At 37.2% G+C, this 142,456-nt stretch overlaps 2 protein-coding genes across 7 annotated transcripts; one reads left to right on the forward strand and one right to left on the reverse strand.

Annotated features, from left to right (window-relative positions):
* Positions 1-4,728: 4,728 nt before the first annotated feature.
* On the reverse strand, positions 4,729-81,455 carry LOC149776809 (sialin-like). 4 transcript variants are annotated; one of them, XM_089941511.1, is made up of 12 exons: positions 81,438-81,455; positions 28,469-28,739; positions 27,466-27,833; positions 18,724-18,957; positions 15,546-15,633; positions 14,103-14,198; positions 12,482-12,606; positions 11,120-11,269; positions 8,539-8,671; positions 7,433-7,583; positions 6,247-6,337; positions 4,729-5,233 (listed from the first exon to the last, which is right to left on the reverse strand). In XM_089941511.1, exons 2-12 carry the CDS (start codon positions 28,644-28,646, stop codon positions 5,075-5,077), a joined length of 1,773 nt encoding a protein of 590 aa, XP_089797637.1. In that variant the 5' UTR covers positions 28,647-28,739; positions 81,438-81,455; the 3' UTR covers positions 4,729-5,074. The 4 variants fall into 4 exon arrangements, with proteins under 4 accessions (XP_089797637.1, XP_089797636.1, XP_089797635.1 ...); XM_089941510.1 differs by lacking the exon at positions 81,438-81,455 and adding an exon at positions 34,041-34,138; XM_089941509.1 differs by lacking the exon at positions 81,438-81,455 and adding an exon at positions 33,330-33,438.
* Positions 81,456-83,941: 2,486 nt separating this feature from the next.
* Positions 83,942-110,911, forward strand: LOC149776810 (sialin-like). 3 transcript variants are annotated; one of them, XM_089941514.1, is made up of 12 exons: positions 83,942-84,046; positions 87,022-87,291; positions 87,974-88,341; positions 92,108-92,341; positions 93,664-93,751; positions 94,447-94,542; positions 96,162-96,286; positions 97,632-97,781; positions 100,365-100,497; positions 106,420-106,570; positions 107,305-107,395; positions 109,597-110,911. In XM_089941514.1, the coding sequence occupies exons 2-12, from the start codon at positions 87,114-87,116 to the stop codon at positions 109,753-109,755; spliced, it is 1,773 nt and encodes a 590-aa protein (XP_089797640.1). In that variant the 5' UTR covers positions 83,942-84,046; positions 87,022-87,113; the 3' UTR covers positions 109,756-110,911. The 3 variants fall into 3 exon arrangements, with proteins under 3 accessions (XP_089797640.1, XP_089797641.1, XP_089797639.1); XM_089941513.1 differs by lacking the exon at positions 83,942-84,046 and adding an exon at positions 84,538-84,636; XM_089941515.1 differs by lacking the exons at positions 83,942-84,046; positions 97,632-97,781 and adding an exon at positions 84,537-84,636.
* Positions 110,912-142,456: the final 31,545 nt, after the last annotated feature.

Raw genomic sequence — 142,456 nt, forward strand, 5'->3', positions numbered from 1 at the left:
ATATTTTAGACGTTGTGCGAGACAGTTCAAGCTACTGTTACATAAAACTTATTATTTTATCCATTTACCTACAATAAAGAACAGTAATGCCTCGAAAGTGTGTTAATACCGCGGACAATTTTTGCTATATTTGTGGGGAAGTGACATTTGCCAACCAGAAGAAAAGTATCAATTCTCAAGTGAAGAAGGCATATCATCTTTACTTCGGATGCAAGGTTGGTGACCAAGACAAGCCTTGGGCTCCGCATATATGCTGTGCTACATGTACAACACAGCTTTCACAGTGGTTGAATTGCAAAAGGTCATCAATGCCGTTTGCAGTCCCAATGGTATGGAGAGAGCCAAGCAACCACCTAAATGACTGTTACTTGTGCTTGGTTCCTCCTCTTTCCGGCGGAATAACGAAGCGAAAGAAGTCGAGAATAGTCTACCCAAACATTCCGTCTGCATTGAGACCAGTTCCACATGGTGAGGGACTTCCTATTCCAGAACCTCCAGCAGAATATTCTCTTGATTCATCTGGCGAAGACAAAGGTGAGTCGACCTGTTCTTCTCCTGGTCCATCAGCATGCAGTGATCCAGATTTTCACTGTGGTGCATCATCAACCCCACACAGAATAACACAGGAAGAACTAAATGACCTGATTCGTGATTTGGACTTATCAAAGAACAAGGCAGAATTGCTAGGATCAAGACTCCAACAATGGAATCTTCTAGAAGAAGATGTCACAATTACTGCATATCGAAAGCGCCACCAGCAATTGGAGCCTTTCTTCAGAAAGGAAAGTAATCTGATATTCTGTTCCGATATTGAGGGCCTCATGAATGCTTTAAAAATCACTCATGACCCACAAGAATGGAGACTATTTGTGGACTCTTCGAAACTGAGTCTCAAGGCTGTGCTTTTGCACAATGGAAACATTCTTCCATCTATTCCAGTAGCGTATGCTGTCCACATGAAAGAGACACGATAACTTAAGGCAGCTACTGAATTCCATTGAGTATAACAAGTACCGCTGGCACCTCTGTGATGATTTGAAGGTAGTTGCCCTTTTAATGGGACTGCAGCAAGGATATACAAAATACATGTGTTTCTTATGCGAGTGGGATAGCCGAGCAAGGGAAATGCACTACATGAGGAAGGAATGGACTCACAGGCAGAATGTAGCCATTGGAGAGAAGAATATCCAACACCCAGCTCTGGTTGAGGCTCAGAAAATCTTGCTACCACCCCTTCACATCAAACTAGGTTTGATGAAGAACTTCGTGAAAGCCATTGACCGGACTTTGCCAGCATTCCGATACCTGCATGAAAAATTCCCTCGACTCAGCGAAGCAAAGATTAAAGAGAGAGTTTTTGTGGGTCCTCAGATTCGAGAGCTTTTCAAAGATGACCGGTTCAACAACTTGCTGGAAGGTGACGCGAAACAAGCATGGAATGCTTTTCGCCTAGTTTCTACAAACTTCCTCGGAAATGTTAGGGCAGAAAACTATAAGGAACTAGTAGAAGACATGTTGATGAAGTATAAGAAACTTGGCTGCAATATGTCTCTAAAGATTCACTTCCTTCATTCCCATTTGGATTTCTTTCCTAGCAACTGTGGTATTGTTAGTGATGAACACGGCGAACGTTTTCATCAAGATATCGCAACAATGGAACAAAGATACCAGGGAAAATGGTCCACTACAATGCTGGCTGACTACTGCTGGACACTCCTCAGAGATGCTCCCGAACAGCTGTACAAGAGACAGGCGAAGAAATCTAAGATGTAGTCAATGACTTGATTTTTTATAGGTAGGCTATTATAGTTGACCTTTTACTATTGGAATGCATTTCGTTATGTAAACATTAATTTCTTGCAGATTACAAAAAAACTAGAGCCAATTTTGCAATTTGACTGTCATATTCGTGTTCAGCACATAAAAATTGATAAGAATTGACTAATTTTATTTCAGTAACATGACTTTTGTAAAAATTTGTTGTCCAGTGTTATTAACGTTTTCTATTATTATGTAGTTAAGTTCCGCTGAACATTGACTCCACCAGATCAACGTGCAGCAAGTGCATGTATATCCCAGTTCGACTATTTGTAAGAGTGTTTTGCCAAATAAAAAAATAATAATATTTTAACAGCATTTGGTTATCTTTACTGCGGCGAAAATAGGTTTTACTGCTATATATTATATGTACTGAGTCGGAAACGTTTTAACCCCTAAGGTCACATTTACTGATTCGGAAACCTATTGACCAAAATTTTAATGTACTTAAGCGGAAACACAGAAAAAGCGAAAGCATTAACCATGTGCACATTCGTGCAAAGTGACATAGCCATCTTGCTTTAGGCGCTTATCCACCAGAATAATTGGCACTACAGTCAATATGAATATCAAGCATGCACAATGCATAATGATAACGGTATCGTTGTGACGCACAAACGCATCTCTCTCTCTCTCTATCAATACGGGGTTAATTTTAAAAAATTACCGCGAAGCTATGTCTATCTATGTATTTATACTAGTACATCCTATATATTTTGAGTATTAGGTGCAGATGCGTTGTGCCCATCGGTGCGCTTTTGCTGTAAACATGAAAATATGACGAAAGAACTGGAGAATGTACAGTATTTGAGATTAGGAATTGTTTGAAACTTTTATGAATGGGATTCACATAAAAACAGGTAAAAACAGTAGTTTATAACCTTATATCAGGTAATAATTAAATAGACAAACTCCCTGCTTAAAAGGATTGGAGTCAGGAATTGTAACAATTTCCGTTAAGGGTCCATTCCACTGTACAGTGGATATACATAACAAAGAAAACATAAAAAAAATAATAACAACAAAAACAGATGAGCAATGCTAATTCGCAACTGTGTGTATCAGACGAATATATAGAGAGGCGCATCAGTCCAATATGCCTGTTCAGCTGCTGGAGATACGAAAGAGCGTATATTGCAGTTACATCATCGTAAATTTGTTAAATCATGCACCGTATATACTTGGTTATAAGGCAAGTCCAGCTGCGGAATCCACAAACCCAGATCTGTCGTCCCATCAATTGCCGGTATATATGTGCCTTTACAGTTTGTGAGGTATAATCAGGAAAACAAACATCATAGACCCTGATCTACAGGAAATCATATATGTCTATGTCGTCTGAGGTTGTTATCGACTTGCAAACGAATATGTACAGTAGGTCCTTTGTATACGGGATCCAAAAAGGCGAAGCAGCTTAGACAAGTAGCCGTACCATCGTTTTGTATGTCATTTTTCTAACCCATTCAATGCTTCGTGTTGCATGTGAGGTAGCCTGATGTGGAGATTCTGCCAAAAGAGGCTATTACAAGCGAGATATGGCTAATGAATGCAATGGGTTATTTTGGTTATTTGGTACCATCAACGGTTTCCAGGACCTAACCATGTAGGGTATATATATATATATATATATATATATATATATATATATATATATATATATATATATATATATATATATATAATGGGTTATATGGATGAATGTGAAAACATCAGAGCAAAAGATGCACCAGACGAGACGTTAATAGTCAGAATATCCCTTTGTGTGTGTTCGATAATCGTTTGTGTTTAGTACAATCAATAGCGTATAGGACCTGTCCATGCATAGTATATATGGGTTTAATGGTTTGTTTGAATTTTTAACTGAATTAAATTGCGTCATTTCTAATTATGATTGCACGTGAAAACATTACCAAAGCAATGAGTTCACCAAACGCACCTTTACCCACTTTATGATCAATGGTTTATCAGTTTACGGCTGATTTCTAGTGAATAGTACAGTCTTAGAGGAATTGGGATGTATTCAATACATACTACTAATAGCAAAACCGAGAACTGTGGCACTTTTATCTCAGGTTACAATTACTTTTTAAATCGCCCCTTAAACATGTGCCAATCGTATTTGAACAGGAGTGTCAAGGGTACAAATTGATCACTTAATCAATTTAAACATAATTTCATGATTGTAAACATAATCGAAACAGTAAAAAAATAAACCTCGGATAATTAGGAAAGGAGATATTGTAAGATTTCACACCTTTTATTTAAAGTACACATGAAATTAACTCTTAGTAATATTCACCTATCAAAATTATTTTTCAGTTATTAATAAACACGCTATCTTCCATGCTCTCTTTATTCTTTCTCTTCTTTTCTTCTTTTTTTTTGTGGGGGGGAGTTTGCATGTTTTTAATTTTCTTGCTCAGTGTCATTCATTTGTGGAACCAAGGCACGGCTTCTGAAGCATGACATTAGTAATTGCTAGTTAGTTTTGGGGGGTGGGGGAGATATTTTAATCATGACTATCATACTCTAATGCAGTTAAGTGAACAAGATGTATTACAACAAAACATTTAGCTAATTATACTGTTTGCTGAAACGAAAAATAGTGGAACTGACTAGAAATGTTAGAAACATTATGAATTGCACGCTAATGTATGCCCTTTTCACAGTATTGATATTCGCAAGCTGCATGACGCAATTCCTTGATTTTTGGAACCTGTCCGCTGCAATGATGCTGTACCAGAATCACTTATTTCTTTCAGTAAACCAAACCTGAAGAATATCTTATTTATTTTTTCTAACTAGTCAAAAAGAAACCTCGGATGTAATTAACCGCCACTGAGAATTATATTATGAACTACTTTTGTTCCATTGTCACAATCTAGCATCCAAATGGAGACAAAGTCACAATCAGAATATTGTCGGTCTTTTATGTCGTATCTTATATATGCACTCCGACAAAAAAATCACAAACCGATGAAACTGATGTTTATTCCTGCAACCGATTCTGAGGGTATTTCTCGACCTGACGGAAATAGCCGAACGGTGTTCCTATCGCTCCTATAAGTGTCGTTTAAAAGCGACGTACCATTGTACACTCATTTCACGAATGTCCGTATCACTCTTAAATGTTGAGAGCACTGAGGAGATCTCAGAAAAGGTTATGTTAAGAATCACTGCAATTTAGGATAAAAGAAAATGAGTTGATATTTTGTCAGATTCAATCAGCACCTCCTGTATTTACGTAATTTTACAATTATGTCAATGCTTCGCACTGGTCAGCTGCCTTTACAGTGATCTCTACATCTGCCCACCTCTCTGGTGTTGCACGAGCGGACGTTGCGAACACAACTGCCCCGGATATGTTTAGACCAGCTGTCAAGTAGAAGAAGTTTCTCCATTCATCTTGTGTACCCTGTAAATTATTTAAAAACTGTCATGAGATGTACGTTAAATACAAAGTGAGGTTTGCTTTTTCATTTGTGCGTTGTCATCAAATTATTTTTAAAGCTATAAATATCAACCGAGTCTGATTCATATGAAATTCAGGAATTTAATTCAGACGCCTGCACACGATAAGCGTGTAACTGAACTTTAAACAATTAACAGAGCAGTGGCATTTCCGGTGTAAATGAATCCTTTTCTCGTAGATTAATACAGTAGGAGGCAGGCAATATCTTGAGCTCAACATTTTTTGGTGTTAGTTTTAGTCTGCGATTATCAATGGCAGTATGTGTCATTCACATATTGTTTTTTTCACGACGAAAAGATTTCTCGAAAGAGCTTTAACAAGTTCGCGAAATACTGTTTTGTTTCACGACAAAAATATTTTTATCGTGAATAAACCGCCATTTTCCAAGAATATTGGTCAAGCTAATATTGTCAAAATCTCCACGAAAAATTACATCTTTCTGTGTTTAACAATGTGTACAATTTAGGAATATGTTAGACTTGAACAGATGTTGTAAGAAGATGTTTGCTCGCATGAATCCTAATATTAAATGAAACAATTTGTTTTAAGTAAATCTTTGCGACCAAAAGTTAAAATCGTATAAGCCACATAAACGAATATATAACACTCTAAATATAAACTGTAACTCAATGCATATGACAACGCATCATCTACAGGTTTTACTTGTCACAAGAAATAATTTTCATTTCCTTAGATTCCAAAATTGCTTTGACCTTAAGGAAATTTATTTTTTAAAGTGGACGTTGATTTCTACTATGTCAGGACCATATAAGGTATTTCCATTTGTAATTTGCCATCTATCTATGAATATAAGTACAACAGTCAGGTTGATGTATAGGCAAGGACCATAAATGACAACAAAAAATGACACTGTGAGTTCAAAATATGTAATATCACCATCAACTGTAACAGTTCATTCCCCTTGTACACACATAAATTAGGAAAGCTGGACTCACATTTTTTGTCATCATGCCAGCTACCATTGGGGCTATCATGCCTGTTGTGTTGGCAACTGAGTTACATATTCCAAAGACTGTTCCTGTAAACCTGAAAAAAGCACACGTAGCTAAGGTAATTATCTACATATCAGAGACCTAGTAATTGTTTATGATCTGTGGCGACTATTACTAAACATCACGCATCTATTCAGTAGGGTCAAATAATTGAGTTTCGTTAATAATCTAGTATTATGTCTATTCTGAACAAAGATACTCGTAGTTTTAACCTCGATTGTGGTTGGTTTATGCTAATAAATTAGCAAACAACCCAATGTACTCCTAGTTTTAACCTCGACTGTAGTTGGTTCAAACAAATAAATTAGCAAGCAACCCAAGGACGAGAATTTCCAAGTGCAAGCAAGTATTTTCAATTAAATGCAAGATGTGGCACAACAATAATACAACTGTTATATTTATCTCTCAGTCTCAGCTAGCTGGAATGGGTCTGTTCTACTAGGAATAGTAAATGAAACCAACCTGAATATATATATATATATATATATATATATATATATATATATATATATATATATATATATGCAAACACTGGAGCCTCTAATCTGCATATAGAAATATTAAAGGCACTAACATGTAAATCAGCAAATAAACCACCATTACAAGCAAACTTAATTTATGCAGTTAGGAGTTGCTAACGCCCCAGATCATTCGAACTTAAACAGGGTATGTTTATACGGCTATTTAGCATATAAAACACTGAAATAAGGCAATAATGTGCAATATTATTTGGCAAAGATGGACAAGCACTCATTTAAGATCCATTCGTGGCATGTGTACGTATTGTAATTTATCTAATGCTTTTGAATAAACACCTAGTTCATCGCAAGGCATTTCGACCTCAAATGATATCTGACTTATTGCAAGGGCTCCTAACTTGTACGTCGTCTCAGAGATGGTGAAAATTAATTTGGTGAACAATATTTAACAACGCAGATAAAGAATAAAGACAATAAGTATAATGTTTTGCATTAGTCCCATCTAATGTTTGTAAACGTCCAGTAAGCCCTCGCCCTTATGCCACAATGAGCTTTGAAATTCTGGAGAATATTTATACTGTTTTTTGTGCTTCCTTTTCATTTTTCTTTGTGCAGTTAATTAAAAGACATGCATAAAAAGAAGAACTTACACTCCAGAAAAATCCATATGGTTCACTCCAAAACCTCCCAAAGAAAGACCCTCAAATATTGTACATAGAGATAGCAAAGCAACAGCAAAAAGACGTGTATCACAGGATATAAATCCTATAATAACAAAACAAGTCCCTGAGCCTAAAAATGCTGAAATTAAAAAGGTAAACGTTAAAAATTTGCAACTATCATCTATGCAAGCGCACCACTCTTGCAAAAATGTTGAAATGGAAATAGAGTTAAATGAACTAATAAATATATTCAGCGGCAAAGTTTGTATATTTTATTCTTACCAAACTCAACTTTTCTTTTGCGCATTAGACAATTTGCGAAGTACAGTTAGTCAACTTCTTTCTGAACAAAATCAGAAAGTAACCCAAAATTGTAATAGTAGATTATATGTTACGGTAGAGCGCAAAGTGTATAGAAAGTATCGGAAAACCTTTCAACAAAAACAGCGAGAATTACATCAATGGCAAGAATAAAAGTACAGCTTTAAATTAAAAAGTACACCGCACAGAATCAATTCCTGATAGACTTTATTGATGTCTTTTGTTTTGGGCTTTTTAACGAAATTATTTTCCTGTAGAAATTAGCAATATAAGACCAAGGAGTCAAGGAGAGATATGTTTCATACATTAAGGGTTTATGTCGAGAGATTTAAATGAGTGTGACGATGGGTAGGTGCAATAATTAGCTTGTGAAGATGTAGTAAAAATGTATTCACTATGTATATTTGACGGTCATTTCAAAACACTGTTCGTATAATAATTATACACTATGCATGTGCAGACACCAAAATCCAAAACATAAAAATAAACTTTGAAACTTGTTAAATAAATTAATTCTTATCTGTTTGTGGCAATGGACATTCGAACATCCTAACCTGATACAATTATATATTACCAGCCACTCAAGAATCCAATGATTTTCTCCGAAATACATAATGGCAGATATTTTGGTTGAATCAAAAATATATCACTCTCAATCAAATCCGGTACAGGCAGAAAGATGGTCAGAGTTTACTATTTTGTTTCGTTTTTAATTTCAATTATGTTTACGAAACATCATTTAAAAGTCGATTTGTACATGCTACATGACTTACAAACGGTTTGCAGTATACGTCGCACAGCTGTTATGCCAAAACATTTCTTGGAAACCATGTAGTCTGCCAGGTGCCCTGCAGTGTTGAAAGACAAAGCCATTGATATAAATGGCAGTGATGAAAAAGCACCATTCTGAAGATAAAAGTATTGAAATTATAGAGACTATCGTATTTTATTTCAAATCGATATCTTCTGATTCACGTAAATTACAGCGGTATCACTGATGCATTACCTTTGCTAATTTTTTATTTTTTAAAGAATAATATTCTTATATAAAAAACTGCAACATAGTGGGTAAAGATAAAAAAGATATTTGTCATGTTAGAAATATACTTGACGTATCAGCCTTTAATCTCTCAAAAAAAGTTTGATATCCACTTGAACATGCATCCAGACACTTCTTTACAGAATTATACACCATCGACAAGGGCATATTAGAGGCTCTAGTTCACAATATATACATCTTAATATAACGATTTCAGATTTTGATAATTGTGTGGTACTTATATGTTAAGGAGCGTATATCATGTATTGGTTTGAAATGTGTCGGGAGAGACAAGGCAAATCAGCTGGTTGAGCGTAATACAGTATTCATCAGTTCGATACCCTCGCAGGACCACTGTGAAGCTTGGAAAAGGCTCTTAGGGTCCGTTTTTTCCCGGCATGATACAGCCAATACTGTGTTAAAATGCCAATAACGGCAACAACAAAAAAGAAGTTAAATGCTTTCACTTACGATGCACTGATCACTTCCGAGGCTGCGACATGAGAATAGCTCATAACTAAGGTCTCGTCCTGCGAAGACGATAAGTCGATTTCTGACAGCATCAGCCTAGACGTCGCAACATAGGTTGTTCATGGTGAGTGTACATACCATAATCCTGACCTCTAACCATGTACCACCCAACCCCATAGCACGCAACAGCCTAACCACACTCATCTCCCGATTCTGTTACAGTAAAGGATTTTACATAATGGCTTGAAATTCTGTCTGCAGCTATTTATTTCTGCACTGAACTTGTCTATCGTGCCAATTATGCTATCATAAATTAACATATCGCCCAGAACAACTCATCGGATGACCTTTAAGCTCAGTTTTACACAGCAAAAGCTAACTTTTATAAGACTTTGTACCTTCTGAGGGACACCACCCATTGCATATTTATAATGGTACGTTGTACTTTATGTACAAATAATACACTCTTTACTTAACACAATTATAAAGGCATACATAATAAAGAGACATCAAACACACTGAAAATATACTTTATGTACAAATAATACACTCCTTACTTAACACAATTATAAAGGCATACGGACTGAAGACACCTCAAATAGACTGAAAATATTACAAACACATATTCATAGAGCAACTCGACATGACTGATAGTTTAATTGATTGACTGGTGAATTAAGCATCCTTTTTATAAAAAGTAATTTCAGTCGCTATTCGACAGGATATATTCAGAGGCCATAACACAGCAGGCGTCCAGTGCACATGCACGATACGTCAGCTGAGCCTAGAAAAGCGAATTTTTAATGGACATAAGCATGTAAAACGTTGACTCGTGTACATGTATTCATCAGTCGATTAGCAGGTTTTCTGCATGACAACTTGCGACTGGAAATTACTTGGCTAAGTCAAGGTTAACATTAGACCATAACAGCAGACTTAAGCGGAAAAAGTGCAAATTTCAATCGCTGATTTTTAAATAAAATTTCTAGAATTGGACATCAAACAAGAAAACTTCATAACTACGACTAACTAAAAAACAGCTGTCAGTAATATTTTGCTTCCATGCAACGCTATATGCTATTAGAAGTTGATGTGAAGCATTATGACACGTTTAAGAGGCAATATAAAAGCAAGGTCGTTCCTATTTTCCTCCTCCAGGATTCGCCATCTCACTGAGATTTTCATAAGCAGGTGATCTGCAGGAAACAGAGGTCCTGCATTAAAAGTGAGATACACCATGATGTCCTACCCGGGCTGATCTGGGAAGTATGGAAACTCGCAAGCTTCTGTATTTGGACCTGAGGGGAAATGGCCGTAACCTACCCGACCCAGAGAAAGAATACGACGGCCCAGGACTGTGCAGGGGACGGAAACCAACAAACTGCTATATTGGACTTTAACATAATTGCAATATTTGACATTAGCCAAACGAACGGGGCTTCCCTGGGTTGAATTGGAACCCACAAGCTACTGTATTTGGACCCTGGGAGGAATATGTGTAAACTGATTTTTGCAAGAGACGCACCATGGTGACCTAAATACGCTGAGATGGATTGAAATGCAAGCCACTGAGTACAAGTTTAGTACACTATCACTGAGACAATGTGGCACCTTTCCTCAATTGTACGGTGTTCAAGTTTTAGCTTTAACGTTTAGTACTGATGTATTCGACTTCAGATTTATGTGTGTTCATGGAAACACCCGTATTGGCGGAAAACTTCTGCCAAGCTCTCCGGTTACAACGAACAAGTTACGCCAACATCTGAGCAGTACCAAGTACTTTTTTCAGTTCTATAACGTGCACACAATCGAAAGCTGAGTTTACAGTAAGAAATGAGAGATACCTGTTTGACATCAAATTTTAGCACCTCTTTCATATATGTCGGAAGAAGAGTGATTATAGAGTAAAACGTCCAGTTGTAACAGAAATGGGCTATAAGGACAGCGTAGAAAGGCTTTGATGTGAAGATTTCTTTCCAAGGTGTTCGCTCTACCTTTAATTAAAACAAAGTCAACGTAAAATTATTAAGGAAAAGATCACATACACACACACACACACACACACACACACACATATATATATATATATATATATATATATATATATATATATAATAGTAACTACATAACTTTAAGGTTCAATTAGAAAATGTGATGGCAAAATGTCATTAAATAAGCTTATTCAGACTGTACGTGTGTTCTACCAACGTTACCAAGAATTAGAAACAAAATAAATTATTATCAACATCTGTCTGAAGTAATATTTAAATCCATAATTATGACGAGACCACCCACATGTTTACCCCAATCTAAATCTGACTAAATCATAGCACATCATCGCTTAAATGTTATGACAATTAAATTTTTAAGTAGTTTACATTTCCAGCTAACCTTTCAGTGGTAAAACTGTAGTGATACCTCTTCTCTTCGAAGGGATAGACTTTCCTTATGTAAATCTTGCATTTAATTTACGCTTACTTTGTTTATTTTTTTTACTTAGATCCCTAGCACGTTTTTAATTCAGAACGAGCGAGAAAAAAAAAAAAGATTTGCATGCAGGTGTGAGCAGTTTTATACTGTTCGAAGATTCTGTATGTAGGAGTTAGCAGGTTTATACTGTATGAATAACTTTAAGTACGTTCCTATGCGACTGCTTACGTAATTGGATATTTTCGATAGCGTTCACTATACGCTTGTATCAGGATATGGAGAGACATAGGTGGACTTATCGAGAATAAAGGCAATTTGAATCAGGTAAATCACGATCACCAAGATGTATGACAAGTTCATGGAATGGAGTGATGAGCATTAGGAAAGCCGATTACTTCTTTTTGGAAACGGATGTGATCGTCTGGGTATACTGATAAAGAAGGTTAGTTCATAATTGCAATTATTTACAAGAACTAAATAATTTTGAAACATTTTAGCATTGTGCTTTTATCAAATCAGCAGTAGATTAGGAAACAAGCCGCGAGGGGTCAAGGGGAGAACTATAATGTCTGATATAATTTGGAATACAAAGTCCGAGTTAATTAAATGTGTTATGCTTCAAATATTATTAAGGATTCTCTTATTTTTATTGCGTTTTTAATGCATTATGTTGTACTTCATATTAGTAGTAGCAGCAGTAGTAGTTGTTATTGTAGTTCTAACATCAGCAGATTCATTTTTGCATGTCTAACATTTTCTTTCTAATGGCACTGTACCCTGTGCACCGATTTCCTGTTCTGCAGTATGTAGATTTTCTCAGACACAATTATACTCCCATGTTCGTCAGGTGTGCTGGCAACCAGGTAACACCAGAAAGGTAGGAAAATAAGTGAGCCAATACCTTTTAAAAAAAATATTACTTTGTTAAACAATTTCTCTCCAAAAAGCACTATCACTCGGAGATCCAAAATCTTTCCTAAATTAGTAACCGTCATAACTAATGGAATCTCTCTCTCTCTCTCTCTGACTGTTCAAACACAGGTGACACTAAATAACTTCAAATGATTGAAACCGAGTTCCACTTTTGGTTGACAAAACAGTCACACTTTATCTCTATTTTATGTCTCGTTATTTAAAGGGGTGTCAAGATTTCGTGGTTTCAAATTATATGAACAAGAAAACAAGTCTAATGTAGAAACACTTTTGTTCTGAGTTCGAGATTATGTTTTGGCCTACAAAGCAAATGAGCGGAAACCGATTTTAACCTAGCTCTCTTATTATGCGTTTGTGGAAATGTTCAAAGACAGTTTGTGTAAAACCGACACATTCAGGGCCTACATTCTTTTCCATTATAATAATATCATGTAATTTATTCTTAGATATGAAATATCTCCGAATTTTTCAGGTATAGGTTCTTAGAGAAATTGAAAATTGAGCATGTTTTGAATTTTCAAGCTCTGCAGCGACAGGACTGATGTGACTCCAAAGATGGAAGTCGTACAAGAATCAACTTTGCCGTGCCAATCTTTCCTTGATTTAGTGTTATATTTTCTGAGGGTTTAAGAATGTATACATATAGATGGTGACTGTGTTTTATTTCAAGGGTAACAGGGTCTATCCTTGATTCAGTCCGCAGCCAACACTGTTTACTAATATAATACCATGGATACTGCGATGACGTGAGTGTTATATTGAACAAATTGAGGATGTCATTATAACTACAAGGGACGTAAGTTATGCCACACTTAGGGAAGGTAATACATCACATATCACTTTATTTGTTTGATCAGATTCAGGTTTGAAATTATTTATAAAATCTTTGCCTGCCTCTACGAATCGTTTTTCTTAAACATCTTTTTAAAACTGAGAGTATTGATACATTTGCCGTTACCACACTGGTCTAAGCATTTATTTAAGCTTTTTTTATGAGGGATAGTTTTATCATGTCCTGCTTATGGACGTGCACTCTATTTACTGACAGTGTGTGACGAAAATTTCCTGGCATCTTCGACATTTGATGAAGTCGCTACATTCTCTGATTTATAATACATATATGCCTTGACGATAAATAGTTATACGGTTGCTTTCCCCTCCGGACTACACATCTCGTATATACTCGCTTATAAGCCGAGTAAAGCCGCAAGCTACACATTCCCAAAGCGGCAGCAGATATGGGTCTATGCAGTTTGTTGGGATTAAACAATACAAGAAACAACATGGTCCCTGCTACGTCAGCACAGTTTTTAAGTCAGATCAGAGTATATATTGTTTGCAGTTGTACTTGAATAACAAGAACATATCTATGGTACTCGCATGTACATCTTGAATAACGAATATAAACCCGTGTAATAAGAATATTGAAATACAATTAATTGATCGACATAACGTTTACGTTACCATGAATGTAGAATATTGAGCCCCAGCCATTGTCAAAACCATATGCACAGAGAAGTCCGGATGAACTCAGCGTGACAAAAGTTCCAGTTATGAACCCTATAGGAGATGAAATAAGATGCATGTACGTGAAGTTTGCGTAGCTAATTGAGACAAATAAAGAAAGGATGTAGATTTCAATCTATGTAAGCACTGTAAAATTATATAACAAAAGCTGCCAAATATATCGTGGAACAAAATATGGTCATCGAAAGAGTGTACCAAAACTGTTAGAAACTATTTACATAATTCATAACATTTTCTAAAGTTAAGGGTTGTTATTTCGAATTTTCGTATACGTCTACCAATTAACATTATATCGAACAAAGCTGCAACAATGCATTTCTTTTTACAGTGCATAAAAACAGCATGCTCCAACTCTTCTCAGTTGTTGAACTCCATGTTGCCTAAACACTTTAACCCTTTTAGTAAACTGAGAAATCGCTATGAACTATCTTTCTATCATCTAACAACTGTTAGTCGGTCTGTGTTTATTCAGGATATTACTCAACCGTTGGTTAATCTCACGCAGGTCAATATATGAAGTATTCCGTAAATACATCTTATATACTCTGTTGTCCGTACTGTGCAAGCGTACTTCACTAATGCTCGGATGCCAAGGTAGTTTAAACTGCGTAAAATATGCATTTCACCTTCTCTCATTTTCATCTTTTAACCAATTTTCATTAAACACAGTTGGTCTAAAGTTGATTTTCGTAAAGCCATACACGTGTTTGAAGAGGCAAAGTTGGCCTTTATAAAACTCCCTACACCAATAACCAGGCATTGTTATTTTGTTTCTGATATTCTGTTCAGGCTTTTATCTTGACTTTACTAATTAGAAACATGAGAATGTCACAAGTGATTAGACTATTCGAAATCACATTAGAATGTTTCAAAGGATGGATTATTCCAAATCACAATAGAATGTTCCAAATGGTTAGATTATTCTGAATCATATTATAATGATCTAAATGTTTAGACTATTCTAAATCATATTAGAATATTCCAAATGATTAGATTATTTCGAATCATGTTATAATGTTCGAAATGATTAGTCTATTCTAAATCATTCTATAATTTTCCAAATGACTAGATTCTTCCGAATCATATTATAATGTTCCAAATGAATAGATTATTCTAAATCATATTACAGCCGCTCGTTTCAATTCATGAGACAATGCAGGAGGAGTTAAACATCATCATGCCCACGTGCATGCATCAGCCTGTAATATCTTAAATTTCACGCATTTTTCAATATATAATCATCAGAATTATTTTTATTTCCTTCTCAAACAGATTACAGTATATATATATATATATATATATATATATATATATATATATATATATATATATATATATATATATATATATATCGTATAATTGTGTCCATGTGTGCGTTACCTGACATAATAAACGAATTAAGTTTTCCTCTATCTTGTGGAGGTGCCCAGTGACTGATCATGGTCACAATGGAGGGTATCAAGGCACCCTGTAAAGTATATATTATATTGTATTCAGACACGATAAATGTAATCGTCAATTTTAAATCACACGATATTGTCCCAACTATCTGCCCCAATTTAATGATTACACTTGAGCAGAATTTGATACATTTTATTTGCCATTTCTTCAAATCTGGAACTTGTTCGATGAATCTATTCTGTTTCAAATATGTAGAATAATGAAAACATTCGGTTTCCTGGAAATGTGCAGTTTGCGCTACCTTAACATTCACACATTATAAAACTGATGGAGACTCTAGGAATACATATTTATATGCTTTGTCTTTTTGACTTTAAGGTAAAAATGGCTGCCTCTATAAATCAGTTTCACTATGTCAAAGGAACTAAAAGTTAATCACAAACTTAATGATTACACTGGACAACAAATTTTTACAAAAGTCATGTTACTGAAATAAAATTAGTCAATTCTTATCAATTTTTATGTGCTGAACACGAATATGACAGTCAAATTGCAAAATTGGCTCTAGTTTTTTTGTAATCTGCAAGAAATTAATGTTTACATAACGAAATGCATTCCAATAGTAAAAGGTCAACTGTAATAGCCTACCTATAAAAAATCAAGTCATTGACTACATCTTAGATTTCTTCGCCTGTCTCTTGTACAGCTGTTCGGGAGCATCTCTGAGGAGTGTCCAGCAGTAGTCAGCCAGCATTGTAGTGGACCATTTTCCCTGGCATCTTTGTTCCATTGTTGCGATATCTTGATGAAAACGTTCGCCGTGTTCATCACTAACAATACCACAGTTGCTAGGAAAGAAATCCAAATGGGAATGAAGGAAGTGAATCTTTAGAGACATATTGCAGCCAAGTTTCTTATACTTCATCAACATGTCTTCTACTAGTTCCTTATAGTTTTCTGCCCTAACATTTCCGAGGAAGTTTGTAGAAACTAGGCGAAAAGGATTCCATGCTTGTTTCGCGTCACCTTCCAGCAAGTTGTTGAACCGGTCATCTTTGAAAAGCTCTCGAATCTGAGGACCCACAAAAACTCCCTCTTTAATCTTTGCTTCGCTGAGTCGAGGGAATTTTTCATGCAGGTATCGGAATGCTGGCAAAGTCCGGTCAATGGCTTTCACGAAGTTCTTCATCAAACCTAGTTTGATGTGAAGGGGTGGTAGCAAGATTTTCTGAGCCTCAACCAGAGCTGGGTGTTGGATATTCTTCTCTCCAATGGCTACATTCTGCCTGTGAGTCCATTCCTTCCTCATGTAGTGCATTTCCCTTGCTCGGCTATCCCACTCGCATAAGAAACACATGTATTTTGTATATCCTTGCTGCAGTCCCATTAAAAGGGCAACTACCTTCAAATCACCACAGAGGTGCCAGCTGTACTTGTTATACTCAATGGAATTCAGTAGCTGCCTTAAGTTATCGTATGTCTCTTTCATGTGGACAGCATACGCTACTGGAATAGATGGAAGAATGTTTCCATTGTGCAAAAGCACAGCCTTGAGACTCAGTTTCGAAGAGTCCACAAATAGTCTCCATTCTTGTGGGTCATGAGTGATTTTTAAAGCATTCATGAGGCCCTCAATATCGGAACAGAATATCAGATTACTTTCCTTTCTGAAGAAAGGCTCCAATTGCTGGTGGCGCTTTTGATATGCAGTAATTGTGACATCTTCTTCTAGAAGATTCCATTGTTGGAGTCTTGATCCTAGCAATTCTGCCTTGTTCTTTGATAAGTCCAAATCACGAATCAGGTCATTTAGTTCTTCCTGTGTTATTCTGTGTGGGGTTGATGATGCACCACAGTGAAAATCTGGATCACTGCATGCTGATGGACCAGGAGAAGAACAGGTCGACTCACCTTTGTCTTCGTCAGATGAATCAAGAGAATATTCTGCTGGAGGTTCTGGAATAGGAAGTCCCTCACCATGTGGAACTGGTCTCAATGCAGACGGAATGTTTGGGTAGACTATTCTCGACTTCTTTCGCTTCGTTATTCCGCCGGAAAGAGGAGGAACCAAGCAGAAGTAACAGTCATTTAGGTGGTTGCTTGGCTCTCTCCACACCATTGGGACTGCAAACGGCATTGATGACCTTTTGCAATTCAACCACTGTGAAAGCTGTGTTGTACATGTAGCACAGCATATATGCGGAGCCCAAGGCTTGTCTTGGTCACCAACCTTGCATCCGAAGTAAAGATGATATGCCTTCTTCACTTGAGAATTGATACTTTTCTTCTGGTTGGCAAATGTCACTTCCCCACAAATATAGCAAAAATTGTCCGCGGTATTAACACACTTTCGAGGCATTACTGTTCTTTATTGTAGGTAAATGGATAAAATAATAAGTTTTATGTAACAGTAGCTTGAACTGTCTCGCACAACGTCTAAAATATTTTAAATGCTGAACCTATCTGATTGGGCTTTATATAGTACACTGCTTACGTCAGCTTCAGCAGCCGCCTGGCATTAGTATAATAGGCCTACACATGTATAGTACACTGCTGACGTCAACTTACTTCAGCAGCCGCATGGCATTAGTATTGCATTGCATCAGAAAATGATGCAATCAACTGTGGATGATGTGAGCATGATGGTATTATGCAATGTTACATCATTATTCCGGATGTTGCTGCAGTCCTACTGGAGAAATTTACACAGTGAAACATAGAAAATGAGGTATATGAATATCTTCAAAACGAGAGCCAATACAAATTTTTCACGGTTATATTCGTGTTCGGCACACCAAAATACTACAGATTAGGGCCTTTTCAAGTCAGTAATGATTTCACTGTTGACCAGTGTTATTTAAATAAGCATAGCTGTTTTCTTTATTTGTTTCAGAAGAATGATGACGTAATGCTAAACGTATGCACACTCACCACATCAAGTCTTGTGATCACTCTGAGAACATACGCAACGTAAATATTCAAACTCACCACAGCAAGTCTTGTGATCACTATCAGAACATACACAATGTAAATGTGCACACTCACCCCAACAATTCCTGTGATCACTATGAGACCATTCAGTCTAAATATGCACACTCACCCCAGCAAGTCCTGTGATCACTCTGAAAACATACACACTGTACATATGCATACTCACCCCAGCAAGTCCTGTGATCACTCTGAGAACATACACAATATAAATATGAGTTCTAGCACATAAGGGTACTAGAACTGTGCTTAGGCAAGAAATCAGAACAGCCGCCGTTACAACTTGTTTCCCGCCAAATCTGGTTGCTAAGTATCCGGCAGGAATCTGAGTGACAATACAGCCATAGTAGTAGCAGGACAACAAACTAGTCTGGTCGGTTTTACTCCAGTCAAACTCGGTCCCCTGGAATTCGTCACAAAATAATTAAATTACTGAATATTATGTAATATTTCACCGTAAAATAACATTTTATAACATTGGTGGCGATAGATACTGAAGTATGGAAACATAATGGCAGACTATTGAGGTGACTGATAAATTGAGTAAAGCACCATACAGTTTCAAATAATTACCTGTTTATGCTTAAATGTGTCCTTGCTTTCCTTTTTATGCCATCAAATAATGATACTTATCTTCCTTCATACAAATCCTTCCTGCTGAGATAAGTTATATTGCATTAATTTTCCATAGACCGATACCTTTAAAAAGTTACACACTGGTGTGTGTGTGTGGGTGTGTGTGTGTGTGTGTGTGTGTGTGTGTGTGAAGAGATAATTTGCAAACAAAATATTTGACAATCATACAGATAGTCTTTTTCATGATCAAGTCAGAGAAACTAATTTAATAATATGTTGAAACCTTACCGTACACACCTCAGTGAAAGTCACCTCTCGAAAACAAAAGGCGTAAAGGTTTAAGATTGAAGTTATTTATATCCAGATTTTTTCTATTTCTTTTATACTGAAATAAATGAAGATTGTATTGTAATAAATATATAAATACTGGTTTTTGATTTGTTTTTCTTCACCCCATCTTAGAATTCCATAGTTACGCTGTAATATAAAATACCATACAATACACTCCATTAGTTATTCACTCTCAAGCTTGTTCGCTTTAATTTAATCCATTTAGAATATTTTATTTGCTAAATATCGCTTTCAAAATGTCTTTCAATCAAGCAACTACAATCATACAATGAAACCTTAAGTACTAGCAAACACTTCCTCTATGTTTATCACACTGAGAGAAAACATGCATTGCCAGACACTATCTTGCCCCTTAAGTAGTCCAATGAGCCTTTAACTGATCTGTATCAAAATAATAAACGAAGACAAACTGGAAAAATCAAGTACAAGACCGATCTATACCAACATAAGAAAGAGTACAGGACAGCAGTTCTAGCACGGATGTGAATGGCTACACAATGTGATCTCACCTGCTATTCCCATCTCAGCCCCTAGAAAAAGTATTGGAAAAGGAAAAAAAGGACTTTATTACTTTATTCTCAGTTAAACGGCTTGAAGCTTGCTGTGTGCAAGTAATTATAGTAACGGCAAAGAACAGAAAGCTGGAGAATACTGTATAATATTAAAAGTACAGTATTCTGTACCACGACCAGATCCATCATGCCCAACAAACAGCGACCTCGTTTACAATTATGCGTGTGTATATATCACAGCTATATGACTTCATCTGACAACCCCATTCACGAGTGGCCGAGTGGTCTAAAGCGCTCACCGTTACGGATCATTGCCATCTCACCTCTGTCTGCGTGGGTTCAAGTCTCGGATTTAGCCAATGTGGGTATGTGAGAAAGCTTGCCAGTAGCTTCTCGTGGGTTGGTGGTTCTGTCCAAGGTTTTCCCGGGTTCTTCATCCACCATTAATACTGGCCGCCATGTATAGCCTATCGTGTGCTGAAAAATGGCGTTAAATCCTACAACGACAACAACATATATCACAGCTATACACCTTCATTTGACAACCACAGTCCCACATATATCACAGCTATACGCCTTCATCTGACAATCAGTCCCGCATACTTCACAGCTATACGCTTTCATCTGACAACCACAGTCCGGCATACTTCACATATATATGCCTTCATCTGACAAACACAGTCCCACATATATCACAGCTATACGCCTTCATTTGACAACCATAGTCCCACTTATATCACAGCTATACGCCTTTATCTGACAATCACTCTCAAAAATGCATTGCGAACAAAAGCCACAAATGGCAACAAGACGAAATTTCATTAATGGCAACATCTCATCAAACAAGTCCAACAACTTTCTCAAAGATACCTTTTCTGTATCTTGATTTGATTCTCGGTTAAAGTCAAACTTACTTAATTCACAGACTTTTAATCTATCCAATTCATCAAGTTTGTATTCCAAGCTTGTATATCATTGATCACTGGATGAACACTTTCATAAATATTACATCATAACCTACATCTTGGATGTATCAAGCCTCTCCAAAACAACACGAATTGAGTATAGGCTTAATGCCATGAGCTTCTATCTAATAACTTGATAATTACGACCATTATATTTGCATATATATTAATACAAATGTTTGGAATTCTAATGTTGAACATAAGCTAGTTCAAGACTCTTTCTTCCTAATACACACATAACAAAACAATTCGCAGTTAGATTTTGTTAGTTTCAAAGATATATACAGTAGTTTTGTATGTACTGTTTCAATATCAAGTGCATTATTAAAGTCAAATTCGTATCATTGCAGAGGCAGTATCCTAGTATAAACATTGTTCCAGCGTGTGTATTTATATTTTTCCAAACGTACGTAACTTCATTTTGATTGTGAATAGTACCTTAGATGCTTTTAGGTGTGACTTGCTTCCATTTATACCAAACACTGAAATGTATACTTATAGCCTGAAGCCATATTTTAATTTGTGATTCCCAAAATACCATTTGTAGTGATTCCATCGGTAGCCTCCATTTCGGAAAATCATCGTTGGTTTTCTCAAAATTAACCTTTCATCCCCATTCATCACCTTCACAACAAGATTCAAGTCGATTAAGCAAGTTCTGCATCTCAATTGTTGGTTTAGTAAATATAACTATATCATAGTCATTTAGCAAAATAAATGTTTCAAATACTAGTAACGTCTACACAAATGTGACATTGGACAGTACACATTCAAGGTCACATACAAGTAAAGAAAGAATTAATAGTGACATAACGTAACTTAACGTACATCAAATTGACAACTGAAGTTATATTTCCGTTTTTTGTGGCTCGAACACACGTGTTTACACACACACACACACACACACACACACACACACACACATAAATACGCATATATATATATATATATATATATATATATATATATATATATATATATATATATATATATATATATATATATATATATACATATATATATATATGTATGTATGTATATATTGCTTCAAGCAAATTTAACATTTTCCTGCTCATAACGCATATCTGTATCAATGCTTCCTCAAAATCTATAATTAAACAATAGAACCTGCCACTGCATTTTCGAAGATAGTTACATATATGTGTATAACACAACCATTAATAATACCATATTCGTTTCTGAAACCCGGTTATTCATTACTAATTTGTTTTCGCATCATTTTGTATCATCTTATTTAACTCTGGTATTGAGAATTACTTAGTACCTGTAGCAGACTAAACCCAGTATACATTTTTGATTATACTTATTTTATATGGTTTATAATTATATGATTTATAATTATTTTAATCGTTGGTAACGATTGTTAAAAAAAGTTATAATTATTTATAGCACAAATTCGTGTGGAAGTACGATACTTGCAGCATTATATTAACAGACGAGTTAAATGAGGTTCACCATAGCATTTGGATTCTTTAATTAGGATTCTTTCATTCAGATTCTGGACCATTAAGATCTTCAGCTTTCCCAAACTTTAGGCAATCAATAGTTGCTCTCACTTCAGCCTCTTGGATTTTGCAATCTGATGTTGCATCTTCATTGCTTTTAGAAATATCAAATGCAAATATCAAATGTATATGTCACTGCTTGCAAGAGCGGACTAAAACACATGAACAATTACGCAACCAGTCCAAGTGTGAAATCTTGCTGGAGGAAATAGTACATGTGTCTCATAATAAGTTCCAAAATATGTTTGTGTCAAGGTCGCGGGTTAAAACCCCGGCCTTGTCTTGCCAAAGACTTTTAAAATTGGTACTAACAGCAGCAGACCGCTCCGGTGACTAGTGATTAGAGCGTCCGCCTCGGATGTGAGAGTTCGTGGGTTCTATCCCAGGCCGAGCCATACCAAAGACTGATACAAATGGTAATAACAGCTGCCTCACTTGGCGCTCAGCATTAAGAAGCTAGTGCTACGAATGATCGGCCTGGTGTCAGGATAATGTGACTGGGAGGGACATCATGCTACATGTCTGCGACATGATGCTCCATTGCTAGACATCACTTTAAACTGCCACACTGCATACATCGTAGCGATATGACTGAAACATTGTTAAAGCTACGTTAAAAATCCAAATCAGATATACGCGTTCTTCAAGTGCACTTAGAAGCTGCATTTGGATTTGCTTTGTTTGAAGTACGTTTCAATGTGATCTAGAACTCGAACAAATCTTATTGCTATAACTGCCATTCTTTTTGCATTTTGACAATGTTCCAAACCTGGGTTGTCTTATAATGGATGTGTTGTGCTGTTACCAAACAGTCTAACGGTTTTTCTCATAACAACATTTTCCGCTTTCTTCTTAAGAGCATAAGCCAATGTGTCCGTAGCGTTATCAAACTCAGATGTTCCAATCATTTGGCAAAATGTCTCAAATGAAACGTTCTGGAATTGCTCACGCAAACATTCCTGATATGTATTGTGTTTTCCATTTTAACTTTGTAAAGATTTGAGATCTGACGGTATAATTATCTATACTGTGCGTATTAGGTTCACTCCAAGATGTTATTTTCAATCCCTAACAAACCTAGTTAAGGAGGCATGGGACTTGATTCTACTCTGTTTACGTTATCAAAGGTAGATAATTATTTCATATTTCCGAACATAGTCGCAAATTGCGTGTTATATATAAAGCTGCCAACATCTTATTGTTAGCAAAACAGCCATTCACGAGTTTCAAACATCTAGATTTGCAAATACTCAATCAATTGTGGCCATAACGTTATAATTATTTAGATCCCCCCTAAAATAGACCACTAATTGAAGCATTTTAATTTCGAGAATATTTGTGCAAGTGACGTATTCCATCTTCAGCTATACGACGACCCTCCACTTCAGGGTGCACTGAAAAATTCTCAGAATCAAGGTCACTTTTGCAAGTCACTTATCAGGAACCATATAACATTTTAGAGGTAATCTCGATGTATATATACTCAATATCTAGTAAGTCATCACAAATATTTCTTACAAAAGTCATTTAAGCCCCTGAATTTAGTGCTGTATTAACATTTATATCCCTGGGTTTTGGCACAATGATAATAGCCATTACGAAAACTTATTTCGTACTGTAAGTCCATGTGGCTATAAAACGAACAGCTTTGTACTTGCATGTAAAATCTTTAAAATCGTCTTTGTTAAGACATTCTGAGTATCCTTTGCTTGATATATATATATATATATATATATATATATATATATATATATATATATATATATATATATATATATATATATATATATATAAGTTAGATCTCCTTTGAAATTATTTTCATTCATGTAAGAGTTGCCCATCCTAATGTTAGTTGAATGCACTACCATGCTGCAATAAGAAGATCTCAAACTGAATTAATGGCTACACGACATTAATGTAATATCATTTATCCAAGTTCCATTTGATCCAAAGTACCATACTTATAAGTCTTGATAGTACTGCACATATCGAAGCTTCAAACATGTAGCATAAAACATTAATATACTCTCTTAACTGCATGCAACATCATGTATATATCAGCTACCAGGAATAACTCAACGTTACTGCACCATAACAAGCAAAAACAGCATCTTTACTGATCAGCCACAACAAATCCTAACAATCCACATTTGTCCTCAGTAGCCTAGGAAAACAACAGATCCTAACAATCCACATGTGTCCTCAGTAGCCTAGGAAAACAACAGATCCTAACAATCCACATGTGTCCTCAGTAGCCTAGGAAAACAACAGATCCTAACAATCCACATGTGTCCTCAGTAGCCTAGGAAAACAACAGAACCTAACAATCCACATGTGTCCTCAGTAGCCTAGGAAAACAACAGATCCTAACAATCCACATGTGTCCTCGGTAGCCTAGGAAAACAACAGATCCTAACAATCCACATGTGTCCTCGGTAGCCTACGAAAACAACAGATCATACCCTGTTGAACGGAAATAATAAGGGAGGTATAACATCACAGCGAACCTCGGAAATCTACAGAAATGTTATCTAAAGGCGTCGATTTGAATAATATCTTTGCCAATCTACCATAAGCATATTCTAAACACATACACGTTCAACACTGACTCAGGGTGCTAAATCAAACAGCCTTTGTATTCCAAGCCAAAGAAAACAAACACAGGGATGGATCATGGAACAAAAATGTAAAATTTAAAAATGCATGCTATATGTCAAAATATGCCTAATAAAGTCGATACCAACTGGTAAACCTTTAGACAATACCGATTAAGAAAAATGGAACATTTCAAATACAAACAAGAACTATGGGAATGCCCAAGATAAGTGTATCATCCACTGCTTAAAACAAACTTTTACAAGAATAATTGGGGCTTCACCAGAGGACCAACGTTTTTTTCCACATTTGTCACAAAACACAAAATTCAATCAGAGCAACAACAGAAAAATGAATTTTCAATAAAACCGATCAGATATTAGACAATGGTATACTACATGGATGAAAATCTGACTTTTCAAGTTTAGCCACACAGAGAAAAATCCTCATTCTACGTTTAAACATCAAGTACCTTAAGAATTGTTAGCAACAAAAGACCAAGCCGTACAGTTAATACAACATAATGAACCTCTTCAGAGATCGGCGATAGGGAAACCCCAAAATATAAAACATTAACACAGATGCTGACCACCATGGACTTAAAACACCTTAAATTAGTTGGGAAATAGTCTTCAGATACATGGAAAAACTGCCGAACATCTTTCACAAGAAAGGGCTTCCCAACAATCTTACTACATTTTCAAAGATGAGTAGTGAAGGTCAAACGATTAATGAACGTTACGCTGATACTTATGTCCCCGATTTCTTAGAATGTGTTGAAAACAGACTTGCATGAAAAATATGAGAACCACTCAAGCGGACTAAACAACAATTACAACGCGGATTTATTCAAAACACTTTACCTAATAATGCTGCCCGTCTTATAAAAGAAGATATTAGCGAAGCAATGGATTAGTAAAAAACATTCGCTACTGTCACTCTTAATGTTGAATAGTGCTTCAACCCGTATGTTGCCTGCACAAGATATATCATTCACCTTAAAAGCGTGACTTTTGTTATACTAAATCCAAACGAAATCCAGATCGAAATTCAAGCGGAAGGAACCGATTAGCGACACAGAATGAAACTAAATTTAAAGGATCAAAACAAGAATCCAACATTTTCGCCAATCTCACACTGGGAAAACAACCTAGAAATTCAAACAGTCTCGTGCAATAGATGCAGTACACAATTGATCGAATACAGAAAGTTTACGACACTCATTATGCTATTATTGGTGCAAATGTGCTAAGGTGCAACTAAGTCAATCCAATTGTTTCCCAATAACTTTCTATACATTCTGTTGACAAAAATTATTTAAGGCTTTTCAGGCTCTTACATTAAAAACATTGATATTGCTATATTTGTAAAATATTAAGCTAGACTGGGTGTTTTTTCGGATAGATGAGCCAGATCTCTATCTTTACTCAGACCGGGGCTATTACTATATATGCACATATTGAGATAAAAATCCTACCGTTATTTGTAATACGCCATAAGAATACGACAGAATATGCGCTTGTATAACGACAGCTATCCTTAAATGACGAATGAAAACGCAGATGATTTATACAGTTTCGTCATCTAATTTATAAATTGTCGGAACCTGTTGTGAAGAAGCCGATAAACCAGCAGATGTTCCAACATTCAAATTCAAATGGGGCTATACAAGTGTTACATTCGTTTGATCTGAAATATGCTAATTTTCCCAGTAGTGCTAAACATGTTTCAACCATATACAACACATAATGTATTACCCATTCTCTTCCAGATTCAAGAAAGAACCAATACTGCATTATAATATGAAAGTTGTTGAGTCCTGGAAATATACCAGGATAACATTCATTATACATTACTTAAATCGAGATTTTTCAAATAGTTTGCAGAGATATCATGACTGATATCAGTTTTGAAATCAAACAAGAAAATGAAAGGTCGTCAATGTTTCAATCAACCTAAAACATCAGTATTTAATGCAAAACTTAAAATAATGCAAATTGGGATAAACGTTGGTACCAAGCCACATATCCGATATTTTTTTCTTAGCTAGTTACGTGAGACTGTTCTCTTGTTTTTTAAACTCGAAACTAAATCTAAACATTCCTGAATCAGCTTGTGTGTCAAAGCATCATATTGGATTGAAAGCCACGTTCAGTTTAATTTTTTTAACGGCAAGTCATATATTGGTTTGACAAATTTAAAACAATCATATTTAGTGAGTCAAGTTTTAAATGTATTAATATGTTTCTGGATGTAATCATTTGGTGTCAAGAACTTAAAAATGTTAGATAGTAATTTAGTCCATTCTAGTCAATTTTCATGATGTTGTAGAACATACCGTAAAGTGTTCTTCTACTCACATGCATAACTCTACCTTACGTCTTACCTTGTTTTCTGCAGCAATAGTTTTAAAAGCTGTCTGGCATCCTTCCTGGTAGATTTTCTCTTCCTCAGTTTCTTTCTGCATAATATGGCTAGATTCATTTGACGTGGGAAAATTACTCAGATTGTTCCACAAGACTGCAACAGTATGCGTCTTTGAGTAGAGGCCTGAATCATTAAATTTGGTTGTATTCGAATTAATCGTAGAATTATCAACCACGTCTTTTAAAACATCCTCCAGGTGACCTTCTGGCTTGACCATGCATACAATGGCCATACTAAGGTTCACTCTGTGAACGTAAAGCCAAAACATGGCGAAGAAGGCAAGATATGCAAACTGCCACCTCTTGGAACAAAGCCATGGAACTGGACCTATAAATAAACATAAGGTGATAAAATCACTGTAAAGAACCTTTTCAAATGCATTTGCCTGATAAACCCGTTTCTAAATTGTTTATTCTTGTATCGACGGCTAATGATCATAATTTATAGGCTAACTGTAAATTTTGATTTTTCTTAAAGCAACATGTTTTCAATTTCACTACAGGTCGAATAATTATATTCGACAAAATTTCCCAGAGCCGTAATGGTTTTGTTAGAAGACTGTCACGACTCATTATCTAAGGGTCGCAGGTTCGATACCCAGTTGACGACCTCCTCGGTGTATACTTGTGAAAGGTTCTTAACTGTTTGCATGACATAATATAGTTGTTAATTTGTTTAAATGTCGTTAGAACAAACCAAACAACCATTTTTCATTGCCTTAATTACCTCCTATTGGAACTGACAATAAGACAGTGAAATCTGTTTGAGCCGAGACCACAAATTAGGAATAACTTCTCATGTGGAGAACAAAAATTAAACCCTCTCTTTAATTACGCAATTAATCTCTGTCTAGAAAGAATATAGGTTTTATTTAAATTTCAAAAATGAGGACCCTTATCGGCCTTTACAGAGACGTTACATGATTATTAAATTAAGGACAGTCAGACAGAAGAGATCCTTGCCATCCGGTTTCGAGTCATCATCGCTTAGTTTAGGTTTATTGCAATGGTTCTCTTTTTCTTTAGCCGGTTTCTGAAGAAGAGCATCACGCGTTCCATCATCTTTACGGTCACCCTGTTGTCTTTTACCATCAGAGGTTTCCATTGATAAGTCGCTAATACTAGCGTCATGTATTTTCATTCAGAACGAGGAGAATTTTGATTATGTCAGACGACGTTTGACCTTGGGCATCAGTGTAGCGGAATGCATTTATCATGCATATCATAAAGTCAGCTGTAATGTAAAACGAAAGTATCAATTAGCAAAAATGCATATATATATATATATATATATATATATATATATATATATATATATATATATATATATATATATATATATATATATATATATATATATATATATATATATGAATATATATATATTAAGTGAACCTTAAAGTTGAATGCATTGAGCATTAAGATTTTATCACATTTAAGCCAGACAAGTTCGACCTTTCTTATTTTCTCCCCCACCCCCTATGTCAGTGTTAAACTTGAAAGGCCAACATCAAGGACTCATTGAGATTTGACCGGGGCATCTCAACGCTGTCCTGAGAAAGTAAACATTTGAGCTTCCCACCATAACCGCTTGATAGGAACCCATGTCAAATATTCGTTTTCAAAGCGAAGTTGTTATACAAACATAGTTCAGAAATTCTAGGCTATCTAAAATCTGACGAAAGAAATAAATGACTATCTAGGAAAATATTTACGATTGGTCAGAATAAATTAAGGCGTACACTTTGGAAGTAATGTGAATTTAAAGTGAGGACCTTGGTCGAAATTCTTTAGTTTGAAACTTCCTGAGAGGGGAGAAGTTTGGCTCCGAGGAAGCCTAAAAAGAATACTGCTTTCCCCGTTAAACAAAAAAAGGTACCAGGTGGCTGTGTTGTACGAAAAGAGAGGTTTTAGTGCTAGGACGCACAATTTTTGAAAGAGAACAACATTACGGTACGCAATTTTAATTTTTCACGTAATTTTCTACTTTGTTGTTGTTGCTGTTGTTGTTGTTGTAGGGTTTAACGCCATTTTCCAGCACACGATAGGCTATACATGGCGGCCAGTATTATTGGTGGAGGAAGACCCCGTGAACTCCCCGGAAAAGAAGCACCATCCTCGAGAAGCTACTGGCAAACTTTCTCACATACCCACTTCTACGTTTGATTGTTTGTTGTATTCATATGTGTTTGATATGACTAGGATCCATATTATGTATCGTTTATTCAATTTCATGGAAATCTGTTGATGCTAGAGTTGTTACGAAATTTATCTCTTTAATTTTACAGTTACTAGTTCATTGATAGAATTAACGGATCGCATGCGATCCAAATTGTCATATGTGTAGGATTTCATATGGCTGTATGAATGAATTTCATTTGTCTGTTAGGACGATAATGCTTATCGTGAGTTAACGATAATCGCATATTTATATCTTATTATGTAGTTTTTAAACGATCTTGTAGGTTAGGAGTTGCTGTGAGCTAGACTTTTGTGAATTTTATGCAACAGTAATCGAGCATATGGTAGCGTAGGTAAATAGATACGGTAAAGTAAGATACACGGCTCACGTGTTAATTTATTTTCGGTCGCTGTGAAGCAAGAGTGATGATCTATCGAATTAGGTCACAATTTATGCAGTGTTTAGATAGCTAGTTATGCTTCTTAGTAACGTAAGTGAAGGAATATTATGTATGTATACGAAATGATCCGTATAGAGATTATGGGGTAAATTTTGTCATTTAAGGAAACAGCTTTCTGGGAGAGACGGGACAGTCCGAAGACGGAAGTCTGGAGAGAGATGACGTGCTCAAAATAAAAGACTAGGACGTCCAGAGAGATGAAGCGTTCAGAATAGGAAGACTAGAGAGAATAGGAAGCAGTGTGATATACGGGTCAAGAGAGGAAGGTGGTGCAATCAGTCGTGGACATTGCGTTCTTTTCATCTCTCGTTATTATGATGAAATAAATCAAAATTAAACACTGTTCTTAAATTCTGTTGACATAACATAGGTTGAATAGGAGTTGCCACTATTAATTGTTATTGAAAATTTTTTGTTATTTTTTTTTCTTGTTTAAGGGGGCTTGTATTGCAATATTTCTTTCCAATAGTCTTGCTCAGTTCTCTGTTGATATTCTATCTATCCACTCACACCGGGCCATAAAATCGAGGGAGGTGATCCCCTAGATAACGCCAATTAAATCCAATTGACCACCCCTCTTACTACAAAGGCGACGTTATATATATATATATATATATATATATATATATATATATATATATATATATATATATATATATATAGAGAGAGAGAGAGAGAGAGAGAGAGAGAGAGATGTGTGCGTGCGTGTGTTAAAATTTACTTTCAACGTTGTTACTGTAAGTGGATTATATCTCAGCCTTTCAACGATGACATAAATAAAGTCAAAGTTTTTATTTCCAAATGTACATAAAAAAATATTTAAGCGTTGTTTGTACCTTTTTGCATGTAAACGTCTTAACAGTATTCTGGTTTCACGCATCAAATGTTGATATTCGGTAACCTATTATAACAAATTTATATCAGTCGCGATGTATTTATTATAGTACCATACAACACCTATTTTAATTTCATGTGAAGGCTACTTATCTCGACTTTTACTTTACAATAACTATACGAAATGAATAGAAGACTTCAATCGCATTATTCACAGATCGTGGTATTATATCCTCTAACCAGTATCTTCATTCACAGGTCACAACGTTCCGGTGGCCTTGTGATTAGAGCGTCCGCCTCGGATGCGGTAGGTCGCGGGTTCGAACCCCGGCCGAGTCTTACCAAAGATTTTATAAACATTATACTAACAGCTGCCTCGCTAGGTGCTCGGCATTACGAGGTTGGTGTTAGGACTGGTCGGCCTGGTGTCAGGATAATGTGACTGGATGAATCATCATGCTACATGACTGCGGTATGATGCTAGACATCACTATAAACTGCCACACTGAAGACATCGTGTCGATATGACTGAACAACCTTTCAAGCTACGTTAAAAATCCTAAACACACGCACACGCATTCACATATCGTTACTAGCTTTTTCTACCCAATAGCTGCACTCACTGGTCGTTAATGGTTTCAGCTATCGTATAACAAACCAGTTACGTACACTGACGACTTGATCTTTCAGTCAAGCATGACAAAACGAGCAACGTACAACAAAAGTGAGACACAGTTAGCTGTCCAAAGCTATCAAAAGGGCATTGTCATCCAAATCTGATACTTTTTTATTTTTTAAAAATTCTTATACGGTTAAATTATGTGTGATGTATACATTGAGCACTACGGTCTTATTGTTTGTTTCTTTAATTCTTTTTCTATGTTGCTTTTATCCCTCATAGTAGCATTGGTGGTGGTAGTATCAGTAGTAGATGAGGTAGTGGTACCTGGTGTGTAAAATAGTTATGAACATCTTTAGATACGATGTCTGCAAAACAATCCCATCTTGGGTTTAATTAACATGCAGGCAAACCATCAGGTTAAAAATAAATAATATTTCTAGTTATCTTTCCCATTTCCCAACTGCATGAGGGATACCATTCCCACTCATTGGGATCCGTATGATGGACTGTAAAAATTTCGATTACGATGATACTGTCAAACATTCTCTGACCAAACTTGATATATCAAATCATGGTAGGAAGACTCATTTAAAAAACGAGGAATTTATCGAAGACCCATTCAAAATAATAAGGGATTTATCTTTATCACTTCTGGGTCTCTATACGTGGGTGGTGGTGATTCCATGGCCGAGGGGAGGGGAGGGTATGAATATGCAATACAAAGTGTAGGCATTTGCGACGGTGAGCTGTTAAAGTTGTTCTAGAGCAGTGGTTGGGCCACCGCCCCCATGGTTATCCCCAGTGCACCCCATACCTTACCCCGTAACAAACATTATTTAGCATTAGCGCCCTCTCGATAATCCAACCGCTCTCAAGATGGTGGTACCGCTCACTTTAGGGACCACTGTTCAAGAGTATTTATAATACGGACTCATATGCATATTGGGGGGGGGGGCGGCCCGAGTGGCCGAGTGGTCTAAAGCGCTCTCCGTTACGGATCACTGCCATCTCACCTCTGTCTGCGTGGGTTCCCGGGTTCTTACTCCACCATTAATACTGGCTGCCATGTATAGCCTATCGTGTGCTGAAAAATGGCGTTACACCCTACAACAACAACAACATATGCACTTTAATGTGCCCAGGTAAAGAGCCGACGATGAATGAAAAAACGATCAATGATTCTTGCTTCAGACGAGCAAAAATTGATTGATGCATTAAATAAGAATACTACTTGATTGGATAAAAATTACCCGCATTAATTAATATATACGGTTAAATTATGTGTAAGGTGTATATTGTACATTGCAGTTTTATTCCACAGAGAGAGAGAGAGAGAGAGAGAGAGAGAGAGAGAGAGAGAGAGAGAGAGAAAGAGAGAGATTATAGGAGATCGAAATCCAGCGGTACTAAATGGAGTGCCCACTGAGCTTCGAATAATGTGTTTGCAGAAATGAATGGATTCTCTTTAAGTTATGACTTTCGATCAAATAATACACTGCACCAGGTTGAGTAATCAGATATATAATGAGACATATCGCGTTTTACAAAATTCTGTACTTGTTAAGTTCAAGTAAGGACTCCCTCCACTGACTTTCAATGCAGGTTTAGGCCTAACGTATATATTTCGTTTTCAAATTCACTCAACCACAACTGATGGAAAAATTCTTGCGAAACGGTAGGAAAATCACTCCAGCATCACAATCTATGCATTCTGAAATGTACTTACATTTTTATGATCGTGCCTCGTATATTGAATATATCACCCAGTCTGTACTAAAAGTACTGATATATACATGCGCGTTTATAACACTACAGCTTGTGTGCTAACAATGTTTCAATCGATATGATGCAGGGAGTGTTCACTGTTTCCCAACGAATTTAAGTCCTAATAAATCGTGATTATATATAATGTGCATAGGTAAATTGAAAACCGGTGGGTTTTTGCATTAGTCTAAGTGTTAAATTCCTTTTGAAAAGTAAGACCGTTGCAGTGTAACTCGCCTAGCTGAATGGACAATAGTACTGATGCATGAAAGTGACATGTGCAGGTAGCTATGGCGTGGTAAAGATAGTCTCTCTCTCTCTCTCTCTCTCTCTCGTCTGTGCATTGTATCGACATCTCACTTTTGTCTGTGTCGTTATAATCTCAGGCTCGACTATTGAGGGTATGTGAGGAAGTTTGCTAGAGTTTCCCGCGGGTGTGTGGTTCTTACCGGGATTTTTCCGGATTCTTCCTACACGTGTAGTCCTACATGTAAGACATAACACATGTTTTTGTTTTAGTAATATGTCTTTCTACCCAAATAATGGCCCTGTATAGCTTGTTACGATGTCGGTTGACATCGGAATGAGTAGTAACACTTTCAGGAATATCTCACACACTTGGCAGCCTATGTCGACACTCTTCCACTAATTCTTGTGTAATTAATATACTTACTGTCCTGTCCTTATCCTGGCGGAATGAAAATATGACACTAGCAAATGGACGCATTTTCATGTTCCGTTGACATACATTTGTATTTGTTGCAATCCGACGGTAGTCAAGGTATGCCGAAGTATGGTTAAGTAGGTTCATGTGGGGGATATGTTTCTTGAACGAAACGAAACGATGCTTAGTGTTCCAATATGCATAATATATATTTATTCGTTTTGTTAAAGAATAATATTTCAATTTAACCCGATTTAGGCATTACAGGCTTTCATCCTTTCCAGCCAACTGAAATGTAGGCCAACGAAACTTGAAAATAGGTACATTTCTTTTGTGAGAATTTGAATTTATTAGAGAAAAGACACCAGGTTAAGTAAAGTCTGACAAAAAAACATTACAACTTTACTTTGTAGAAAAGCGTCGTTATTAGTTGCCAGTTGTGTGTGATATTTCTGAAAATTTGACTTTCGTGACACTGTTAGTCGACATCAAAACACGCTACACAGAACCATTGGTTAGGCGGTAAGACCCCCACCCCACCCCCACCACCAGAACAAAAATGTGTGGTGATGTGTCTTACGTTGTAAGACTACCTCCACGTAATATACTGCCCGCCAAATATAGCCTATCATGTGCTAAAAAGGGGCGTTAAATCCAAAACAACAACAACAACAATCTCTCTGCTTCGATGACAACTCTTTTTCCAATTTAGGGAGCTGTTTCTACTCGAATTTGATTCTCTTACGAAAGACCCCACCGCACATCACAGTGTGCGGCTTTGGTATTAGCAACAATTAAAACAATGAACACTCCCAGTAAGTTAACCAGTCATGCATGGAGGACAATAAACAGGACAGGCTGAATGGTCAAGTTTAAAAACAATGTACAGCGCGTTTTGATGTGATTCAGCTGATCTTCAAGAACGTAATTATTTGAAACGAAAATAAGATGAAGGTCGTGGCTACGTGAACAAGAAATAGTTTTTGTTGTGTTTTTTTTCTGGGGGGGGGGGGTTTGGGTTGTTTCTTTTGGGGGTGGGGTGTTAATTTTTTTATATTTTTCTCTGTAACAAAGATTTGATTTGAAAAGAAAATGTCAGAGGAGACTAGAGAGATATCTTCGTATGCTATAATTATTTAATACAACAGGAAAATACATTATGGAATAACAAATGCACAATGAAAGACAGAGATTAGTTATTCTGCAGGTGTATCAGCAAAATATTTGTATGATGCTTCACAACCATGTATTTTGATCTACACAATTCCACGTAGATATAAGTATAATTATTAAACGTTGGACTGCTACTTTTACTTTTAATTGCAACCATATGTCTGTGTTGTTTTGCATTTACACAAATCACCAATTAGTACGGATCCTCTAATTTTATGTCAATATTTTCATTTTATTTATCTCGTTAAAAATATCGAATATTGATTTATCAGCACGAATTACAATCAGTGATAATCCCGTTACTCTGTCGACCATCTTACCCAAATTTTTTCTATTTATAATCTTATGTATTTATATCCATGTCAATATTCAAAGTGGACATAGATTATAGCAATAATTTTTTTTTTTAAAATACAAAAATAACTCTTTCATCCGCTTTTACGTAAGGCGTTTCTATGTATCAGATTCTACTAATATAGAACTAGCGATGTTATATCCTTGCAGTGGGCACTATATGACCATTACAGAAGTGAGCAATGTTATATCCTTGAAGTGGGCACTATACAGTATGACCATTACAGAAGTGAGCAATGTTATATCCTTGCAGTGGGCACTATATGACCATTACAGAAGTGAGCAATGTTATATCCTTGCAGTGGGCACTATATGACCATTACGGAAGTGAGCAATGTTATATCCTTGCAGTGGGCACTATAGGTCCATTACAGAAGTGAGCAATGTTATATCCTTGCAGTGGGCACTATAGGTCCATTACAGAAGTGAGCAATGTTATATCCTTGCAGTGGGCACTATAGGTCCATTACAGAAGTGAGCAATGTCATATCCTTGCAGTGGGCACTATATGACCATTACAGAAGTGAGCAATGTTATATCCTTGCAGTGGGCACTATATGACCATTACAGAAGTGAGCAATGTTATATCCTTGCAGTGGGCACTATATGACCATTACAGAAGTGAGCAATGTTATATCCTTGCAGTGGGCACTATACAGTATGACCATTACAGAAGTGAGCAATGTTATATCCTTGCAGTGGGCACTATAGGTCCATTACAGAAGTGAGCAATGTTATATCCTTGCAGTGGGCACTATATGACCATTACAGAAGTGAGCAATGTTATATCCTTGCAGTGGGCACTATACAGCATGACCATTACAGAAGTGAGCAATGTTATATCCTTGCAGTGGGCACTATATGACCATTACAGAAGTGAGCAATGTTATATTCTTGCAGTGGGCACTATATGACCATTACAGAAGTGAGCAATGTTATATCCTTGCAGTGGGCACTATACAGTATGACCATTACAGAAGTGAGCAATGTTATATCCTTGCAGTGGGCACTATATGACCATTACAGAAGTCAGCAATGTTATATCCTTGCAGAGGGCACTATAGGTCCATTACAGAAGTGAGCAATGTTATATCCTTGCAGTGGGCACTATATGACCATTACAGAAGTGAGCAATGTTATATCCTTGCAGTGGGCACTATATGACCATTACAGAAGTGAGCAATGTTATGTCCTTGCAGTGGGCACTATACAGTATGACCATTACAGAAGTGAGCAATGTTATATCCTTGCAGTGGGCACTATATGACCATTACAGAAGTGAGCAATGTTATATCCTTGCAGTGGGCACTATAGGTCCATTACAGAAGTGAGCAATGTTATATCCTTGCAGTGGGCACTATACAGTATGACCATTACAGAAGTGAGCAATGTTATATCCTTGCAGTGGGCACTATAGGTCGATTACAGAAGTGAGCAATGTTATATCCTTGCAGTGGGCACTATATGACCATTACAGAAGTGAGCAATATTATATCCTTGGAGTGGGCACTATATGACCATTACAGAAGTGAGCAATGTTATATCCTTGCAGTGGGCACTATAGGTTCATTACAGAAGTGAGCAATGTTATATCCTTGCAGTGGGCACTATATGACCATTACAGAAGTGAGCAATGTTATATCCTTGCAGTGGGCACTATATGACCATTACATAAGTGAGCAATGTTATATCCTTGCAGTGGGCACTATACAGTATGACCATTACAGAAGTGAGCAATGTTATATCCTTGCAGTGGGGACTATAGGTCCATTACAGAAGTGAGCAATGTTATATCCTTGCAGTGGGCACTATATGACCATTACAGAAGTGAGCAATGTTATATCCTTGCAGTGGGCACTATATGACCATTACAGAAGTGAGCAATGTTATATCCTTGCAGTGGGCACTATATGACCATTGCAGAAGTGAGCAATGTTATATCCTTGCAGTGGGCACTATATGACCATTACAGAAGTGAGCAATGTTATATCCTTGCAGTGGGCACTATATGACCATTACAGAAGTGAGAAATGTTATATCCTTGCAGTGGGCACTATATGACCATTACAGAAGTGAGCAATGTTATATCCTTGCAGTGGGCACTATACAGTATGACCATTACAGAAGTGAGCAATGTTATATCCTTGCAGTGGGCACTACATGACCATTACAGAAGTGAGCAATGTTATATCCTTGCAGTGGGCACTATAGGTCCATTACAGAAGTGAGCAATGTTATATCCTTGCAGTGGGCACTATATGACCATTACAGAAGTGAGCAATGTTATATCCTTGCAGTGGGCACTATACAGTATGACCATTACAGAAGTGAGCAATGTTATATCCTTGCAGTGGGCACTATATGACCATTACAGAAGTGAGCAATGTTATATCCTTGCAGTGGGCACTATATGACCATTACAGAAGTGAGCAATGTTATGTCCTTGCAGTGGGCACTATACAGTATGACCATTACAGAAGTGAGCAATGTTATATCCTTGCAGTGGGCACTATATGACCATTACAGAAGTGAGCAATGTTATATCCTTGCAGTGGGCACTATAGGTCCATTACAGAAGTGAGCAATGTTATATCCTTGCAGTGGGCACTATACAGTATGACCATTACAGAAGTGAGCAATGTTATATCCTTGCAGTGGGCACTATAGGTCCATTACAGAAGTGAGCAATGTTATATCCTTGCAGTGGGCACTATATGACCATTACAGAAGTGAGCAATGTTATATCCTTGGAGTGGGCACTATATGACCATTACAGAAGTGAGCAATGTTATATCCTTGCAGTGGGCACTATAGGTCCATTACAGAAGTGAGCAATGTTATATCCTTGCAGTGGGCACTATATGACCATTACAGAAGTGAGCAATGTTATATCCTTGCAGTGGGCACTATACAGTATGACCATTACAGAAGTGAGCAATGTTATATCCTTGCAGTGGGGACTATAGGTCCATTACAGAAGTGAGCAATGTTATATCCTTGCAGTGGGCACTATATGACCATTACAGAAGTGAGCAATGTTATATCCTTGCAGTGGGCACTATATGACCATTACAGAAGTGAGCAATGTTATATCCTTGCAGTGGGCACTATAGGTCCATTACAGAAGTGAGCAATGTTATATCCTTGCAGTGGGCACTATATGACCATTACAGAAGTGAGCAATGTTATATCCTTGCAGTGGGCACTATATGACCATTACAGAAGTGAGCAATGTTATATCCTTGCAGTGGGCACTATACAGTATGACCATTACAGAAGTGAGCAATGTTATATCCTTGCAGTGGGGACTATAGGTCCATTACAGAAGTGAGCAATGTTATATCCTTGCAGTGGGCACTATATGACCATTACAGAAGTGAGCAATGTTATATCCTTGCAGTGGGCACTATACAGTATGACCATTACAGAAGTGAGCAATGTTATATCCTTGCAGTGGGCACTATATGACCATTACAGAAGTGAGTAATGTTATATTCTTGCAGTGGGCACTATATTACCATTACAGAAGTGAGCAATGTTATATCCTTGCAGTGGGGACTATAGGTCCATTACAGAAGTGAGCAATGTTATATGCTTGCAGTGGGCACTATATGACCATTACAGAAGTGAGCAATGTTATATCCTTGCAGTGGGCACTATATGACCATTACAGAAGTGATCAATGTTATATCCTTGCAGTGGGCACTATAGGTCCATTACAGAAGTGAGCAATGTTATATCCTTGCAGTGGGCACTATATGACCATTACAGAAGTGAGCAATGTTATATCCTTGCAGTGGGCACTATACAGTATGACCATTACAGAAGTGAGCAATGTTATATCCTTGCAGTGGGGACTATAGGTCCATTACAGAAGTGAGCAATGTTATATCCTTGCAGTGGGCACTATATGACCATTACAGAAGTGAGCAATGTTATATCCTTGCAGTGGGCACTATACAGTATGACCATTACAGAAGTGAGCAATGTTATATCCTTGCAGTGGGCACTATATGACCATTACAGAAGTGAGCAATGTTATATTCTTGCAGTGGGCACTATATGACCATTACAGAAGTGAGCAATGTTATATCCTTGCAGTGGGCACTATACAGTATGACCATTACAGAAGTGAGCAATGTTATATCCTTGCAGTGGGCACTATATGACCATTACAGAAGTGAGCAATGTTATATCCTTGCAGTGGGCACTATATGACCATTACAGAAGTGAGCAATGTTATATCCTTGCAGTGGGCACTATAGGTCCATTACAGAAGTGAGCAATGTTATATCCTTGCAGTGGGCACTATATGACCATTACAGAAGTGAGAAATGTTATATCCTTGCAGTGGGCACTATATGACCATTACAGAAGTGAGCAATGTTATATCCTTGCAGTGGGCACTATACAGTATGACCATTACAGAAGTGAGCAATGTTATATCCTTGCAGTGGGCACTATATGACCATTACAGAAGTGAGCAATGTTATATTCTTGCAGTGGGCACTATATGACCATTACAGAAGTGAGCAATGTTATATCCTTGCAGTGGGCACTATAGGTCCATTACAGAAGTGAGCAATGTTATATCCTTGCAGTGGGCACTATAGGTCCATTACAGAAGTGAGCAATGTTATATCCTTGCAGTGGGCACTATAGGTCCATTACAGAAGTGAGCAATGTTATATCCTTGCAGTTGGCACTATATGACCATTACATAAGTGAGCAATGTTATATCCTTGCAGTGGGGACTATAGGTCCATTACAGAAGTGAGCAATGTTATATCCTTGCAGTGGGCACTATATGACCATTACAGAAGTGAGCAATGTTATATCCTTGCAGTGGGCGCTATAGGTCCATTACAGAAGTGAGCAATGTTATATCCTTGCAGTGGGCACTATATGACCATTACAGAAGTGAGCAATGTTATATCCTTGCAGTGGGCACTATATGACCATTACAGAAGTGAGCAATGTTATATCCTTGCAGTGGGCACTATAGGACCATTACAGAAGTGAGCAATGTTATATCCTTGCAGTGGGCACTATATGACCATTACAGAAGTGAGCAATGTTATATCCTTGCAGTGGGCACTATAGGTCCATTACAGAAGTGAGCAATGTTATATCCTTGGAGTGGGCACTATATGACCATTACAGAAGTGAGCAATGTTATATCCTTGCAGTGGGCACTATATGACCATTACAGAAGTGAGAAATGTTATATCCTTGCAGTGGGCACTATATGACCATTACAGAAGTGAGCAATGTTATATTCTTGCAGTGGGCACTATACAGTATGACCATTACAGAAGTGAGCAATGTTATATCCTTGCAGTGGGCACTATATGACCATTACAGAAGTGAGCAATGTTATATTCTTGCAGTGGGCACTATATGACCATTACAGAAGTGAGCAATGTTATATCCTTGCAGTGGGCACTATACAGTATGACCATTACAGAAGTGAGCAATGTTATATCCTTGCAGTGGGCACTATATGACCATTACAGAAGTGAGCAATGTTATATCCTTGCAGTGGGCACTATAGGTCCATTACAGAAGTGAGCAATGTTATATCCTTGCAGTGGGCACTATATGACCATTACAGAAGTGAGCAATGTTATATCCTTGCAGTGGGCACTATATGACCATTACAGAAGTGAGCAATGTTATGTCCTTGCAGTGGGCACTATACAGTATGACCATTACAGAAGTGAGCAATGTTATATCCTTGCAGTGGGCACTATATGACCATTACAGAAGTGAGCAATGTTATATCCTTGCAGTGGGCACTATAGGTCCATTACAGAAGTGAGCAATGTTATATCCTTGCAGTGGGCACTATACAGTATGACCATTACAGAAGTGAGCAATGTTATATCCTTGCAGTGGGCACTATAGGTCGATTACAGAAGTGAGCAATGTTATATCCTTGCAGTGGGCACTATATGACCATTACAGAAGTGAGCAATGTTATATCCTTGGAGTGGGCACTATATGACCATTACAGAAGTGAGCAATGTTATATCCTTGCAGTGGGCACTATAGGTCCATTACAGAAGTGAGCAATGTTATATCCTTGCAGTGGGCACTATATGACCATTACAGAAGTGAGCAATGTTATATCCTTGCAGTGGGCACTATATGACCATTACATAAGTGAGCAATGTTATATCCTTGCAGTGGGCACTATACAGTATGACCATTACAGAAGTGAGCAATGTTATATCCTTGCAGTGGGGACTATAGGTCCATTACAGAAGTGAGCAATGTTATATCCTTGCAGTGGGCACTATATGACCATTACAGAAGTGAGCAATGTTATATCCTTGCAGTGGGCACTATATGACCATTACAGAAGTGAGCAATGTTATATCCTTGCAGTGGGCACTATATGACCATTACAGAAGTGAGCAATGTTATATCCTTGCAGTGGGCACTATATGACCATTACAGAAGTGAGCAATGTTATATCCTTGCAGTGGGCACTATATGACCATTACAGAAGTGAGAAATGTTATATCCTTGCAGTGGGCACTATAGGACCATTACAGAAGTGAGCAATGTTATATCCTTGCAGTGGGCACTATACAGTATGACCATTACAGAAGTGAGCAATGTTATATCCTTGCAGTGGGCACTATATGACCATTACAGAAGTGAGCAATGTTATATCCTTGCAGTGGGCACTATAGGTCCATTACAGAAGTGAGCAATGTTATATCCTTGCAGTGGGCACTATATGACCATTACAGAAGTGAGCAATGTTATATCCTTGCAGTGGGCACTATACAGTATGACCATTACAGAAGTGAGCAATGTTATATCCTTGCAGTGGGCACTATATGACCATTACAGAAGTGAGCAATGTTATATCCTTGCAGTGGGCATTATATGACCATTACAGAAGTGAGCAATGTTATGTCCTTGCAGTGGGCACTATACAGTATGACCATTACAGAAGTGAGCAATGTTATATCCTTGCAGTGGGCACTATATGACCATTACAGAAGTGAGCAATGTTATATCCTTGCAGTGGGCACTATAGGTCCATTACAGAAGTGAGCAATGTTATATCCTTGCAGTGGGCACTATACAGTATGACCATTACAGAAGTGAGCAATGTTATATCCTTGCAGTGGGCACTATAGGTCCATTACAGAAGTGAGCAATGTTATATCCTTGCAGTGGGCACTATATGACCATTACAGAAGTGAGCAATGTTATATCCTTGGAGTGGGCACTATATGACCATTACAGAAGTGAGCAATGTTATATCCTTGCAGTGGGCACTATAGGTCCATTACAGAAGTGAGCAATGTTATATCCTTGCAGTGGGCACTATATGACCATTACAGAAGTGAGCAATGTTATATCCTTGCAGTGGGCACTATATGACCATTACATAAGTGAGCAATGTTATATCCTTGCAGTGGGCACTATACAGTATGACCATTACAGAAGTGAGCAATGTTATATCCTTGCAGTGGGGACTATAGGTCCATTACAGAAGTGAGCAATGTTATATCCTTGCAGTGGGCACTATATGACCATTACAGAAGTGAGCAATGTTATATCCTTGCAGTGGGCACTATATGACCATTACAGAAGTGAGCAATGTTATATCCTTGCAGTGGGCACTATAGGTCCATTACAGAAGTGAGCAATGTTATATCCTTGCAGTGGGCACTATATGACCATTACAGAAGTGAGCAATGTTATATCCTTGCAGTGGGCACTATACAGTATGACCATTACAGAAGTGAGCAATGTTATATCCTTGCAGTGGGGACTATAGGTCCATTACAGAAGTGAGCAATGTTATATCCTTGCAGTGGGCACTATATGACCATTACAGAAGTGAGCAATGTTATATCCTTGCAGTGGGCACTATACAGTATGACCATTACAGAAGTGAGCAATGTTATATCCTTGCAGTGGGCACTATATGACCATTACAGAAGTGAGTAATGTTATATTCTTGCAGTGGGCACTATATTACCATTACAGAAGTGAGCAATGTTATATCCTTGCAGTGGGGACTATAGGTCCATTACAGAAGTGAGCAATGTTATATCCTTGCAGTGGGCACTATATGACCATTACAGAAGTGAGCAATGTTATATCCTTGCAGTGGGCACTATATGACCATTTCAGAAGTGAGCAATGTTATATCCTTGCAGTGGGCACTATAGGTCCATTACAGAAGTGAGCAATGTTATATCCTTGCAGTGGGCACTATATGACCATTACAGAAGTGAGCAATGTTATATCCTTGCAGTGGGCACTATATGACCATTACAGAAGTGAGCAATGTTATATCCTTGCAGTGGGCACTATACAGTATGACCATTACAGAAGTGAGCAATGTTATATCCTTGCAGTGGGGACTATAGGTCCATTACAGAAGTGAGCAATGTTATATCCTTGCAGTGGGCACTATATGACCATTACAGAAGTGAGCAATGTTATATCCTTGCAGTGGGCACTATACAGTATGACCATTACAGAAGTGAGCAATGTTATATCCTTGCAGTGGGCACTATATGACCATTACAGAAGTGAGCAATGTTATATTCTTGCAGTGGGCACTATATGACCATTACAGAAGTGAGCAATGTTATATCCTTGCAGTGGGCACTATACAGTATGACCATTACAGAAGTGAGCAATGTTATATCCTTGCAGTGGGCACTATATGACCATTACAGAAGTCAGCAATGTTATATCCTTGCAGTGGGCACTATATGACCATTACAGAAGTGAGCAATGTTATATCCTTGCAGTGGGCACTATAGGTCCATTACAGAAGTGAGCAATGTTATATCCTTGCAGTGGGCACTATATGACCATTACAGAAGTTAGCAATGTTATATCCTTGCAGTGGGCACTATATGACCATTACAGAAGTGAGAAATGTTATATCCTTGCAGTGGGCACTATATGACCTTTACAGAAGTGAGCAATGTTATATCCTTGCAGTGGGCACTATACAGTATGACCATTACAGAAGTGAGCAATGTTATATCCTTGCAGTGGGCACTATATGACCATTACAGAAGTGAGCAATGTTATATTCTTGCAGTGGGCACTATATGACCATTACAGAAGTGAGCAATGTTATATCCTTGCAGTGGGCACTATAGGTCCATTACAGAAGTGAGCAATGTTATATCCTTGCAGTGGGCACTATAGGTCCATTACAGAAGTGAGCAATGTTATATCCTTGCAGTGGGCACTATAGGTCCATTACAGAAGTGAGCAATGTTATATCCTTGCAGTTGGCACTATATGACCATTACAGAAGTGAGCAATATTATATCCTTGCAGTGGGCACTATAGGTCCATTACAGAAGTGAGCAATGTTATATCCTTGCAGTGGGCACTATATGACCATTACAGAAGTGAGCAATGTTATATCCTTGCAGTGGGCGCTATAGGTCCATTACAGAAGTGAGCAATGTTATATCCTTGCAGTGGGCACTATATGACCATTACAGAAGTGAGCAATGTTATATCCTTGCAGTGGGCACTATATGACCATTACAGAAGTGAGAAATGTTATATCCTTGCAGTGGGCACTATAGGACCATTACAGAAGTGAGCAATGTTATATCCTTGCAGTGGGCACTATATGACCATTACAGAAGTGAGAAATGTTATATCCTTGCAGTGGGCACTATATGACCATTACGGAAGTGAGCAATGTTATATCCTTGCAGTGGGCACTATATGACCATTACAGAAGTGAGCAATGTTATATCCTTGCATTGGGCACTATAGGTCCATTACAGAAGTGAGCAATGTTATATCCTTGCAGTGGGCACTATAGGTCCATTACAGAAGTGAGCAATGTTATACCCTTTCAGTGGGCACTATAGGTCCATTACAGAAGTGCGCAATGTTATACCCTTTCAGTAGGCACTATAAGACTATTACAGTGTGAATCAGATTCTTTTCAAGATCACAAGCAGATTTTGAAGCCTCTGCTATCTTATATTTATTAGCATGGAGTACAAGCTGACAGTTGTTATTATGTAAGTTGATAAAAGCATATCCTTCTAGTGTCTTACTTCAAATGTAATCAGTCGTACAATCTGTTAGTTATAACCCAATATGGCTGCTGATGACTTTATTCTGAACTGGGACTGGACCTACTATGAGATTCGTTCAACACCCCATCTATTACCCAAACACATGTATTACCCTAGTATCTTCCCCAAAACATCAATGACAGGTGTATACTACCCCAAGAAACGCATTGTAATTTGTACTAGTATGTTTGACCTGCCATAGTTCGTGCCCTTAATGCGAATTTTAACGGTTGAATTATAATATTGTGAGAAACTATTAAAATCGCATTAGAAAGTGTTCACCGACATCTGCTTTAATGGTTCATCGTTGAAAAATGTGTATAAACTCTAAATCTTTTGCAAGCTATGTCTTCTTTTCCTATTGTGTCAAAATTTGAAGTTGGTTTCTTGTTCGTGGCCCTGAGATAAAGTCCACTTAAAGTAAGATTGGCATAATGTGTGCTTCATCCATTTTTCTAAGCGTACATTTCTTTGAGAAATAGGTTTTGGGTTATAGAACAAAATAACAAAATACTACGAAAAAAGATGCAAACGAAACAACTTAAGGCTGAAGTAGAAATATTAGTTTCATTATTATTTGTATAAATGCCACAAAACACTGGTTTCAGGGAAAAGTATCGAGGTTAACGTTCCAGGACGATCCATGCAGCAATATGCACATATGAGTATATTCTCACACCCCTTCTGAACAAGAGAATCGGGATAACAGGTGTGGCTACACTCAGTGCCGGATTACCCATGAAGCACACTAAGCACGTGCTTAGGGCACCAGCTCGACAGGGGCACCATAAACAATTCAAATTAGTTATTGATGATAAAATTGAATTAATAATATATGACCATTTCGATCTGCATGTAAGAGTGTTTTGATTTGGAATGATTGCAACGCTGGTATTTTCCCAGCATTTTAGCTTTTGAATATTTTGTTTTCAGCTTCAAATTTTGTAGGGGGTGGGTCACCATAATATTTTCAGTGTTTAGGTCCCCGGAAGGCCTTAATCATGCACTGCCCTAGTCTATTACCCCCCACTACACACCTATCCATTACCAGTTTCTGTTACCCTGGAAAAGTTGTAAAACTATAATCAACTTTACAGCAACTAAATTAAATTTCTTGAATTCAAAATAAAATTGGAAGTTCTCGTAGTAACCTTACTTCACGATATGTTATTAGGAAAGCGATGTTTCAAAATTCAAAACAAATTCGCCTCAGTTACAGTTGTAGCCTTTAGGTTTAGTCTAAAAGAAAACTGTCTTATTAAAAAGATCAGATGAAGATGAATAACGATAAAACTGAAGCCATTCAGATCACCTCAAAGATTGTTTTAAAATTTATATACCTTACCTCAAGCAATAACTATCAGCAACATCGACATTACATAAAACCATTACGAAACCTAGATGACACCATTAACAGTTATTTCTGATTGTACCATCGAGGCATGAACACATGTAAGACTGCATATCTGGAGCGGAACTCATCAGCTTCATTCGCTTCTTTCTTTCTGCTGTCTGCTGTTTGCTGATGCCACTAAAATAATGTTTCCTAGTACTTTCTGGTCTTCACTTTTATAGTTTTCTCCTACCTGGTTCCCGTTAATACAACAGTAGTATGGTGAGATACTTTAGCGTCAAGGGAACTTTAATGTTAAACCTTGGGGGGTTAGGTTACCCTGGCGTAAAAGGTAATTTAACATGGAATATCGTGGGACTGTATAGCATCAAGGGAAATGTAACATGGGAATAATCGTGGGACTGTATAGCATCAAGGGAAATTTAACATGGGAATATTGGGATTGTATAGCGTCAAGGAAAGTGGGGTTGTTGTATAGAGATAATATGAACAGAACAGTTGAGGTGACAACACAGTACTGAAGATAGGTAACAATGTAGCAAGGGGCTGACCTCAGTTGGGATCAACGAGCGGGGAAAAACCCTATAACGTTTGGCGGGGCAGAGACATTTATAACACATGCAACATACAAACACAAATAACTATACAACACACTAAAAAAGAAATTAGGCAAGAAAGCAAATCTTTTCGAGGCATATGAGTGGCCCTGAAAAGGGCCTTTGGGTTTATGTTAACATTATTCCGTTAACATAGAGGGCATCGCATAGTTCTTCTTTTCCTCAAACTTCTTCTGATTGCTGGTCCGTAGATAAGGGCCCTCTTCAGACAGCCTTGTCTCTCCATATAAATCCTTCTTTTCCAAACACTCATATCCGTGATCCTGATAATTGTCCATGATGATTTCCCATACATGGGTAAGTCTGCACGGAACAGCATTGACGATACGAGAGTAGATGATTCTAATATGTTGACACCTCTTAGTCTCATTCCAACACATTTAATTGGTTGCTTTGTCTATCCCTGTCCACCCATAAGGTGTTATAAGTTTGTTTGTCTCCAAGAAGAATAAAGATAAAAATTTAGTCAGGGTTAGTCTAAGTTTTGTTCATCATATGATAGAGTTTAAATTATCCCATTAAAGTTTTGTCTGTTGTACTCCTTTCCCTATACCTGGGCTGGCATTGGGCCTGGTTTCTATCCTTCCTTACTTTGAACGTAGAGGAGTACTATCCACCCTGCGGACCATTTAAGCCCCAGGGTAGTTTTCCTTCCCTTTACTTGTTGTTTTAATATTGAGTAGTGACTTTGCCAGAGTCATTTTAGTCCAATGTGATGTGTGCTTATGTGTGTTCTGTTGTATTATGTCCCCTTTTTCGTGTATGGACGGCTCTATCTAGGTCAAATCTTCTATGGTTTGTTTTCTTATCTAATCCTGTCTGTGTATAATTTTGAATCGTATCAAAAATATGTGTTAAAAATAATAAAGTGTCTATATGCATAGTATTTTTGTACCATGAGTGTATAAGTTGCATTTTGTTATTTGTATCTAGTTTTTCTATGTGCCGTGGCATATTGTTGTCCAATTATTTTTTTTATTGTTGCACCTTAGTGCCTGAAAGAGGATTGAAAACATTGTTTTGTGCTGTAAGCTTTTACTTGAAAATGCCTTAGCACCTGATATAGGGATTGAAGGTATCTGTGTTAGTCCTATACCTCTCTCTAGTAATTTCTCTTTAGAGTGCACATGTATGATGGCATAATTATCAAGACAGAGTTATTGTTTTGTTAGTTGCAATTATGATTTAGTAAAGTTGTATAATTTTCTGGTGTATGTTTCAAGTCATTTCATAGTTACTTTTGAAATACCTTAGCATCCCAAAACGGATCGAAAATCTCTATCACACGGACGTGATAGAAAACATGTAGGTCTTTAGTACTGTTGTGGAAGTACCTAAGCGCTTCTGTAGGGATTGAAAATCAACATCACGCGAAAGTGATTAAAACATCATATTTTATTCCGATTTGAATCATTGCTTTTTGTCATTGAATAATATCATATCTATATATGAGGTTATACAAAGAGGATTATTAATTCTATTAGGGATATTCTTTTTAAATTATTTAGAAGATGAGCTTCATTCAGTGCTGTTATGTGCAGAGTTTGGATACTATTTGTTTCGGTAAACTGAAAGTTATACTTGGCTATATTGAATTGAAAGGAAGTGTTGTTCCTTCGAGCAAAACTAATAATTTCAAAATCCTGTATTCTTTAGATCAAAGAAAAGGATTTATTGGTATTGTTTCGACAAATTGAAAGCTATACCACAAGTTATACTACATTGCTTTTGGTTTAAGTGTTGTAGTGTTGTAGCATCATAATGCTTATAAAGTACCGAGCTTGATAGGAAAAACGGATTGAAATTTCTAAAGGCACGGACGTGATTGAAAACACTCAGTCACACGTCTTTTTCTTGTTCTTATTATTAAGAATCTTTGAGGAAAGGTTTTCATTTATTGTGTTTCGGACTTTGTGTTGTATTTATTGGGTCTAATAATTTCAAATCAACCATGCCACCCAAGCAAGTCACAAGAAGCAAATGAGCAAAGAGCGCACGATAGGTATATGCACTTGGTCTACACTTTTCATTGTGTATTTCATTTCGTATTTTGTATTTGCTTTTTGTATTTTGCATTGAGTAATTTAAATGTATGTCTATATCTTTACAATTCACACTATTTGCTTGTATTTTGTATAATTTTGTAGCAAGAAAATAGTAGAGCGCGATCTATTGAGTGAAGCTCACTGTAATATATAGGTGAGTTCTACTCGCACTAATCCAAGACTTAAACTGACAATACCTATACATAGGAAAAGTAACACAACTACAATGTACAGGGGGGCAAAAGGAAAGGAGTGCCTAATAGCGGAACACCCTAAAGGTTGTCAATTGTAGGACTTCGGGGCAGTGAATGATTGCCCTCGACAGTCGGACATTCTAACCGCCCTAAAGTTAAAGGCAATATAGATTGAGAAAATAGACGGCATACATAACGCTGGTAAGAACAAATATGTGATCTATCCAAAAGAATACGACACTCCAGTACTAGGATTTGATGAGATAGAGGTCAAAGGCCTAATGGCTACTGTAGCAAATGCCCCATCAATTGTAAGAGAGGTAGAGCACAAAGTGAGAGAAGGTTTAATCTCCGGGCTCCCTCTAGACATTGACAATGAGATTCTGATTAAGAAGATACAGCATAAATACCAAAACACCAGTCAGATCTGAAAAACTAACAAAGGTTTGGGGATTCTAAACAGTGAAAACAGGAGTAAGGATTCTCACGATTCCCAAAGAAACTACAGTGACTATAACAACATTCTTCTATGTATTGGGCTTCCTTCTCTAAAAATGGTATCGAGGGTGTGAATTAGAAAGGGCATGCCCTCGATGCAAAAAAAAAAAAAAAAAAAACAGGACATGCACTAAGAGATTGCAAAGCTCCATCTGTCCCAGGTACGTACGCTGCAGCAGTTGCTGCAGCACAATTAGGACCCACTCAAGCAGGAATTGCTTCGGCTTTAATCGAGCAAGAAGCCCAATAGAGGCTATAAATGTTCAAACAAGCCCAAATGTGAAAAAAAAAAAAAAATGAGACACATGAAGCACAAAACGAGGTAGGAATTAGACTAGACATTTCACACGATATTGATTTGATTTATCAAATAACAATTCCGTCAAACCTAGATTCCACCAATGCGAATAGCATAGAGACTCAAGGTGATACAACGGGAGCAATGGGAACAAAATACATTGAATGGGATGACTTTGGTACCCCCAGAGAAACCTGTAAGTCAATATCCCTGGAAAAGGAAGAAGATATTTTAGCAACAAATCCCTACTACCTCTTAAAAAGTTGAAGAAAATGACGAGAACCAAGATACAGAACTAAAACAAATAGCAGAAGGGCTGGTTGATCTGACAGGGCTAAAGCCCCTCACATCTACACCAGCCTCAAAAAAGAGAAAACCGACCGTTTCGTCCCGAAGCCCCACCCTTGATATGGAAGAGTGCGAGAACGAATTGATCATAAACAAAACACAGCAGACTATTATCCCACCAGTTAAGACAAAAATTTTAACTAGAAACGCAAGAAAATAAACAATTAAATGAAACGGACAACGACAAGGACATGGAAGACGAAGACGACTTGGAAATAAAAACGGACAAAGAAACGGATTTGGAAACTGAAAAAACAAAAAGGAAACATATAAATCAAAAGAGGCTCTGGAACAATTCCAGATCCTTCAAAAGAATAAATTATTTTAACTTTTGATAGAATCTATATAAACATAATCTACATAAATCATACATAAAATACAATCGAAATCCGAATTGCATCTCTCAACAGTAATGGGATAAACAAAGAAAAAGCTGAAAAACTCACCAAAGAAACGAACTTTGAAGTAATTTTATTACAAGAAACACATAACGGAATTACGCCGGAAATAAAATACATTTTAGAAGATGAACTAGATTCATTGGTTATATGTAACGATTGTACAAATAATGACAACAATGGGGGCGTAGCAATAATGATAAAAAATAAACAGCGTCAAAGCTGGGAACAAATGGAGAGATAGAAATTTTTAAGGGACGATTTATACATATAAAGATACACAACTGGCACATTATAAATGTACACTTCCCAGCGAAGAGGGGCAATAAACAATTTTTTTTAATCGAAAATTTATCTAATTACTTAGCAAACTACTCAATGGAAAATTTGATTATGGGGGGGGGGGGATTTTAACTGGATAGCGATGCAGTAGATAGGAAAACTGACCTAATATCAAACGATAAGCTTTTTGAATGAAATGTTAAATTTAATCAACAGACATAAATTAAAATATATATATATATATATATATATATATATATATATATATATATATATATATATATATATATATGAAACTAAATATGGTTAGACGTGAATATACATGAGAATACAAAACAAGGACAGGCAGCAGACTCGACATGTTTTATGGAAATAATTTCAATCTTTTAACTTATACAAATGCAAAAATAACTGTCTTTAAATTATCAGATAACAATTTGGTTTATATTGAATTAAAACTTAGGAATAGGTGCAAGTGGGAACCAGGTCATTGGAAAATAAATAACAAAATTCTAAATGACTTAGAATTGTGGACATAATAAAAAATGAAATTGAAAACTTTAAAAATGAGGGAACAATCGATACAATAAAAGATTGGGACGTTTTAAAAGAAAAAATGAAAAGAAAAGCAATTTAATATTCTAATACAAGGGTGGATAAAAAAGAAAGGAATAATTAAAGATAATCCTAGGGATACCAATAAATGAAGAAGAAAGAAAACAATTTGTAAAGAAAATAAAAGAAATTGAAGAAGAAGAATCTAAAGGATATATAATCAAAGCAGGGAAATTTACGAAGATATACAAGAAAGCAAAACAATTATATAAAAGAGAAGAATTAAGAAAAGATGGTGACAAGATACTAGAAAAAATTAAAGTAGGAGATGTAATATACAAAGAAAAAACCGACATTTTAAACAACATTTATATATACTATAAGGATCTTTATACGACACAAACTATCGATCCTGAGATAATTGATAAATACGTGGAAGAGGTAAATTGTGAGATGATATCATCAGAACACAAAGACCTGTGTGATGATTTCATCTCCGATGAAGAAATAACGAAAATCATCGCTGCACTTACAAAACAGAAATCACCAGGGAAAGACGGACTCACCGTGGAATTCTATCAAAAAGTCTTCATAGGAGATGCTAAATCTTATAAATATTTACAAGAAGAATTAGAAAATTTCGGTAAAGCATCCGGATAAAAAATAAAAGTATGACGCACAGACGCCGCAGGGCTAAGTCACAAGGCGCCATGCGAAGTGGAAAGGCCTGCGGAAGAGCGACGGAATATCACACAGGGTGGAAATGGACAGACAAAACAAGTACATGGGGACTAACACATATAATGAACAACAAAGATCGCTAATAACCAAAAGGAACTAAACTCAAATTTAAATATTCTTTCGAAATATCTGAACTTCTAAATAAGAAAGGAGAAGACATAGAAGGTCCGCAGATAAGGGAAGCATATACAAATAAATAAAATGCGGCTCCTTACTCGGACTATGCCAACTCCAATATTAAAGATTAAAGAGAAAACGACACACCATGATCACCCATATGAGACATTAGCTTTTTTATCAAAGTTTTAATGCACCGTCTTCTCGGCAAAATTCAAAATTCAAAAAAGAGATGAGAATAGGGGGATGCGAGAAGAATTCGGCATGACACCCAATAAAAAAAGATGTCGCCGCCAATGCGGACTGCAACCCTCATCTCATCCACCAACTGTGACCAAATTTTCTTGTCTCCAAAATACAGATCTTCAAAAATACGGTAGAATGGAAAAAGCCTGGGAAACTATTCAACAATCGGACCGAGCCAGACAACAAAGAGAAGCAGAACTCCTGTTACAACAAGCTGATCTGTCCAAAGACATACCCTGTGGCATTCCTGAAATGCAAAATTTGCATGATGTCCTACTCCACGATATACCTTGAAAGTGCACCCTCAATAAGTGCGTGGACCTCTATTGTTTCGAGGCAAATATTTCAAAGACGGAAAATACATTCACGTCTATCATCACGATGAACATTTCGATGCCATTTCCAGTATCACCGCATTTTTGGGATACGGTTATTATTGTAAGAAATGTGACTATGACTATGGCTATAACAATCGAGAGCAACACAAGTATTGTGGATCTACAGGTGAGGGATGTTTGGCCTCTCAACCATATCTGGACGAAGGACAACCACCAGTGCATTGCCCTGCTTCTCAGCGCACTTTTGTCAGTCCAACCTGTTACCAACACCATCTGAGGACAGAAGGTTCACAGCAGAAAAGTGCTTGTCAACTGCTGAGATTGTGCCCAACTTGTGGACAAGACATACGTCCCAATAATGCCAAGACACACGTACGTTCAGGATAGACACAATGTCACATTTGTTGCCAAATCGTGGAATTGGAACACCAATGTTACATTCAAAAATACCATTCCAAACAAGAGGAGGAAGATGATCACCAGACGAAAAGGAATTTCGTATTTTTCTATTTCTAATGCATGCAAGAGACCGGCACTCACATGTCTAATTTCTGCGTGGCTAATCGAACGTGCGAAAAGTGCATCCAAGAGTCTATATTTATGAATTGCACTCACTGCAGGAAGATTCCTGGAGGACGTGAAAAATCTTTCGGGGACCGAACACGAACACGCTAGCCGATTTCGCCCAATGAATCTTAGACCCTATCGACGAGACGTGGAGTCAAGAGGACATCGAACGTTACGGAGATAGTCATCGCTATGCCACAGTGATGGCTCACAATTTCTCGTGATACGATGGACATTTTCTTTTGAGATAGTTTCCTGAACAAGGTACCGAACGTCCTAAAGTCACTTTGAACGGAGCCAAAATCATTTCCATGCAAGTGGGTCAAGTGCAATTCAAAGATTCAATGAGTTACTTGGCCATGCATTTGAGTCGAATGCCTAAAACTTTTGGTATCACATAAATGGCTAAAGGTTATTTTCCTCACTTTTTCAATACCGAAGCCAATCAACACCACGTTTTACCCTATTTGCCTGAAGCTCACGACTACGACCCCGACAACATGCGTACCGAACAACAAGAAGCTTACTACGCTTGGTACCAGCCTCACGAATGTGACCCCTTCGATTTTCAGGAAGAAATTGACATTTTACGACGTTGCTGTGGAAAATTTCGAGAACTGTTCATGGAACACGGAGCCCTCGATGCTTTGAAAGAAGCCTGCACCATTGTGAAAGAGTGTTCCTTAGTGTACCGCCAACGATTCATGCCTGAAAACATCCTGGCTGTCATCAGTCCTCAAAAGACAAACTTTGTCAAGCGTCAAGAACTCGGTCAAAGCCCCAATCTGGCTACATTACTTGTGTGACAAGGAAGACAAATGGATCTAACATGCTCACAACGGAGAAGGCGAAAAGATCATAGCAACGTATTCATTGGATGGCTGAAACTTAGAAAACCCCAAGCTCGTGTACGAGTTTAACCGATGCTTATTTCACAGATGTCCCCTCTGTTGCCCTGAACGTGGCACTAAAAATCAGTTTTTGCAACGGACCATGGAAGACTTGTACCAGACCACTTGTCAACGACGCTTAAACTTAGAACAGCAAGGATACCAAGTGGTAGAAATGTGGGAACACGAGTACGATCACCGTTTGAAAGCGATTGCGAGCTTAAAAGCATCGTGGAAAGTTACAAGCTAATGGACCCAATGAACCCACGGGACAGTTTGTGCGGAGGACGGACGAATTCCACCTGTTTGCTGTACCAAGCCGACGAAGTGAAAGGAGAAGAAATCAAATACTTGGACGTGTGTTCGCTGTATCCTTACGTCTGCAGATATTTTCACTGTTCCATCTGCTACTAAAGACACGACCGCTTCGGTGGCCTAGTGGTTATAGCGTCCGCCTCGGATGCGCGAGGTCGTGAGTTCGATCCCCGGCCGAGCCATACCAGAGACTTACAAAAATGGTACTAACAGCTGCCTAGCCTGGCGTTCAGCATTAAGAGGTTAGTGTTAGGACTGGTCGGCCATGTGTCAGGATAATGTGACTTGGGTGGGACATCATGCTACATGTCTGCGGCATGATGTCCCAGTGCTAGACATCACTATAAACTGGCACATTGCAGACATCGTAGCGATATGACTGCAAAATTGTTAAAGCTACGTTAAAAATCAAAATCACACATCACATCACCTTTAAGCAGGTCACCATCAATAGCTGACGGAACACATCGACCTGGACAACATTCGACAATACGAAACCTTGATCAATTGCAAAGTCTTGCCTTCCACGGACTTGTACCGTCCCGCGTTACCTCACCATTGCCAAGGAAATCTAATGTTTCCCTTGTGCCGCACTTGTGCAGAAACGTGCAACCAGAAGCAGCCTTGTTAGCACACCCAGGAAGAACGCGCCTTGACGGGAATGTGGGTCAGGGTGGAACTGTTCAAAGCTCTGGACCTGGGATACCAACTGTTAGAAGTGTACGAAATTTACCACTTTCCCAATACACAAAAAACCACAATGACGACGAGACTCAGAAAGGCATTTTCGCAGACTACGTGGATGCCTTTTTCACTACATGGATGTGTATTGTCACGCCTTTAAGCTCCAATAAACAGTAACACAGAAAGAGTCAAAACAATAAGCTTTTTACATTTAAACAAATAGTTTTTTCCCCTGGAAAAAATTCTGTACAAATGAAAAAGGAGAACAAATTATAGTTTTATAGAATCAAATCCAAAAATAGTCCGAGAATAAAACTTTAGTAAGTAGTCCTAATAACAAAATGTTCTATTGATTTCACGTTCAAATCTCGACGAAGAATCCAAGATGGCAGACGATGACGTATGGTATAATCTGTAGAGTTGAAATCTACAGTTCCTTGTAGAAATACAAATAATGACACTCCGGTGTTGGAAATCCAAATTAAATTTGTAAGCAACGTCTTTCCAAACTTTCTGTGTGAACACTCCTCAAAATATTTCCAGAAGAAAAAAGAATTAATCCTTTTGAAATCCAACTGAGCTGAAGAAAATTACAACTCATACAACTCAAAATCTGACTTCAACAAAATAACTTGACCCCAGTTTAAAAAGACCAAATATCTCTTTACGCATCTCTATTAAAACTAACAAATGCGCAGTAATGGAAAAACCGGATTTACGAAATCAAAAGGGGTCACGTGATCGTGTTTATGTCACATACACCAAAAATGACCCTGACGAAAAGCAATCGTATTAAAATAAAACAAAACTTGTTTACGAAGGTTGCTACAAATTCTGAAACTAGGTCGGGATATAGAACAACACCTGGTGTTTACGAAAGGATGATTCGGGTCAACTGAATTTCTGGAAAAAATCATTTCCATTGAATAAACTCACATTACAATAGCATATAATAGAATAAAATATTTAAAGCTGATAAACAATTAAATTAAAATAAATATGAATTAAATAAGATATACATATATATATATATATATATACACACACAGTGCCGTCTTAAGGCATGGGCACACTGGGCAGTTGCCCAGGGCCTCACGCTTCTAGGGGCATCATCATGCTGCCCATATTGTTATTGAATATTGAAAGATCTTTTGGCAATTTAATTTGCTTTAAAAGTGTAATGGGAAGCACGTTTCCCAATTTTAAACAATAGTGACATCTAGCGGAATTCCTGTGGGTGGGTAAGGCCGGTAGGGGGCCCCGGTGCATTGCTTTGTCCAGAGCCTACATGTTGTTAAGACGGCCCTCTATATATATATATATATATATATATATATATATATATATATATATATATATATATATATATATATATATATATATATATAAGTGAAGTATCTTCAGCTAAATAGCGAACAATGTTAAATGACTTTACTCTTGAACATGCATATTTTTCTGCAATTTTGGAATCAGGAAACATCGGTTTGAACAAAGAATCAACGTGGTCTGCTACCGCTAGGGGTAGTCCGTGTTTTATTAAGAACTAGGTAAATAACACGTCTGTATTTATAATATTAGTGTCTGCAATTCAGTTCTGCTGTAAAAAAAACAAAAACAAGTCCCCTTAGTATAGGAGTTACTAAGACGAGCTAATTTGCTGTGATTCTTTGTTTTCAATTGTTTTTCCACATCAAATTACCACCATTACCAATACTAACATCATTTCCACAGCGCCTGAAATAGGCATGAAGCTGCCCTAGAATGGAACGCTGTGTTATATCATTCATGTATTCACCTTTGGAGGATTATGTGTTTTGTCTTTTTCTTATCCAGCTGTGAAATTATTTGAAAAAATATTTTTGTTCTCACACACGCATCGACTAGAAAAAAATTTGATTAGACTTTAAGCGCCAAATACCTACACACTGGTTCTGTACCGATAATGAATTAGAACAAATAATCTGAGACCAAAGATTAAAAATTAGAAAGCCAGTCTGTTTTCTCATAAGCCATGCAACTTCTAGAAATAGAATATACCCATACTGTGACGAAAGTTCAAGCAGATCTATTGTACTCTTGTACAAAATCCATTAGACCTATAATGCACTGTAGATTGGTTCTCTAATAAACACGAATGATAACAATGAAATCCGAGGTCAAAGGTTTGAAAGTAGAACCAGCTTGTTTCTTGGAAACAGAACAGCTGCCATAAATATAACATATTAATACTGTAAGGAAAGTGCATGCAAGTCTACGGACAAGCGTACTCTTATGTCGTAGTTACGTAAAAGCCGTCTTTTTAGAATATTAGCTGTTGTTTTTCATAAAAATGAGAAAACAAATTGTTGATTTTGGGAGGAGGATATACCGAGAAAGCGTAACCCATATATCTGGACCCAGAAGGTGTAATTTAGTGGCAAAACGGTAATGGTAGGCATTTACTTCAAGTAGCCCAACGAACTGTGTGACTCAGTGTGCCCTCTGAAAGGGTAAATCGGGGAGTTAGGATCCGAATAACAAATGTACTTTGCAGGTACAACATGACTTAAATGTTACATAATTACGAACATTCTTTGTTACCTCACATGATAATACTGGCATTATTTCCTTGGTATACGTGTAAAAAGTAAAAGGCATTTACGTTCCTTTGAAACAAACATTGATTTTACTTATTTGTTTTGTTTGTATGATTACTTATGCCTGACAAAGAAGATGGTAGTGGGGGCATATTGTGTTACCTTGTCCGTTCGTCCGTCGGTTGGGCTCATATTTGTGCTTGTACCATATTTCAGGAATTTTCGCAGTTCAGTCATGTTACATGAATACGTTTCAGTTGTGTTTTTTTGTGTTCTTTGTTTAATATTATTATTCTTACTCGCCTAATGTGCAGGAGAACGTATATTACACCCTCGGTGTGGTTAGTCGTTGTTAGCATCAACGAAGGGGGCCCCGAGTGGCCGAGTGGTCTAAAGCGCTCTCCGTCACGGATCACTGCCATCTCACCTCTGTCTGCGTGGGTTCGAGTCTCGGGCTCGGCCAATGTGGATATGTGAGAAAGCTTGCCGGTAGCTTCTCGTGGGTCGGTGGTTCTTTCTGGGGTTTTCCCGGGTTCTTCCTCCACCATTAATACTGGCCGCCATGTATAGCCTATCTTGTGCTGAAAAATGGCGTCAAACCCTATAACAACAACAACAAAAAGGCATCAACGAATATTCACCTTGTTTGTTTAGGCTACGTTTCGTACATCACTGATTGCACAGTCATGGGACTTAAAATATGTAAACATCCTGCTGAGCACTGCAAGACCGTTACAATAAATTAGTATAACATAAATGTTACATTTTAGTGACTATATATATACATTTTCTTTAAACATGATCTGTGTAGGCACCGTTGCGTGCATTTTCACGAAAGTTGGCTTACGTCCCGGGCAGTAATATATCAAAATATCATAAACACACATTTTTTCACTGAGATTTCATGCCTAAGTGATTCTGACATTAAAGTTCCTGAACAAGATTTTGTTTGTGCAGTCACAAACCTTGATACGCAAATAATACACAAGCAAAACGAAACACCAGTGCGTTACATTTATGGCCTATTTAGTCTACATTGTGGGCCAAAATCATTATGGATTGTAACAAAAGCAAAGCTTTCCTGCCTGCATTAATAGTGAAACCTGTGTTGTCTTCTAGCATACCAGTCTTCTTTTTGTATTGCAAGGTACTGTCTGTACCAATACAAATAAGTGTTTTGTTGAAATCTTTTGTAGGTATTTTAGGTTTCCAGACAAGTCAAAGTAATGATCGTTATAGAGGGATGCTGCCTTATTTATAAGGAAAATGGCAGTTGTGCTGTTTGTAACAATCAAGTGGCAAAACTCTCAATCTTTTATATTTCTACAAAAATAAAACTATAATTCCATGTCCTGTGAACATCATGCCGAATATTTTAAAGTCAGTTTTATTTTAGAGTTAATATAATAGTTACTACAGTAACAGGGAGAATAGTGACGAGAACTTCTACCTTTATTTTGAATTCCATTCAAGTAATTAAGTTGTTGTGAAACTGGTACAGTTAAATAATTTAATGGGGTGACAGATTTTGCAAAGGGAGGGAGATAGGGGTGGGATAATATACTATTGTCATTGCGTTATGTAATTAACAAGATATAATTGACTAGTATAATATATCTTTTGGGGAAACAGACAAGGGTGATGAACATGAGTGGGTATTATATCAATGAACCAGATTTACGTAATCAAAAGCGGTTAATATACACGAGTAGTAATATGGGACGATATAGAGTCTATGGGAATTAGCATTACAAAACCCCCTGGGACGATATAGGGTCTATGTAAATTTAACATGGACAAAAACCCTGGGACGATATAGGGTCTATGTAAATTTAACATTAACCACCCTGGGACGATATAGGGTCTATGTAAATTTAACATGGACAAGAACCCTGGGACGATATAGGGTCTATGTAAATTTAACATTAACCACCCTGGGTCTGTATAGGGTCTATGTCAATTTAACATGGGAATTTGGGACTGTTGAGCGTCAAATGGAGCAGGGTCGGGACCCTATTTTAATAAGGTCCCGACCTGATGGGTCTATGGAAATGGAACAGGCGAAAATTGAAACAGGGAGAGGTCTCTATTGTTTTAAAAAAAAATAAAAAGAGGTAGGCAATGAAAGTCAAGGTCTTTTCGAGATATTGGAGTGGCCCTGAAAAGGGCCTTTGGTTTTATGTTAATATTAAGGTATATTAACATAAAGGGCATCTGTGACTTCTTCTTGTCCTTAGGCTTCGCCTAACTGTAGGACCATATACTAAAACTCTTTTGAGGCATCCTTGCCTCTCCACATAGATCCTACGTATCCATAGGCTGGTGTCTGTCCTATGGACAACTGTCCACTTGGATCGGACATACATTGGTATGTCCGTCCGGAACATCATGGATGATACAAGCGTGGAAGATTGCACGTCGGTCCACATGTTGAGGCGCCGAGAACAGGTGAAGGAATGCAGTGAACTGCACTTATTTATAGGGAGAGGAAGGATTGAAACGGATTGAATTCGTTGACCAATCCAAACACGCGTTACAAAATTCAGTCAGCCCACATCCAATCCGAAGAGAGCAGTCTGTGACGTCACGTGGTCTATATAGATTCGCTGGTGCCTGTGCGCAGTCAATTTACCGTTTTTAAACATGACGGAAACTCAGAAAACGATAAATTGGGGTGCACCAACCGTGGAGACTACCCAAGGGAACCCGGACTTACTTTCAGAAGAGGTTAATTGGGATTTTGTGGATTTTCTTACCTCGCAAGAATTTGTTCCGGAACTTTCGCCACCTCCTCCTTCATTACCACACGTGGAGAATTTTAGACAGAGACAGAAAGAAGAATTGGAGAATTTATACAACGACAAAAGGAAGCGGAGCAAGCTTTTCTCCTACAGCAACAGCAGCAAGAAGAAGAGGTAAGAAAAAAACAACAACAAGAAGAAGTAGCAGTAGCAAAGAAACAAGGGTGTGAAAATCAAACGGTCACGGTACTGTTAGACATTTTAGTGGAGTTAAGAAGTCTGAAACAAATTTATCAGACTTCTTTATCACGACCGAAGAGAATACGACCTTCCCGAGCTAAACACTCCAACCTTGTGACTAAGCCTACCGTGCCACCCTTAGTGATTTCAACGAAATCATCATCAACAGTATGCAGTCCAGAAGTAGGCCTTGGCCGTGGCAAAGGCTTAAGACAGTTAAAGTTGATTGCTTAAACTCACCCTACACCAAAAACAAAAAGGCCCTTTTCAGGGCCACCCATGTCTCTCGAAAAGAGATAGACTTTCAATTGCCAATAACTCAAAAAATACATTTCACCCAATTATACGTGTCTTTGTATGAGTGTGCGTGAGTGTAGGTTATTATTTTAAAATCAAAACCCAAAAACACTTACGTTTTATAGACTTTCTATTCTGGTACAAGTTTTACAATTCAATTCACAATTCACAACATAAGACTTTAAAAAGTTCATGCACTTCTTCTGTCTCATTGTTTAGTCTCTCTGTTTTTTAAATTTCTTCACCGTCACAGTCTTTTCCTCCTCTTCCCCCTCACTTTCTTCCCTTCTTCTTTTCTTCTCCTGTTTCTTTTTCTTTACCTGGCTGCTTTCTTTCTCCTCTTCTTCCTCTTCTTCTTCCTCTGAAGAATCCCTCTCTTCTTCTGACTCCTCTTGTTTCGTTTTTGGGTAATCTGGAGACCAATGTCCTTTTTCTTGACAATGAGAACAGGTATCTTGACTTTTGTCTCTTCTAACCCCTTTTTTCTTTTTTGACGGTCTGGACACTCTGAAGACCAATGCCCTTTCTTCTGACAGATATAGCAAGTATCTTGACTTTTATCTCGAAAGGAAGGTGAGTAGTCCGACGACTGGTCTGAAGAAAATTTTCTAATGACCCCTCGCAACGCTCTGATGAAATGTTCGATTTGTGTAGTCTCTTCCATCGTTGTGCTCGGTTTGAGAGTGAAATGAATAGTGAAAGGACAAGGCACATACCCTTTATATACGCTGGTCTGCTATGACTATAAATTAGTCCGTGGTGTTTAAACTTTAGTCATTTGACTTTTTGCTACAAGATGAAATGATCCAATTCATTTGAGAAGAAAGAAGAAGAAAGTAAGAGTCAGAAACGTGATCTATCGCCTCGTACCAGAGCTGAAGTCTTGGCACAAATTCATGCCAGTGATTTTGAAGAGGACATGAGTGAACCAGAATTCAAGCCCAGAGAGTCTTCCTCTTAACAAAGTTCACCACCCTTAGTCAACCCTGAAAAGTACTATTCCATTCGAGAGACAGAAAAGCGCTCCTCTAGAAAATTTAGAATCACGGCTTACACGTACAGGGTGAAGTTTAAAAATTTCAAGTCCGACGTACCGTTAGAGAAAGCAGAAGGGTTCATCACCGAGATGTGGGATTCTTTGCTCACCACACTCAAGCGACAAAGTCAAGCCAAAGAAGACGATCTCTTGAGACTTTCCATACAACACGACGGCTTGAAATCCCCTGTTTGGATCGAGTTTAGTAGCCCTGCAGAATTGACCCCTTCCAAAGTTATGGACAAAATTCAACACGTACAACAATCCAATGACCAGTTTGACATCACCGACCGAAAAGCCACACTGTTTATGACCCACGTCTCTCCTCCTCAAGGGACCGGACAACGCAAAAAGATGTTATTGGTGAACGACCTTCGCAGCATTAAGCGTAGCCTCCTCCAAATTCACAATTCTCAAGACCAGATGTGTTTAGCCAGGGTTATTGTGGTGGGACGAATCTATGTCAACAAGAACGACACGGTAGAATGGAAAAGAGACTGGGAGAACATTCGACAATCGGACCGAGCCAAACAACGAAGTGAAGCAGAACTCCTGTTACAACAAGCCGACTTGTCCACAGACACACCCTGTGGCATTCCTGAGATGCAAACATTGTAAGATATCCTAGCTCCACGCTACATCTTGAAAGTGCACCCTCAAGAAGTGCGTGGGCCTCTGTTGTTTCGAGGCCAAGACTTTAAAGATGGAACATACATTCACCTCTATCATCACGATGACCATTTCAATACCATTACCAGTATCACCGCATTCCTGGGATACGGTTATTACTGTGAGAAATGTGACTATGGTTATAATAATCGAGAGCAACACAAACATTGTGGATCGAAATGCTCAGGATGTTTGGCCTCTCCACCCTGTCTGAACGAAGGACAAGAACGAGTGCATTGTCCTGCTTGTCTGCGCACTTTTGTCAGCCATGCCTGTTACCAACAACATTTGAAGACGCAAGGTTCATAGAAGAAATGTGCTTGTCAACTGCTGAGATTGTGTGCCCTACGTGTGGACAAGGCATACTTACCAATAGTGCCAAGTTTCACGTATGTCGAGGAAAGAAAAAATGTCACATTTGTCACCACATCGTGGACTTGGAACACAAATGCTATGTGCAAAAATACCAACTCCAACCAGAGAAAGAGGATGGACACAAGAAGAAAGGCAATTTCATCTTTTTCGATTTCGAATGCATGCAAGAGACCGGCATTCACATTCCTAATTTCTGCGTGGCTCATCAAGCGTGCGAGAACTGCATTCAAGAACCAATCTTCAGTCATTGCCCTCACTGCAGCAAGATTCCTGGAGGGCGTAAAAAAGTATTTCGGGGACCGAACACGCTAGCCGATTTCGCCCGATGGGTCTTAGACCCCATCGACAAGACGTGGAGCCAAGAGGACATCGAACGTTACGGAGATTGTCATCATCATGCTACGGTGATGGTTCACAATTTCTCCGGATACGATGGACAGTTTCTTCTCAGATACTATACGGAACATGGCACCGAACGTCCTAAAGTCACTTTGAACGGAGCCAAAATCATTTTCATGCAAGTGGGACAAGTGCAGTTTAAAGATTCGATGAGCTATTTGGCCATGCCTTTGAGTAGAATGCCTAAAACGTTTGGAATGACAGAAATGGCTAAAGGCTACTTTCCACACTTTTTCACTACGGAAGCCAATCAACACGCCATTCTACCTCATTTGCCTGAGCCTCACTATTACGACCCTGACAACATGCGTACCGAACAACGAGAAGCTTTCTACGCTTGGTACCAGGCTCACGCTTCCGATTCTTTCTACTTTCAGAAAGAAATGCTAAAGTATTGTCGTTCCGACGTGGATATTTTACGGCGATGCTGTGGAAAATTTTGAGAACTGTTCATGGAACACGGAGGGGTCGATCCTTTGAAAGAAGCTTGCACCATTGCCAAAGCGTGTTCCTTAGTGTACCGGCAACGATTCATGCCTGAAAACACCGTGGCTGTCATCAGTCCTCAAACAACCAAGTATGTCAAACGTCAATACTCGGTCAAAGCCCTACGCTGGTTACATTACTTGTGCGACAAGGAAGACAAGTGGATTCAGCATGCCCGCAACGGAGGGGGCGAAAAGACCATCGGAACACATTCGGTCGATGGCTGGTACTTAGAAAACTCCAAGATCGTGTACGAGTTTAACGGCTTATTTCACAAATGTCCCGTCTATTACCCTGACCGTGGCACTAAAAATCAGTTTTTACAACGAACCATGGAAGACTTGTACCAGGTCACTTGTCAGCAACGCCTAAAGTTAGAACAGGAAGGATGCCAAGTGGTGGAAATGTGGGAACACGAATACGATCACCGTTTGAACACCGATCCCGAGTTTAAACGCCTCGTGGAAAGTTACCAGTTCATGGACCCCCTGAACCCGAGGGATAGTTTGTACGGAGGAAGGACCAATGCCACCTGTTTGCTGTACCAATCCGACGAAGAGAAAGGAGAAGAAATCAAATACTTGGACGTGTGTTCGCTGTATCCCTACGTGTGCAAATATTGTCGCTTTCCTGCAGGGCACCCGCAATTGTTAACGGAACACATCGAGCTGAAAAACATTCGACAATACGAAGGCTTGATCAAGTGCAAAGTTTTGTCTCCCACGAACCTATACTATCCCGTCTTACCTCACCATTGTCAAGGCAAACTGATGTTTCCTTTGTGCCGTACTTGTGCCGAAACGTGCAACCAAGATCAACCTTGCCAGCACACGCAGGAAGAACGGGCCTTGACGGGGACGTGGGTCACCGTAGAATTGTTCAAAGCTCTGGACATGGGGTACCAACTGTTAGAAGTGTACGAAATTTGCCACCTTCCTAAGACAAAACAATACCACAAGGGTGACCCCACGCAGAAAGACATTTTCGCAGACTACGTGGATGCCTTTTTGAAACTGAAGCAAGAAGCCAGTGGCTATCCGTCCTGGTGTCACACTCCCGAAGACCAAAAGACATTCAAAGAGAAATACTGGGCACAAGAAGGCATTACTTTAGATCAGATCGAGAAAAACGAAGGCAGGCGATCGTTTGCCAAAGTGATGTTAAATTGCTTGTGGGGTAAAATGGCACAACGACCGTGTTTACCCAAGACGGAATATTTGACCGAACCTTCCCGCTATTTCCAGATGATTCACGACAAAACCAAATTCATGAAACACGTAGACGTTGTTCGCGAGAATTTGATCTTAGTCAATTACGAAGAAGATCTGGACTTTGTACAAGACGACCCCTTTGGAAATGTCATCATTGCGGCTTACGTGACAGCTCATGCTCGCTTAAAACTGTACGAAGCTTTAGAACTGTTAGGGGAACGCGTCCTGTACTTTGACACGGACAGTTGCATTTACATCGATCACCCGAGTCAACAGCACCCTGACATCGAAGGAGACCGTTTAGGAGCCTGGACAGACGAGCACCCCGGCGACAAGATTCTAAGTTTCGTCAGTGGCGGTCCTAAAAATTACGGCTACGAATACCGGGACAAACAAGGAGAAGTGCACACGAAGTGTAAAGTGAAAGGATTGACTCTGAATTATCGTACCAGTCGAGTGGTGAACTTTGGCGTATTGAAAGAAGCCTTACACTCTGGAAAAGATGACCACTTTAAAGTGACCACCTATCAACCGAACAAGATTGTATGTTTACCCACTCACCACATCGTCAGTCGACCGTTGGAAAAAGTCTATCAAATCGTGTACTAGAAGCGAGTGCGACTTCCCTATCACTTCACTTTACCGTATGGACATGTCGGTATAAAACATTGGTTGTAAGTGGATAGCCACCCACCAGATGCATGACTTCGCCACAACAAGAATCGAGTGAGAAACCCGATGAGAACTCCAAGTTCAAACCCTACCATTTTCCAGTCTTCTTACCTACTATTGTGATTGGGCCGTCGATTGGACACGTTTCAAAAATTGCCTACGGATAGGGAAGGATTACCTTCTTCGCATGTTTTAGCTAGAACAGGATTTGTCTACTTGGGACCTGAGTCTGGATTGGGATGCGAAGTACAGTGTTTCGCTTGCGGACTGAAGTTACGAATGGATCTATGTATCTATAAAGATTCAGCTATTCTGGAACATACTCGATGGTCTCCGCACTGCCCTTACCTTTCTATGGCCTTTCCACCCATTACACTACGGTATAATTATGACGGTACTTTAGAGGCGGTACCTTCCAAAACTAGACATAAAAAAGGAACGATGTACAAGCTTGAGACTGCATTGAGACTAGTATAAAAAGAGGCTATGGTCAAGATTGATAGTTCATTGTGACTACCAAGACCAAGCGAACTAGATGAATACTTTCAGAGAAACACAAAACAAGTTCAGACAGACACAATTCAAGTTTGGGGCCTCTGAAGTAGAATGCGATTGTGAGCCTTGCGATGGGAGCGATGCTGTACGCTGTGACCTTAATGATGCCGTAAAGAATCATGGGAACTTTAGTGTCACTACCCCTATCATGGAAAGTGATGCTGTGCGTGTCAAATCTGAGGGTTGCGAAAGCGTTGCCGCTTGTCCTCTTGGACACTTTACTGGGTTTCGTTTTAAAGGTGGATGTCCACCTTCACGTTTACCTCCCTACGGATGCCATCCAGCCCTGAGCAAATTCCTGTCCATGTCACACAACCCTCATCGAAACGAACCCGTGAAAGACGAATATTCGTTCCCTGTGCGTTTGTCGGAATACGACAGACATTGATCAACGACCCCCTAGTTTTAAAAAGGATTGGTTTGCTATTGATGATTCTATCTACTACATTGTAAACTTACTGCATCGAATTCCAGAGGAAGAGTTAACGAATTACCAAGATCTTTTACACAATGTCAACTTAGTGAAAGAGGAAACTTCTGAACGAATTGTAATGTGTAAATTAGTGATCAAACGATTTAAATTCGACACTGAAGTAAAACCTTGTCTGTGCAAATGGTACATTTCTTGTGTCAGAAAGAGGATTTAGTATGACCTATTCATGGATACTTTACAAGAGAACATTCGTGCTTTGCCTATGGAGTTGAGATAACGCATTTACCGAGAGCTGATCAAAATACAAGTCAAACGGAAAGAACAATTGCATCCGTTACGTCACCGGTGTTTGAACCACTGGTACCTGAATGGTATAAGAGAACTGATTCGTCAGAAATTGTTTCAGTGGTCAGACATTGTTCAAAACTTTGAGGTCGCCAATGATGTACATGTTCATAATTTTGGTTACTTCGACATTCACTTACTGCAACGTATTGAGGAAGACGAGTTAAAGGATTACCAACATTTGTTACGTGGAATCTGCTTAGCGGAAGACGAAACTTCTAAACGAACTCTGACGTTTCGGTTACAGTATGTAACATTTAAATTCCCTACTGGAGAACGAAGATCTCTGGCTAGAAAGTACGTGTATTGCATCCGGAAGAAAGAGAATATAAAAACAGGCTGCCATGCCACGACTTATGTCACATGTCATTGAACAGATTCCGTGGAAGGAACTCAATGACCATATTCAAACCGTGGATCATTACCATCGATTATTACAAGAACTGTATCCATTCAATTTGGGTTGACAAGTGGTGTGTCTTAGTGACTTGTTTTCTGGGATTTCGTTTACCAGCCGATTCTTTGTGGACTCTTTACGATCAGTACTTACCACCTCAATGGCCTTAAATGGTCACGAAAAACTCCTTTTGCTCAAAGCCTTGCGGTTTCATCTGGACACTTCTCGACCTTACTCCCTACTATAGAACTGGTTAGAACATTACCCAAAACATGTTGTTGTACAGACACTTGTGTTTATTCCACGTTAATGGTTATCATGTGCCTTTTATTCTTGTACTTAAGCTTTTGGCTTTTATGTATTTTTGTCTTTCGTATTCATGTTTGAAAAAAACATTCAATAAACGTGTTCTGAAAAAAGTATATAAACTCTTGTCTTGTTTGTTTTCGTGTCACAAGTGACATTTCTCACACTATGGCTACCTCTGCTGTCTCTGCTCCCTCTTCCTCTACTGTCAAAGTCATCGACGAACACTTAGATCGTGCCAGTTGGGAGGCTTTGTATCTTCGCCATCCCTTTAACATGCTCATTGCTGGACCTAGCGGTTCAGGCAAAACCGAATTCGCCAAACGTTTGATCGAACATAAACATCATTTGATCGATCGGCCACCTCAGATCTTGTTCAACACTTTCAGTTAGTGAATGATCGAAATGTTCATCATTTTGGTTACTTCGAGATTCACATAGTGCAACAAATTGAGGAAGACGTGTTAAAGTATTACAAAGGTCTATTACGTGGAATCTGCTTAGCGGAAGGGGAAACTTCTAAACGAAGTTTGAACTGTAGGTTACAGTTTGGAGCATTTAAATTTCCCACTGGAGAACGAAGATCTCTGGCTAGAAAGTACGTGTATTGCTTCCGAAACAAAGAGACTATAAAAACAGGAATCCATGCCACGACGTTTATCACATGTGATTGAACAGATTCCGTGGAAGGAACTCATTGACCATATTCAAACCGTGGATCATTACCATCAATTATTACAAGAACTGTATCCAATCAGTTTGGGACGACGCATAGTGTGTGTCTTAGTGACTTGTTTTCTGGGATTTCGTCTACAGCCGATTCCTTGTGGACTCTTTACGAACAGTACTTACCACCCAAATGTCCTTAAATGCTCACGAAAGACTCCTTTTGCTCAAAGCCTTGCGTTTTCATCTGGATACTTCTCGACCTCTACGGGAAAAAAAGATTCGTCAACTTTTAGCTACCGAAGACGTGTATGACTATGTGTGTGTAGCTTGTGACTTACACCCCCATTGGACAGATGTCCGTGCATGGAAAAAAGGGGGTTTTGAGGCTTGCACCCAAGAAGTGGCCCAGTATGCACGAGAGTTGTTCAAGGAAAAAAGTCACTTTTCAAACAGTGTTAGTGACAGTGCCGGAAGAAGAAGAAAAAGAAGAACCCGTCACCCAGGACAGGACTGTCGTGGACATGCCTGAAAGACCCTTTCGGGAGGACACTTGTGTGACCTTACCCCCTATAGAACTGGTCAGAACATTACCCAAAACATGTTGTACAGAAACTTGTTTTTATTCCACGTTAATGGTTTTATGTATTTTTGTCTTTCGTATTCATGTTTAAACCGAATTCGTCAAACGTTTGATCGAACATAAACATCATTTGATCGATCGACCACCTCAACGCATCGTGTGGTGTTACAAAGAGTGGCAATCGGCGTACAGCCTCTTGCGAGAAAGTCAAGGCGATTCCATCGTGTTTGTGGAAGGCATTCCTAAAGAAGACGACGGAATCGTCTCTGACTCCCGTCAAACCCATTTGGTCATTTTCGATGACATGTTAGGAGAAGACGAAGAAGAAATTAAACTGTGGTTCACGCGCAAAGGGCATCATCGTAATGCCCGTGTCGTTTACATCACCCAAAATTTGTTTTGACAAAGTAAAGCCCATCGCACCATCAGTCTCAGTGCGCATTAGGTGGTCTTGTTTAAAAGCCCTCGAGATAAATCGCAAGTGCAAGTCTTAGCTAAACAGTTAGGAACGCCTTGGCTGACTCAGGCGTACGACGATGCCACTCAAACTCCACACGCTTATTTACTCGTCGATTTGAAACCTAGGACCCCCGATGATTTGCGATTTCGTACCCAATTGTTTCACCGCTAGGGCCAAGACGGAGGGCCTGTCCTGTACACGTCTCTGTCCTCGACTTAACCGCACCAAAAAAACATCTATAAAAACCTCAAACACTTTTCGTCTGTCTCACACAGCGTCAACATGACGTCCCTTCAGTCACATCTCCCCGTCAAATTGATTCGTGCCTTGTATGGCACCAGTCGAGAGAAAAACCCACAAATACGGGCTCGTGTTTTAGAAGCTAGTCTCAAGGAAGTCTTACGATGGTTCACGGTGACAGCACGTCAATTACTGCAAGGGATCATTCAGATTCCTCATCAAACCAAATGCTTTTTTGATCGAAACAAAGTCGCTTTGACCCAACTGGCCGATCCGCGCATCGACACTCAAACCAAAAAACAAATCATTTTGAAACCTGGAGGGAGCGGTACTCTAGGAGGGGTCATCATTCGCTCTCTCTTAAGATGGGATCCTAATGCCCCTAAAGTTCTCCCCAAGAAAAAAGTCAAACGAAGCTCCAAGAAGAAGAATAAAAGAGCCACTGTGTCAAGACCTGGTCCCCAAGGAGACCTGTGTCTCCAAGAACTTCTCCAGTGGCGGGACCCTCCTCTTACCAGTCACCACCCCGGAAAAAGAAAAGTCCCCAGAAAAAGAAGCAGAGAAAAAGTCCCCAGGAAAAGAAAAGCCCACAGAAAACTAGTCGCAAGAGAGGCACTTCGGCCGGGACGCAACCTTACACTCGCAAACCACGACCTGCAACGGCGGTGACCGCGTCTGCGGCAGCCTCAGGTTCATCCACTTCCCCGTTGATGACACCAAGTACTTGGAGACGTTGATCACACCAAGAACTTCTCCGCTGATGACCCCAAGAACTTCCCCAGTGGCAGGACCCTCCAATTTAGTGGCAGTGGCCGCTGCTCACAAAGTACCTGCTCCCAAAATCAAAGTCCAAGAAAGATAGGGCATGCTTCAGAGTTTACTGGATTTGTCCAAGCAAGAACTGGCTCGATTTAGTCCGTTACGTACCCCTGCACGACGCGTTCTGCCTGTCCTGAAGTTGATACGACGTGAAGACAATCAGTGGCGACGCGTTCCAGTATAAAAAAGGCCTGCAACCAAGTAGGGGTATCAGTGAACTTCCAAAAGATGTCACCTTCAAGAAGTCAAAAAAGGAACTGACAAAGGCAGAATCGTCATCCGACAAAGCGCTTAGCCAAGCATCGACGTTACCCTAAGAAAAGATACAGTCGATCCAAGAAAAAGAGGCGCCAACAAAGGGAAGGATTCTTTGGCGATTTTGGAAAAAACATTGTCACCTTTATGACAAAGCGATAGTACCCCAAAAAAGATAAAAAGGCGTGTGTTAAGTCATCGACGTTAGTGTATTTTTGGTGAATGTCCTGGAACCCACAAGCAAAGATGTCACCCTCCAGAAAACATTCCTCTTCTAAACCCCAAGGAAAGAAAAGGAAAGGACTGCCTCCACGTTTAGTCAAACATGGGGACATGTTATCTGTCCTGTCCAAAGCTTCTCCACCCCTGCGATAAAAGCTCATTCAAACGGCCTCCAAAGAGGTCATCGATACCGTGTACGAATGTTGTTTGAACGTCTTGAAAGGCACGATCCCTTTGTCCAAACACCAGAAACAATGCTTAGGCAAGCATCGTCACGTTCTTCGCCAAATGGTTCAAAAGAAAATCCCCCTTCGTCAAAAGAAGAAGATGTTGGTCCAGCGTGGAAGCATTTTACCCCTTTGGAAGGCATCGATCATCAGTGGCAAGCCGATTTAGCCGATGTCTCTCATTTGGCCAGCTACAATCGCGGCTGCAAATACTTGTTTTGTGTCATCGACGTCTTTTCCAAATTTGCCTGGGTCGTGCCCTTGACTTCCAAATCGAGCAGCGAGTTAGTGCGAGCCCTGCAACGGGTGTTGAAACAAAGTGGTCGTCACCCTCTTCGATGGCAAACGGACAAAGGCATCGAATTTCTGAACCAAGCTTTCCAAAAAGAATTAAAGAAACGTGACATTCATTTTTTTACCACCGAGAATCCCGAAACCAAAGCCAGCATCGTGGAACGTTTTCAACGCACTTTGAAAGAACGCATGTGGAAATATTTTGCGCATCACCACACTGTGAAGTACATCGACATCTTACCGCACCTGGTGCAAGCGTACAACCAATCTTACCATCGAAGCATCGGACGTGCCCCGCAAGAAGGGACTCCCGAGAACGAAGTGCTGGTGTTTGAGCGCCTGTTTGGTACGTCCCCGACGAGGGCTGTCCCCAAGAAAAGTGGAGTGTTGGCCGTAGGAGATTGGGTGCGCATTGTCAAAACCAAACGCACTTTCGACAAAGGTTACTTACCTAACTGGACGACCGAATTGTTTCGTATCACTGGACGAGTGCATGGCCGTCATCCTGCCGTCTATAAATTGGAAGACATGAACGGAGAAGTGTTAAAAGGAACGTTTTATTTGCCCTAGTTACAACGTGTCACCAGAAAAGAAGACGACGTGTACGACATCGAAAGCATTCTCGAACGCAGAACCCGTAAAGTAGGTAAACGACGTGTCAAAGAAGTCAAAGTACGTTGGAAAGGATATCCATCCAGTTTTGATTCTTGGATCGACGCTTCGCAAGTCATCGACTATAAAAAGAAGTGTCCATCATGCCCTTTCACACAGATTCAGCGACTGCGACCACTCCTACACCGAGTTCTTCTCTGCAAGATTTACAGAAACAACCCTTGTGGGTGTGGTGTGGAGAACGTGTGCCTAAAACGCAAATCGTCCTTTTCTGCCAAATCTTCGTGGTGTATTGTGTCATCGGTGCAGCCATTGCCAATTTGAGTTTGCAACAAGAAGGCAAGCAATTGTGGACCATTTTATTGAGCAGTTGCATCGGTTACCTGCTTCCCAATCCCTCCCTGAAATTCTCCTCGAACGGGAACAACGGGAACCTTGTGTCCAGTGCCAGTGTCAGTCACCACTCCAACAACAACAATAACAACCCCATTTTGGGCGGAGATACTCCTCTGACGTCCAGTTACCCCTCGGACAGCCACAGAACTCTGGAATTATGAGTCACCAAAACCAATTTTACTTAACCTTACCCAGTGACAGTTCCATGGAGGTGTTTCCCCACAGCAGGTTGTGCTGTTACATGGCCAAATTACCGCAGGCCATACAATTAGATCACGAAGCCCATTGGGAAGCGGCTTTAGTGGAAATCATTCACCCGATCCAAGTCTTCAATGTCCTTCCCAGTCAAAACAAGTTTGAGGTGGAAGTTTATGACGAACAAATGCAACTGTACTTGGATACCCATGTCAAATATAACATAAAAGCCCCTTCACAAAAAATCAAAAGTGGACCACCTATCTCTTGTCCATTCCTCCAGGCTATTATTTTAGTGGTCAACATTTGGTGAGCACCATAGCTTCCAGGTTTAATGCCGTGTTTCTGAAAGCTTTGGAGAATGCCCAAAAAAGTGTCACCCTGGAGTACCATAAAGTAGCTCGTCGCTTCCTAACGAAATTTCCTGAGGGGGGTAAAATCATGTCTTTTTTATTTTGTCCTGAATTGTTTGCCACGTTGGGCGGGGACATGGAGATGAAGAAGAAAGTAGAACAAGAACAAAACCAATTAGTAGTCATTTACGACAACGATACTTTTGTCTAGTATTTTCTTACCCCGGTAGAATTGAACCAAGGACTGAATTTGATGTTTGTGTACTCCGATGTGGTGGAGTATAACGTGGTGGGACACACCTCTGTGCCATTACTACGTGTCATTCCTTTCAAAGTGGATTCTGCCACGCACGCTGCCGAGGAAGGTGGAAACACTTATAACGTTCACCCCGAATTTGTCCATCCTCACTATTTGCCTGTCAGTAAGTCTTATTTGGACACGGTCAACATTGCTATAAAAGGAGATCTGGGACAAAATATTTCATTCACCAAAGGGAAAGTCACGGTGAAACTCTATTTTCGAAAACGGTTCTCTCACGAGTTGTAAGTCATGTATCCAGTGTACCGAGGCGTTGCTCGTCAGCGAGGACACGGTTTAGGAGATATGTTGAAATCAGCCTTTCTTTCGGTGGCTCCGGTGTTGAAACCGATGGTGACACGCGGATTGCACACCTTGAAAGATGCCGCACTGACACAAGGCAAAGAATTTCTCCAAAATGTCATCATCGACAAACAAAACCCCAAAGAAGCTTTCTTGAGGGCAGGCAAAAATATCTTGTTGCAAACAGGTAAAGACCTTTTAGGCCGACGAGAAACTCCTATAAATGCCCTGCACGCTACTGAGTCAGGCATTCAGCAAGGACAAGGCAGAAAGAGACGACGAAGAAAACACCGTTTCACCAGACTTCACACTTCTAAAGCTAGAAAGACAAAGAAAAGAAGAACCGTTCGAAACTTAGACGTTTTCGATTATTAAATTATTGAGAAACAGAAAAAATGATGCACCGAGAATCTTGCGCTTGTTCCAAGTCGGAACTGGATCTGTTTACCATGCCACCCACCATGATGACGATGCAAGAATCCCAATGGGTGGAATTTCACCCCGTTTCCTCTTTGACGGATTCAGCTCCCATCGAGTTTGAAATCAAAGGACAACCCGAAGATTACATCGATCTGAATAGAAGTTACCTGTACCTGAAAGTCAAAGTAACCGAAGCGAGCAACGATGCCATAAACAACGATGATGCAGTAGCTCCCGTCAATAATTTCATGCATTCCTTGTTCAGCGAAGTGGACTTGTACTTGAATAACAAACTGGTCAGCAGCAGCATGGATACTTACCCTTACCGAGCGTACCTGGAAAATCTCTTGACGTACGGAAAAGAAGCCAAGAACACTCATCTGGATGCTTGCGTGGTATGGAAACCTGACAAAGCGACTAAGTTCAACGGCATTACACTAGTTGGGAATGAGGTAAATCCAACGGGATTTGTAGAACGACGAACGAAAATTCGTGAAAGTCGTAGTTTAGAACTGATGGATCGCTTGCATTTGGACATGTGGTTACAAGAAACGTATTTGCTGAACGGAGTGGATATCCGTCTGAGACTGAATCGTTCCTGTGCCGCTTTCCATTTGATGGCTGCAGAAAATTCCACTTACAAAACCAAAATCGAAGAAGCCAGACTCTACGTGCGACGCGTGGAAGTATTACCTAAAGTGGGAAACGACGTCAGTCAGACGTTTAGCAGAACGAGCGCCAAGTATCCGATACGAAGAGTGGAAGTGAAAACGTTCACCATTCCTGCCGGACTGCGATCCATGATCGAAGATCATCTGTTCCAAGGACAGTTACCCAAACGTTTAATCCTTGGTATCGTCAAGAATTCAGCCTTCAACAGAGTCTACCAGGAAAAACCTTTCAACTTTCAACATTACGACGTGTCCAAAATTGAAGTCAGTCGCGATGGCAAGACCTTGTGTACCCGACCTTTCGAACCTGACTTTACCCAGAACAATTACTTGAGATCGTACTTGAACCTGTACGAAGCTACCGGACAATTAGGAACCAACACCAGTCACGGTATTACGTACGAGGATTATGCAGGAGGCTATGCTTTATGGGCTTTTCATTTCACTCCAGACCAAGGCGCGACGAGGGACATTTCCACCCTATAAAATCCAGTCAGATTCGTGTGGAACTTCAGTTTTCAAAGCCAATACCCGCAAACAATACAGTTAACGTCATCCTGTATGCAGAATTCGATAATACCATAGAAATCAACAGTTTAAGAGAAGTCATTCTAGACTATTAGAAACAATGGAAGACTGTTATCCCTCTTTACCTACTGGAGAAACTTTGGAGATGGAATGTGAGGAGATCGTGGAAGAAAAAGAATCCCAAGACGACTAAGTTGTCATGATGAAGTCAAGATGGCCAGAACAAGAAACCCATTTAGTCTCCTGTTTTGCTACAGTCCTGGCAGATAAAATGAAAGAATTGATCAAGGAAGAGTGCTATGGATGTCACAACGATCATCCCGGTCAAATTAAAACCACGACAAATGTCTGATGTTGAGTCAGGAAAAAAAGTTGGACGAATATCTGGACAAAGCTTGGGGTCTCATCGAGATAGAATTGGTGTTGAATGAATGGTATAAAGGCTTGGATAGACATTCTTCTCCTTCATTAACGTCTCTGGAGTGCCGTCGCATCGAATCTCTCTTTGACCAGAGTAAGAAGGCGGAGCTAAACGCCTTTTACTTGTCAGACATTTTCAAGCAAAACGTCAGGATCGAATTGATCACTTATCATTACCTGTGAAGAAGAAGAAGAAAATAGAAAAAAACCACACAAATAAATGGATACCTGGGAACTTTATTATCTTTTGAACCACAGTTCGTACACTGCTTCTTGGAATCCTGTCGTATGTGCTAAAGATGAACTCCCTCATCGCAAACCTCAAGACCATCAAGCTTATGTGATCAACACGGACGACAGTCATCTCCCAGGAACCCACTGGGTAGCCGTCTACTTTCCTCAAGAAGGATGTGTGGAATATTTTGATTCCTATGGATTACCCCCTTTGGAAGACGATATCATTGACTTTATGAGAAGAAATGCTCAGACCGCCCGATTCAATACTGTGAAATTAAAAGGCACAGATTCCTTGGTGTGTGGACAATATTGTGTGTATTTTCTGCATCATCGCAGCCTGGGTTATTCCTTAGAACATTTAGTGACTCATTTTGATCCTCGTTCTTCTTCTAGAAACGATGTGAAAGTAGATCGATGGTTTTATGACCATTATACTGGTCTTTTGTCTCAAGCTTGGAAGCGTAGTGTCCATCAATGGCCTAATGACTTCCAACAGTGGAAATCATAATTTCATTCACAACGTTGTCAGCCCTGTCCAAAATAATGTGTTAGTTGAAAAAAATGTTTGTGATTTGAAAAAATGTTTGATGCTATATTGTTTGATTATAGTTAAAAATGTTATAGTTGTTGGTTAGTGTTAAGTGATTTTGAATAAAAATGTTGTGTTTTGAAGAAAAAAATGCCTTTGTGTTTTGTTTGGCTATAGGAATCTTGATTCATGCTCTTTGACTTCTTACTATCCCTCTTATGACACTCATTGAACGTTCCGACTCGAAAACCGTGTAGTGATGTTTTCCTTCACGTCCGCGCTTTGACTTTAAGAACCGGGGTTGTTTCAAGTCTAACCATCCATTGTCGACTCATCCTCCTACGAAGATGTGCTCCAAACTAGCTAAGCTCAACGAAGCCTACGTGAATTTGCATAGGGTCAGACACAGTCTGATACCGAAGCCAGAAGAGATAGAGAATGTGAGAATGTTAAAAGTCACTGAAGACCTGATAGAAGAGCTCTTCAGAGAAGAAATTAACAGGGAGAAAGAAGAATGGACAGAGAAGTACAGGCTTCAGCAACAGCAGAGAGAGCAGCAACAGCAACAACAACAGCAGCAGCAGCAACCTGAACCCGACAGAGGCTTTGTCGACTGTCGTATCGACACCAAAGAGTTCTTCTTCTCTTTCCGAAGAAGCAGACCTATCGTCAGAAATCCTATCGTCAGAGGACGTCGCATTCTTAGAATATAAAAGATCGCCATAGCAAACAAAAAACAGCCGTTTTCAGGGCTACCCATACCTCTAGAAAAGAAATAACAATAGATTTGCCAATGTGTGTATGTAGAGTAGTGTGAATATAAACACTCACTCTTTTCTGGTGTGATTGTATGTGTTTGCGATTGTAAGCGATCAAGTACGTTTGTGTGGGTAGTAGATAATGATAATGTGTTTTTTTCTGTTTGACGTGTGTGGAGAGTAGATTTTGGTTTTGATTTGATTGCTTTGAGTATGAGGATAGTATATTTAAGTGATTAATGAAAATTTTTAGAATAGTGATCGGTAGCATAAAAAAGTGAGTGAGTGTTTCTTTTAGGTCCGCGCATTGTTTAGTCGTGATCTAGATAATATAAGTTTTGTCTTAGGGGGATGTTTTCCTTCACGTCAGCGCGTTTTAAGTGATGATCTAGGTAATATAAGTTTTGGGTCTGGGGGATGTTTTCCTTCACGTCCGCGCTTTAACTATACATTGAAAATCGCTCGGCAGTCTAGCTACCTTGTTGATTGATCAACACTAGAGAATGAGCAGAAGGCTAGCGAAACTGTTAGAACTTCATGTGCACCTGGAATATGCCAGGCTCATACTGAATGAGCTGGCCGCAGAGGCTATAGTGGAAGAAGGAAGGATGAAAGAGGAGGAGAGAAGAAAGAAGGAAGAGGAGGAGATAAGAAAAAAAGAAGAGGAGGAAAAGGAGAGAGGAATGGCTGTACCACAGACACAACAAGGAAATTTCAGAATCCAGAGACAGAAGATTGGAATTCTGAAGCCACTCATTCCGCCTCTGCACTCCCAGCAAAACGAGTGAAAGGAGATTGGAGTCGGAGATGCGTTTGCGGTGCCAGGCCGGGGAGGTGCAACCATTAACCAGGTGCCCTGGAGTTCAAAACAAACAGCCCTTTTCAGGGCTACCCAATGCTCTAGAAAAGATATAGTAATCCATTTGCCAATGTGTGTATGTAGAGTAGTTTGAATATAAACACTGACTCTTTTTTACTAGTGTGAGTGTATGTGTGTTTATAAGCGCTAGCATAGGTTAGTGTGGATAGTAGATTATTGGGACTTGATCTTAATGCTTTGCGTATGTGCATGGTAGATTTTGTGTTTCTTTATTGCTGTTTCGTGTATGTGAATAGTAGATAATATGAGAAGAGAAAAGTAGGGGATGTTTTCCTTCACGTCCGTGCGTTGTTTGGTCATGATCTAGGTAATATAAGTTTTGTCTTAGGGGATGTTTTCCTTCACGTCCCCGCGTTTTAAGTGATGATCTAGGTAATATAAGATTCGGGTCTTAGGGGATGTTTTCCTTCACGTCCGTACTTTTCGTATAAGAACCCACAACGTTCGTCCTTCGCACCATTCTACAAAGAATAAAAAAGAAGATGGCTTCGAACCACCTTGATAAAATGAAAAAATTGCAAGACGTCCTGGACAATTTGGGCATGATGGAGCAAATGTTAGTTAACCTAAACGAGGATCACTATTCTTATAGTCCCCATCGAGTGAAGATGGAGATCAACAATTTAAGAAAACTAAAGGAGGTCATCAGTGATCTGTTGAAAGAAATAAAGGAGGAGAAGGAGGATGAAGAGGAAAGGATAAGGATGAGAGCATGGAACGAAAAAATTGAAAAGGAAGAAGAAAATGAGAAGATGAAGAAAGAAGAGGAGGAGAAGCAGAAAGAAGAGAAAAAGAAGAAAAAGGAGGAAGAAAAGAAAGAAATGAATAGAAAAATTGTAGGACAGAAAATAAGAAGCTGGTGGAGAAATAGAAGAAATTAGAAGAAATTAGAAGAAGAAGAAGAAAACCAAAGGGCCTTTTCAGGGCCACTCCAATATCTCGAAAAGACCTTGACTTTCATTGCCTACCCCTTTTTTATTTTTTTAAAAAAATAGAGACCTCTCCCTGTTTCAATTTTCGCCTGTTCCATTTCCATAGACCCATCAGGTCGGGACCTTATTAAAATAGGGTCCCGACCCTGTTCCATTTGATGCTCAACAGTCCCAAATTCCCATGTTAAATTTACATAGACCCTATACAGTTCCAGGGTGGTTAATGTTAAATTTACATAGACCCTATACAGTCCCAGGGTTTTTGTCCATGCTAATTCCCATAGACCCTATATCGTCCCAGGGTTTTTGTCCATGTTAAATTTACATAGACCCTATATCGTCCCAGGGGTGTTTTTAATGCTAATTCTCATAGACCCTATATCGTCCCATATTACTACTTACACGGGTAATGGATGTTTTGATGCAATATACCATGATAAAGAAGTTACGTAATTAACAAGCTGTCCAAAACCTCTCATCGTAAATCTAGACCATTTTCAGAATGACATTATCAGCAACCTCATTGGATTACAACTTCTATTATAGATTGTACACCTGATTATAAAGGACATGTGATATATGATTATCTTTTGGAATATCCAGGCTATGGACAAAATAAGGTTTCAGGCGGTATCTATATTCATGATTTGTGTGTACCTTTGTTGTGACGTTACAAGATACACTCTCTTGTACTTGTATAAGAACAACCGTGAGCATGTACTCCATTCAGATAAATGTAAGACAGCTGAGGCTTCAAATCTGCTAGTGATCTTGAAAAGGATCTGATGCATATTGTAGTACTGATATGGCGCCCACTAAAATGGTATGACGTTGCTCACATCTGTAAGTAGTGGGATCTGATACACATTTAGGACATAATTTTTGAGTAAAAGTATTAAGATTGAAATTTTCTCTAAATTGTATTAAAATTAATTTGTCATTAAATTATATTGAAGGTAATTTTCCACTAAAATATATTGAAATTAATGTTATCTATTTGTGTAATACAACTGTATGTATTTTATAAAGACCGCGCTTTACGACCATGTGTAGAAATCTATAAAATACATTTCTCTTGTATCTAAAGGTCAGCAATTTAGATTAGGTGGGAAGCTGCTAAACAGGCAAATTAATCTATTAATAATGGATGAGTTAAGCGAGATGATTTACACGGTTTCCTTGGGAAAGGTTGCGAGCCTTGTTCTGATCCGAAATGACCGAGACAAAACCTGCATATAAATAGAGTGAAGACTTACCCAGAATTAGTTCGTTCTTCGAGTCAGAACAGCTCTGTCTTTTCCTTACAGGTAAGAATCGTCTGTGTTTGCAAACTTCTTTAAAGAATGGGAACTTATTAATATTTGAGATTTAGTAAAGTTAATATGTTTCCAACATTTTTTAAAGATCTTTCTATTTTATATTATAATATAACGGAATGTTTAATTGTATTTGTGGTATGTAGTATTGGAAAAGATGAATTCTCTACAAAGTTCATGCTTAGATTTAATTTAGAAATAATAGATTCTTTAAGTAATAATGAGTGATGTTTAGTAACCTATTCCAAATTAGTATTCTATTTTAAATTTAGTAAAATACATTTCTTTAAAAAAATGATTGTTGCATTAATCGCAACTATTGAATTTTATACTCATTGTCTATCATGAAGCTAATCGAGATTTAACTATCCATGTTACATTCTAAAAGGCAGAAATTATACAAATATATGAAATCCGAAAGCTCGATGGAAAAGTGTAATCTTATATGTAGTTCGTGTATTTTAAATATAAAGGCTTTATAGGTGTATCACTAGAATGTAGTATTATATATATATATATATATATATATATATATATATATATATATATATATATATATATATATATATATATATATATATATATATATATAAATATCAATTATTTAGATAAAAAAGTTAGTTCCTCTATTCAGAACAGCTCTGTCTTTTCATTACAGCGATTCCGTACCACACTCCCCAAGACGTAGCCGTATTTACACCGTTTTGGGTAACACCCTTGTTAAGAGAGCATGAACTCCTCCTTCTCTCTCTCTCTCTCTAACCATGGGCAAAGACATTTCTTAACTTATGAGTAATCCCTTCTCATAGCAAGAGATGAGAAGAATGTTATGATAGAAAAATTATCATAATACACAGGAAAACATTAAGTTAAATAGTTTAAATGACTATTATGTATGTTTTTATTCATTTCTGCAATTAATATGCGTTTCTAATGTTGGCATTGCTATAAATACAGACTATTTGTGCTAAAAAATCAATATTCGATATTTTTAAGAAAGATAGTCTCTTAAAGAAATGAAACAGTGTCATCTTACTACTAGACCCGAACTAAGCGATGTTTTTCTTATCATATAAACATGGAGCTTCAAATGTAATTAAAACTAAAACTCGCAGTCCAAAGTTTAAAAATTATTTCGACATTTACGTGCAAGTGTAGCATGCATTAGGAGTACTAATCATCTATATCATTTATTCTGGCATTTGAATCCCTAACGTTTTGTTGTTATTGTTTTAAACAATCATTACGTAACAAGACAATTCTCTAGTCTCCTCGTCCATTTTCTTTACAAATCACACAATATAAATCTTGACTACATAAGAAAAGCACCCCACCCCACCTTCAAATATAGTTGAATCATTTATGTTGTATGTAATCAATGCCTTTTATTTATTTTCGTTTCAAAAACTTATATTTATATCTTCAATGAAAAGCTGATTCACACTCACAATCATTTTATGGTCTGTTTCAAAATTTAAAATTTATACCTGTCCTGTTATTATTTTTAAAGCATGGCTGATTGTTACTGGGAGTGTTAATTGCTTTGATTGCTGCCAAGACCAATTTTGTAGACTGTAAGGTCGGGTAGCTGATGTTACATAGGTATTAACCATACAGTTTAAGTCTTTTTAAAATTCACGTACAATCTCTCCTTTAATGAAGAAAAGAAAACCAGTTGTCAACAAAGCCTAATGAGAGATAGAGAATCACTATAAATGAGGAGATGAATTGTCAGAAAAAGAGATCGAGAGAGATCGAGATCAAATAGGCTATAGTTATAATTCATTCGTGCCAGAAATCGACTATCGACACGAGGAACAGCACCTATCGTTTTCACAGACATGTACTGTTGTCAACTCAGCCTCTTCACCTCAGCACCCCAGCACCTTATATATAAAATGATGGAACCACGTGGAAAAAAACACTTAAGGTACCAGGCAACCCGATCACTAGGCCAGAGAAATTTGACACCCAGCGTAACGTGTACACCAACTGGGATTATAGTAATAATGCAAGATATGCACAACGGTATGCAAACCGTTACGGTCAGGTAAGATACGTATTGCTCCTATGGCAGTACGGAAAAGACTGGGTGGGATGAGGGATGGTATCGTCGTAACCTTATCGATAAGTTAAAATCTACTTGAGCCAATGGCCATGCACACTATATGGATTTGGTATTGTTTCTGTTTTGTGTAGTTTAACGACATTTTTCAGACATCTCGGCCATAACATTTGGTGGAAGAAGATCCCGGCAAGACTGACTAAAATCACTGACCCATGGAACATACTGGCAAGTTTGTTCGCATACCAACTTTGGTCAAACTGAGACTCGAACTCAGATGGAAGGAGATGCTATTTAAGGAAGGTCATAGAACAAACAAGATACCCGTAGTCTCTCTGTTTCCCTCCCTCTCACAACAATGAACACTCCCTTTTCATCATATCGATTTAAACGCTGTTTAGCATACACGTTGTAGTGTTACGAACACGCATGTACATGTCAGTATTTTTGTGTTGTATTCAATATAAGAAGCAATCATCAACATGTAAGTATATTGAGAATGTATGAGCTGTGTATACGTAGTTATTTGTGATGCTGGTGTGATTTTCGTGCCTTTTCCATAAGATGACGTCAGTAGAATGCATATTTCATTGGGTTGTGGTCGACTCATTTTTCAAAACGAAATATATACTATAGGCGTAAACTTGCACTGAAGATCAGAGTAGTGGTTCATTACGAAACAAGTACAGAATTTAAAAAACCTTATTTCCCATCGGATATCTGGTTATTATGTGTGTGTGTGTGTGTTTGTGATCTAAGACCACAATAGACCAACCACCCCACCCCACCCAGCTCCCCCTCAAAAACAAACATATATAAACTGATGATACAAAAACGAATGAAAACTTTGAGTACTTGCCAACCCGATCGCTGCACAAGAGGAATTCGACACCCAGTTTGACGTATTACACCCACTGTATAATAATAACACATGGTATGCATAATGGTATGCAAGCCGTTACGGTCAGGTACTCCGTAAACAGTAAGACATTGCAGCACTGGAAAGAATGGGTGGAGTGGGGATAGGTATCGACACTACCACATCGATTAGTTAAAATCTACTCGAGCCACCAGGTTTGCACATTATGTTTCTTTCTTGTTTCTATTTTGCTTGGTTTAACGCAATTTTTCATTCATCTATGCCAGCACACTTGTGGAAGAATACACCGGTAAGACCGACAGGAATTACTGAACCACTGAAGTTACCGGCAATCTTTTCGCATACCAACTTTGATCAAACTGAGTCTCGAACTCAGATTGACAGAGCTGCTATTTAACGAACGTCATATAACAAGATACCCGTTGTCTGCCTCTTTCCCCTCATTTTGAAAACGAAATATATACTATAGGCGTAAACTTGCACTGAAGATTAATGGAGTGGGTCCCTACTTGAAATAGGTACCGAATTTGTAAAACCCTATTTCATATCGGATATCCGGATACTTGACCTGGTACAGTATCTATCTGCCTGTCTGTCTGTCTGTCTATATTGGTAGCCTAATAAATAGAAAATAAGAATATGCTTTTGAAAAAGAAAAAGGGGTCAGAAAATATTTGATAGTGAGATCGTTGGTGTACATTCTGCGTCGATCCCGATCCTACTGATCCCATGAAATGGTTTAAATCGAAAACGACATTCCTCGCACAAAAGTGTAGGGAAAGATGTGGCGAGGAGCAGACGGACGGGAAGACTGATGATATCAAAATATCCCCATACTTGATGCTAAAGTGCGTGGATAATAAAAATATGTATTAAATTTGTCATAATGAGATACTTAAACATATCAGTGGGAGAAAATGACATTACCATAGAGGCGATACCCTGCTTTAATCCCATCATTGTCACTATAAGTTTTCGAACTATTTTCCTTGTCCATTTTTGTCGGATATCTAGCCTTATGTATGTCATACAGACCTGAATTTTCATATTTTAGGTCTATTACATGTGATTATTTTCCTAATCTCTCTCTCTCTCTCTCTCTCTCTCTCTCTCTCTCCCAGGATTACTTGATCTTAAATTGTGTTAAGACTGTTGACTCTCTTACATACATGTATGTATTCAATGAGATCGCGACGTCAAGAATGACTAAAACAGAATTCCAACTAACAAAGTAGAGGCATCAAGTATTAACTTGTTGTTTTTTAAAAATAATTTTCCAAAGGCTTCATTAAAGTTGTTGAATTAATTTGCATGACCCGTTTCTAATCGATATTATGTATCGTATTCCTATTACACTCAGTGACAAATGACGCGTGCATATCTATAAAAATATTTTATTACATATAGTAATACAAATCACCGGTATTACATATAGTAATAAAAATACTCAAGTGTCGGTTTTAAATTGTCATCACAATCATAATCATGTCTGAAAATGTTGGAGAAATCGGACATTCGTTATTTGATGTTTTAAATTTTAAATCACATAAACAATACATATGGAAATCTCACCTGAATATTTCGTCCTCGTACTAAGGACTTCATCCGCAGACTGATTTATTCTCTATTGCCGGTTAACAGGGAATAGTGAGCGATATTAACATATTGTCCCTGATAAATGACATGTTGTAACGGCCCCCGTCCATGTTCAGCATTGGTTGTGATTACGGATGTAGGTAGATTGTCTAACCGCGCTCCCGGTTCAAACCAGGTTTGTTCCGATATAAGGTTTTTAATGCCCCAATATACAGTATGGCTAGGGCAAATATTATGGATGTGCTGTGATACATCAGACCATCTTGAACTAGGTCTTCATTGTTCATTAAATATCACTTTCAATGTCCTTTCTCTTTCCTCAATATAGTCGTGATAGCACTGACGTTCACCCGGTCCTTCACCCTGCTACAGTCAAAGATCCATAGTATACTTTTCCATCCTAGGATGAATACCTTCCAATGCAATATAAAATAAATAGCTATTCGATTGTTTTAGCAGTCAAAACCATATAAATGTTCGATTTGATTAATAGTCAAAGATATGCAACTATTCGACTTGATTAGCATGCTAGCTTATAAAAGCGAATAAGCCCATTCTCATTTATAAAACAATGTTTTTATTCAACATGAAACCAGTAACATATTCTTCTCTCCTCTTCCAAGCGTTTTCTCGTTATCTTCAGAGAACGTCGTTCAGGCAGGTACACGATACTTTCAAATTATTGTTGCTAATAAAAGATAAAAATAAAAATAAATGAATAAATGAATATCAATATATATATATATACATATATATATATATATATATATATATATATATATATATATATATATACATATATATATATATATATATATATATATATATATATATATATATATATATATATATATATATATATATATATATATATATATATATATATTACCCGTGACCTCTGCATTCACTATTGCATAGTTAAGAGCTACAACATTTGCATTTTGTATATTTTTAATATTTTATGCTTTCTGTTTACATTACAGGGGATGTAGATTTTTATGACCTGAAGGATTCAGCTGCATCGAGGTCCAATGTCGATGGTCACCTGTTCCAACTGAAGATGTCCTACTTCTAAATGAATATACATGACGCTAGTCTTATTAAATTGTCGATGGAAACATCTGATGGTAAAATAGATCAGGGTGAAAGTAAAGATGCTGGAACTCGGAATGGTCTTCTTCAGCAGCCTGAAATAGAAAAGGACGAACATTGTGATAAAAATAAACGATGCGACAAAGGCTCAAGACCGGATGGCAAGGATTTCTATCTATTTAGCTATAACATCTATATATCTATCTATTTATCGTTACTTAAATAGGCCTAAAGCATGTCAGTAAGTACATTGATGGTATACAATTTTAAAAAGTCTGTTATAGACCGATTCCTCACCCTCTCTCTATCACTTTCTCTCTCTCTCGATCTATATATATATAGAGAGAGAGAGAGAGAGAGAGAGAGAGAGAGAGAGAGAGAGAGAAAGAGAGAGAGAGGGAGGGAGAGAGAGAGAGAGAAAGAGAGAGAGAGAGAGAAACGGATAAATATCTAATTAAGAAAAGGATATCTTGTATTAGTACATATCACTGATATGGCGGCATCTGCTCAAACAGATTTCACTGTTAGTTTGTTAGTTACAAAAGAATCAATAATTGCGATGAATATTGGCTGATTGGTTTAAAAGACACTTTTAACACAATATACCATGCCTTGGAAATAAGAGTTAATTGCATTTTCTAAGGATTCACCAATATTTTACTGAGTAAAATAAAATTTAACCTGCAGTGAAAATGAAAAGGTATTTGCTTGAAGAAAGGTCCAAACTTACAGTTCACCTTCAAATTATGATTATTAATCGTTAATACAGGAATAACTAGCTTATTAATAGTGTTATCAATCAAATGCATAACAGCAACTTCATCACCATATAATATTTTATAGGTCCCGTTCCATGCTATTGTTCCAAGAGGTGGCAGTTTGCCTATCTTGCCTTCTTCGCTGTGTTTTGGCTTTACGTTCACAGAGTGAACCTTAGTATGGCCATTGTATGCATGGTCAAGCCAGAAGGTCTCCTGGAGGATGTTTTAAAAGCAGGAGTTGAAAATATTACTTTTAATTCGAATGCAATCAAACTTAATGATTCAGGCCTTTATTCAAATGCTCAAACTGGAACAGTCGTATTGAGCGAATTGAAGAATGTTTCCACGTCAAATGAATCCAGCCATACTATACAGAAAGACGGTGTGGAAGAAGAAAACCACCAGAAAAAATGTCCGTCCGCGTTTGAGGCTATTGCTGGAGAATACAAGGTAAGATTAAGGAAAATGTATGCATATTGATTAAATAACACTTTACGGTAGGTTTTCATACATCTGTAAAATTGACTAAAATAATACTTTTAGGTCTTGAGATAAAATAATCAAAAACCAGAAACATCTTAATATATTTCATACGTAATGTAATGTAATGTAATGTACCATGTAAGGTATGCCTTTTAGTTTTGTCAAACCTTTTTATGACCGTACAAATGTCTAAAATCTGCATGGCTATGCGACCAATATAGTTTTCAGACACAAAAGCGGATCCAGGAAATTTTAAATGTATCCAAATTTAAATGTATCTAAACCGATTCATTTTCAGAAAAAATAAAAATAAAGTAGCAAATCAAGCCATGTGTAACTGTCTAGGCTAAATATTGTTCGGGCCTACGTTTTGGTACAACTGTTTCAGTATATAATTAATTATGTTCTGCATTGACTAATGTTGCTGTATGGCATCATGTTCAGTGGCAGGAGGAAGTTGTTTAGCATGCAATGAAATCTCTGCGTGGAATATTGGTCAGGCATCTTGTCGAATTCATTATGCATGACTTTTCGGCCATAATCCAATTATACTGTCCTTACTAGAAGAGGTGAATATTGCTCACATTAATCGTCACTACCGTCGACCAGTGGGGGGAGTGACATGGAAAACCAGTGTGTCTATTCACATATGCTGCTGTTCGTTCATCATTTACAGAAGCTGTTGTTTATTTGGGTCTCTCGTTTTGATGAGAATGATGGAGTACATGTGCGTGCCTTGTCGGTCACTCTGCTACGCTGATCCCACTTTTTGTTCAACCTGTAGCTCATTAATTTCCACGCTGATTCTAACATTTCATCGGAAATGAACACGTGTATTTTTGTGTTGATCAGGTACATGACAAGTGTTGATGATTATTACGGTATTGATGATCTTTTATTTTTAGGTTTTAATGTGTGTGTGTGTGTGTGAATTGGATTTTTAACGTAGCTTTAACAGTTTTTCAGTCATGTCGCTACGATGTCTGCAGTGTGCCAGTTTATAGTGATGTCTAGCACTGGGGCATCATGCAGCAGACATGTAGCATGATGTCCCACCCAGTCACATTATCCTGACACCAGGCCGACCAGTCCTAACACTAACCTCTTAATGCTGAGCGCCAAGCGTGGGAGCTGTTAGTACCATTTTTGTAAGTCTTTGGTATGACTCGTCCGGGAATCGAACCGACGACCTCTCGCATCCAAGGCGGACGCTCTAATTACTAGGCCACCGGAGCGGTCGTGTAATATATATATATATATATATATATATATATATATATATATATATATATATATATATATATATATATATATGGTCGCCATTTCATTCTTCTTTTATCCCTTCCGCTGAAATGTTACAGGTCTCCAATGTTTGTTGAGTTTTGTTTTTCTTAACAGTAGGGCTACCTGCACTATCTAAGTGGTACGATGGTGTGATGGTGTTATAAAAAGGCTTTTGCTTTGACGGAGTGATGTGATATATATGGAGGAAGCCTTGCTGGTGTTATGGACATGGTTGGAGGTTCTTGGTCTGAAGACGCTTATAAATAAAAATAATATAGAAACTAAACTAGTCTAAATGGATTGAGAGAAAGAAAATAAGCTTTAAAATATATACACAGCTTTAAAATATAAACACAGCTTTAAAATATATACACATAAGCGCTAATCAAGGGAGTGTAAAACATACTATCTATATTGGAGCATATCTATGTTACTAAGATGTGTAGAAACAGAAGAATAAAAACAATTGTGACACATTTGTTACAATGCAATCTTCAATTTATTTCAGTATGAAAGCAAATAACAAATCTGGATGTAAATAACTGGAATATTTTTTTAAAAAATTTACGTTTGTTTTGAAGAGATTATTTTCAGTGACGAGTATATTAAGGGTTTATTGTATCTTGATAGGAGTTTTGGGTACCTGTGCAATAAACGGAGCTATGTTTATGATTGTAACAAAGTATGTTTTTCTGTTAAATGTTAACACACACACACACACACACTTCTGACAGGCTCAAACAATGAAGTATCGCATAGCATAGTTGGAAATCGTTTAATTTCACATGTGAAAATATAATAGTATATTTTCTCACATGTAAACATAATACAAATTATAAAATATGAACATTATTTCACGAACATTTTTTATATTTTACACTATGGTATATAATAAATAAATATAAATATAGGGAATATTTTCTTTCTTCCATTAATACCGGATATATTTCAACGTGTGGTACCAAGCACGTGTTATTTTAACGAATGCAGAAGTCATGAGTTAAAACATATAGTTTTGGTAACACAAGATGAAATATATCCGGTATTAAGGTATGAACAGAAAATTTTCTTTTTTATTGTATACCAAGCCTGATTCAGAATTGAAGTTTAGAAGATTAAGCTCACTCTTTGGTACAACATGCTCTCACCTCCACCGCTATTCGTAAAGTAGTCTCACTTTTATAGCCTAAATGTACGTGACTTAAGAAAGCCATATGATGTGGTTGACCTAATATGTCGCAGTAAATTACAGTTTTGTCATTTTGTAAATTATTTGACACTATCTGAAAACAAAGCAAGTCCGATTCAGCAATGCTTTATAGCGAGTTTGTTGATGTTGTCATTGAAGTTAGGGGAAATAACTTCAGAGAGACGCGAGCGGCGTCTGATCAGATTTCTTTATCAAAGACTATTTGCCATGTCTGTAATAGAAGGAAGTTGCTATTTGTTTTAGCTCATAAAGCGCTCGTTTTGTGTTGCTGTAGGTACAACTTTGTAGGTATACACAAACAAGCGTCACATGGCAATATAGGAAATCTCATATCTGCACATGTGAAAATATAAGGATATAATTTGCACATGTGAAAATAGAAGCATGAGAAAAATAAATGAAAATTATTTCACCAAAAAAGTCTATATTTCCCACTTAAATCTGAAATAAACACATACACACATACATACATACATAAACACATACATACATACATACATACATACATACATACATAAAAACACATACATACATACATACATACACACATACATACATACATACATACATACATACATACATACATACATACATACATACATAAACACATACATACATACATACATACATACATACACACACACACATACATACATATATACATACATACAGACACACACACACACATACATACATACACACACATACATACATACATACATACATACATACACACACACACACGCACACACATACACACACATACATACATACACACACACACACACATACATGCACACACACACATACATACATACATACACACATACATACATACATACATACATACATACATACATATATATCAATTAGTTATACTATTGGTTAACTTAGTAAAGGTTAGCGTTAATGGAAAATTCATGCAATTTCATTTAGAAATCCAGGAAGAGTTTGCTCGAATAACGAGAAGGATAATTGTTTGTCGAAATAAAACACAATGGCAAGTTAAAGCTACGAATATAATTATTTTAAATTGTATGGCGCTTTATACTCTTTATCATCACAGCAGTATTCATTCGTAGTATATATCTTGAGGATTATCGCCCCTCTATCAGTGTAAATCACCAATAATTTTCATGTCAGTACGGATTAATACAAATGTCATTAATTGTTATTTTGCTGTGAACAATAACAGAATGTTCAGTAATTTAATTTTAATATTGTTATAACAAAACCCAGGGGACCAAGTTTGACTGGAGTAAAACCGACCAGACTGGAATATTGTCCACCTACTACTATGGCTGTATTGTCACCCAGATTCCTGCCGGATACTTAGCAACAAGATTTGGCGGGAAACAAGTTGTGACGGCGGCTGTTCTGATTTCTTGCCTAAGCACAGTTCTAGTACCCTTATGTGCTAGAACTCATATTTACATTGTGTATACTCTCAGAGTGATCACAGGACTTGCAGGGGTGAGTATGTTTATTTACATTGTGTATGTTCTCATAGTGATAACATGATTTGATGGGGTGAGTATGCATATTTACACTGTGTATGTTCTCATAGTGATCACAGGACGTGCTGGGGTGAGTATGTATATTTACATTGTGTATGTTCTCAGAGTGATCACATGACTTGCTGGGGTGAGTATGCATATTTATATTGTGTATATTCTCATAGTGATCACAGGACTTGCAGGGGTGAGTATGTTTATTTACATTGTGTATGTTCTCAGAGTGATCACATGACTTGCTGGGGTGAGTATGCATATTTACATTGTGTATATTCTCATAGTGATCACAGGACTTGCTGGGGTGAGTATGTATATTTACATTGTGTATGTTCTCAGAGTGATCACAGGACTTACTGAGGTGAGTATGTTTATTTACATTGTGTATGTTCTCAGAGTGATCACATGACTTGCTGAGGTGAGTATGCATATTTTGATTAAGCATGTTCTCATAGTGATCATACGAATTGCTGGGGATAGTGTGCACATTTACATGGTGTATATTCTCAGTGATCACATGACTTGGCTGGGGTGAGCATGCATACTTTTAGCGTTACGGCATCATAATACAGGAAACAGCTTTGCTTAGTTACAGAGGTTACTTACTCATTAATTTTTTTTTTGGTTGCTTTGACTTTGAAAGCAAATCAGTTCTACATTGCCATCTTTTTATGTTAAAGCAATACATACAGAGCTGGTCTATACATCTTCGAAAATTGTCTAAGATTCATTTTTGGAAATTCTGTGATTGTATAATATGTGAATTTTGAGATAGCATGAACTATACGATATTAGGAAGCCGAACGTTACTACAATTCGGAATTAGAACTCTGACGAATATATATATATATATATATATATATATATATATATATATATATATATATATATATATATATATATATATATATATATATATATTGATGAGTCTATATGTGTTTGAGTGTCTGGAACTGTTCTTTCATTCCCGAAAGTATTATTTGTATTGCTTGATTTCTCTAACTTTCACTTATTGGTGGTGAAGATCTTTATGAAACGATCATCACATTTTTGGCCATGACAACAGTATCTTAACATATTTTGAATTTCATGTACACTACACGAGGAGGAACCAACTCTTTCTCTAAGCTGAAATGAAGATTATCCAGTTGTCCAAACTATTGTACATAAAATATAAGTTTAATAAAATATTCTAACTGTATGTTTTACATTGGCACATATATTGGGAATACTATTATTATGGTTAAAACATCAACATGTTGTAATACAATATTTACTTCACAGGGTGCAGTCATGCCCTCCGTTGTTACCATGATTAGCCATTGGGCACCACCACAAGACAGAGGCAAACTTAATTCTTTTATTATGACAGGTAAATTATATGCATGTATGGCTGCATTTATATATATATATATATATATATATATATATATATATATATATATATATATACACACACACACACACTCTACGGAGATTCAAACCCAGGACAGCGGGTAAACGGCACTCATTGCCTTTCCCCATATTCCCTCACGAATAAGCCCACATTACCAAAAAAATGTATGCTACTCAGTCGGTGTTATATGCACTCGAACGTAGCAGACATACTCGCATGACAACCGAGTAATTAATTCTCATCTATCTACACAGCCATTCCGGATTGCTATGAAAGACATCAATATGTACTGACATTTGATTAAATATTCTGAAAAAGCACAGACTAACTATTAGTTGTTTGTTGATAGATGAATCATAACAACACGTCACGCGGAGTTTAAAAACTGAGAAAAGCTCGAGAATGGTGTTTTGATCTACTGTACTAGCAAATACATTAATTGCAACTTTGTAGGTTATAAAGTGACGTGGCAGTTGAAGACTAATAGAAGTAACTCACATGAACTTTAGAAAGTCTTTGAAAAATGTGATAAATTCCTAGCAAATTTACAATAATTTTTCAACGACTATTTTAAATTCCACTACTCCACATTGATCATTTTAAAAATGTGCCAGTAAACTTCATAACTGAAAAAACAGACCTTTTTATACTTTTATTCTTTTCTATCATAGGGTTCTTAATTGGGACGCTTGTTACGATGAGTTCATCCGGACTTCTCTGTGCATACGGTTTTGATGACGGATGGGGCTCTATTTTCTATATTCATGGTAAAAAAAAAAAAAAAAAAAAAAAAAAAAAACACTTTACTGCGATTCAGATATTTTTACTACACCTGTAGATTATTCGAGATGTACATGTGGTTATCGTATAACACTTGCTTGGAAGGGGAAGTCTAATTGCAAGCAACATAGATCAGGTCATAATATGCCTGTATATCAAGGTCTATGCTGTTTGTTATATTGAACGCTCCAAACAACGTCGAGGACCCAGATCTGTTACGCATAATATGTCGACAGAGCTGGGCTATGCAATTTGCACTTGTACTCGACTTATAAGCTGATAAACACGATACATACAGTACGGAGGTAGATCAAATATGTCTTTCAAGTTCGATAAGTTCTTCCACAGTATCAGATGACCATGATGGCAGGAAACTTATACCATACAAATATATAAACATCAAATAAGAAATCCATCCACCAGAAAAAACAAACGAGAAAAATGCTGTAGACATTTATGGCAAAAGGAACTGTTAGAAATATAGAAGAAATTGATTTGGAGAGTCATATAACTATTTTATTTTTAGATTCAAATCCAAACAGAATCCAACAAATAAATTGATGTACGCGATGTGATTTACTCCTCCTTTTCTAAGGCAAATATTATTCCCTTTTTCACAATAACGGCTTGAATGTGTTCATTTTAACAGTCGCGACATCTCAGCATCCACGGTATAGATGCAATAAACAGTTTTTGGCTACAATATGGCAAGACAGACCCTGTTACTGTTGTAGCCACCTAATATCGAAACAAAACAAAAAATATCGATCAAACGTATACATTTTCAAACTCCTTAGAAAAAATAACATGTAATACCTGAAAATACTGGCACAACAAATATGACCACTGTATGGTTACCCCGACCCCCTTAGAATCACACCAGCATTCTTCCCTAAAAGGCTTGAAAATTCCTCAAACTAGCGATTTTTCCTCGCCATAAAGAACGTATGCTTAAAAAAATTGGAGATACTGCACTTATATGGCGATGACAATTACATTTGAGGTATCAATTTCAAAAAGATGAAAATTGATTATAAATGTGTCCGTTTTAACCGAAATCACCATGAAACCATCCGCAAAGCCATAATACTAGCGCCTGGAGAAATTAAGACGCCACTCATGCGCATTGTAGGCCAAAAACGTGATCTCGATCTCGGCTGGCAGGAATGTCTTTGTACGCTAGATTTTTCCTCTTGTGTGTACAACAAGAAATCACAATTCTTGACACCATTGTAAATAACGAGACATAAACTGTAGGTAAAGTATGGATCTTTCGTCAGTCAAAAGTTCACTCTAGGGTCAATGAAACTAAACTCTTGAGTCTGTCAGTCTGCCCCCACTCCTTTTTTTCTCTCTCTCTCTCCTTCTATCTATCTATCTATCTATCTATCTATCTATATATATATATATATATATATATATATATATATATATATATATATATATATATATATATATATATTAGAAAGTCTTTCCAGGGAGATTGGTTGTCCGTGAGATCGATGTTTTTGAAGAGAAATATATGTAAGAAAACCAATATTACTGTATTCAAGGTACTGGACCAAAGAGAAATATATGTAAGAAAACCAATATTACTGTATTCAAGGTACTGGACCACTGCTTTTCTTACCTTTCTGGTGTTACCTGGTAAGCAGTACTCCTGATGAACATCGGGGTATAACTCTTTCTGAGAAAACCTACATACTGCAGAACAGGAAAACAGCGAGGAAGGTAAAATACACTATCTATTAGTAGTAGTAATAGTTGTAGCAGTAGCAGCCGCAGAAGTGGTATAACTACTACTACTGCTACTACTACTACTAATAATAATAATAATAAGAAGAAGAAGAAGAAGAAGACGAAGAAGTATACCAAGGAAAAGAAAAAGTAGAAGACGAAAGCAAGAATTATATCATATAAAGAATGTATAACAACTTTATTTAAAAGAAAGGAAAATAATCCTAGTATTTAAAATATGCTACATTTAAGTAATCCGAACTTTGCAGTCCAGTTTATATAAGCAGTTATATTTTTACAAATGCCATCTGTGTCATATATCCTGGCTTCGATTTAATAAAAAGCGAAACACATCAGTCCTTACAGAATGGATAAAATATGTGGAGTTCTTTTAATATTTAAAATTATCAAGCTAACTTTCTTTATCTCAATACCTAGAAGATTGTTTCCGCTATCTGTTTCCACAAGAAGGTGTAGGCTTTCCTAGCTTCTACCGCTCCATTTTATAGATGTGGTTTAGAACTAGCTGGACATGACTAGCTTTATTTAGATGCCTAATGGGATGTGCCATGAATCGTGGATGCTTAATTAGTGCGGGATGCTCGATGAGTCTGTTCTTGGGAAGAAGTAAACGCTAGTCCTGGAGCAGAACGTTGATAATCTTGTGGTGATGAATTACCAATCTCCACCCAAGATTCTCCACGTCCTGATAGAGAATTACGGTGAACGCTATATAAAATATCCAGTTCGTTAAACGGTTGCTTAAGAATGTATTTTTTGATGTTGGTCATACAGAATGAAACTGCTCACTCCTGGACGCAAAAACTCATCTACTCGTCCAATACATAAAGCATGTGAGAGATTTATATCAGTAACAACCGTCTAATCCACGCATTAGGAAAGCCTATCACCTGAATGGAAATGGCAGATACGATAGTTTTGGCATTGAGATACGTGAGCTTAGTTTAAACTTTACTGTATTTAAAACAATTGAATTCTTTTCATCTGAGTCTTGGTCATGTTGTGCTCTTTCTTAGATATTTACACGTATAAAGCCGGATATAGGAGTAAAGCCGTGAGGTGTCAGATACAGACAGGAGTAAAGCCGCCAGGAGTAAGATAATAACAATATATTTCAGTATAACGCCATAAAAATATTGATGTGATTAATTTATATCAAATTTTCCACACCGTTGGCAGAATATCACCTATTTGACACAATTTTGACGATACATTTCATAATTGAATTTATAAGCACCTAACTTATTATTTTACAAACACACAAGTAAGTTGTATTTACTTAATTAAGTTACGTTATCATAAGTTGCTTTGTGTGCAGATAAACATAACACCTTGGAAAGAAATCTTCACATCAAAGCCATTCTACGCTGTCCTCATCGCCCATTTCTGTTACAACTGGACGTTTTACTCAATTATCACTCTTCTTCCGACCTACATGAAGGAGGTGCTCAAATTTGATGTAAAACAGGTAACTCTCAATCCCTATTTTAAATTAAATTTTCGATTGTGAAAATTGTAGTAACTGGAATAACGCAGTCGCTGCTGCTCATGTGTAGGTGTGATGTATTCTTTGTTACCCAAGAAACTGGAGAATTTGATGGAATTTGCCGCCATTGACGAGCGATGACACTTCTACGCACAGACACACATTCGAATTCGTACCATGGAGTACTAAGTTCTAAAGCGAAAACATTAACATTGCACTAATGAGAACCAAAAGTGCCAGTGTCACAATTATAAGGTACTAAACTCATACTCAGTGGCTTGCATTTCCCAATTTAGACCAGCGAAGGCCGTTTAGCCTGTTGTGCTGCGTCTCTTGCAATAAAGCGTATACCCATTCTCCTAAGCTCAAAACACAGCTGCTAGTGAGTTACAATTCAGCCCAAATCAGCTCATTCAAGTCCCAATTGTGGTCTGTCCAAGGCTGTCCACCACAATTGCCCTCAAGGTCTGAATTACAGCAGTGTGTGGGCTCTAATTTTGCACAGCGGAGGCTGTATATCCCCATGTATCATGTGTCTCGGCAGGGCATTTGTAAGGCTTTCATCTGCAATTTGAGCGTTTCCACCCTGCCCTGGCGATCTCGAATAGGTCACCGTGGTGTATCTCTTGACAAAGTCACTTTAATACCATTCCCCCGCAAATCAGAATGCAACAGGACGGTTCTAATGAAACACATTGGTTTGCTGTTTATAACACTTTTATGTACCGATAAGTGACTGGCATAAATCCTATACAAGAATAATAGACAAGGATCTTACCCTTGTATTGCTTCATAAATAGGACCTAATGGTTCAGAGCAACCTCAGATAGCATAGCGTTGTATATGATCAAAAGATTATCTACATTTACTTGAAATGTTTTAAATCATACTTATAAAGTTTATGTTCCATTCTCGGTATTTTTTAAAAACATTCAACAACAGATGTACTTATCGCTTTAAAATATGTTGTTCTAATTATGTTAACGTTATTGTTAGCTTTCATTTATTCCAATGAATTACTATTGCAAATTTCAAGCAGGAAACCTGCCTAAACCACTGAATGCATGCTGTAATGATGTCTATTTAAAGGTTTTTCATTTGTCTTTGAAAAGTTCCTTTAAGACGGTGAGCCAATGACTGCTGCGTGTGCACCGAACGCCAGCTGTGTAAATGCCTCTGAAAACCTAGAGTATAACTGCAGTTGAAACTCTTTTGTACGCATCACTGAGTTCATGATGTATTGCTAATTTGCATAAAAGTCCTGCTTTAATGCCACTAATTCTCTGCGTACTTTCCCACGGAGCTTCTTCATTTTTCTTGCACAGCACCGATGTATTTTAGCACTGCCGATATTCCGTTCAAATGTCATCGGACAACTGCTCAAATATTGCTTAATTACTATTAAATCTTTCCATTGTTGGCATTGTAGTATTTCATATGTTGACAGGTCGTTGAACAACAGCCAATCAATTGACAAGTCTACCAAGTCCGAGTGTCCCCATGCATATCTGTTTGCATGAGTGTTTTCAGTTTATACGCATATATGATTATATCAAGTATAGAGAGTCTTTTTTACATAAAGTACAAATATGGCACTAATATGTGGTCGGTGCATTCGTCAAAGGTTAGTAAACCTTTAAAAGCTTATTCTATACAAAGCTGAAATTTTAGGTCATCAGATGCGTTCTTCTAATCGGTATGTATAGTTGTGATAGCAGGAATGGCACTGATGGAAATTCAGTGGAATGAGTAAATGGCTGCTTACAGATTTTCAAGCCTTTGTGTAAAATCCCTTATTCTAACGGTATTGAATGATCAGCTGGTTTAGGCGATACCATTCTTTGTTGGGTGCAGAGTTGGAGATCGGGAGTGTGGTATGTAAACCCTTCTAAATGCTACCTATGAGCGGTATGCATTTTACAATTAATTATATCGTCTTAGCCAAGGCCTTAGTTCAGCGCCATCATAACACCACCTCTGGAAGTGAGCAGTGTATCGACTGTGGACGCATTGTAAATGTGTTGTGTTACTGTTACCGGCACTGTTAACATATTGGCTATATCTTGCCAAGAAACATGTGTGCTAAATGCCTTCCCAAGGACACAAATATCCCGAGGGGATAAAAATCGCAACCAACTATATTGCAACGTTCAATCAGCTGCATCGCTTTGGCTCCTTAGAATATCTTAAACTAATTCGTTTTATAAAATCCTTCTATGTAAGAACTGTATACTTATTAAAACCTGAAATCGTGTTATAGACATGTTAATAGTTTGATCCAGAAGCTCTGACCTGTACTTGTTGATAGATTATTCTATTATATAGAAGGGTTTGAATTCTTTACAGTTGATTCGTGTTCAAGTAGAGAAATCAAAATTTGATAAGGTATTAACTGCTGCTACGTCAACACAAGTTGTGTATGAGAATCGTACATTCGAAAAAGTAACAAGAGGGGCAAACGTAATGCATCAGTAGAACCTCTGTAATTTAAACGAATACAACATATATCGATTTTTATATAAAATATGATAATCTCTATAATTCCAATATTTTATTTCTGTTTAGAATGGCGCTTTTTCATCACTACCATTTATATCAATGATTCTGTCCTTCAACACTGCTGGGCACTTGGCAGACTTCATGGTTACCAAGAAATGTTTTGGCATAACAACTGTGCGACGTATACTGCAAACTATCTGTAAGTCATATAGCATGTATAAATGTAAAAGTAAATGCAGCTTACTAAAACAAATGAAAAAACGTTAAAACTAAATGTGAAAAACCTGAATTTCTTTTGTTACTATCTATACCTGATTTGAGGCAAAGTGATAAATATTTACTTTGATTCAACCAAATTGTATGCCGTTGTAAATTTCGTGCAAAATCATTGGATTCATCAGTGACTGTATTACATTCAGTCTGTTAGTTTATTATGCTGATATATCCAGGACCACCAATTCATAAGAATTACTTTATTAACGAGCAGCAAAGTTATTTTGTTGTCTTTTTGTCTGTATTTCTTCATAGAAAAGAAATCATTACTAATTAATTTATGAACAACGTTTTGAAATGACCATTAAACTTAATCATCGGAATTGTATTTACTGTTATATATATACTATATAAGTTTTCATAAAGGCTTCAGAAGATAATTATTGCACCTACTTGTTGTTGTTGGAACATTCCTTTATACTTTCCAGTGGAGCTTCCTATTGTTATCGAAGTATTCCCAGATAATTCAGTTGGATCTTTCTGTTGTTATAAACGTATACCCTGATACTTTCAAATGGATCTTAATGTTGTTATAGAAGTATACCCTGATACTTTCAATTCGATCTTAATGCTGTTATAAAAGTATTCCCTAATACTTTCCATAGGATCTTAATGTTGTTATAGATGTATTCCCCGATACTTTCCATTGGATTTTAATGTTGTTATAGAAGTATTCCCCGATACTTTCCATTGGATCTTGATTTTGTTATAGAAGTATTCCCTGATAATTTCCATAGGACCTTAATGTTGCTATAGAAATATACACTATTACTTTCCACTGGATCTTAATATTGTTATAGAAGTATACCATGATACTTTCCAATGGATCTTTCTGTTGTTATAGAAGTATTCCCTGATAATTTCATAGGATCTTAATGTTGTTATAGAAGTATTCCCTGATACTTTCCACTGGATCTTAATGTTGTTATAACAGTATTTTCTGATACTTTCCATTGGATTTTAATGTTGTTATAGAAGTATTCCCCGATACTTTCCATTGGATCTTGATTTTGTTATAGAAGTATTCCCTGATAATTTCCATAGGACCTTAATGTTGCTATAGAAATATACACTATTACTTTCCACTGGATCTTAATATTGTTATAGAAGTATACCATGATACTTTCCAATGGATCTTTCTGTTGTTATAGAAGTATTCCCTGATAATTTCATAGGATCTTAATGTTGTTATAGAAGTATTCCCTGATACTTTCCACTGGATCTTAATGTTGTAGAAGTATTCCCTGATACTTTCCGTTGGATCTTTCTGTTGTTATAGAATTATTCCCTGATAATTCCATATGGTCTTAATGTTGTTATAGAAGTATTCCCTGATACTTTCCATTGGATCTTAATGTTGTTATAGAAGTATTCCCTGATACTTTCCATTGGATCTTAATGTTGTTATAGAAGTATACCCTGATACTTTCAAATGGATCTTAATGTTGTTATAGAACTATTCTCTGATAATTCCATTGGATATTAATGTTGTTATAGATATAGTCCATGATACTTTCCATAGGATCTTAATGTTGTTACATAAGTATTCCCTGATAATTCCATTGGATCTTAATGTTGTTATGGAAGTATTCCCTGGTACTTGCCACTGGATCTTAATGTTGTTATAGAAGTATTCCCTGATACTTTCCATTGGATTTTAATGTTGTTGTAGAAGTATCCCCTGGTACTTTCCATTGGATCTTAATGTTATAGAACTATTTTCTGATAATTCCATTGGATCTTAATGATGTTATAGAAGTATTACCTGATACTTTCTATATGATCTTAATGTTGTTATAGAAGTATTCCCTGATAATTCCATTGGATCTTAATGTTGTTATAGATATAGTCCATGATACTTTCCATAGGATCTTAATGTTGTTACATAAGTATTCCTGATAATTCCATTAGATCTTAATGTTGTTATGGAAGTATACACTGTTGCTTTCCACTGGATCTTTCTGTTGTTATAAAAGTATTCCCTGATACTTTCCATTGGATCTTAATGTTGTTATGGAAGTATTCCCTGGTACTTTCCACTGGATCTTAATGTTGTTATAACAGTATTTTCTGATACTTTCCACTGGATCTTAATGTTGTTATAGAATTATTCCCCGATACTTTCCATTGGATTTTAATGTTGTTAAAGAAGTATTCCCCGATACTTTCCATTGGATCTTAATGTTGTTATAGAAGTATTCCCTGATACTTTCCACTGGATCTTAATGTTGTTATAGAATTATTCCCCGATACTTTCCATTGGATTTTAATTTTGTTAAAGAAGTATTCCCTGATACTTTCCATTGGATTTTAATTTTGTTATAGAATTATTCCCCGATACTTTCCATTGGATCTTAATGATGTTATAGAAGTATTCCCTGATACTTTCCATAGGACCTTAATGTTGTTATAGAAGTATTCCCGGATACTTTCCACTGGATCTTAATGTTGTTATAGAATTATTCCCCGATACTTTCCATAGGATCTTAATGTTGTTATAGAAGTATTCCCTGATACTTTCCATTGGATCTTAATGATGTTATAGAAGTATTCCCTGATACATTCCACTGGATCTTAATGATGTTATAGAAGTATTCCCCGATACTTTCCATAGGATCTTGATTTTGTTATAGAAGTATTCCCTGATACTTTCCATAGGACCTTAATGTTGTTATAGAAGTATTCCCTGATACTTTCCACTGGATCTTAATGATGTTATAGAAGTATTCCCCGATACTTTCCATAGGATCTTAATGTTGTTATGGAAGTATTCCCTGATACTTTCCATTGGATCTTAATGATGTTATAGAAGTATTCCCTGATACTTTCCATTGGACCTTAATGTTGTTATAGAAGTATTCCCGGATACTTTCCACTGGATCTTAATGTTGTTATAGAATTATTCCCCGATACTTTCCATAGGATCTTAATGTTGTTATGGAAGTATTCCCTGATACTTTCCATTGGATCTTAATGATGTTATAGAAGTATTCCCGGATACTTTCCACTGGATCTTAATGTTGTTATAGAATTATTCCCCGATACTTTCCATTGGATTTTAATGTTGTTAAAGAAGTATTCCCTGATACTTTCCATTGGATCTTAATGATGTTATAGAAGTATTCCCTGATACTTTCCATTGGACCTTAATGTTGTTATAGAAGTATTCCCGGATACTTTCCACTGGATCTTAATGTTGTTATAGAATTATTCCCCGATACTTTCCATAGGATCTTAATGTTGTTATAGAAGTATTCCCTGATACTTTCCATAGGACCTTAATGTTGTTATAGAAGTATTCCCGGATACTTTCCACTGGATCTTAATGTTGTTATAGAATTATTCCCCGATACTTTCCATAGGATCTTAATGTTGTTATGGAAGTATTCCCTGATACTTTCCACTGGATCTTAATGTTGTTATAGAATTATTCCCCGATACTTTCCATTGGATTTTAATTTTGTTAAAGAAGTATTCCCTGATACTTTCCATTGGATCTTAATGATGTTATAGAAGTATTCCCTGATACTTTCCATAGGACCTTAATGTTGTTATAGAAGTATTCCCGGATAATTCCATAGGATCTTAATGTTGTTACATAAGTATTCCTGATAATTCCATTAGATCTTAATGTTGTTATGGAAGTATACACTGTTGCTTTCCACTGGATCTTTCTGTTGTTATAAAAGTATTCCCTGATACTTTCCATTGGATCTTAATGTTGTTATGGAAGTATTCCCTGGTACTTTCCACTGGATCTTAATGTTGTTATAACAGTATTTTCTGATACTTTCCATTGGATCTTAATGTTGTTATAGAAGTATTCCCTGATACTTTCCACTGGATCTTAATGTTGTTATAGAATTATTCCCCGATACTTTCCATTGGATTTTAATTTTGTTGAAGAAGTATTCCCTGATACTTTCCATTGGATTTTAATTTTGTTATAGAATTATTCCCCGATACTTTCCATTGGATCTTAATGATGTTATAGAAGTATTCCCTGATACTTTCCATAGGACCTTAATGTTGTTATAGAAGTATTCCCGGATACTTTCCACTGGATCTTAATGTTGTTATAGAATTATTCCCCGATACTTTCCATTGGATTTTAATGTTGTTATGGAAGTATTCCCTGGTACTTTCCACTGGATCTTAATGTTGTTATAACAGTATTTTCTGATACTTTCCACTGGATCTTAATGTTGTTATAGAATTATTCCCCGATACTTTCCATTGGATTTTAATCTTGTTAAAGAAGTATTCCCTGATACTTTCCATTGGATCTTAATGATGTTATAGAAGTATTCCCTGATACTTTCCATAGGACCTTAATGTTGTTATAGAAGTATTCCCGGATACTTTCCACTGGATCTTAATGTTGTTATAGAAGTATTCCCTGATACTTTCCATAGGATCTTAATGTTGTTATAGAAGTATTCCTTGATACATTCCAAAAGAGCGTACACCGTTTTTCATGCATTAAGGGTTTGTGTGGAGAAATTGAAAGGAATATGAGGATATTTTCTTATGAACAATATCTCTGCTAAGGTTTACGTATGAGATTTCTATAAATATACAGTTTTGTTGTGTAAAGTATAGAAATAATTGATACTAATTGCACTATGGCGAGCATTGATTCAGTGTTTTACTTTAATTTTTGAGCTATTATATAGTTATCGCTGTTGCTGTAAATTTTGCTGTTATTGTTGGTATATTATCTGATACGTTCCATCTAATATTACATTGTTGCAATTGAGGTATTTTACGATACGTTTGATAATATCATCCGCTGTTGACCTATTTTCGGATACTATCATAGATTTTTGCACTACTGTTATTGAAGTATTATCTGATATTTGACATTGGACCAGCATGGTGTTGTTGTTAAATAATACTCTGATACGTTTGACATCACCTTGCAATATTGTTATGGAAGGATTCTCTGGTACATTTGATAGCAACATGATTGTTGATATTGAAGTAGTTTCTAATACGTCTGATAGGACCGCGCACTTCTGCTGCTGAAATATTCGCTGATACATTTTATAGGACCGTGTGATGTTATTGTTAAAGTATTCGCTGTGAAATATGTGTTGATATTTTACAATGGACGTTACCATTTGCTGTTGAAGTATTGCATGTAACTTATTCCCTGATATTTCGCATTGGACCACGAGATGTTGTTGAATAATTTTTGATATATTTCATTGAACCATGCGCTGTTGTTGAATTATTCTCTTATATTTTTATTTGGACCTTGCGCTGTTGTTGAATTATTCTCTTATATTTTTATTTGTACCTTGCGCTGTTGATAGTTTTCACGGGACCATGAGCTGTTTTTGAAGTATTCTCAGACAGTTTTCACTGGACCACGCACTGTAGTTGAAGTATTCTCTGAACTTTTTATCATTGGACTACGCGCTGTTGTTGAAGCATTATCTGATATTGTTTTCATTGGAACATGCGCTGTTGTTGAAGTATTCTCTGATATTGTTTCATAGGACCATGCATTCTTGAAGTATTCTGTGATACGTTTCATAAGACCTCATACTTTTGCTGAAGCATTCTCTGATATTTTTTAATTGCACCTTACCCATTACGTACTTTCATTATATTGTACAGCAACGTCTTGATATAAAGGGGAGGTCACTAACTAACAATACATAGTAAAATAAAATTAATAATAAATTACAGGTGGAGTTGAAAAAGAGAAACAATCTACAAAGCTTGCCTTCGAATATATTCATTAGTTTATTTTCCGGTATTTCTCGTTTAACGTTTTGTAAGAAGTTTGCTCTTACCTCTTCTATAGTCGTGAATCGTAACGTTCCCTTTTAAATTTCAGCATTTCTCGGCTCAGGGGCCTGTTTTCTTCTTATAGGAATCATATCCTGTGATACACGCCTTTTCGCTGTTGCTTTGCTATCTCTGTGTACAATATTCGAGGGTCTTTCTTTGGGAGGTTTTGGAGTGAACTATATGGACTTTTCTGGAGTGTAAGTTCTTCTTCGATAATTGTACATACTAAATAAAGTGAACAAAGATAAAACGAAGGAAGCAGGCTAAATTACTCAGTGTTGGAAAATTCTCTAGAAAGCGAAGCATCCTTCTAACATGGCAGCGGTGACTGGAGGTATTGTCCGTTGAATAAGAGCTGTGGGGAAAAACAACACACAACATTTCCTCTTTCATTCTTCATGCGCATTTTTAAACCAAGGTTAGATAGATCAACTTCACCGTCAAAGAGGGGACGTACAAATCAAGTGCCGATGCTATTGGTCATTTATCATTTGAGGTTAAATACCTGTAGGTGAAATGAGCGTCAGAGAAATTAAACTTTATGCAGCCACGTTCAGGTTACACACATACAGTGTTGATCGTACAATATACACATACATACTTGTTAGAAGAGATCGCAGGATTGATAAACTTGTATGAGCATTTTTATCACAACATTTGGAAATTTAAAATAAAAAACATTTTGTAATTCTTTCTTTGGCTAATGTTGTCATCTTTTTAGGAGTTAACAATATTCCAGTTTATTTTAACTGACAGTAACTTTGTTGTTCACAGTGAAGGTATTAATAGACTGTTGATAGTTCAACTAAATTAATTCATAGACTGCTCTATATAGATTAATTAGCTTTAGTGATTCTAACTAAATTATATAAACAACAAGTGGTCGTTTGATACCTACGTAGTCATTTTAGCTTCTTGTACTGACTTCCAGGTTTACAGGAACAGTGTATGGAATATGTAACTCCATTGCCAACACAACAGGCATAATAGCCCCAATGGTAGCAGGCATGATGACAAAAAATGTGAGTCCAGTTTTCCCTGGTTTATCTGTTTAGAATGGGAATGTAATACTACTCAACATGGTGATATTATATAGTTGTATCTCAACTATCCACGTCATTTTCTTGAACGCCCTTATTGTTATTGCCGATATATCAGCCCTAGTGTTACATTGATATTCATAGATGGATAGCACAATACAATGGCAATATCAAATAAAGAAGTCAGATAGTAAACATCGGCGTCACCGTAATAAATAAATAATTCAAGGAAAGAAGAATGTTTGAATGTGAGGACAAGCAGATTATTTATGCGATATGTAAATTTTAGGTGGTGCGGAATTATATGTGTTTACGTCGTCATACCGAGTACTATACATTGACTACGATAATAATAGCTATTCGCTTAACCGTAACGGTTCTTCTGCCAAAATACTATTTTATATATTAATAAGATTTCATCCAACTTCGGAATTATTAATTACACACATATTACGTAAGTTTCATCAAACGACATTTAATGAATACTTATATATCAATGATTGTGTACCTTTTACATATTAAGTCTCCAGGTGATAAAAGTACGTTACTATAAAAATATGCAGAGTAACGTATACGCCGTTATCATTGGTCAGATGTTCCTGGGCATGGCGCTACAGGTGCACAGAGTCGGCTATTTATCAGTTCTTAAATTTATACTAGTTTAGCTGACGTCTTTTCGAGCCTTGCATTGGTAAACTTGACGTAAACCTATTCAAGTGCCACGGTGCAAAACGACTCAGGCTTGAATGCTACGTGTGGATGGGATAGCACTTCGGTGAAGGTGTCACGCTTTGATTTGGTTGACTAGAGCACGTAAATCGCACGTCTTTCTAGTCAAATAACAGTGTCCAAGGGCAGCCTTGCATTACAAATTTCTTGTTCTAGAATACATGGCGCCACTAATGCTGGCCGGTAGAGATTGTTTACCTTTGATAACAATTTATTTCTTATTCAGATTTTGCAATTTGCAATCCCTTGAAACTTTTTCAGGTTTTTATTGATTCTAAGCATCCCGTCACTGGTTATTACCCATTGTTTTACAATAGCTCGTCAGTGGGAAGGATCCCATACGACCTTCATGGTTTGCCCTCGTGACAAAAGTGAAGATGACTGTACATAACAAGCCCTAATATAGATTACTTTAGAATTACCTGCCAGTCACTATTAACTAGAATATTCATTTAGGAAGAAGAAAACCTTTCACGAGAACGGTCATAATATTCGCGAATACAATACCTATTTATGAAACATAGAGTTTTAATCTACACATCAATATGCAAACAAATCACTAATCTACAGTTAGATTATAATTGTTTGTTAAAATGCTCACTTTGTTGATGATAATTTGACTTCTACTACGCAAATAGTTTATGTCGAGAAGAAAAAGTCATTGCTATTGAAAGAAGTGATATTTTCAATGAAAATTGCACGTTTTTAGGAACATGTGTTAATAAAGTCGACATTTTTGGGAATGACTTGCTTAGACATGCAAGTCATATAAACAATGTGACGTTTCTATTTTATTACATTTCTTCATGAAATGATATTTATTTTCCTGAAAGTGTACCGATCATTATTGTCACTTTACGAAAATAATAATGCCTTTATGTGTCTACACAAAGATGTAATGAAAAGACTTACTAGTTTCCCGATAAAGTAACATGTTAGTGACAAACGGTGCATTGTTAATAATGTCACTTTTTCATGAATAAGTTCAAGAACACATCGATGCAAATATTTCAGGGAAGAATGCGTATATTGTGCAAATAAGTGCAATCTTCAAGTTGAAGAATGTAACTTTTACTCAAAGAACGTTATTTTGCACGAAAACTTGACGCTTCTCTTGAAAATGTACAATCGTCTTAAAATATTTACATTTTCTAGAAAAATGTAACATTTAACTGAAGGATTAAGGATAGTTTTTGTAAAGAAAGAATTCATTAGGGAAAACTTCTTCATGGTAAAAGCGCTTTAATTATACGTGTTCACCATAGGTACACTTTTTTACGTGAAAGGTGGTAATGTTCATGACGATTTTGACAGTACTGACAGACACCGCACAAAGAAGACTGCAAAAATCAATAGTAGAATACCTAGTCTGGTGGTTGTTTAAAGCTCTCCATATGAACACCCCAAACATTGATGTGACGTACATGTATTTATGCCATTTAATTATTTGACAGGGTACACAAGAGGAATGGAGAAACTTCTTCTGCTTGACAGCTGGTCTAAATATATTCGGGGCCGTTGTGTTCGCACTTTTCTCCCGTGCGACACTAGCGAGGTGGGCAGTAGTAGAGACCACTATGAATGTTGATGATCAATGCGAAACATTGACGTAATGAAAAAATAATGTAAACAGAGGAGGTGCTTAATGGATTTCAGGACAACTATTAACCCTTTATCATCTAAATTCACGAATATCGATTGTCGTAAATGTCATTGATTAATAATATAACTGTTTCTGAAATTGTAATGCTCTCAACAGTTAAGTGCCACATGGTCACATGATCAATGTATATATATATATGTATATATATATAATGGCTGTTACTTCCAAACGACCACTCTGTGTAAACACGGTGCCTGTTTGGTAGTCATCAGCAATAATGGTACATAGGCCATCATTAGAATAGGAGCAATAGGAACATAACTCGGCCATTTCCGTCAAGTGGAGAAATGCCCTCTAAAATATTTGTAGGAATGCGCATCAATTTGATGACTTTGGTGATTTGTTTCCAACGGAATCTACCTATATGATATGCCAGAAAAAGCCGACAATGTTCCGGCGGAAAATACAAATACAGAAATGTTGTCAGCTGTTGATCTGATGGAGATTTTCATGACGTAGGAGACAATGATCTAGCTACCATCACTTTATGTGAGTCAAATATAGTTTCTGTCATCCAGGTTCGGGGTCACTTCGAGAGATCCACGTACAGCGAGATCTAGGCTGAAGTCCATAATGATGCATAACATAATTCATTTTTGGTGATTGTTTGACGGTCTCCTTTCATTACAATATTCATTAGGCCGAATTCAATGCATAAACCAAATAACTAACTTATTCTGGTACAATATCATTGCGGGGAAACAGTTCCAAAAGTCAGCGAAAAGACGAATATCTTTACTGTGAAAAGTAAAAAATTAGTGGGTAATTCACAATCTAACATTTTCAGTCAGGTCATCTACTCTCTGTTTCAGCAAACATCATAAAATGACTATGTAATAAATCTTGCTCATCTCGTTGAGTAATAGTACTGCAATAGTATAACAATCATGATCAAACGTCTTGTCTGAAATAATTGCTAGAAACTACTCCTCCCATGCTTGATAACCTTGCCTATATTCCACAAAAAGACGCTGAGCAAGCAACAATACGAGAAGATAAATAAAAAATAAAAAAGAGAACATGTATCCTAGTTTTTAGTATTATTAATTGAAACATAGTTTATAAAGTTGAATATCGAGACGCCCGTATAAATAATTTAAATGAGATGTGACAACTTACCGTGTTAGTAATTTGAATTTTTTTCTTCTTTCTTTAATTTTGCTTTTTCTGTCTTTCTATTTTCTTTCTGACCTACTACTACGTAGGTTATTCTAACAATCGTGAAATTATGTTTCAAGTGATTAGGCATGGATCTTTATCTTTGTTCAACTGCTTTTATGATATGTTTTATTTTAGCGATATCGTTTCTAATCTGACCGAAAAAGGCCCACAATTCACAATTTGAAAACATTACTAAAGGAAATAAGCTGTGAGTGCTTTGAGTTATTTCTTGAGAAAGTCTTTATCTTCTAACCTTGTGTCATACACTAGAAAACATTATCAAACATACAAAAAGAGATATTAGGGTTGGTAAATTTTCCCCTGGTGCATGTTTGCTACGATAATGTTTTTACTTGTAATCTTAATTGGAAATAATGCAATGTATTTCCGTTCTAGATCCAAACAACGAATTTAACATACTTGTAATCTTCATGGTCAGGTCCTTGACGCCATTGAGTGTTCCATATACATTTGTACCGATATTAACTCTGGATCCCCACAAGGGTAGGTAATAATTCGGGGTCCCTCACTCGCAGAACAAAGAATGATTGGGTTGCAGAAATGACATATTAGACAATGATAAGGCCCTTTCTCTAATACTCTTTACTTTTCTGGATCTCTGATACGCAACTTAATATACCACATATTAAGATGGTTCTATGTAGCACTGACGTCTGGGTGGAGAACAAATACATACCCTGTGACAGCGTTAAACAAAAATAATAAAATCCTGATATAGGTTGGCTGTCTTTGGAAAATAGGTGAACTGATGCCAACCCTAGTGTTTATAGGTCTTATCAAGCTGCAAAAAACATAGACCCAGTTTTAGTATAAAAACATGCGCCGACAAATTAGGGTCAGTGTTATTTTTGTTGTGTATTTTACTCCTAACAAACTGTATGTACCAGATCTTCCTGCGCATTATGCGATGTTTGATCTAGGCAAGGGCAGTTTGTCGGAATCGATTTATTAGTGACTTTGTACAGTATTATATTTACAAAATTTACGACAATTTAATTTCAATTCCAGTTTTGACAAATCCCCAGTAACCCTCGATCAAATCCGATGTATGCACCGACGTTCTATTTGACAGATAGACACAGTTTCAAATTGATAAAATTACACTTATATTCATTTTCCTCTTTCAATATTTCATGAACGCTATGTAACGGAAAAGACTCCCAAAGGAAACTATTTCGTGTTGGATCAGGTCACGTAGCCATGAACACTTTAATTTCAGTAAACAACACCCAAACCCCTATCCTCACGAGACAAAATTATCAACCATGAACACAAGACTTGAAAGAAACTTGTTTTTAAACTGTTGCCATACCCGCCACCATGAAAGCACCTTATTTTTACTTTTCAAAAATGAACACCCTATCACCCTCCCAACCACACTCACCAATGACCCAAATCCTTTTTATTTGTATAAAGCAAAAAACCACACAATAATTCATTTTGAGAGCATGCGTCCTAGACAATCCATACATCAAGATAGTTTTAGTTTAAACGTCTAGCACCTAACCCCTAACCCACTTCCAAAACAATTGACAATTATTACGTCCACACATACCGGCCAGTACTAAATCTTCTTTTTATAATATTTTCTCCTCAACCTAACAAGGACAGAAAGAAATATCATTTTACCTGTATGCATCATTCATCAGCTCAATATATATATATATATATATATATATATATATATATATATATATATATATATATATATATATATATATATATATATATATATAGTTAAAATTTTGACAATTGGAATAACATGACTGATATACTGACACCAAAGGTTATAACCTTATTACATGAAGGACGATGAGTTTATTTACAGCACCGATCTCAAGTAACTCGTCCGTCACTCCTTAATTGAGATATTCCTAAAGTTTTAATAAGCAAAACAGATAAATAATAGCGTGTATTCCACCATTTCTCATGTTATAAATTATTTTGTAAAACTAAGACATGATTAAATCCCACCAATACTCTAACTGATACGCCGATATGAAGGACCAACACACAGTCATCTACTCACTAAAACGTACACATACTTCGCAAACATAAGGGTAGAAATATATAAACACTATAGACATAATAACACTTATAATGTATCACACGAATGGTAGACTGTTAATGAGGGAGGATGAAATAGAAGTGTAACCACCTATAAGCAACGCTAAATCATCCAACTGCCCCTAACCCTCTATAACTTCACTATCAACCTCTTATAAAGAAAACGGCCATACGTATACTCCCTATAACTCTAGCAGTCATGTATAAGGAGAGCAATTTTAAGAATATACACACAACATGCACACAAATACTTATATTCTATCAGGCACAAGATAATAGGAGAGAGAGAGAGAGAGAGAGCTCACAAACAACGCACAATGACTGAAGTGGCGCTACATGTTTATTGTGAACAGACAAAAGACAACGATTGACATGTTTTGAAAAGAAAGAAATATTAGATACAATCATACAAATGATTAACATTTCCTTTTTTGTCTTAAATACTCGCCATTTCTGGCCGCAAATCCAGGACCAGCCTCTACAGGCAGCATAACTATGTCTCCCTCTGTCTTCTTTTCAATGATTATTAAAGACACAAAGCCAAAAATTAGGCAAATCTGCATCCGATTTACAGTTTTCCACTTGAGGTATTCAGGGTTGCGCGGTCTGATCATTTTGATGTTCTTGCTGCAGTTCCATGTCAAAAGTCCATGTGTGAGCCTTCGTGCTGATCCATATCCCGCCTTCGAGATCCATTCTGCTGCTGACTGTTCTATTCTCTCCGCTAACTCTTTTCTCGTTACATTATTTTTCTTCTTTATTTGCATACTTCATCAGAACTTTTGCCACTTTGCTATGAATCAGGGTTCGCTTTTGCCAATCTCCAATTGGTAAAAAGACTAATTTTAGAACATGTTCCAGGAAGTGCTTGACATTGTCTAAGTGAATGGAGGCTTCAAAAAGTCTTCTCTTGTGGTAGAATACAATTTGCTTCTTTGTCTAATCGGCGATGACTGGGAAGGCTGGAGAAAGCACTGCGTTACAGTCCGTGTATGCATGGACGTAAAGAAAACATACATTACAGATGAGACATAACAGTAAAAAGACTTAGTCAAACGTGCGTTTCAAGTTTCCAATACAATTCCAATCTCTAGAGTGTGGCACTTCTTTGTTTTTGCTGAGCTTCTACTTTCCAAACAATCAGTCAAATAAAGTTATTTAATTTTGAGGGGTCACTTCTGGAGCACATCGGATGCTATGACAGTACGATTGATTGTAAGATTCAACCAGACGTGGTACAGCGTCTATGTATTTGAGAGTATGTTGACGTGTAATATATTTTCAAGATCCTGACGACGTTCCACAATATTTACTTTCGTTTCAGGATATATTGCGGTGAAAAAGTGAATATATTTTAGTATTTCTTGCAGTAATGTGTAAGCGAATTGGCACTTTATATAACACCACACCTTTCGTTGTGAAGTTTGCTGGAAAAAATGTGATTTGAATTTGTCATGCTCAGATGCGATTCCGGCTGTCATAAACTAATTTTAGTTTCTCACATAGTGCCTTACAAGAAACTACACACAGTCGACAATTCATCCTAAATTCAAACAAATTGCAATGTCTTTTGGAATAATTTCTTTTAAAAGTAGCTGGTAGTCAGATAAGTCTTGAACGATATCCTTGATGTGCTATCCAGGACAAAAGTCATCGCATGAGAAGACTTATAACTTGTTCCCAGAAAAATGTGTGCTGGCACAAAATTTCTTGCCGACTATTATATAGTCTTCTTCAGCCACAATATTTGTACCATGCACATACTGGTGTTTAGTAATCAGCTGTATATATTATATATACGCGATCTCTCTCAGCTCTAAAGGTAAACTACTAATTCTCGCTTCAAAAAATGTTAAAATGGAAATCATCTTTCCGATCCACCAGATGAATGTAATGACAGGAAGGAGCCCATATGGAATGCTCAATGCCTGATGCATAGATTTGGGAGTAGGAACGTCTGGAACAGCCTGGCAAAATTTCAGTATTCAGTATTCATCCAAAGCCAAGGGAAGCTCATATTCGTCTTTAATTTGTGATTCTCGATTAGCTTGTGATATCAAGAGGTTTGTAGGTGATCTTATGACATACATAGATGGGCACGTTGACGGCATCCCTGCACAGCTAAAGCCATCGGGTAGAGCATCGTTCTTGGCTACCCACACCATAACTCTGTCTCAATACATCACATTCGACTTCATTCAAGTCATTGAGTCAGCCCCATAATGGAAGTCTCTGGTCACAATTAACGTTACGTCTTGAAACTCCTTTTGTATTGTTTTGAAGGACGGTATCCGTATGGTAAAGTGTTGTTATCGGAAGAACAAGGAACCAAAATGATGACTGTTTTCTTTCTGTCTTGCGTAAAGCGACCTAAAATTTCTCATCGGCGTTCCTATTCCGACCCGTAATTGAAGTATTTCACATGTATGTTAGCTGCCAATAATATGTAAACTGTGGGTTTTTTTCAGGACGATACTGTTACCATAACAACGGGAATAAATTAACTTGAATGAATAAATGAATGAATGAATGAATGAATAAATGAATGAATGAATGAATGAATGAATGCATGCATGAATGAATGAATGAACGGATGCATGCATGCGTGAATGAATGAATGAATAAATGCATGAATGAATGAATGCATGCATGCATGCTGACATAGATGCATGAAACAATGAATGAATGCATGAATGAATGAATGAATGCATGAAAGCATGAATGAATGAATGAACTAAAATTTACTTGCTGAAAAAATGAATGTGATGTGATAACAGGACTGATTTGAATTATCGTTAAGGAGAAAGTTGGATTTTTTGTCAAAGCGGCGTATTCGGTAATAGTTGTAATTTCAACATTATGTTTCCCCTTGTCTTAAAATATTCCCATTGATTTTCCTATGGGCAATTAAACATTGCGATTTGTTTGTTACCAGAATTACATTTATGTACTCCTGATCAAAATAAATTTTAGAAAAATGCATAATGTCTCATCAAGCCGAGTGTTAAATTTTCTTTGTCATCAGATTGTTCTTTTAATGTTAATCCAGTTGTTTAATACAAATTCCCATTCCTAGAGTGTCGTATTTGTTCCGACATCCCCCTAATACTGCTATTCATTACATAATTAGCGAATTCGTTCATAAGGTATAAAACAACTAAACTATGAGTTGAGACTGTGCTCGTATCCATGTAGTAACCACTACAATACAATGTTTCGTTGGGGGGGGGGGGAGCTAAAAAAACAAAGCAAACAGTGGTAATGCTCTTGGGTTTATATTGGCTGTTGGGTGGTCGAGCGGGTTCGGCGGTGGGTAGAGGTGATGTAAGCAGTTGAAAGATTCTTCTTGATAGCACTGGTCAACAGTGAAATCATTAATGACTTGAAAAAGCCCTAATCTGTAGTATTTTGGTGTGCCGAACACGAATATAACCGTGAAAAATTTGTATTGGCTCTCGTTTTGAAGATATTCATATACCTCATTTTCTATGTTTCACTGTGTAAATTTCTCCAGTAGGACTGCAGCAACATCCGGAATAATGATGTAACATTGCATAATACCATCATGCTCACATCATCCACAGTTGATTGCATCATTTTCTGATGCAATGCAATACTAATGCCATGCGGCTGCTGAAGTAAGTTGACGTCAGCAATGTACTATACATGTGTAGGCCTATTATACTAATGCCAGGCGGCTGCTGAAGCTGACGTAAGCAGTGTACTATATAAAGCCCAATCAGATAGGTTCAGCATTTAAAATATTTTAGACGTTGTGCGAGACAGTTCAAGCTACTGTTACATAAAACTTATTATTTTATCCATTTACGTACAATAAAGAACAGTAATGCCTCGAAAGTGTGTTAATACCGCGGACAATTTTTGCTATATTTGTGGGGAAGTGACATTTGCCAACCAGAAGAAAAGTATCAATTCTCAAGTGAAGAAGGCATATCATCTTTACTTCGGATGCAAGGTTGGTGACCAAGACAAGCCTTGGGCTCCGCATATATGCTGTGCTACATGTACAACACAGCTTTCACAGTGGTTGAATTGCAAAAGGTCATCAATGCCGTTTGCAGTCCCAATGGTGTGGAGAGAGCGACCACCTAAATGACTGTTACTTCTGCTTGGTTCCTCCTCTTTCCGGCGGAATAACGAAGCGAAAGAAGTCGAGAATAGTCTACCCAAACATTCCGTCTGCATTGAGACCAGTTCCACATGGTGAGGGACTTCCTATTCCAGAACCTCCAGCAGAATATTCTCTTGATTCATCTGACGAAGACAAAGGTGAGTCGACCTGTTCTTCTCCTGGTCCATCAGCATGCAGTGATCCAGATTTTCACTGTGGTGCATCATCAACCCCACACAGAATAACACAGGAAGAACTAAATGACCTGATTCGTGATTTGGACTTATCAAAGAACAAGGCAGAATTGCTAGGATCAAGACTCCAACAATGGAATCTTCTAGAAGAAGATGTCACAATTACTGCATGTCGAAAGCGCCACCAGCAATTGGAGCCTTTCTTCAGAAAGGAAAGTAATCTGATATTCTGTTCCGATATTGAGGGCCTCATGAATGCTTTAAAAATCACTCATGACCCACAAGAATGGAGACTATTTGTGGACTCTTCGAAACTGAGTCTCAAGGCTGTGCTTTTGCACAATGGAAACATTCTTCCATCTATTCCAGTAGCGTATGCTGTCCACATGAAAGAGACATACGATAACTTAAGGCAGCTACTGAATTCCATTGAGTATAACAAGTACAGCTGGCACCTCTGTGGTGATTTGAAGGTAGTTGCCCTTTTAATGGGACTGCAGCAAGGATATACAAAATACATGTGTTTCTTATGCGAGTGGGATAGCCGAGCAAGGGAAATGCACTACATGAGGAAGGAATGGACTCACAGGCAGAATGTAGCCATTGGAGAGAAGAATATCCAACACCCAGCTCTGGTTGAGGCTCAGAAAATCTTGCTACCACCCCTTCACATCAAACTAGGTTTGATGAAGAACTTCGTGAAAGCCATTGACCGGACTTTGCCAGCATTCCGATACCTGCATGAAAAATTCCCTCGACTCAGCGAAGCAAAGATTAAAGAGGGAGTTTTTGTGGGTCCTCAGATTCGAGAGCTTTTCAAAGATGACCGGTTCAACAACTTGCTGGAAGGTGACGCGAAACAAGCATGGAATGCTTTTCGCCTAGTTTCTACAAACTTCCTCGGAAATGTTAGGGCAGAAAACTATAAGGAACTAGTAGAAGACATGTTGATGAAGTATAAGAAACTTGGCTGCAATATGTCTCTAAAGATTCACTTCCTTCATTCCCAGTTGGATTTCTTTCCTAGCAACTGTGGTATTGTTAGTGATGAACACGGCGAACGTTTTCATCAAGATATCGCAACAATGGAACAAAGATACCAGGGAAAATGGTCCACTACAATGCTGGCTGACTACTGCTGGACACTCCTCAGAGATGCTCCCGAACAGCTGTACAAGAGACAGGCGAAGAAATCTAAGATGTAGTCAATGACTTGATTTTTTATAGGTAGGCTATTACAGTTGACCTTTTACTATTGGAATGCATTTCGTTATGTAAACATTAATTTCTTGCAGATTACAAAAAAACTAGAGCCAATTTTGCAATTTGACTGTCATATTCGTGTTCAGCACATAAAAATTGATAAGAATTGACTAATTTTATTTCAGTAACATGACTTTTGTAAAAATTTGTTGTCCAGTGTAGTACTGAGTTTACAATATATGCTACTGTTTTTAATTATTGCATTAAAACTTCGCGGAAGTCAGTTAATCATTTACCATTGTTCCTTTTCAGTATTTAACACTGAACGCCGCTCTTTTAAATGCCGTTTGTTATATTCAATAACTTGATATTCCTATAGCACAATGCTTTGGATTATATTCACTATACATAGTTCAGTAATAAGACGTATGTAGAAATCTGATTGCCACGCATGAATGTTATTTGTATTGTGTCAGGAGACATATTATTCCAGCGTGTCTCTCAAAATGTATATATTTCATTTCATAAAGGTTTTGAATATATCTGTCATTGGTTACAAAGAATCAAACATACTAGCCGGAATATGTGTTTATGGTTTTTTGTAAGTCGATCATTGTTTTCCAGTTAAATTGAGTTGGACTGTGTAAAATCCCATTTTGCATAGGAGATCAGATTACTTGACATCGCGTGGCGCGATCAGACGAGATTGTGATTGAAAGGTAATCTAACCTTTTTAATTAAAATCTCGTTCTAGGCTCTCAACGTGGAGACGAGGCACCCGTCTCTCCCACTGTCTCTTCCTCTCTGTTTCTGTATCTCACTCTCTTTGTTTGCGCTCCTGTGTGTATGCGTGTGTAATATGGTTTATAGTTTTGTTCAGCACATGACAGTCTATACATGGTGAAAAGTATATTTGGTGGAGGAAGAACCCATGAAGACCCCAAAAAGAACCACGACAATCTTTTGCTGATTCGTATTTTCGTCTGAATATACTGTTGAGAGTCGCCGAAACGATTCGAAGACATGTTTTGTTGTAAATAATTGCATTGGTGATAAGTCGTGTCCGTCTTCTGTACGTCTACCATTTCTCGTAAATTCTGTCGACAACGATTGATTGTGTTTGTGTGTGTGTTTCATTCCGGTTGGGTTGGTCAGGACCGTCATGTATGCAAAATATGGGGGTGGAGTGGACCAACATATACATCCTGGTTCATCAGGGACTAGTTCCGTCACTGTTTAATTCTCCGTCGATAGCGGTGGAAGGAAGTCAGACAGAGCCTTGTACTTCTGACAGTCGATATCCGTCTAGATGGTTGAATTTTGTTCATTCCTTTCCGGAAACATAGACAAAATTTCGATGGATAAAGATGGAAGTTACAGCGTGTTTGTTTGCAAATAAATATGTAGAAAAGAATATTTCGCTGATGGTTTGTATATTATGCTTATAGGAAGCACTGAACCCCAGACAGCATTATTTTAAAGTTTGAAAATGTATTACTTCAATGTTGGCTTGTCCCAACAAAACGAGTTATCGTCTCAATCTTTCATACACTTGAGTGACTCTTTACATTCTCACTGTACTGAAGGAGGAGTGGGAATACTAAAATGTAATAATAAACAAATACAAAAATAATGGTTTCAGATACTTTTCGTCACGTACATCAAGCATGCATTGACATGATTACATTAACATATATCTATGATAAAAAAAATTCCCTCTGACGAACAAAGTAGAATTTTAAACTGATTATGCACAACATTATACTTATAAACAGTAATTATTTATCATTTTGTTATTAATTGTAAATTCCTTTACGTCCAAGGCAGCATGAACATAAGCGAGATAGAGTTAATAAGGATAGGATGATATACTTAATACATTAGCATCTTTTAAAGCCAATTTCTTGTTACGTGAATAAGTTCTCGATTAAATTTGAAATTAATATTTATCATTTGCCGATATAAAACACTGAGGTATTATTTTACGAACATGAACTACAAATTTAAATGTTGTCTACTGCATTATAATCTATACAACGTTGTAATTTCAAATTTTTAAGAATAACACAAATCATTATTAATAAACATATCAGTTAAACTAAAACATAATTCTTTGCCAAATAATACATGTTTGTCAGAGATTAATAGGTATGGTACATTATGTTACTTCATCACCTCAGTCAGATTTCAATAGTTACATAATAAGGATAAAATCTAGTCTTTAAACAAACATCGAAAATAGTTAAGTACCCTTTAGGATAGAGGTTGAGCGTGTATCACTACATTTCACGTCCAATGATTAATGATGTTGATAATGCAACTCTGTAAAAATGTATTGTTTCACTGCTCGGTCTCTCAATAGATAATATTAATGGAACCATGCTATGATCAAGGTTGCGCTTGCGATTTATCAACATTCCCTTTCGACCCCACATACCTTTGCTCCCCCTTATAAGAAACAAATCTGTTCTGGTCTCGCAGACCTTTAAAATGTGAGGTTTGGGTGTCGGCCATTTATTAAGTTTGGCACTTCAATTGGTTTCTCGCCTTCTTTGACTAATATTTCCATAATATGGTACTATGAAGTAACCATGCGTTGTGGCAGGAGCACGCTAACGATTTGATTAATTATATATTGTTTTGTTGCAATATTGCCAGTGTCAGCATATTCTTTGATAAACGCAACCAATACGCCGCTGTCATAGTATCACCGTTTTCAGTGACCTCAGCCAGTTTCTTTGCGATATCGCCTTTGAGCTTGATATGTTATCTTGAAGGTCTACATTTGACTATTTTATCTTATCAATTTGGTCTTTAAAATTCACAAGCTCACCTGGACCGACACCAAACAATAACACGAATAGTAAGCAGACAAATCCGCTTTGGTGGCAAATCGTCTCAGATCCACATCAGCACCGTGCCATCGAGTTGAGTAACGTCCGCAAAATTTAACATACGTTCTTGTATAGTATCACACGTACTTTAATGTAAAATCGATAAGTACCTGCGCAGTAAGGTGAACGCATCTATAACAAGTTGACCTCATATGGGTCCATCCAACCGTGCTTGTACAGACATAAACGAATGAAACAATGATTGTTTGCCATGTTTGGATAAATAATTAACAAATTGCGGTGTATGTGAATTCACGGCGGTCTCGAAGACACTCCAGCTACAGTTCATGCTTGAAACCATTTTGCACAATGACATTTAGAACACATTTGGCTCTTTTAATCTTCTTGCCATAGCCCTGCGTACCAACCACAATCGAATACATTTTACGTGGTTGCTCCATGTCCACGTTCACATCATCTTTGGTAAACAGCACCGAGTCAGTGTTAGTGTACAGCACCTTGACCTGATCCTGGAATTTTGTTACACGGATACCCAATTGCAAATACTGCTGGAAGCATTGGACGGGCAGTACATAACTGTCTTTGGCCCTGAGATTCGGGACGAGTGTGGTACGTTTGGTGCATTTGCTTACAGTCTTTTCAACGATCGAGCACTGAAAATGGACAACCACGTACCGGGTACAGCGGATACTTGTTGTGTGCCTCTTGCAAATGTTCAGTATGTTTCAGATGAACTTCGAAGAAGTGTCTCTGATCACCGTGGATGTTGTGATCGTGCAAGTCTTTTTGAAGATCAATGTGCGCAGGATCAGTCCACTGAAATCCCCCAACCGGAAGTGGCTGCACCATGGCCCATTTGTAAAAATTGTTGATATCGAGATATGATATAACTTTTTTACCAGTAGTTTTCCCATAGACATCATTTCTAACATATGCTGCAATAAATATACTTTCAAACCTGCTTCAGCATGCGTGTCATATACCGTCATTTAAAACATTATTATACTGTCATTTGAAAAGGACATAATCAGGTACTCCATTGCATTTAAGAGACATAACTCTGCTGAAACTAAACTAAGGTAAGAGTTATCCAGTTACAAAATATACATTGTTAGTGATATTTACCGTATTTTTCAATAATATGAGATATAGCTAGGGACCTAACAAGTAACACGTGTATTTAGTCTATCTTGTCAAAAACAAAATTGTGTTGTACCGAGCTATGTTTCATGTTAATGTGAGTGTAAATTTCATTGAAATATTTCAACTGCTGCTTTGATGTTTGTATTTGACTACCAAGCTACTTTTTGGGAATAAAGTAAATTGTTTTAACTATGAGTATTTCATTGACATCATCATTTACTGTGACCGTCGCATGGGTGATATGGACTACATCACATTGTATCATAAAATGTAGTAATCAGGTCAAAGGTCAATGTACTGTTTTGTATGTAGCTCTCCTACTTCAAAAAGGAGAATTCATATAAAATAAAGCATATTAGAATTGTCCATTAGACACGGAACGTAACATCAGAAAGAGGTGGGCATGGCCCAATCTTATTACAATGTACACGTATTTAACAATGTTATGCACTGATGTCAATCACTTTCAATCCTTGCACAAAGGTCAACCTAACCATTTTCGTTGTGACACAAATGGAAAGCTCCCCTAGCTTGTGTAGTGAATACAACTAATGCAGTATGCCAGTATGTTACCAAATATGGACAAGCACAACTTCTAAGCAGTTATTTGGGATTTTGATAGAAATTAGAATAAGTTTGATCACCTTACCTTAGACAAATATGTGGAGTTAGTACCCAATGGATCCAAGGATAGTCCAAACTCACCTGTAATATAACATCCCTTACAAGCAACAACATGTCATGTGAAGCAGTGTCCATTCCCATCCGAAATAAAAGGGTGAACAATTGAGATCATATATATATATATATATATATATATATATATATATATATATATATATATACTTTCGGTGGCATAAGAGACTGAGAGATAATATAATATTTCATAATAATTCATCTCATATTTTATACTCAGCGATGTGGAGACTGCTTCATACTGGATAGTTCATGTTCTCTATGATGTGAACATGTGGAGTGCTGTATTATATAATCGCATGCTATTTTTTATTATTGCGATGAGAGATAACGTTTGCAGAACAGTAATGAACTTGAATGGACGGGCAATGTGTGACTAATGAGGTCACCCCTCAGAAATGTTTCACCTTATACGAAGAAACCCCAATATAGAAGGTGTCAATGGGAAATTCTGACGTAAAAAACCGCTCTTGTCTTATGGTATTCCACATACTTCTATAAGAGAGAATACATAATAACTTATCTAAATAAACTTCATGAATAATTTCAAGGCTAGACATTTTACACAAAGGGACAACAATTGCAGGACAATATAAAAAAATTGTGGGAAGGAATACCATATCTTTAATAAATTATCTAAAATAAATCGTACTAGAATAACACATCTGATACAAAATTATTCTACAACATTTGAACCACTTTCCTTGACACCAACAGTGTTTTCTATCCTGGTTTAAGGCACGTCTTACAAGAACTAAATAGTTGCTTTCAACACCCTATTTATCATGTTTTCCAGGTAAAATAGTTAAAATTTGTCCACAGTCGTCTATATCGTGTTGAAAAACTTATTTTCTTGAATGTATGCCAGTCTTGTAGATGAATTTACTGACACAAAGCCGTCTAGCCATATAGCTCTTTGTCTGCCATAGATATACCTCTGAAAGGCTCCCCTTCAAAGCCAACGTGTTTTATTTTCTGAAGATTTCGTATATTGTATTGTTTTAAGACTGTTAATAGTTGACCATCAACGTTCAGTTTCTATTTGTTTTACTACATTAAATTAACACAGTTCATGAATGGCACCCACATATATGCGTTTGTGTGGACACACTGTGAAGTTGTTCTTCCGCTTATTTATCACGGCAATAATTGTTTTTCCATAAACCTAACATCTTGTGAAATAAATACTCTTGCTATCCTAATTGAGCATGTGCAGCGCCCAACGTCATAGAAAACAAAGTTAGATTGTCAATTCGACAGAGATAGAATCAGGACGCCATTGCATTTATGAGAGATAACTCTCCTGTAACTAAATAGAGGTAGGCGTTATCCAGTCACAATAGATGTGTTTCAGTCATGTGTATCATATTTTTGATATGTCATAAAAAATACTAAATGAGATCTAGATATGAATTAAAATAATCTCACATTTTGCAAAGAGACTCAAGACTTTTTGAAGTCTGACAGAAAGCACAACTCTTACATACTGTACCAATCACAACTATTGTTGTTAATTTCTGAATACAGTGTTCATTACACATTAAACTCCGTCCCCTTGGTATGTTCAATTGGTAGCTTTATACCTATTTCTCTCTCAATAGTTTACAATGGACTAAAGTGGATGTTTTTAAAAGCTGCTCCAGGCAGGTGAATTAACTGTTTTTCTTGCAATCTATACTTTGGAACAATCTGGCCTATTGTGGGACTAGAGTTTTCAGAAAGTAAGGTTTAATAACACACCAATTGTACTTATGTGTTGTCAACTGATCTTTCTGAAAATAATTATCCATTTATGTTATTTATTTATTTTTACTTTCTACATCATGAACTAATACTTATTACATGCTCGCGTAAGTCTTTCAGGACATTTCTTAAACATTGTTATAATGGTGATTGTGTATTGTGCAAAATTGGAAAAGTCATTATTGTTTCATTGACAATAAAGTCCCCTTCCCATTTCGTTTGAGAGTCCCGCGTTTGCATTATGATCAAGCCTGATTGGGAAACACACGGAATGGAATAACATAGGAGTTATCGCTCATGTGTATAATGTTCTTTTTTAAAAGGCGAATGATCACGCTAGGTCAACATTTATAATATGCGTTCTATTACAGAACTTACATTGGACTAAACAATCCTTTACAACAGGAAAGGACATGACTTAATTTTGCTGACCTCTTTGAAAGGGGGAAAGAACATCACTACTAGCAATCATGTACTAGAATATGTATATGCTACGCTGTATTTAAGAGATGCTAAATAAATAATGACAATAAATGATGTTAAACTCATTAGACAATTATTTCTAATTGCTTCATGACTACACACACACACACACACACACACACACACACACACACCAACAGTTATCAAATCACTGATACATAATCAACATGAACATTTTATTTTTATATACATTTCTAAAGCATTTAAACATACTTACACTTCTGTTATTAGCTACTTGTAATTCATGCTTTACTCGTATTCGAAACACGTACCTCCATAAGGATGTTATCAATGTTTACCCGTAACATATTTTCTGCCTAATTTACGGTGATCTTAATTATGGTAAGAATTGCAAAGATATTTACAACCATACAACCTTTGTTCAGAACCACACAAACACAAGTCCATAAACATTGAATGGCAGAATCAATTAATAATTTTTATGTTTCCTTTGTGATAAATATATTACTTTGTTATTGACTTAAATGTAGTTGTTAATATTATGTCCTTGTAATTGTTTCGAGCCCTTATAAGATGAACTAAAGTGGTAAAATTAAAATAAGCCTTTATTAGTGACCTTATCACTGTCTGTAATCAATTAATGTCAGAACAGAGGCAAATGTTACAAGAATAAGTATTACAAATCATTAATCTTTAAAGACCCTGATTACAGTCATGGGTCTTACATGTGTCTGGGTATAATGATTCACTAAGGCCGAAAAAAGACAAACATCGTATTTGCAGATGATAATGAAAAATACTTCGACTCAGCAAATGCATATCAAATTTGAAACAAAACATAGCTGATGTTAATGTTCGCAGGCATGATCATTTGATTTGTAAATACAGAAGCCATGCTCGCAACGATTGTTATCTCAATGCCAAATATCAACAGATCTTCCCTTTGTTTATACACATACGTATGCGGGTATGACAGCCATCTTTTTGTTACAAAGCTTGTACACAATGACCTGAATTATGAGTTACAAGTGATGCAGAATAACTACGATAAAGCATGTAATTTACTATGATTTTAGAGCTGATATTTTAATGAAGGATGGTAACGAAATAACTATGATATAGAACTATTAGATAAACATTAAATTGTATATTCGGAGACAGCTTTTGGTTCATGTTCCTGTGCCTTGCAGCAATTTTTTGAATAATTTAAACGATGACAAATTCCTTGAAACTATACAATACTAGAGATGCTAAAAAAATAGAGAGATTAAAAGAATAACATAGTTTTATAGCTTATCGTTTGCTAATGTCCTTCGAGATATAAAGCAAAAATCGAACTTATAACCTAATAGGAACATAAATAAATCCATACCTTATAATTAATTAATATTTCATTTAGTACTGGATATGCAACAGCAAAAGCCTGATGTCAGATTATAACATATCGGTTTAGAAACCACCAAGTAGGTGTAGGGATAGGGACTCTACTGAGAAAATGTTTCAGGAGTTGGATGCACTAAAGAACATAGAAGTAAAACAACATTATTGGATCATGGTCTTTTTCGTTACTCCGTTGGACCCAGATGTATAATAAAAACAGAAAGACAGTATTTGTGAAAGGTGAGGCATATTGTGCCATGTATTTTACCGAATATTTTTTAGGGCGACTACAGGAGGTACAGCTCTAACCTTCTCAAATATATCTCATATCGCAATTAGATGAATTAAATGCACTAGCAAACTAATCCGCTCTTGGATATTTAACAAGGTATATGCATACCGAATAACACGTGTCAAACAACAATGAGCTAGAAATAGGAAACTCAACATTCACCACACATGTCAATACAGCAAACACAGCAATTACTCTAGTCGGCAAAACAGAGATTTGGCCCATGGTAACACAAAATCATAATGTCGTCATTGTGTTGCAGTGCGAAAGATTTAGCACACAGGTAAGAAAGGCAATACAGTTCATTTTAATCGAGTGCAGTTCGTGTTATGTTTTACGCCTAGAAACCTCCTTCTGGAGTTGACGTGTTTTCAAAGACGATAAACAGACCTTCTTTGAAAAAGATGTGAAACTAGAACAACATTGAAAACATAGATATTTTCAATAATATTCCATACTACTGCATAGTGAAACACAAACACATACACAGAATATATATATATATATATATATATATATATATATATATATATATATATATATATATATATATATATATATATATATATATAGAGAGAGAGAGAGAGAGAGAGAGAGAGAGAGTTGGGTAGAGAGAGATATTCATGTATAGATGCCTATCCAAGTAAAGGAAATTAGAAACGAATGTATCACATGATTCACACCTAACATATAAGTATCGAAGAAACACACCTGGTAAGAGTATTGATGTCTGCCAACGTTACTCATGCATAGTTCCGTTTTAATTTTTGTTTTGGTTTATGATGTCAAGAGATTTTCTGTAGTACGTTTTCTGTGGACCTTCACAAATCGCCGGTACGTCCGATAGCACAATTTGTGCTATCTCTACTCACAAACTCCTTGATCATTGTTATGAAACTTAATATACGCATTCATCCTGTGGTCAGTAAATAGAGTGTCCGCCTCTGATGCGGAAGGTCGTGAGTTCGATCCCCCGGCCGAGTCATACCAAAGACATAAAAATGTACTGACTGAAAATTTGTTAAACCTACGTTAAAAGTCCAAATCACACACACGCACACACGCACACACCCACACCCACACCCACAAATACCCACCCACACCCACATCATGAGGTCTATGTTTCAGAATGAAGATTGTGCTGATGATGTGACGTCCAATAAGTCAGACAACTCAATGCTCCTGAAAAGATTCTTATCATCCTTCCACCTGAACGAAAAGTCAGATCGACATCAGATAATCACTACAAGAACTTTCATGATGTCTCATACTGTATTATTAGTACTAAATGAAAATTATAGTGCTTCAATAGCAAATATGGAGGACAAAGTGGCAATTTTGAAAATATTGTAATCGCGAATATTGGGGTAAAGATGATTACGTCGGCGTGGCATTTCCACTTATCAACGTTTTTTTTACTATTTTGTTGCTCCTATGTGAAAAATCATGTGAGTTGACATCCAATGTATCCGCCAAGGTAGCCATTCTGAAATATTGTGGTCGTTACTTCTACTCAAAAGAATGTCATATTCACGTGAAGAACTAACCAGAAAACAATTAATAATCTACAGTTGTTTTTAAATTAACATTGTGCGGCTCGTACATCTAATATGGTCCCCACAGAGAAGAGCTTAACAAATCATGCTGTTGCTTGATAGGAATGTAATAGCAATATGGTGCTATATCTAAAACACTTGTTAAACTTGTTTCGCTACTTATCCTGGATGGACATTGAATTCAACATAAGGTCTTCACCGGAAGATTTCGCATGATGTATACTTTGTGATAGATGCAAATGGGACCGATCTCACATCGAATATGACCATCATGGCAATTACCATGAAAATCTTGTTTTGCTATTCCGTTTAAAAAGAAAATCTCTTCGACATGAATGTTTCACTACAAGACTAATTATCATGCGTAGTTGATCAAAATGAACACAGTGCCGATCTATCAAAAAAAACCCCCAGAATATATTGTGGTCGCATCTCCTCCTAAATAGAACGTCATATCGACATAGGTTTTCCTCTGACGGAGTCTAGCTGATTCTTGATAAAAATGTTGCCGATGTAACATGTAGTATAGCCACCATGGTGGTGATCTTATAAAGCTGATCGCTTCAACATTCAGCAGTATAAAATAAGAAATGTTCCTTTTTTAATCCTGAAAACTGTTTTAGAGTCAGAGTCACTCCCTCTAAAGGTCTCATATTTTAATTTCCTGAAATAATTCATAAATTATGAGATATTTTCGAGTTATGTTTTATTCTTTATTTCAAAAGTGTATGTTTGAAGTTGAATGGGTAAGCACGGGTTTAGAAACATTCTTTCAGAACTGATAGTCTGTAACAAATTTAGCACGCAACCTTTGATGTTGCTTGTATTCCTTCTACCTGTTCACAAAGAAGACAGGTTAAATTGACATACGTGTACATATATGAAACTTTCTTTTTAAGCACGGACCAAACGACACGCTATAGCGATCGACATACAAAAGAAGAAAGGGTTCCAGTTATGAATTTGTTTTGGTTTATCGTAGGTGACATAGCCATTCAGACAAGTTAAAACTGCTTCGCAATTTCAATCGCCATATTGGTTTGAAAACAGAATAGCTGATAATCCATAAATTTTCAATAACGTCCAAATAACCAGATGCGTCTGATCGATCCATACTTCTGTTTCACCGCTGATTCACTATTTTCTACTTGTGTCAATTCCGATAACTCAAGGTAAAACTTAATTTAAGTGACATGTGTTATTTCGCGATAAGTATGGACATGTCGATTCCAAACTGCTTATAACTCTAATTTTCCTTTATTGAAACAGTATCGTTACATACCCATCAATGAGAACGTATTAACACGAGCCAAGAACAATACGTGTACAAAGTGATATTATAGTTTTTCCCTCGTACAGTCGCATGCATTGGTTTGAATATACTACTGTAATAATGGTGAGGTCATACTTTTGCGTCATATGCATTTGTCCTTGCAACGTGCATTATCATGTTGCTTTAATCTTAGATACCCTTTTATTGAATTTTCGAACAGCTATCTCCATGTTAAGATATTTGTACTGGTGTTATTTAATTATTTAAAGATGGTGCAGAGTACGGTGGCAATTATGTCAACGTGAATTCTCCTGAATATTAAACCAAATTTAAATCTCTCCTCGTGTAGAAAACGCAAACTATATATATATATATATATATATATATATATATATATATATATATATATATATATATATATATATATATATATATATATATATATATATACCACATAAATTAAAATTTGCATGGCTTTAACGCGTTGGTATAGAGCAAATTGATAAACCAATACTATTGCTATATCAAATTGTGATTCGCCCATGGCGCAATAATGACCATATATAAACATTCTTGCAACTATGTGCTGTCGAATCTAGATCAATAATGAACTTCCACTCATATTTAATCAGTGATGTATGCAAATAGCCAAAAAAATGTTAATAATCCCCGTTTTCTAAACGAATTTAGTATGGTACGCGATTTCATCCCAATCCATTCTGCCTCCCGTTCTCCTCCCCTCTCATGCCTAAAGACAAAATACGCAGAAATCTGGAGTGAGAGAGAAAAAAAAATTAAGGTTGAACTCCCGCCAAGAAACTTACAATAATTTTGTTCGTTGTAACGGTCTGTGTGTGCTTTAATTGGGATTTATCTACAGTAGACATATATAATCAACGATACAAAGTTGCAATAGCCTGTCGACAATATACTATGAATTTCTTGATTTCAAGGCACACCTATTGTAATGTACTTAATGCTTTATTGTTGTTGTTGTTTATCGAACATATTATAATATTTGAAAATAGATTATTATTATTATCATTATTAAATATGTAAATTTCCTATGGGGGTCATTCTCTCTCTCTCTGTCTCTCTCTCTCTCTCTCTCTCTCTCTCTCTCTCTCTCTCTCTCAGCCATCGTTGCCATAAAGGGCGAAAATCTATGAAAAGACAAGCGTAGAAGTGTTCCTCTTGGATTTTCGCTTGTGTCATGCAAGATTGTTTCTGGACCTATGAATGATGGTAAAAGTTAAGTCAAAACGACCACAAGAGAGAGAGAGAGAGAGAGAGAGAGAGAGAGAGAGAGAGAGAGAGAGAGAGAGAGTGTTTGTAATGCACTACTTTCTTCACTAAAACCATTTTCATGTTTAAATCACAAGTGTGCCTTATATTGATTTATTCAACATGAATACATTTAAAAATTGAAAAAAGAAACATATCATCTCATCAATACGCAAAGGTGATTGTGAATAGAAACAAAAGGCACAGTACTACATTTTGCAGCGGACATATTCGGCAAGGGATGTGAAGAGTTCATTCACTCGGTCAATACAAACATACTTGTAGTCAATTTTAACTCCATTCTGAAGGCAAATATGTGTATTTAATGTGATGTAAATAAAATATATGTGCAGTATGTACGCTGTATTCATGATAAATCACTCATATGAATATTCTATTGATAGGATACTCGGCAAGCCTCGTCTTCTTTTCGTGAAACTTTATACATCTCGGGATATATCATTGATACAGCATACATACTTTATATATATATATATATATATATATATATATATATATATATATATATATATATATATATATATATATAAAAGGCTAGCAAAGGTAGGTGCAACTCATGAGCCTTAAAAATCATCATCCTAGAAGAATATATGTTCAAGAATACGTTTTACATCAGCTTAAGTTTACGTGTTTTTTGATAGTTACTGAACAACAAATTCTGAAAGTGACTCAAGGCGAGTCTTGAATACACGTAGAATGTTTCAGTTATGGAAAATACATCACGACGGCTGGTTATACGATGCATGGTCTTTCCATAGTCTCGCAAGAATTGACTTAGACAATATAAACATTTCTACTTTCTTACATTTTATTCAACATTGTATTGATTCTCCAACATATTGGCGATGGATTTTAATCTTACGCTCTTTCCATTACATTTATAATGCCGATAAAGCATTATAGATGTTCACTCTTACAATATGATTATCAATTTATCATGAATTTAATTCATTGATGTGCAGAAAAGTTTGGAGAGAGGGAGAATAGTAGCGTCAAACTGTTTTTGTCTTTAGTAATCATGTACTTAATTTTTACTCATATGCTAGTAAGGCTGGTGTATATCTTTTCGAGGCCGTTGTGTCCGCAACTTTCGCCCGTGCAACACTAACGAGGTGGGCAGTGGTAGAGACCACTATAAATTTCGAGGATCAATGGGAAACATTGATGTAATGCAAACATAATGTAAATAGAGGAGGTGCCTAATGGATTTCAGGACAACTATTAACCCTTTATCCTCTAAATTCACGAATATAGATTGTCGTAAATGTCACTGATTAATAATTTTAACTGTTTCTGAAATTGTAACGCTCTCAACAATTAAGTGCTACATGGTCACATGATCAATGAATCTATAATGGATGTTAATTTCAAATGACCACTCTGTATAAACACGAGGCCCGTTTGTAAGTCATCAGCTATAATGGTACATAGGCCATCATTAGAATAGGAGCAATAAGAACATCACTCGGCCATTTCCGTCAAGTGCCGAAATGTCTTTTGGAGTAATTGTAGGAATGCTAATCAATTAAACGACTTTGGTGATTTGTTTCCAACGGAATCTACCAATATGATATGCCAGAAAAAGCCGACAATGTTCCAATTTGGAAGCACTACTGGCGGAAAATACAAATACAGAAATGTTGTCAGTTGTTATCTGATGGAGATTTTCATGACGTAGGGGCAATCAATATAGCTACCATCCGTTTATGTTAGTCAAATATAGTTTCTGTCATCCAGGTTCGACGTCAAGTTTGAAAACTATCTCTCAATTTGCTTGATTTGTTTACTGTGTAAAGCGGCTTGGTGTATAATTTTAAAAGTTCTGCTGAGTGCGGCCACCACCATCACCAATTAAAATAGAATAAAGGAACAGGAAAACAAGAGCAAAGAAATAATACCAAGAAGAGGAAACGATTAGCAAACCGCCAAGCCGTGAACAAAGGAATTGCACAGAGCAAAGGAACTTTCAAACAAAGGAACGATAGGAACACGTAACAGAAAACAAAGGAACAAAGGAGAGACTTCTAGCGGAGGAGCAGACTGGGTTAGGACAAAAACAAAAGATAAGTCATCATTCAATGCTATAAGCACTTTAAGTAGAAGAATGCAAACTAGGTCCAAACAAATGGCTCTATTCAATCCAAACACGCAAACACACAAACCACCAAACAACCCTCTCAATAAATCAGTAAATATATTGGATGTATCACAACTCCAAACAGCACCAATAAAGCATGTAAAACAAGCAAGATTAACGCAAGTCGTACCAACCACAGCAAACTCGAATTCAACCAACATCACACTGGGACCCCAAATTCTGGTCACAAACACAGACCAAACAAACCACAAACCAGCAGACATAACTAATACACCCCCACCCCACCAACAGAAACTACTAGAAATACTAAACGACACTCCAGGGAACAATATAAATACAATACCAATACTATCGCCAATCCTCTTCAAGGAAGCGGAAAAACCAAACACAAATGAAGATATAGACACCACTATTCCAAACCTAACAAATGAATTTGACAGTAACCGACATACCTTAAACTCCCCACAATTAGACCACATAACCATAACCAGCACCCCAAAATTCACCAAAAATGAAATAACCAATTCTAGAAACATGCAAACAAAGCAACAACAGGAAATCAAGCAAACAACAATAAATCAAAACATTAGGAAAGAAACTCTACACTCAAGCCAAACTCCTGGACCATCTGGGATAATAACAGCAAGGGAACCACAAACCTATTGGAACAAATCCAATGAATTAGACACTACAAAACTACCCAGCAGCATCACTAATATGGCAACCCAAAGACCCCAAACAACCCCAAACACCCAAAACACATACCTAGGTAATGGCAAGGGCCCGCTAAAACCCAAAAACAACAAAAAAAACCCCACAAGTAAGGTTAACTCAAAACAGGAAATAAAACAACAACATAACCCCCAAAACAAAATTTACAATTATCATTCCATTGAACACACCATATACATAAGCAGCAGGTGCAACATAATTACTAGTCTAAGTACCAATAGTATTATGACAGCACTGGCCAAAATTCACACTGGACAATTCAAACTGATAAGACCAAGGCGAAACTACCTGATTGTCCAATGCAGCACAATTCAACAGGTGGAAAAATTCATCCAAATTGAAACTATAGGCCCAATGAAGATCAAAGTAGAGAGACACCATAGCACTCAGAGGAAAACACGAGTCACTTCGAACTCCAAACACAGTGAAACCACAACTAATCTGGCTGAACCCACTAAAATCACTATCTTTAAAAAGTAATAGCACTAAACGGATACAACAAATACATAAGCAGTGAACTCCTACTTCATAAACTCACAGCAAATGGAACACAGGCCACCAAAGTATATCGTCTTAAAAATCACAAGGGACAAGGAACAAACAAAACTGTTATAGAGGCTACCGAGCCAATACCCTCAATAATAAAACTAGGACAGTCAGGTGTGTGCCATAAGCTGGAAAACTACATAAATAGGCCAAGATTTTGAACCAAATGCCTGCACTGGGGACACTATGCCCTCAGATGTAGACTCAAACCAAGATGTAAGTACTGCGGATGTCAACACAAAGTCGAATGCCACACAATTAAACAAAAATGTGCTAACTGTAAAGAAAACCATTATCCTAGACCGGCAGAATGCAGATTTGCAATAAAAGAGAAACAAATAGTGTGGACTTAATGAACGAAAAACACCTCACCTACCATTTTGCCAAAAACATTATTTGTAAAAACAACCCCAACACACCAAAATCTACCTCTGAAACAATCAATGAGCACCAAAACTCTCCACGCAGAATCAGAAGGGAAAACATTGCACCGGAAAACATACCCTCTAATCAGGAAACAAAAGAACCAAAAACTACAACCCACATTGTAACCAACCATGACCACCCTGATAGCACTCCAGATACAAACAAAACTGTCACCCCAAACATCCCCAAACCTAACACACACCCCAACACAGAATTAATACAGGAATTAATGAACCGAACAACAGGAACCCTAATGCAAGATCTCAGTAGCATAATGAGAACCCTCAAAACCATTTTCACCATACTAGCTGATTGGACCACAAGACTAACAGATAAAGACAACGTCAAAAATGAATAGTACAAAAAATAATAAAATCACCATCTGGCAATGGAACTGCAGATGAATCTTTAAAAACCTATCAGAACTGCAGAACAAACTGAATAATACGGCCGTAAAACCAGACGTAATCAGCCGTAAGGAAACCCTCATAACACAAGAACACAAACGCCTGCCTAAACTACAAGGCTATACCCAGGGAATCTTTAAAAACAGACCCATGGGGCAGAAAGGGGGTGGAGTAGCAATTTTTTTAATAGATACACTAATCTACTATGAAGTAATAGAAGTACCCCCTAACCTAAACATCAATAATAGCATCGAAATAATGTCAGTAATGATAAATATAGGAACCACAAACATTCAAATAATAAATGCATACAACACAGGGGGTACCTTCTGCCCTACCAACCTAATCTCACTAAAGGCAATCACTAATAACAACAACAACAATCTAATGATCTGTGGCGACTTCAACGCACACAGTGAATTATGGGGAGGTAAAAAGAAAGATCAAAGAGGGAAAATGGTTGAAAAATGGATAACTGAGAATATGGTCATCTTAAATGACGGATCGAACACTAGATTAAACCCTGAGGATGGCACTCTCTCAGCCATAGACCTAAGCATCACCACCCCAACATTGGCTCAAATCACAAATTGGTGGGTGGATCAGGAAGATACGTTAGGAAGTGACCATTTTCCCATCACAATCAATATTCAAACAAAAACTCAACACATTCCAAACGAAACCCCATCTAAATGGAGGTACCAACAGGCAGACTGGGACCAATTCCAATTATTACTAGCTAGAGTAAATCCAGATAACTTAGAAAGCCCAAGTATTGACATGTATTATGATAACATAACAGACACAATTATAGAAGCAGCTAACGGATGCATACCAAAGACAACTAATATCCAAAATAAAAACCCTGTACCATGGTGGACTAAACAGTGCACTATAGCACATAAAGACAAGAAAAGGGCCTTAAATAAATATAAACACACCAAAACTTATATCTACTTCCAGCAATATAAAGATAAAGAAAAAGCACTAAAACAAACTATAAAAACTGCTAAAATTAATCTATGGCAAACCTTTTGCTCTAAACTGAGTCTAAAATCAAACTCAAAACAAATATGGGACAAGATAAAAGCTATCAAAGGGAAAGCAACTACCTCAGCCCCAAAAATTAAAAATTCTATAACAAATAAAGATAAGGCAGACCTTCTACTTAAGCATTTTTTGAACTTGAGTAGCAACAATAATCATACCAGAAACTTTCAAGAACACAAAAAACTAATGGAGGGAACCCAACCTCAAATGTTTCAAGACCAAGGAACAAAAGAATCTCACCTCAATAGCGACATCACAGTACATGAATGAAAGATAGTCCTACGATCCAAAAATGAAACATCCCGGGTAAGGATCAGTTAGGTTACATTATCTACAAAAAAATACCTATCAATATAACAATAGCCATAATCAAACTCTTTAATAGGATATGGGATAAAGGCCAACTACCCACCAAATGGAAACAGGCCATAGTAATACCAATCCCCAAGCTAGGTAAAGATCCCAACAACATAAATTCGTACCGACCCATCTCCCTTAAAAACAATATTTGCAAAATAATGGAGACAATAATCGCAAATAGATTAAAACACCACCTAGAAACCAATAACCAACTCTCCATAAATCAATGTGGCTTTCGGAACAAACGGTCCACCACTGACCAACTTCTCAGATTGGAAACAGACATCAAACTCGCTTTTAACGCACATACGAAAACCGATCGCAACCTCATAGCGGTTTTTTTAGACCTAGAAAAAGCGTTCGACCTAGTATGGACCAATGGACTAATGGCCAAACTAAACCAATTTGGAATAACTGGACGCTTGTTCAACTGGATTGGCGATTTCCTCACAGGCCGGAAAATTACCACAAGAATAGGCAACACCCATTCGGAAGAATTTTCACTTGAAAATGGAACACCTCAAGGCAGTGTAATAAGTCCGTTACTATTTAACCTAATGGTAAACGACCTTGACCTCAATGTAGCCTCCACAAAAATAAACTTGTCACAATTTGCAGATGATAGTGGCATATAGAGGAATGGAACTCCTGCCAATAACACAGTAGTTAAAGAAATCCAGCAGAGCCTAGACAACATAGAGAGATGGGCGGACAAATGGGGTTTCAAAATATCTCATGAAAAAACTGTGGAAATCATATTCACCCCCAAACGAAATAACAACCTAGTCTATCCAAACTTCTATATACAAAATCAATTAATCAAATACGTAACAGTAGTAAAATTCCTAGGAATGTTCTTTGACAACCACCTCACATGGAAACAGCACATTGAACAACTCACCCAGAATTGTAACAAAGATCTCAATTTACTCAGGAACATCACAGGGACTGACTGGGGATCCAGCCAGGAAACCCTCCTCACGATATATAAAAGCCTAATTAGATCAAAACTGGATTACGGTTGCCAAGCATATAACTCAGCTAAGCAGCCTGTACTACAAAAACTTGACACTATCCAGAGAAAAGCCTTGCTATTATGCACAGGAACACTCCCCTCAACATCATTAGAAGAACTACAAACACTAACAGGAGAACTACCCTTAAAATTACGTAGGCAAGAACTGTTCCTCCGATACTCCATTCAATTAGATACCCACCCAGACAACTATCCCACCAAAATAGCTATAAATAAGTGTAAAGTTGTCTTCAAACCCAAAATCATACCTATCACACCAAGTGGCAAAGTAATCCTTGAACTAAGAGAAAAGATACCTCTACTAAAAAAACAGGTAACAAACAATACAGACCAGAACAAATCATCATGGTTACAAAACCCACCAAGGATTAACATTGAAGCTACCAAATTAGGCAATAAAGAAGGACAAGAAAACTTACTAAAACCTGTACTGGTAAACGAAATCAACCAAAAATACCCGGACTATGTTAAAATATATACCGATGGATCAAAAACAAACAACCCACCAAGAACAGCAGCAGCAATAGTCATCCCTGAATTCAATATACAAACGGGATCCAGATTACCTGACTATTGCTCCATTTACACCACTGAATTCTGGGCTATACTTGAATCACTACAATGGATCAAAGACAACCAAATACCTAAAGCAGTCATTATAAGCGATTCCCTAAGCGTTATCAAATTGATCCAAAAACGCAATACACACTCTAGGGAACAATTCATCGACAGAGCATGCCAGTTAATCGACGATATCACCACAGCACATCAGTTAGTCGAGCTCATGTGGATACCGTCGCACATTGGAATCTCTGGCAACGAAACAGCAGACAAAGTTACAAAAACCAAACTAGGAGATCAAAACTTTATCAAGCTTAACTATAGCTCTACAGAAGCAATAAGCTTCGCACAAACATATATAGACCAAACATGGCAAGATTTTTGGAACTCCTCCACAAAATGTAAAAAGCACCATGAAACCCAAAAAAACGTAGATAGGAACATACAGCTACCTAAGGGTACCTATTTAGAACAGAAAACCATAAACAGGATAATAACTGGAAAAACTAAACTAGCAAGCAGTTTTGGAAGGTTTATAGGACCCAAACCAGCAACCATTAACTGTTTTAACTGCCACACCACCGAAGATCTACACCACGTATTCAATATATGCCCAAAATATCAACCCGCTCGGAAAATATTTATCAAAAACCAAAAAGAGATTGGATCACCACACACATACCCAGAGTTACTTATGGACTTGAATAAAAATAAACAATCAGCATATAAAAATATAAATCAATTTATAGACTCAGCAGGACTTAGGAACAAAATATAATTACTATCCCCACAAAACCAAAAGACCCAGTAATAGCTAAATAAATTTAGAAGCCACCACATAAAAACCCATAACATATCATTCAATTTTATAAAAGTATTAATAAATAATTCACTTACGAAACACCTATCAAAAACTAAGGAAACCGCAAAATCGGATGTCCTAGACGTCCTTAACGAACCGAGTAATCAGCTAGGATTCCGGTCCTAGATGTCCTTAACGAACCGTGTAATCGGCTAGGACTCCGGTCTCTTGCTAAATAAAGTATAAATAACATTCAATCTCTAAAAACATTAATTAATAAATAACTTAAAGAGGTAATATCTAAAAACTTATAAATAACATAACGTAGGAAGCACACCCTAAACACCTCGACTAGTAATACCATAATAACCTTGAAAATCTCTCTTCATACATGATTTCTCCTAAGAACCTCTATAAACAGCATAGAACATACCCCCTCCTTTTAGAACATTTTGAAGAAGAAAAAAAAAATCGAAAAAAAAAAATCCCAAGAAACACCAGGCAAATGCAACAAGAAACCAGCGATGTAAAGCAAGCAGGACCGTTCCCGAGCTCTCCTTCCCACTAATGACAGCCAACCATTCAACTGTAGGGACCTTTATGGACCCACAGATTGAGGCCAAACTATCAGGGTTCCTTGAATCCATAAAAGCCTGGGGGAGGTGGCACCATCCCCTTCCCCAGGAACAACTAGCAGACTGCGGTGCAGTCAGAAAAAAGTGGCACATGCACAATTGTGTGCACGCCACTATAATTAAACTCAACAACAACAAAAAGGTTCGACGTCACTTCGAGAGATCCACGTAGAGCGAGATCTAGGCTGAAGTTCATAATGATGCATAACACAATTCATTTTTGGTGATTGTTTGACAGTCTTCTTTCGTTAAAATATTCATTAGACCGAGTTCACTGCATGAAAAAAGTAACTAACTTATTCTGGAATAATATCATTGCGGGGAAACAGTTCCAAAAGTCAGAGAAACGTCGAATATCTTTACTGTGAAAAGTAAACAAGTAGTGGGTAATTCACTTTCTTTCGAACATTTTCAGTCAGGTTGTGTACTCTCTGTTTCAGCAAACATCATATAATGACTATGTGATAAATCTTGCTCATCTCGTTAAGTAATAGTGCTATAATAGTATAACAATCATGATCAAACGTCTTGTCTGAAATAATTGATAGGAACTACTGCTCCCATGCTTGAAAAGCCGTGCCTATATTCCACAAAAAGACACTGAGCAAGCAACAATACGAGAAGATTAATTAAAAATAATAAAGAGATCATGTATCCTAGTTTTTAGTATTATTAACTAAAACATAGTTTATAAAGTTGAATATCGTGACGTATGTATATATAATTTTAATGAGATGTGACAACTCACCGTTTTAGTAATTTCTTATTTTTCTTTTTTCTTTCTTTGTTTTTGCTTTTTCTTTATTTCGACGTTCTTTCTTTCTTACTACTACTTCGGTTATTCTAACAATCGTGAAATTATGTTTCAAGTGATTAACCATGGATCTGAATCTTGGTTCAAATGGTTTTTGCACATATTTTATTTTAGCGATATTGTTTCTAATTACTAATCTGACCAAAAAAAGGTCCACAATTCACAATTTGAAAACATTACTAAAGGAAATAAGCTTTAAGTGCTTTGAAATATTTCATGAGAAAGCCTTTATCTTCTAACAGGGTGTATGTAACTAGAAAACATTATCAAACATACAAAAAGGGATATTAGGGTTGATACATTTTCCCCTGATGCATGTTTGCTACGATAATGCTTTTACTTTTAATCTTAGTTGGAAAAAATGCAATGTAGTTCCGATCTAGATCAAGACAACGAATTTAACAAGTATGTACTCATCATGGTCAGGTCCTTGACGCCATTGAGTGTTCTATATATATTTGTACCGATATTTGTCCTGGATCCCCACAAGTGTAGGTAATACATCGAGGTCACTCACTCGCAGATCAATGAATGAATGAGTTGGGGAGATGACATATTAGACAATGATAATGCGCTTTCTGTAATGCTCTTCAATTTTCTGGATCCCTGATACACAATTCAACATACCAAATATGAAGATGGTTCTATGTAGCACTGACGTCTTTGTATAACACCACACTTTTCGTTGTGAAGTTTGCTGGAAAAATGTGATTTGAATTTGTCATGCTCAGATGCGATTCCGGCTGTCATAAATTAGTTTTAGTTTCTCACATAGTGCCTTACAGAAAACTACACACAGTCGACAATTCATCCTAAATTCAAACAAATTGCAATGTCTTTTGGAATAATTTCTTTTAAAAGTAGCTGGTAATCCGGTAAGTCTTGAACGAAATCCTTGATATGCTATCCAGGACAAAAGTCATCGCATGTGAAGACTTATAACTTTCTCCCAGAAAAATCTTATCGTGTGCTGGCACAAAATTTCTTGCCGACTATTCTACAGTCTTCTTCAGCCACAATGTTTGTACCATGCAGATACTGGTGTTTAGTAATCAGCTGTATATATTATATATACACGATCTCTCTCAGCTCTAATGGTAAACTACTAATTTTAGCTTCAAAAAATGTTAAAATGGAAATCATCTTTCCGATCCATCAGATGAATGTAATGACAGGAAGGAGCCCATATGGAATGCTCAATGCCTGATGCATAGATTTGGGAGCAGGAACGTCTGGAACAGCCTGGCAAAATTTCAGTATTCATCCAAAGCCAAGGGAAGCTCATATTCGTCTTTAATTTGTGATTCTCGATTAGCTTGTGATATCGAGAGGTTTGTGGGTGATTTGATGACATACATAGATGGGCACGTTGACGGCATCCCTGCACAGCTAAAGCCATCGAGTAGAGCATCGTTCTTGGCTAACCCACATCATAACTCTGTCTCAATACATCACATTCGGCCTCATTCAACTTAGAGTCATTGAGTCCGTCCCATGATGGAAGTCTCTGGTCACAATTAACGTTATGTCGTGGAACTCCTTTTATTTTGTTTTGAAGGACGGTATCGGTATGGTAAAGTGTTCTTATAGGAAAATCGCACCTGTTTCTCCTAGACGATCTTATACACTTTTCTTAGGGTAGACTGAAATATTTTTCTGATCTAAAAAATGTACATGCTTTTGACAGTGGAACATTTTGAAATGAAATTATTGATCTTG

This window comes from Sinohyriopsis cumingii, chromosome 18, assembly GCF_028554795.1.
Source record: "Sinohyriopsis cumingii isolate HCF-2022 chromosome 18, ASM2855479v2, whole genome shotgun sequence".
NCBI lineage: Eukaryota > Metazoa > Mollusca > Bivalvia > Unionida > Unionidae > Sinohyriopsis > Sinohyriopsis cumingii.

Coding starts and splice junctions, on each gene's coding strand:
- LOC149776810 (XM_089941514.1), top strand. CDS start 87,114: ATGAATATACATGACGCTAGTCTTATTAAATTGTCGATGGAAACATCT. Junction 94,543..96,161: donor CTCTATTTTCTATATTCATG/GTAAAAAAAAAA, acceptor ACTGTATTCAAG/GTACTGGACCACTGCTTTTC. Junction 107,396..109,596: donor CAGGCATGATGACAAAAAAT/GTGAGTCCAGTT, acceptor ATTATTTGACAG/GGTACACAAGAGGAATGGAG.
- LOC149776809 (XM_089941511.1), bottom strand. CDS start 28,646: ATGAAAATACATGACGCTAGTATTAGCGACTTATCAATGGAAACCTCT. Junction 14,199..15,545: donor TAATTCGTTTATTATGTCAG/GTAACGCACACA, acceptor CATCTCCTATAG/GGTTCATAACTGGAACTTTT. Junction 12,607..14,102: donor CTCAATATTCTACATTCATG/GTAACGTAAACG, acceptor TTTTTTTAAAAG/GTATTGGCTCACTTATTTTC.